The 104,930-nt window shown below is 52.8% G+C and overlaps 7 protein-coding genes across 15 annotated transcripts in view; 6 read left to right on the top strand and 1 right to left on the bottom strand.

Moving 5' to 3' along the window:
• Positions 1 to 10,637, top strand: part of BLVRB (biliverdin reductase B) — a 14,529-nt gene extending 3,892 nt beyond the window's left edge. The window contains exons 2-5 of the mRNA XM_081108526.1: positions 4,259 to 4,423; positions 4,560 to 4,649; positions 5,949 to 6,077; positions 10,354 to 10,637. Coding sequence (XP_080964652.1) covers positions 4,259 to 4,423; positions 4,560 to 4,649; positions 5,949 to 6,077; positions 10,354 to 10,511 — 542 coding nt within the window. The 3' untranslated portion in view covers positions 10,512 to 10,637. The remainder of the gene's footprint in view (positions 1 to 4,258; positions 4,424 to 4,559; positions 4,650 to 5,948; positions 6,078 to 10,353) is intronic.
• Positions 10,638 to 13,261: 2,624 nt separating this feature from the next.
• On the top strand, positions 13,262 to 17,227 carry SERTAD3 (SERTA domain containing 3). 2 transcript variants are annotated; one of them, XM_081108294.1, is made up of 3 exons: positions 13,282 to 13,330; positions 14,747 to 14,802; positions 15,393 to 16,632. In XM_081108294.1, exon 3 carries the CDS (start codon positions 15,399 to 15,401, stop codon positions 15,987 to 15,989), a length of 591 nt encoding a protein of 196 aa, XP_080964420.1. In that variant the 5' UTR covers positions 13,282 to 13,330; positions 14,747 to 14,802; positions 15,393 to 15,398; the 3' UTR covers positions 15,990 to 16,632. The 2 variants fall into 2 exon arrangements, with proteins under 2 accessions (XP_080964421.1, XP_080964420.1); XM_081108295.1 differs by lacking the exon at positions 14,747 to 14,802 and having other exon boundaries at positions 13,262 to 13,330; positions 15,393 to 17,227.
• A 10,062-nt stretch (positions 17,228 to 27,289) lies between these two features.
• On the top strand, positions 27,290 to 30,396 carry SERTAD1 (SERTA domain containing 1). The gene is made up of 2 exons (XM_081108040.1): positions 27,290 to 27,468; positions 29,304 to 30,396. Exon 2 carries the CDS (start codon positions 29,307 to 29,309, stop codon positions 30,051 to 30,053), a length of 747 nt encoding a protein of 248 aa, XP_080964166.1. The 5' UTR covers positions 27,290 to 27,468; positions 29,304 to 29,306; the 3' UTR covers positions 30,054 to 30,396.
• An 11,507-nt stretch (positions 30,397 to 41,903) lies between these two features.
• On the top strand, positions 41,904 to 53,500 carry PRX (periaxin). Its single transcript, XM_081107829.1, has 4 exons — positions 41,904 to 41,945; positions 44,179 to 44,335; positions 48,795 to 48,991; positions 49,633 to 53,500. Exons 1-4 carry the CDS (start codon positions 41,919 to 41,921, stop codon positions 53,332 to 53,334), a joined length of 4,083 nt encoding a protein of 1,360 aa, XP_080963955.1. The 5' UTR covers positions 41,904 to 41,918; the 3' UTR covers positions 53,335 to 53,500.
• A 2,610-nt stretch (positions 53,501 to 56,110) lies between these two features.
• On the top strand, positions 56,111 to 62,294 carry HIPK4 (homeodomain interacting protein kinase 4). The gene is made up of 4 exons (XM_081107828.1): positions 56,111 to 56,590; positions 58,425 to 58,781; positions 60,398 to 61,231; positions 61,748 to 62,294. The coding sequence occupies exons 1-4, from the start codon at positions 56,126 to 56,128 to the stop codon at positions 61,925 to 61,927; spliced, it is 1,836 nt and encodes a 611-aa protein (XP_080963954.1). The 5' UTR covers positions 56,111 to 56,125; the 3' UTR covers positions 61,928 to 62,294.
• A 669-nt stretch (positions 62,295 to 62,963) lies between these two features.
• PLD3 (phospholipase D family member 3) lies at positions 62,964 to 82,067 on the bottom strand. 7 transcript variants are annotated; one of them, XM_081108121.1, is made up of 13 exons: positions 81,988 to 82,067; positions 76,919 to 77,044; positions 71,200 to 71,290; positions 71,037 to 71,111; positions 70,810 to 70,952; positions 70,174 to 70,357; positions 68,692 to 68,812; positions 68,471 to 68,598; positions 66,889 to 67,089; positions 64,881 to 65,020; positions 64,127 to 64,292; positions 63,537 to 63,636; positions 62,964 to 63,457 (listed from the first exon to the last, which is right to left on the bottom strand). In XM_081108121.1, exons 3-13 carry the CDS (start codon positions 71,224 to 71,226, stop codon positions 63,270 to 63,272), a joined length of 1,473 nt encoding a protein of 490 aa, XP_080964247.1. In that variant the 5' UTR covers positions 71,227 to 71,290; positions 76,919 to 77,044; positions 81,988 to 82,067; the 3' UTR covers positions 62,964 to 63,269. The 7 variants fall into 7 exon arrangements, with proteins under 7 accessions (XP_080964247.1, XP_080964246.1, XP_080964248.1 ...); XM_081108120.1 differs by having other exon boundaries at positions 76,919 to 77,127; positions 81,988 to 82,065; XM_081108122.1 differs by having other exon boundaries at positions 76,919 to 77,058; positions 81,988 to 82,062.
• A 247-nt stretch (positions 82,068 to 82,314) lies between these two features.
• On the top strand, positions 82,315 to 104,186 carry LOC308531663 (uncharacterized protein C19orf47; the record flags this gene model as incomplete). 2 transcript variants are annotated; one of them, XM_081108713.1, is made up of 10 exons in its annotated part: positions 82,316 to 82,382; positions 89,761 to 89,812; positions 91,984 to 92,071; positions 92,186 to 92,300; positions 94,382 to 94,463; positions 97,615 to 97,752; positions 99,176 to 99,328; positions 101,066 to 101,136; positions 102,897 to 103,227; positions 103,884 to 104,186. In XM_081108713.1, the coding sequence occupies exons 2-10, from the start codon at positions 89,794 to 89,796 to the stop codon at positions 103,970 to 103,972; spliced, it is 1,086 nt and encodes a 361-aa protein (XP_080964839.1). In that variant the 5' UTR covers positions 82,316 to 82,382; positions 89,761 to 89,793. The 2 variants fall into 2 exon arrangements, with proteins under 2 accessions (XP_080964838.1, XP_080964839.1); XM_081108712.1 differs by lacking the exon at positions 103,884 to 104,186 and having other exon boundaries at positions 82,315 to 82,382; positions 102,897 to 103,370.
• Positions 104,187 to 104,930: the final 744 nt, after the last annotated feature.

Here is a 104,930-nt window from a genome sequence, read left to right as displayed (position 1 = left end):
CCCCTTCCCCCCACAATTTACCCCTTCTAGCTCGCCCCCCGCCCCCAGGCCTTGTTTGTGTCCATGGGTTAAGCATATATGCATATAAGTTCTTTGGTTAATCTCTTCTCATCCGCCTACCTCCACCTTCCCTCTGAGACTCGATAGTCTGTTCCATGTTTCTATGTCTCTGGATCTATTTTGTTCATCAGTTTATTTTGTTCTTTATGAATGAGATTATGTGATTTTTAAAAAATATGTTTTTATTGATTTTAGAGAGGAAGGGAGAGGGATAGAGAGATAGAAGCATTGATTGGCTGCTTCCTGCATGTTGCCTACTGGAGATCGGGCCCAAAACCCAACCATATGCCCTGACCCAGAATTGAACTGGTAACCTCTTGGTTCATGGGTCCATGCTCAACCACTGAGCCACACCAGCTGGCATAGTTTTAGTTTTGTATTTTTATTAAGATACAATTCACACACCATACAATTCACCCCTTTAAAATATACAGTTCAGTCCAGCTGGCATGGCCCAGTGGTTGAGCGTCGACTAGGAGGTCATGGTTCGATTCCCGGTCAGGACACATGCCCAGGTTGCAGGCTCAATCCCCAGTGTGGGGCATGCAGGAGGCAGCCAATCATTGATTCTCTTTCATCACTGATGTTTGTTTCTGTCTCTCTCTCCCTCTCCTTTTATCTCTGAAATCAGTAAAAATATATTTTAAAAATGTTTTTGTTTAGAGCCAGAGGAAGGGAGAGGGAGAGAGAGAAACACTGATCTGCTGTATCCTGCACATCCCCCACTGGGGATGCAGCCTGAAACCCAGACACATACCCTGACTAGGAATCAGCCTGCGACTTCTCTCAGTGCATGGGATGAAGCCCAGCCACTAGGTCACAACGGCCAGGACCTAGGAATTCTTTCATACGTATATTCTAATACAAGTCCCTTACCTGAGATACAATTTGCAAACTTTTCTCCCATGTTGTGTGTTGTCTTTTTACTTTCTGGCTGGTGTCCTTAGAAGCACATAAATATTTAATTTTGATGATGTATCTATTTTTTCTTTTGTTGCTTGTGCTTTTGGTGTTGTAGCTAGGGGTCTAATCCAAAGTCACAAAGATTAATGCCTATGTTTCTTCTAAGTGTTTTACAGTTTTAGCTCTTACATTTAGGTCTTCAATCGTTTTAAGTTAATTTTCATATATGGTATGAGGTAGGAATCCCAACTTCGTTCTTTTATATGTGGGCATCCAGTTGTCCTAGCACCATTTGTTGAAAAGACTGTTCTTTCCCCATTGAATGGTCTTGCACCTTTGTCAAAAATCAACTGTCTACATTGAGCTTTTAGTTCTATTTTTTTAACCTCTAAGCAATAGTGCTTTATTGATGAAATGTTCGTTTCAATGGGTACACAATGGCTGTGTAAATATTATTTAACCCTACAACAAATCTATAATGTAGACTATCATTTGTGTCACTTTACAAATGAAGGACCTAAGGCTCAAGGAGGCCGAGTGAATTGCCCAATGTCATTCAGCTAGCTAGTGGTAAGGCTGGAATTCAGGCCGAGGGTTACTTTGAGAACTAAATATGTAAGAGAGTTAATATTTGTAAGACACTTGGCACCTGGCACATAGTGAGTGCTCTATACATATTATTTATCATTATCATTATCATTGTCCAGAGTGTAAATCTCCCACTGTTTGTTTTTGAAATGATGATGACAGATATCAAAAGAAATGGAACAAATTCATAGTTTTTCCTCTTCCTTTATTATTTTTAGAGTAAGAGATTAATCCTCTGATAGGTGATGACCAATGAGGTTTCTTTGTTAGTATCATTATGAACTCACAGATTTCTATATATTTGATGTGTTTCTATTGAGTTCATGGCCCCATCATTTAAGCACTGCCTTCCCAGCGGGCAGGGCATACTCCAGGCTCATCTTGCCCATCCCCAGCCCACCAGCCATTTCTCAAGGAACTTCAGTTCAGTTTTCAGGAGAATGATATATAGAGGCTGACTCAGGCTGCTATAAGAAAATTGGGTGACTTAAACAACATACATGCATTTCTCATAGTTCTGGAGCCTGGGAAGTCCAAGATCAAGGTACCAACAGATGTGGTTTCTGGTGAGAACCTTCTTCCAGGCTTGCAGATGTCTTTCTTATGTGATGGAGAGAGAGCTCTGGTTTATCTTCCTCTCCCTCTAAAGACACTAATCCCATCATGGGGCCCACACTCATGACCTCATCTAAACCTAACTTATCTCTAAACACCATCACTTTGGGGGTTAGGGCTTCAACATGTGAATTTTGGGGGGACATATCAGTCCATAACAGAGCCCACCATTAATCATTTTATTTTTTTACTAGAGGCCTGGTGCATGAAATTCGTGCACAGCTAGGGTCCCTAGGCCTGGCCGGCAATCAGGGCTGATTGGGACCTTCCTTCATTCCACACTTCCCCCTGGTAGTCAGCACGTGTCATAGCAAGCAATCAAACTCCTGGTCTCCCCGTTAAACTCCCCAGGTGACAATTTGCATATTAGCCTTTTATAGTGATACTAGAGGCCCGGTGCACAAAAATTTGTGCACTCGGGGGGGGGGGGGGGACATCCCTCAGCCTGGCCTGTGCCCTCTTGCAGTCTGGGATTCCTCGGAGGATGTCCACCTGCAGGCTTAGTCCCGCTCCCCAGGGGAGCGGGCCTAAGATGGCAGTCAGACATCCCTCTGGCAGCCCGGGAGCCCTCGGGTGATGTCCACTTGCCAGTGGGGAGCAGGCCTAAGCTGCAGTCAGACATCCTTAGTGCTGCTGAGGAGGCGGGAGAGGCTCCCACCACCACCACTGTGCTGGCAGCCGTCAGCCTGGCTTGTGGCTGAGCAGAGCTCCCCCTGTGGGAGCTCACTGACCACCAGGGGGCAGCTCCTGCATTGAGAGTCTGCCCCCTGGTGGTCAGTGTGTGTCATAGTGACCAGTCATTCCCAGTCCTTCTGCTGTTAGGGTTAATTTGCATATTATCCTTTTATTATATAGGATAGAGGCCTGGTGCACGGGTGGGGGCCAGCTGGTTTGCCCTGAAGGGTGTCCTGGATAAGGGTGGGGTCCCGCTGGGGTGCCTGGCCAGCCCGGGTGAGGGGCTGAGGGCCGTTTTCAGGTTGGCCATACCTCTTCAGCATGGAGATTCCCACTGGGGTGCCTGGCCAGCATTGGTGAGGGGCTGATGGCTTTTTGCAGGCTGGCCAAGCCCCCCAGTGTGGACCTTCACCCCATGGGGGTGTAGCCAGCCTGGGTGAGGGGCTGAGGGTTGTTTTCAGGCTGCCCACAGTCCCTTCAGGGTGGGGATCCCCGCTGGGGTGCCTGGCCAGCCTGGGTGAGGGGCTGAGGGCTGTTTTTAGGCTGGCCACGGCTGGGAGCTGGAAGCAGGTATCTGGGATTTATTTATCTTCTATAATTGAAATTTTGTAGCCTTGAGCAGAGCTCAGGCCCGGCAGGGCAGGCGGGAAGCTTGGCTTCCTCCATTGCCGGGGGCAACCCAAGCCTCCTGCTCGCTCCAGCTCTGTGACTGCCGCCATCTTATTTGGGTTAATTTGCATATTTGCTCCTGATTGGCTGGTGGGCGTGGCTTGTGGATGTAGCCGAGGTACACAATTTGCATGTTTCTCTTTTATTAGATTAGATAGATATCACCATTTGCAATACACTCAAACACAAAACATCCTTTGTCATTGTTTTAAAAAAGGATAATTATGTTGTGAACTTTAAAATGGGTTTGTATGTGGGGAAGGGAGACACAAGTTATCAAAAATTCTTTTGGGAAGCATACCAAGGCAATGTTCAAAATCTTTAATGACCACTAAGGCAGGGCCTGGCCCTGCAGAAATAAGGCCTGGGGGATCAATCCCAGCACTGGGCACCCTTTGGGCAACTCATGTCTTCCTCTGTGCCTCAGTTTCTTCCAGGACTATGGATGCCAGTGTGATGCCAGTCATTAACTCTTCAGTTGCCAGAGGGTGGAGAAGGCTGGGGGGGCTCAGGGAGGCCGTTGGAGGCATCAGTGCAGGTTATTTATGAACCGGCATGAAGGAATGGCCCAATTTTAACAACTACCTCAATATCAACTGCCGGTATGCCAGCAAAAATGTTTGGCGGCCCCTGCCTCAGAACAGGGGACCAGAAGGATGCATTGGAGGGTTCATGGTATCCTCCAGGAGCCCAGGAGTGCCAGCCCGAGAGCCTACTGACCTGCTTCTCTGCCCTTCTTTGCCCACAGGTTATGAGGTGACAGTGCTGGTGCGGGACTCCTCCAGGTTGCCCTCGGAGGGGCCCCAGCCAGCCCACGTGGTAGTGGGCGATGTTCGGCAGGCAGCTGACGTGGACAAGACTGTGGCTGGGCAGGACGCTGTCATCGTGCTGTTGGGCACCGGCAATGACCTCAGTACTCGGCCCCCCCTCTGCCCACGGCCCCCGCCTGCACCTCGGCCCCCAGCACCACCCCCACCCCCTGCCCCACCTCTGCCACCCCCACCACCGCCGCCACCCACCAGTGACAGCCACTCTCTGTCCCCTCTAAGGTCCTACCACAGTGATGTCCGAGGGTGCCCAGAACATTGTGGCGGCCATGAAGGCCCATGGTGTGGACAAGGTCGTGGCCTGCACCTCGGGTGGGTGGTGGGGTCACAGGGATGGGGCTGAAGGGGGGGGGGAGTAAATGGCAGCCCGAAGGCCTTTGCAAGGTGGCATTGGAGCCATCCCAAGTTACTGTGCATTTATTGAGCACCAGTTGTGTGCCTGAACCTTGCTGCGAGATGCCAGGGACATAGTGGTGACCAAAACAGCCCTGGGCCTTACACTCACGTATCTCACAGATGACAGGGAAGTGGTAAACAGAGCAGTCATCAAACAGTGACAGGCCCCAACTGTCAAGGTCGCGACTGGGGGTGGGGGGGCAGCCAAAGCAGAGAAGTCAGACCCAGGATGGGGGCCCAGGCAGAAAGGTCAAGTCCAGGATAGCGGGGAGCCCAGAGGAGGCACCTAACACAGTCTGAGGTGAGGTTAAGGAGGATTCTAGGGGAAGTGACAGAGCTGTGGATACACAGACCACATCTCTACCTTCATAGAGCTCTCCATTTATGGGGAGATGGGCATTAAAAAAGCAGTTGCCCCAAAGAATCCAAACTGAAGGCTGCAGGGTACGTAACAGGAGCAGTTAATGCTAACAGGTAATTTTTATTGAGCACTTGTGTGCCAGGCACCATGTGCATGCCTTAGAGATGAATGCCACTTCATCCTCACCAAACTCTTCTGAGTGCCCTCGTGGTGGCACATAGCAGGTGCTCAGTAAGCAGAGGCTGTTGTCTCCCTTGTAGCTAAGGGAGTGGAGGCCCATGGCTTACCCAAGTTCACACAGCCTGTGGCTGCAGAGCTGGCGTGTGAGACCTGGCTGCCTTGTCTCCACCAGCCACTTTCCTCACCCCAGTGCCTCCCAGAAAGGGAAGTGACGTGAGGGAGGGCTGCATGGTAAGACAGCGGGACTCTGGGCGGAGGGATCACCCGGTTGTGAAGGCTATGAGGCCGGAGTGTGGCTTCAGCAGAGCTAGTGAAGGGGAGAGTGGTGAGGTCAGAGGGCTGACGGGGCCTGTGAGCCCTGTTGGGCATTTGCATTTACCCTGAGTGAGATGGAGCCAGGGATGAGCTCCAACCCCTCCGGGCGTTCACAGGCCCCTTCTGGCTGCATTCGGGGAACAGATTGTGAGGGCAGAGGCAGGGAGGACAGCAGACAGAAGCAGGTGGGGTGGGAAGCGGTCAGCTCTTATGTGGCCTATGAGAGAGACATTTTGAGCCTGCAGCAACTGGAAGGCAGCGGTGAGCCCCTGTGGGATTTTGTCCTGACACAAAACTGGCAGGCTGCGGGCCTGGCCAGGCTGTCCTGCCTTAGCTGACCCTACCCTGTGTCCTCCCAGCCTTCCTGCTATGGGACCCAGCCAAGGTGCCCCCACGACTACAGGATGTGACCGATGACCACATCCGGATGCACAAGGTGCTGCAGGATTCGGGTCTGAAGTACGTGGCCGTGATGCCGCCCCACATAGGTGAGTGGGGCCAGGACCCAGCAGCAACGCCGCCACCAGCCTGCCCCCTCCTGCCCTCTGGGGACATCTACCAGGCCTTGCCTGGCTCGCCTAAAATTGCCAACCTTCCCCTCCACACTTCCTGTCCTCTTTCCTGCTTGTTTTATCCTCCTTTCTAACACATTTTTCGGTTATCTCTGTTGAACAAACCATTCTCGTTTATTATGACTCAGTACCCAGAGCTGACTAGGCTCAGGGAGGCTCGCACCTGAGGTTGCTCAGTTGCAGGAAAGCTTCCTCCCAGACACGCTGGTGGTTGATGCAACCCGTATGCAGCCTCCCCTAAAGTCAGCTCTCAGTGCTGCTCCCGCCACATCGTTTATTGGAAGCAAGTTCCTAGGACAGGCCCAGATTCAAAGGAAGGGGGCTTGTATTCACTACAGGCCATCATTTCTTATTTATTGTGTGTCTCCCTCACTAGGGTGTCCACTGTTTGGAGGAACGGATCTTGTCTTGGTTAGATCACAGCTGTGTTCCTAGTGCCTAGATCAGGACCTGGCATATAGTAGACGCTCAGTCAACATTTGTTGGGGGAACTAATACAGGGGAACCTCCTCTCATGATGGTGTTGTGGAGGGAACCAGTAAGCTGCACCTGTGCCCTCTTTCCCCTACCGGGTCTGGAGTTCACACTGAGAGACAGAGCCAGACACGGGGAGAGAGCCGTTACGGACACCTCTGGCACTTGAACTGTGGCCCTGGCCACCGTGACGAGCACTGGCAATAGAGCCTCTCCTCTCACGAGGCTTACATTTCTAGTGGGGGAGATAAAACCCCGCAGGGGGTCACAGCTGCCTTCCAGTTGCTTTAGGCTCAAAATGTCTCTCTCAGGCCACATAAGAGCTGGCTATTCCTGGCGGGCAGTGCTACAGTGGGGGAAGAAACAAACACAGTGAAGGGAGTAGTAATGGTGGCCGTTTAGGAAGCGGAGGCTCTCTAAGGAGGTGGCTTCATGCACTGAGAGAGAGAGGACTGGGATAAGGGAACAGCAATGAGAAGACCCAAAGGCCTGACCTGGAGGAATAGTTCTGCTTCACGCTCTGCTTTCTGGGGCCCCTGACAGGAGTGAGGGATGACAAACCCTAGAGCAGTGGTTCTCAACCTTCCTCATGCCGCGGCCCTTTCATACAGTTCCTCATGGTGTGGTCACCCCCAACCATAAAATTATTTTCGTTGCTACTTCATCACTGTAATGTTGCTACTGTTATGAATCGTCATGTAAATATCTGATATGCAGGATGTGTCTTCATTGTTACAAATTGAACATAATTAAAGCATAGCGATTAATCACAAAAACAATATGTAATTATAGATGTGTTTTCCGATGGTCTTAGGCGACCCCTGTGAAAGGGTTGTTCGACCCCCAAAGGGGTCGCGACCCACAGGTTGAGAACCGCTGCCCTAGAGGGTCAAGTAAGGTTCGGTGTTTAGATTCAATTAAGGGATTGTATCAGGACCCTATAGAGACCAAGGTCCTGAGCTTTGAATCAGCGGAGAAGCTGCCTAGTGGAGAATCTGGGTGAAAACTCCAGCCCTTGACCTCTGAGTCTCAGATTCCTCATCTGTAGACAGGGCTCATATTACTTCTTGACCTGCTAGGTTTAAAGTAAGTACTCAGAGAGATCATGCCTAAAAGTTATTTTAACACAGAGTACTTTTCAAAGTTGACCAATGTCTGCAACTCAAGAAAATTAACATGAACTCTATCATACCATTTAGTATCTATGTCATATTCAAATTTCCCCAATTGTCAAAAAATATCTTCTAAACTCCCCCCACCCCCAAACCAGGGTCCAATTGAGGCTCACTCGTTGTGATTAGTTGCTATGTTCTCTTAAATGTGAAACAGTCCTTCGTATCTTTTTTTTTTTTTTTAATATATTTTTTTTTTATTGATTTTTTACAGAGAAGAAGGGAGAGGGATAGAGAGTCAGAAACATCGATGAGAGAGAAACATCGATCAGCTGCCTCCTGCACGCCCCACACTGGGGATGTGCCCGCAACCAAGGTACATGACCCTGACCGGAATCGAACCTGGGACCCTTGAGTCCGCAGGCTGATGCTCTATCCACTGAGCCAAACCGGTTCGGCGTATCTTTTTTTTTTTTTTTTAATGTTTCTTGTAACATGAACCAGGCCTGGTGTCTTTTTAAATGCCCCATGTTCTGGATTTCTGGTTATGTTCTCACAGATGCAAATTAAACATTTTTGGTAGGAATGCCATGAGGGTAAGGGTGCGTGTTTCTTAGTGCACATGATTCCAGGTTGTCCCTGTACTGGTATGCTGCCTTTGATCCCTAAATTAAGTTGGTCACTGGCAGGTGTTTTGTTGTGTGTTTTTTTAAAAATTATTGACCTGGGCAAACAACCTTTCTCAGAGAGGTGGTCCTGTTTAAAACACATAGCGTTAAAAGTGAGAGCAAACATATACATACCATATACGCCAGGTCCCTTGAAACATCCCTGCAGCGACTGCGTCAAGCAGCAACGGTGGATCGGCTTCCAGCACCCAGACGTTAGTCTCTGACAATCATTTTCTGTAACCCATCCTGGTCTCTAATCTCATCTATAAAATGTGGGTGTTCAAAGTTCCTTCCAACTCATAGTTTTTGATAATATACAATTAGTCAAAATATATATAAGAAGGTAAGAAGTTGAGTTGGTTTATTTTTTATCAATTTTGCATTTATAGTTCCAAATGTTTTATATAGTTGAGAAATACATGAATTAAAATGGCACTGTTTTTTGTTTTTGTTTTTCTCTCTGTCAAATGCACCCGGATTTGTACCTGAACCATCCACAGGCATAGAATGGCAGTTTTATTTTCAATTATTTTAGGATGAGCAGTAAAATGTGAGCTCAGCTTATAACCACTGCATTACAGACTTAGGCAGAATGCTAGTCCTTTACAGTCTCACTATTATCAACACACAAATGCAACAGAAATAAAACCAAAACATCTCTCAGGCAGCGAAAGGAAACATTCACTATAAAGTTTTCAAAAAGGAGCAAGTAGAGAGGCAAAGGAGAGGCACTTAACATGAGGGTGCTGACAGCTGCCGTGAGTCCACATGCATTATCCTGACCTGCTGCAACTCACTGGTGAAGTACAAGTAAGCCATGGCCACGCAGACACACTGCAGGAACACCGTGAAGGTCAGGATCAGCCAGCACCTCAGCCAGGACTGGACTTCTCTGGGGCCATTACTGCAGTCATGGTCTGTCCGCAACAAATCACAAGGGAGCAGTAACCTACTCAGGGTTGCACTAGAAATATACACAGGGTGAGGAAGCCAAGACAGGGTGTAGCTCTTCAGTGAAAACGAACTGAAGCATGCTGGGGCGGCCTGGCTGGCTTGGCTCAGTGGCTGAGCATTTACACATGACCCAGGAGATCACGATTTGATTCCAGATCAGGGCACATGCCGGGTTGTGGGCTCCATCCCCAGTGTGGGGTGTCCAGGAGGCAGACAATTGACAATTCTTTCTCATCATTGATGTTTCTCTCTCTTTCTCTCCCTTTCCCTTCCTCTCTGAAATCAATAAATATATATTTTTAAAAAATTATTATAAAGCAGCCACTAGATGCCCTGTAATTGCCAGGTCATGCCTGTCTGCTGTCTCCATGTCTAAGAAAGACGGAGTTGTACCCCTGGTATCAGGACACTGACTCCATATTCACAAAGTCAGAGAAATGTGTTTTTCCACTGCCTATGAAATACAGTCCCATGCCTGGGACATGTCACTCAGCCCTTCCAGAGGGGTCCAGAGATAGGAAAGCATCCAGATGGAGACACCCAGGGAAAATCTAGCCTTTGCCACTTGAAAGTGACTTTCTCTCTCCAAGATTCAATGTCCCCATTTATAAAGTAGAATTAACAAATAGTTCCTAGCCCATTCTCTGCTGTATTTCTCCCCATCTAACATACTGTGTATTGTACTTTCTTATTAGTTGTCTTTAGCTAGCAAGTGTTTACATGCTGACAGCAGGAATTTCTGTTTTGTCCCTTGCTGGGGACCCAGCACCTGACACATAATAGGTCATCAGAATTTGTCAGATTAATTAAATAAAGGGTATAGATTAGTGCTCTGTGCGTGGGAAGGGTTTCACATAACATGGCTCTTAATACCATTCTGGCTGGGCGCACTGTAGGCCCCCTGGGGCCACCATTGTAGTGATCACATGTTGGGGAACCAAGAAAGAACATCTTTACTTGCCCCTCATCTTTATTTTGCAGGGGACCAGCCACTGACCGGGGCCTACACAGTGACCCTGGATGGAAGAGGACCCTCAAGGGTCATCTCCAAACATGACCTAGGCCACTTCATGTTGCGCTGCCTCACCACCAACGAGTATGATGGGCACAGAACCTACCCTTCCCACCAGTATGACTAGGGCTCTGTCCCTGTCCAGAGGACAGCATCCTGGAGAATGTGGAACCAAGGAAGGCAGCAATAAAGCTTGAGCCAAGAGCTTCAGATTATGCTAGAAGTTCCAACTCTGGCTTTGGGTATCTCAGGGTCTCTGTCTGCCGTGTGTGTAAGATTCTCTGGGTATTCCTTCATTTCCTCAGTTGCAGTTTACTGTTCTGCACCCGGCCCTCTGTGGGGACCTAGTGGGGACTGTGAGGACCCGGTGGTGACCAAGATAGCTGTGAGCTTTGCCTTCACATATCTCAGTCTGAAGTGGCAGCCCACAGTGGCCAGGGCTCTGAGGGAGGAAGCACAGTGGGCTGTGGGAACCCAGAGGGGATGCGTGACCTAACTTGGGGGCTCTGTTGAAGAGGGGAGGTCCTGCCTGAAACCCGGTTTGGTAAGAATGAGCCAGGAGAAGGTCCTAAGGCGTGACGGCTTCTGGGCAGAAGGAACCACATGAGCAAAGGGAAGGAGGCTGGTGAGCAGACGAGGAGCTACAGTTAATAATACTTTCCTCAGTGGGGAGGAGCAGGCAGCCCAACAGGCTGTTCCGTGGATGCTAAATTGTGCAGAGTCATTGTAAAAAGTCTAAGCTATATCCTGAGGTTTTATGCAAGGACTGGAACAGGGGAGAAGTAGGGAGAGGGAACAGTCAGGTTTGGGCTTTATAAAGCTTCCCTTGGCTACTGTGTGAAGGTGGGTGGGAGGGGGACAAGAGTGGAAGCTGGGAGCCCAGGGGGACCAGGCAGAAACCTTGAGGGGAAGAGAGTGGGCAGAGCCTGAGTGGACCGGCCATGAGGGAGGGAAAGGTGGCAACCTGGATGACACAGGGCTGTACCCTGGGGACCAGGTTACCATGGGGCCTCCCTGAGATGAGGATCCTGGAGGAGGGGCAGGTTTGGGAGGCAGGAGGGGAAAGAGTTGTCCCTTCGTAATCATGTCCCCACAGAGTCTGCTGTCCCTGCCTTTATCCCCCAGCGACACCTTTCCCAGGCCCGAGTGAGAGCTGCTCCTCTCTTCCTGCCTCCAGCCTCTCCCCAGCTCCCACACAACACCTCACCCCCACCTCCATCACTCACAAAATCCATGCGTCTTACTGCGTCTGCAAACAGCAGGATGACTTGGTTGTCAAATTCCAACCAGAGAGGACTGGTCTGGGGTAGCCTGGAGGAAACTGCCTCCCCGCCTCTTGTGAAAACGTGTGTGTGGGGTGAGGGGGAGTGCGCTACTTGTTCAAACTTTCTGGGCACTGGCACTCTGCATTCCTGCCCTCTATTTCATCCTGCCACATTGTCTGGGCATTTAACAAACTTTCACTGGATGCCTGCTTGTGTCCGGCCCTCTGCTAGGGGTTGTGCTGACCATACGGTTGGTGAGCAAGATAACCTTGGTACCTATCCTCAGAGTCCACAGTCCAGGGAAAGGATGAGGGTTTCAAGGGGAAAACAGGATACCGTGAGAATCAATCCACCCTGGAGCGTCAGGGAGGGCTTCCAGGAAGAGGAAACCTTTGACATGGTTTCTGATGAGAGGCATCCTGGGAGTTGAGGGTCTATTTTCAGAATGGGAAACAAGTTGAAAGGTCCAGAAACCTTTTTCTTTTCAATTCGTTTTTAAAATGTATCTTTATTGTTGAAAGAATTACAAATGTTCTTACATTCTTTTTTATTGATTTATCCAGAAATATTTTTAAAGTTAATTTTTATTGAGGTAGCTGGTTATTCCATTATGTAAATTTCAGGTGTACATTACAATTCAACATCTGTATCCTGTCTGGTGTGCTCATCATCAAAAGTCTAGCTTCCATCCTTACCATATATTTGACCCCCTTTAACTCTCCCCTTTGAGTACTTGCTATGTAGCTGTCATTGCTGTAGGCACTGGGGATAAAGAAACGAGCAAAATCTCTGGGTCCATGGTGGTGGAGGGACCGGAAAACGATTCAAAACCAAACTGGTGTGGCAGGAAGGTAGGGAGCAAGGAGTGTGCCCCGGGCCAGACCGTGAAGGGCTTTGTGGCGAAAGTGAGCAGTTTGGACTCTGTACCCCGGGTAGCGGGGAGCCGCGAACCCGTCTCCCCAGCGCAGGTGCCATCCGGGGAGAGGCAGGACGGGCGTCAGGGGGACAGGGACGGACGGCCGCCAGGAGCCCCGCTGAAGGGTCCCGAAGAGTGAGGGGTGGAGAGGCGACGTGCGGAGAGGGGCAGGAGGACAGGGGCAGCGAAAGGGGGCTGCGATCGCCCAGGCAACGTACGCCGCGCGAAACCATTGGCTGGCCTTCGGCGGCGGATCCTCCCCGCAGCGCCCGGCCTCGGACTCCGGTTCGCGGCCTCGGCTGGTGGCTCAGCCCCGCCCTCCCGGGAAGCGGAGCGAGGCGGCGCGGCAGCCGGTCCCGCTCTGCGCGGCCCGGGCCTGGTGTGAAGGGCTTGGGCGAGCAGCGCTAAGGACGTGCGAGCGAGGACCGCCGCTGATGGGAAGGAAGCTGCTTCGATGTCCCCGCCCCCCGCCCCCCCGCAGCGCGGCCCCGCCCCCTGGGCAGTCGGAATTCTTTAAAAGGTCTCGGGCGCCAGGGCAGGGAGGGCGGGGCGTCCGTCTCCGGGTGACAGGGTTGGCTCCGCCCAGCCAGTCCGCGCCCGCGGCGGGCAGTATTCCAGCCAATCGCGGCTCGCGGCCCGGCTCGGGGCGGAGCTGGGTGAGCCCGAGGCCAGAGCTAGAGGCCCCCGGGCGGCGAGCGAGGCCCCTGCCCACCGCTGGAGGGTCGCAAAGCTGCGGGTGTGCCAGGAGTGAGCCTGGCAGCCGAGGTGAGGGGCGGCTGCCTGGCCGGAGACCTGCCTTGGGTTGGGGGAGGGGGAGGCGCACACGGAGAGTCGTGGAGGCGGACTCTGGGTGGGAGTGGGGAGCGCAGGTTCAGAGTGACTGATCGGAGACTGAATTTGAAATCTTGGACTGGAGGCGAAGTTGGTGGGGCAGGATCTTCAAGTGGAGGGAGTTTGAAGCTGGGACCTGCAGTATTTGGAGAAGCGAGAGAACCAGGGAAGGAACTTTTGGGGCAGGGAATCTGGAGATTGGGACAGTTCCGGGCTCCCTGACGGGTTGAATTCGAGGGTCTGGTGTTCTGGAGAAGATGGGAGGGGTTGGGGCTGGGATCCCCGGCACTTGGAGAAGCGAGAGAACCAGGGGCAAGCCGTCTTGGTTGCCCAGACGCAGTGGCGGAGAGAGGGTTCTGGGGAGAGTCCTGTGTTCAGATCTTGGAGCCGGGGGGGTGAGGGGGGTCTGGAGGTGAAGTGGAGAGTTTGCTTGAAAGACAGGAGAATAGGCGAAAGGTCTCAAAATTGAGAGACCTAGTGTCCCAAACGGAGTGGATGGGAGAGCATTTGTAGTCTTTGAACGATGTGTTGGCGCCTGGGTCCCTGGACGCAAGAGCAGTTTGGGGGAAGACTCCAGGGCCTTCTGGGGCCCGAAAGATCGGAAGAAAGCGATGTTAGAGCTGCAGCCTGGGTGGGGGAGGGGTGTTCCGGGCGCGGAGCTCTGACCCGCAGCCCTGGAGGCAGCGAAGGGCGGGGCCCTGCAGGCGCCGGGCAGCTGAACGTCCGGGTTCCCTTCCCCCACCCGCTCCGGGCGTCAGTGCGCATGCCCTGGGGAGGGTGGGGGAGGTTCTTCCTGTGGCGTGCGGAGCTCCCTGGGGATGGCAGTGCACGCTCGAGTCTACGAGTGTACCTGGCGGCTATTGGCCCACATTTCCCAGAAGCCCTAGGACCACGTTGGGGCGTGGCTGGCTGCTGAAGGGCGCTCCGGGAAGGGGGCGGGGCCTGCACAGGACCGAGGTCTGGTTGGGTAGGTCGGGAGGGGTGGGGCTTGGCGTGAATCGAGTTCTAGCAAGTTTTTCTACGGCTACGGGGCCTCACGGAGGGGGAAGCCGAAGGCGGGGGCGGAGGGAAGGAGGAAGGCGCCTTCTCTCCCGTTGGGAGCGCTCAGTCAGTTAGGAGAACATCGTGGACAGAAATAGACTCTGAAAGAAGAGTCTTGACAAATAAGTGGGGTGCCCAAACAGGGCTCCCGGTGGCTTGAATATAGTAGCACTCAGTAAGTAAAATTATTGAATTAATAAATGACAACTCTTGTTCAGTGAGCATTTCCTGTGTGGTGAGCCCCGTGCATGTCACACGTGGGGTCTCCTTGACGATGTGGTGAGAATTTTTACAATCCCCATTTCATAGGTGAGGAAACTGATGCCCAGAGAGGTCATGTCACATCACGTCCCAAAATCGCACAGGTGAGCGGTGTGAAACGCAGAATTCAAAGGGAGGGTTCCCTGCCTCCAGCCTAGGTCTCCGTGTGCCACACCTGTCTGGTATGTGTCACATTTGGAGAAATGAGCGTTGTAGAAGCCCTGACCGGGTAGCTCAGTGGGTTAGAGTGTCACCCCCCATACACCAAGGTTGAACTGAAGGTTTGAACGCTTAAATAAGTGGAACAACAAACCAGTGTTTCTCTCTCCCTCTGCCCCTTCCTCTCTAAAATCAATCAGTAATTTTTTTTTTAATGAGTACTGTGGAAAGAATAGCTTTAAGGCTCAAAGGAACCTGAGTTGGGATACTGATCTTGCAAATGAGGAAACGGTGTTTCAAGAAGGAAAACTCACTATTCTGGGCGACCCAGGCAAGTAAGTGGGATTCAAACCCAGCTATGCCCAGGTCTTATTTTTCTTAGTCACGTAAGAAATGGGATTCCTACCATCTCCATTTATTTTGTAGATGCAAAAACTGAAGTTCAGATCATTAAAAATCAACAACAACCATGCAGGAGATTCAGGATTTGAACTACTAGCCCTACTGTATCTGACTGGCCCCTCCCTTTCCACAGGGCACCATGGTAGGAGGCTTGAAGAGGAAACACTCCGACGTGGAGGAAGAGGAGGAGAAGTGGGACTGGGGTCCAGCAGGCCTTCGAAGCTACCAGCAAGCCCTGCTCCGAATTTCCCTGGACAAAGTTCAGCGAAGCCTCGGCCCCCGAGCACCGAGCCTCCGAAGGCACGTCCTCATCCATAACACCCTCCAGCAGCTTCAGGCCGCGCTTTGTCTGGCTCCAGCACCTGCCTTGCCCCCTGAGCCCCTTTTCCTGGGTGAGGAGGACTTCTCCTTGTCAACCACCATTGGCTCTATTCTCAGGGAGCTAGAGACTTCCATGGACGAGACCGAGACCCCTCAGAATCCAGTGGCTCCCCCCGGTCCCCAGAATGAAGAGCTGCCCCAGCCTGATCCAGTCTTCTTAGAAGCTCTGAGCTCTCGGTACCTGGGGGACTCGGGTCTGGATGACTTTTTTCTGGACATTGACACATCCACTGTGGAGAAGGAGCCTGCACTGGCCCCACCGGAGCCTCCTCACAATTTCTTCTGTACCCCAGGGTCCTGGGAGTGGAATGAACTAGATCACATCATGGAAATCATTCTGGGATCCTAAAACTTGGATGATTGAAGGGTGCTCCCTCCACATCTCAGCCTCAGTGGGCTGGATCCCTGAGTGTGTGTGTGTGTGTGTGTGTGTGTGTGTGTGTGTGTGTTGGTGGAGGCTTTAAGCTGTGGCTGGCCTCCTTTCCTCCCATATCAGGGTTCCATAAACTGTATTGCGCGCGTGCGTGCGTGTGTGTCTGGTTACCGAAGCCTTCTGTGAAGGTGGGTCTTCCTGAATTAATTTATCTGTTCCAAATGCCTTAATGAGACTCTGTTTCTAGGAGTCTGATTTCCCGCTGCCACATTTCTTCTGCCTTCTCCTCCAGTTCTTACTCCTTTTGTGACCACTGGGCCTCAGGGAAGATAAGCTGGGCCTGTCAAAGAATGACTGAGACGCTGCCTCTTGTACCTGGAAGGAGTAGGAGGGGCCGGCCTCCTCCCCCAAGGCTGAACCCCACCTCCTTGGCAGGACCCAGTCCCAGCAGCCTCCTGATGTTAACCAGGCCGGACCACGTGCAATAGGTGGAAACCAAACTGCTCCGTGCCGCGTTATTTAAAAGAAAGGCGGGTTTTGTGGTGGTTTGGGGGTGGGGTAGGGGGGAGGTTTTAATTGTAATTATTATTTTTTTTTTAATAAAAGTATTTTGGAAGGGATGGAATTGCCTAAAGTTTGTAAACAGTGGGTCAATGGGAGGTACCTGGTAAGTTCCTAGACACCTGTACCCCTTCCCTGTCAAAGCTGGGGCAGGTATACCATTAAATGTAACATTTATTGAGTGCTTGTTAGAGCACTGTTCTACCCACTTTATTTGAATTGAGTCATTAAATCTTCACAGTTATATAGAAGTAGATACTATAATCACGTTGACTATAGGAGGAACCTGAGGTTCAGAGGTCAAGTCACTTGTTCAGGGTCACACAGCTAGTAAGAGCAGGGAGCTAGGACTCAAACTCCAAACACCTCCAGAGCCTGGTTCTTCACTAGCTCCTTGGTAGATTTAGACTCCCCAGCCACATGGGTAGACACAGAGGGAGAAACTGAGTCACATGAATTATATGTCAAAAGATAAGGCTTATCCTGGCCAGCTTGTTCTGTGGTTAGAGCGTCAGCCTGCACACTGGAGGGTTGTGGGTTTGATCCCAGTCAAGGGCATGTACCTGGTTTGCAGGTCCGAATCCTGCCCCCCATGTCACACACATGTTTTCCCCACTCCCCCTTTCCCCTCCCTTCCACTCTAAAATCAATGGAAAAAATATCCTCACTCCTTGAGTGAGGATTAAAAAAAAAAAAAAAAAAAAAGCCTGGCCGGTGTGGCTCAGTGGTTGAGCATCAACCTAAGAACCAGCAGATCCTGGTTCAATTCCTGGTCAGGGCATATACCTGGTTGCAGGCTTGATCCCCAGTGTGGGGCATGCAGGAGGCAGCTGATCAATGGTTCTCTCAGTGATGTTTCTCTCCCTCTCCCTTCCTCTATGAAATCAATAATAAAAATGATATACATACATATATAATATATATAAAAGATAAGGCTTTCTGGCACTTAAATGTCAACCCTTTCATTGTCTGAGATGTGCTGCTGAGGCCCAGAGGAGAAAAAATACTATTTAGCCCGGGCTAACGTTATGGTTCTAAGGACTTACTTGGGAGGTACAAGCCCGGGCTGGTGAGCGTGAGGGGAGAAAAGGCCAGGGAAGATACATGTGATAACATTGCTACTGCACTGGCTATGCCTGCACGAAGTCTTGCCGTGCAGCAAGTGAGTTTACACCGCGTTAGGGACTTTTCTGGAAGGGTTGCAAGGAGGAACCACACTGGTGTCGTCCACAGGCAAGGAAAAGGGGAATTTTGCCTGTGCTTTCTGACTTAAAAGCCAGGTTCTCACCCTGAGAGGGGCATTGCACCTAACCTGAAAGCAGGGGGTAACTAACAGGTGGGTGCCGGGTCTTACCTTAACCTTTCAGTGACCTCTCACACAGAACAAAACCCCAACTTCACGAACGCCTGTGAGACCTGACTTGCCCACTGTCCCTTTCCTCCCTCCCTCACCTCCAGCCATTTTGGTCTCTTTTCATCCCAAACTCATTTTGACCCTGGGGCCTCTGCATTGCTGTTAACTCCCCAGAGGATGCTTCTCAGAGAGGCCTTCCCTGAGTTCATGTCCAGAGGCACCAACACCCATCATATTCTGTTTGCCTTTCTTAGTAGCACCCTCCCAATCTCCAGTTACTCATTACCTGTTTGTGGTTAGCCTCCTGGCCCACTGGAAACTCAGAGAAAGGGGTTTTGTAGGTCTTAGTCCAGCTGTCTCCCTGGTGCATAGAACTATGCTTGGCATAGGTGGGCACTCTAAAAAATTATTTTTGCTATTGTTGGAAAAAATAAACTCCTGACTCTGCTAGGGCCAACGCTCCCTCCCACTTCTCAGAACCCATCTCCTCAACGCTCCTCCCTCCTACGCTCCAGCCGCCTCCTTCTCTGCCATCCTGCACACAATCCCGCGTGTCCAAACCTCGGGACCTGAAGTAATACTTGCCCCATTGAGCCATCCTGCAAAGTGTGTAAAAGGGGGTCTATGCACACTACGGATCCAGCTTCAAAATGGCTCAGATTTACTGAGTGGCCACTGTGGGCCTGGCCCTGTTCCTGGCACGCGAGTGAAAGGGGCAGTTCCCGCTTTCATAAGGCATTGTAGTGGGGGGAGGCTGAAACGAACGCACAGTACGTAACCGCACGGTCTGTCAGGTGGTGATAAATGTTAGGGAAGCCGCATGAATGTGATGGCGGCGTCACTATGGGGATGGATGACTAGAGAAGGCATCAGTGAAAAGGTGTGATTTGAGTAAAGACCTGAAGGAGGTGAGAAGTGAGCCAAGTGAATGGGGGGGGGGGGGTGCCTAATCCTGGCAGGGGAACCAGCCAGTGCAGAGGCCCCCAGGTCAGAGCGTGATGGAGGGTTTTGGGACCCTGAGGAGGTCAGTGTGGCTGGAGCAGAGCGAGCAAGGGGGAGAGTACTAGGAGTTGAGGGGGACTAATCGTGGGTAGGGTCTGTGGGAGGCTCACAGGATGGACGTGAGCTTTATCCTGAGATGGAAGCCATGGATGGGACAGTGTTGAACAGAGGGACAACCAGATCTGACTCACTTTTAAACAGTCTCTTTAAATGTCACAACCATAACCACAGTAAGATCAATAGCACCCCACTTTACAGATAAATAAACTGAGGCTCGGGGAGGACCAGCTCCTGCCCTGTTCAAAGAACTGGAGAGAGAAGGGGAAGGCTGGCCCAGCGGAGAGAGCACCGGGTCCCTGAGGGCAGAGTCCACGTTCTTTAACCCTCCCCCGCCCCGCCATCTCTCGGCGGGGGATGGGCCGCGGCCGCCCCCGGGCGTGGCCAGGGAGGCCAGGTCCTACCCGCTGTTCACCCCCCTCCCTGGGCTGGCCACGGCGGGGTACCCCGGGCAGCGGCAGCCAGGAGCCGGCCCGGCGCCTCCTCCTCCCCAGAGGCCGGCGGAGCGGGGAGGGGGAGGGGGGCGGGGGAGGGGGGCGGGCGCTCCTCCTATTCCCCTCCCTCCCCAGCTGGCGGAGGCTCCTCCCAGGCCTGCAGGGCCCGGTGACTTCGCTTCTGGTTTCATTTCTCAAGGCCCCACCGCTCTCCTTCTCCCTTCCCCCAGCCCTTTGAATTCCAGCTCCTTCTCCACTTTCTGTCTCAGCTCCAAGGTCACCGCCTCAGGGAGGCTCTCCCTCTCCCGGGCCACCTGGCTACAGACTCGTCTCCCCAGCCTCTCCATGAATGCCATCCTGTTTGTCTGCCTGAGCTCACTGAATGGACGCAGAGATCATCTTAATCATTTATTTGTTTTCCAGGGTCTTCTCATCCTGCTCAGAGTGAAAACCAAAGGTCCAGAGAGTGCTCTGAAGGGCCTGAACACTTACCTGCTCCTCCAGGCAGCGTACAGCCCGGCTACCCTGGTCCACTGCCTGGCCAACAGCAAGCACACTCCCACTTCCAGGCTTTTGCGCAGACTCTTCCCGCAGAGCCTTACTACCTCTCCTCCATGTCACCTCTTTTCATATTTCTCTCTCCACCCTCTCTCCTAATCCATAGGAAGTGAGACCTTGAGAGCCTTACCCAGTGCTGTATCCCCATCATCACCAACAGTGCTCACCACACAGTAGGTATTCAGAAAACACATGTTAATCAAATGGCTGCTGTGAGCTCTTCCTCAGTATACGACCTGGAGCAAGCCTCTGAGCTTCCTCCCCCGCCCCCCAAAAAAAACATAGGTTATGGGCAAAATTATAAAAATTTGCCTTGTGAGGGGGCCTGGTTCTAAGTAGCACTGTACCCTCTTTTTTTTTTTTAATCCTCACCCGCGGATATTTTTCCATTCATTCTTAGAGAGAGTGGAACAGAGAGGAAGAGATAGAGAGAAACATCAATGTGAGAGAGACACATCGATTGGTTGCCTCCTGCACTTATCCTTGACCAAGGCCCAGGCAGGGGAGGAGCCTGCAACCGTGGTACATGCCCTTGACCACAATCAAACCCAGGACCCTTCGGTCCGCAGGCCGACGCTCTACCCACTGAGCCAAACTGGCTAGGGCTGTACCCTCCTTTTATTATGAAAATCTTCAAGCACATAGAAAATATTTTTTTTAGAAAGTATGTATTCAGAGCACTTGAATACCCTTCCATCTAGATTTCATTGTTAAACTTTAAGTTTTCCTTATCTGCATATATACATTTCTTTTGCTGAACCACTGGAGAGTAAATTGCATGACACTCTAACCCCTAATAGCTCAGCAGGCATCTTTTAAGATTAAGGACACATTTGCCCTGGCCCCATAGTTCAGTTGATTGGAGCTTATCCCCTTACATCAAGGTTGTGGGTTCGATCCCAGGTCAGGGCACATATAAGAATCAAGTACTGATAGTGTAAGGAGCCTCTGGGACAACTTCAAGTGTACCAACATTCGCATTATGGGGGTACCAGAAGGAGAAGAGAGACAGCAAGGTTTGGAAAACCTATTTGAAGAAATAATGACAGAAAATTTTCCCTACCTAGCAACATATAGAAAACACCTGGCAAAAGACATAATAGACTTGTAAGTGTAGGAGGCGCAGAGTCCTAAACAAGAGAAACCCAAAGAGGCCCACACCAAGACACATCATAATTAAAATGCCAAAGGTTAAAGACAACGAGAGAATCTTAAAAGCAGCCAGAGAAAAGCAGTTAGTAAGAAGAAGCAGAAGCAGAAGCAGAAGAAGAAAATGAACAATAAGATGGCAATAAATACATATCTGTCAACAATTTAATCTAAAAATCAAGATAAATAAACAAGAAATCTAATGAGCAAAATAAACTGATGAATAAAATAGAACCAGAGGCATGGAAACATGGAACAAACTGACGAATCTCAGAGGGAAGTGGGAAGGAGGCCAGTTAGAGGTTAACTGTATATGCATTACCTATGGATACACAAGAAGGTGGTGAAAGCTTGGAATAGGGTAATGGGGGGAAAAAGAAAGACATCTGTAATACCCTCAACAACAGAGATCTTTTTATTAAAAAAAAGAATCAAGCAATGAATGCATGGATGGGCAGAACAACAAATCAGTCTCTCTCTCTCTCTCTCGCTCTCTCTCAAAATCAATAATTTTTTTTTTAAAGTTAAAAAAAGAGCCAAGACCAGTTTGGCTCAGTGGATAGAGTGTCAGCCTGCGGACTGAAAGGTCCCGCGGGTTCGATTCCGGCCAAGGGCATGTACCTTGGTTGCGGGCACATCCCCAGTGGGAGGTGTGCAGGAGGCAGCTGATTGATGTTTTTCTCTCATCGATGTTTCTGACTATCTCTCTCCCTTCCTCTCTGTAAAAAATCAATAAAAATATATTTAAAAAAAAAAAAGTTAAAAAAAAGAGTCCTAGCCGAAACCGGTTTGGCTCAGTGGATAGAGCGTCGGCCTGCAGACTGAAAGGTCCCAGGTTCGATTCCGGTCAAGGGCATATACCTGGGTTGCCGGCACATCCCCAGTGGGAGATGTGCAGGAGGCGGCTGATCGATGTTTCTCTCCCATCGATGTTTCTAACTCTCTATCTCTCTCCCTTCCTCTCTGTATAAAATCAATAAAATATATTAAAAAAAAAAAATGAGTCCTAGTTGGTTTGGCTCAGTAAATAGAGTGTCAGCCTGCTGATGGAAGGGTCCCGGGTTCAATTCTGGTCAAGGGCACATGCCCAGGTTACAGACTTGACCCCCAGTTGGGGGTGTGCAGCCGATCAATGATTCTCTCTCATCATTGATGTTTCTATCTCTCTCCTCCTCTCTCTTCCTCTCTCAAATCAATAAAAATGTATTTAAAAAAAAAGAATCAACCAATGAATGCATGGATAGATGGAACAACAAATTGGCATTTCTCTCCCTTCCTCTCTCTTAAATCAATCAATAAAAAAAAATTAAAATGAGATTAAGGACACTCACCTACCTACCATAATACTATTCCACATCTAAGGAAATTTTGTAATATGATGTACTATAAGTCAATATTCCAATTTCCCCCAAAATATCTTTTATAGTTGTTTCCCCCTCCCTTCTGCCTCAAGTCAGGATTCAGTGAAGGTTCACATGCTCATTTGGTTGTATGGAACAAATTATATAGTGCCTTTTATTCTGGAACATCCTCCCCAATCTCATTAATCCCTTTTTGTATTTTCTTAAAATTGAATTTTTGGTGGGCTGGCCCAATTGAATCCTGCATTCTTATTTGTCTGACTATGTTCCTGTTTCCTATAAGCTGAAGTTTGGGTCTGGAGGCTGGGTGAGATTCAGTTTATGCACTCTAACAGGAGACTCCACAGAGAACGCTGTGTACTTCCTATGCATCACATCAGGTGGCACCAGTGTCGGGGTGTCCCACTGTGATGCATGCAGAGTCTCGTTACCTGATTAAAGTGGTGAGCACCACATCTCCACATCATAAAAAGGCATTTCCTTCTTTGCAGTGAGCAAGGAACCTGGGCAGTGATGCTTCGGAGCCGCCTGCCTAGATCCCGCTCCCCACTAACCTTTCACCCGAAGCTCTGAGCATCCATTGATAATCGTGGTTTGAATCAACTAGTATAGTTAGCATTTTTATTTTTTTATTTTTTATTTTAATATATTTTTATTTATGTCAGAGAGGAAGGGAGAGGGAAAGAGAGATAGAAACATCAATGATGAGAGAGAATCATTGATTGGCTGCCTCCTGCATGCCCCCCACTGGGGATCAAGCCCACAACCTGGGCATATGCCCTGACCAGGAATCGAACCGGTGACCTCTTGGTTCCTGGGTCGACGCTCAACCACTGAGCTACACCCGGCTGGGCTATAGTTAGCATTTTAAAAAATTTATTTTCAATTACCATTGACATACAATATTATATTATTTAAAATGTACAACATAGTGATTAGATATTTATATATCTTACAAAATGATCACCACAATAGGTCTAGTACTTATCTCACCCCATACATAGTGATTACAGGATTATTGACTGTGTTCCTTATGCTATACTTTACCTCCTGTGACTAATTTTATAACTGGCAGTTTGTATTTCTTAGTCCCCTTTACCTTTTTTGCCCATCCCACCCTCCCTCCCATCTGGTAACCATCAATTTGTTCTCTGTATCCATGGGTTTCTGTTTTGTTTTATTTGTTTTGTTTTGAGATTCAATATATAAGTGAAATCATATGGTACTTATTTTTCTCTGACTTATTTTACTTAGTATAATACCCTCTAGGTCTATCCATGCTATTGCAAATCTCAAGATTTCATTATTTTTTATGGTTGAGTAATATTCCATTGTGTATATTGAGACAGACAGCAAAACTCAGATCATGATAGTTCACTAGATAGAAATGATCCAATAACTTGTGCTGGTATTTTGGGTCTCAGGATGCTGAGCATGTTTTGTGCTGGTACTAATGTCTAATATAATTCTATATTCACAAACATGCCTGTTACCCAGAGGCAAGTATTTTTTAAATGGCATTTTTTATTTCAAAAGGCGGTCAGACATGCTACAGAAATAACTGAAGTTTTATTTACCAGTCCATGTGAACTATTGATTCCTCTTGAAATTGTAACATATGTACTCCTATGTCAGTGTGTTTAGACTTTCAAGTATTTTAACTCATTTCTGGAAATGTAACATGTTTATAAACCTCTTGATTTCTAGCAACATATAGAAAACACCTGCTACTAAAAACACCTCACAAATTCTACTTGCTGTCAGCCATGGCTGGTATTCTGTCATTAGAGAATACACAGCAATATCTGATATGTTGCAAGCCTTCATAATAGCTTGAACTTTAAAAAGTTGTATCTGATGGATGTAAATTTGACTTAGTGTCAAGAGCTAAAACTGTAAACCTAACTTTTTGTTGGGGTCCAGCCCCAGCAGGTCCAGGGGTTCCCAAAGGTGTGGACGGAGTCGGCGAAGAATGAAGGACACGGAGGCAGAGTTCAGGTGATCATCATAGCGAGGTTCTCTAGCCAGGTTCTGTCCAGGATCTCCAGGCAGGTTCTGTCTTTATTGTCTTGTTACATCTGTATTTATACCAGTTGATTTTAATCCTGTCAATTTCTATTCCAAAGGTTAGGGCGTTTCTTATCTCCATTCCAGGGGGTAAAGATTATGTAGCTTAAGCATGAAGTGATTAACTACCCCCCCTGGCACTTAGCTAAGGGGTTTTATTCCCTCCCTAACTTCAGGGGAAAATCCCTACCTGGGGAAACAACCTTTCCTGGAGAGGTGACCTTGGTTAAAACACATATCTCTAAGAAGGAGAGCAAACATATTGAGAACAGTATGCCATATACACCGGGTCCCTTGAAACATATGCTGTGCAGATGTTTCTTCCCTGCAGTGACTGTGTCAAGCAGCAAGGATGGACCGGCTTCCAGCAACTTTCTTTTATTGGTGGGTAATAACTGAAAAAAATTATTTTATTTTTATGCTTAAAAAAAAAGAAATGATTGAGAGGTGTGTTTTTTTTTAGGATTTAAAAATTGATGCTCAGCCGGCGTGGCTCAGTGGTTGAATGTCGACCTAAGAACCAGGAGATCATGGTTCGATTCCCGGTCAGGGCACATACCCTGGTTGCAGCTCGATAAATCCCCAGTGTGGGGTGTGCAGGAGGCAGCCGATCAATGGTTCTCTCTCATCATTGATGTTTTTATCTCTCTCCCTCTCTCTCCTCTCTGAAATCAAACTATATTAAAAAAGAAAAATAGCCGAAACCGGTTTGGCTCAGTGTATAGGGCGTCGGCCTGCGGACTGAAAGGTCCCGGGTTCGATTCCGGTCAAGGGCATGTACCTGGGTTGCGGGCACATCCCCAGTAGGAGATGTGCAGGAGGCAGCCGATCAATGTTTCTCTCTCATCGATGTTTCTAGCTCTCTATCTCTCTCCCTTCCTCTCTGTAAAAAATCAATAAAATATATTTAAAAAAAAAAAAAGAAAAGAAAAGAAAAATATTCCTTAAAAAAGAATAAAAAATAAAAATTGATTTTAGAAAGAGAAACATCAATCAGCTGTCTTGAGGGAATCAAACTGGCAACCTTTTGTTGCACTGGACGGTGCCCAACCAACTGAGTCATACTGGCCAGGGCCAAAATTATTTTTGTAATAAAGGCCCATAAGACCTGAGTGCCTTCTGTTTACCTGCCCTTCCCTTTTGGGAAAATTCAGCCTCAATTCACACCTCATAGTTGGGGCATTGCTCTACTGCCAAAGGTTCACCATTTCAACAATTCAACTTGGATATTGAAACTTCCTGGAATGAGCCTTCCTAGAGCTGTTAGACTGCGCTACCCAACAAAATGGTTGCTCATCAATGCGTCCTTCGGATTGATTTATGACCAAAAGGGGGAACTGGGAATGAAAAGGGAGCTATATAATAAATCTGGCAAAGTTCAGTGACAAAAAGTGAACAGGTCATGGGGGGTAGTCACACCACAGGTCTATAAAAGGTTTATCTTTGCCTTAAGCAGCCCTGTCCGTTGTTCTTGTGTGTTTAGGTTAACACACCTTTGAAATGCCTCTTTTTCAGACACCTCTGAAGTGTAACTACCCTCACGAGAGCACATTGTTAACTAACTAACCTGTAATCCAATCTCCGCCTTGCTTTTTTCCCCACCTTCATGTAATCTTCCTTATGCTCGCTCCTTAAATCCAAATGTACGAGTATAAAAGGAAACGCAAACTGTCATTCCCTGGAGGATTTGAGATCTTGCTTCCTGGCATATGTCCTCAGTTTGGTTCAAATAAACTCATAAAATTTCTCTACAGGTTGGATATGTACCACATCCTGTTTTTCCACTTGTCTACTGATGGATACCTAGATTGCTTCCATATCTTGTAGAAAATGCTGCATAGTATATAGTTAGCATATTTGAAAGCTTACTTTGCCAGGAGCGTTATTCACAACTAACAGTTCTTCCCAACAGCCCCAAAAGAGTTAGCAAATGAGCTACTTGAAGAAGTTAAGTCCCATTGTCAGTTTATCTGACAAGTATTAAACTCCTGTCACCTACATGCCACCCTGAGTGTCCCCCACTTGAATTAAGTGCCCATGCTATGACCACAACAACTATTACCACTAATAAAAAAACATGCACACCACTCAGCATTTTGCACAAATTATTCTGCTTAAACCACAACAATCCTCTGCCCCAACGCTATTTCCCTCATTTTAACAAAGATGAGGAAATCGAGACTCTAAGGAATTAAAACCTTTGCCCAAGGTTACACTTAGGGAATGGAGCCTAATATGTGACTCCAGTGGCAGCCCCCGCCCCCTTCCACTCCTGCCTTTTGACTCCCTCTACCAGCAGTTGCTGAGTCTGGCACAGTGCTCTTATAGACACGATCTTATTTTAATTTTGTAAGAGGTAAGCAAGAAGATCCCCATTTAACAGACTTCACGTCGCTCAGATAGGTCAAGACTTCCTAAGGTCACACATCATGTGGTGAGTTCGAATTTGAACCGAGGCCGATCTGGCCTAGAGCGCAGATCCCCTGTTGGGCCGGGTGCGCGAGTAGCTCAATTGCGGGGTTTGGGAGGTGCCAGGGTAGGTGTGAGGGGTCCGCACCTTGGAAGGCTAAACACCCCGCCCTGTCACTGCCAGGGCAAGTAGCCTCCCCCTCTACCCTCCCCTCTTGCAGCCGCCAGGGCATGCGCCCTGAAGCCAACCTCCCCTCCCTGGAACCCGCCCACAGGCTCCGCCCGTCGCCGAAGGGCCAATCCCGGGGGGAGGGCGGTCCGCACGGGAGGGGCGGTCCCTGTTAGTAAGTCAGGCGCCGGGAGTCCTGCGCCGGAGTCAGAACTGCGTCTCCCGACCCAGGTGCCGGTCGCTGAAGGAGAGCCAGCGAGCGATGGTGCCGCCGCCGCTTCCTGATTGGCTGCGGGTGGCTCCCTTTTCCTTCTGATTGGCAGCTGGTGACTGGGTATGTAAATGAAGGGAAGGGGTCTGGGTAGGGAAAGAAGGGGTACCAGGAGCGGGGCCTGTGGCAGGTTCGATCCCCGGGTCCGGCAGGTGTGCGCCGGGGCTGCCAGGACGGAAACATGCTGGACTCTAAGCGCCGTCCGCCTCGGCCGGGCGGGTGAATCACGCCGCAGCCCCAGAAGGGGGCGGAGGAGCCGGCTCTCTGGCTCCGGCTGCGTGACTCACCCGCCTCCGCCGCCGCTTCTGGAGGAGCCGCCCCCACTGCCTTCCGGTAGCGAGAGAGGCAGAGAGCGCCCAACAGCCCGCCCGGGACCCCGGCCTGCGCGGCCTCCGGCGGCCGGCAGAGCAGCAGCCGGGACACGGCGATACGGAGGGTCCCCCGGTCTGAGGGGCCGGAACCCCCGGGGAAGGCCCGCCTGGTGCCGCTAGGGGGCGCGGGGACCGGGGGGCGGAGTCGGGGTAGGGGGCTAAATTCCTGCGGTTTGGGACTCCCAGGTCTGCGGGAAAGGCGGCGAGGACCGAGCTCTGAGTAGTGTGAGGGGTTAAGGTCCTGCTGGACAAGGGCCCGGGGACTGGACCCTGCCGCCTGCCAGGAGACCGGGGGGGGGGGGCGGGGGCAGGGACCCCCCCACCCGGGGGGGAGTGTAGGGCCTCTTACTGCTCAAAGTGATCCATCCCCGTGCCCATCAGGATTTCCTGGCAAGCTCCGTACACTCTGCCTCCCAAATAAATCCTGAATCGACCAACTTTTTTCCATATCCATTACCATCTTCTACTGCAAACCACCGTCATCTCTCATCCCGAAGAGCGCAGTAGCCTCCGAATGGATCTCTTCCCCCTTCTCTCCACACCCCCATCTTCCTTGAAGTAGCCAAGGGGGAGCTTCTGGAAACCCCATCAATGCACACCACCACTCTCCCCCTGCTCAAACCCCTCAGTGACTTCCCACCACACTCACAATAAAATCCCAACTTCTTGTCTCGGCCACCCACCTACCCCCCCCCCCCCCCCTCCTACTCTCGTCATTTCTGTGTACTGACCACGCTGGTCCTTTTTTTTCAGTTGAAGCTCATCCTGCCTCAGGCAGGGTCTTTCTTTGCCTTTGCTGTGGTTCTCTCTTCCCAGATTGTTTCCCCCTGGTTATTTCTCGGGACTCATCATGCTTGAGGGCTCACCGCAGAGGAGCCTTCCTTGATCACTCCCCAGAACTTCCTAGCACCAGCTATACATTTCCTGTGTTTGTTAGTTTATTGTCTAATGCATGGTACTCAATAAATATTAGATTAAACTATGAAACAGCCCCTTTTGTAAGTAAAAAATAAATAAGGTTGGCTATTGAACACTTCACATGGTTCATTGGAGAAATAAATTATAATAGTTATTAATAATAGTACTTATTCATATGAGAAACTGCTATATACCAGGCACTGTTGTAGTGCTGTTGTTGTTTTAATCCTCACCCAAGGGTTTGTTTCCATTGATTCCAGAGAGAGAGGAAGGGGGAGAGGGGGAAGAGAGAGAGAGAGAGATATCAATTGTCTCCAGTACATGCCCCAACCTGGGATCAAGCCCGAAACCTTTTGGTGTACGAGACATCTCTCCAGCCAACTGAGACACACCAGCCAGGCCATAGTGTTTTTGTATATTATCTCATATATTCCTCAAAACAATTCTAGGATGTAGATATTAATATCATTCATATCGTAAAGATTTCCTAAGAAAACGTAGGCCCAGAGAGGTTAAGTGACTTGCCCAAGGTCTCACAGCATTCGTCAGAGCCAGGATTTGAACTTAACATTGGCTTTCCGTAACTCAGTGACTCTTCCCTCCCCACAGAGGATGCTGAGCAAGGGCTTGAAGCGCAAGAGGGAGGAGGAGGAGGAGGAGGAGGAGAAGGAGGAGGAGAAGGAGGCCCTGGCAGTGGATACCTGGTGGCTGGATTCTGACCACCCCGCAGTGGCACAGGCACCCCCGGCCGTGGCCTCCAGTTCTCTCTTTGACCTTTCAGTGCTCAAGCTCCACCACAGCCTGCGGCAGAGTGAGCCAGACCTGCGGCACCTTGTGCTGGTCGTGAACACTCTGCGGCGCATCCAGGCGTCCATGGTGCCCACGGCTGCCCTGCCGCCTGTGCCCAGCCTGCCTGCAGCCCCTGGCATGGCTGACAGCCTGCTGGCCAGCTCCGACGCCGCCCTCTCAGCATCCATGGCCAGCCTCCTGGAGGACCTCAGCCATATTGAGGGCTTGAGCCAGGCACCCCAGCCCCTGGCAGAAGAGGGGCCACAGGGCCGCCCCATTGGGGGAGCCCCACCCAGCCTGGGTTCCTTGGACTTGCTGGACCCAGCCACTGGCTGTCTGCTAGACGATGGGCTCGAGGGCCTGTTTGAGGACATCGACACCTCCATGTACGACAGTGAACTTTGGGCGCCAGCCTCTGAGGGCCTCAAACCTGGCCCTGAAGATGGGTCAGGCAAGGAGGACACTCCGGAGCTAAAGGAGACTGAGCTGAAGGACACTGAGCTGGACTACCTCATGGACGTGCTGGTGGGCACACAGGCACTGGAGCGGCCACCGGGGCCAGGACGCTGACCGCAGGGCTGGGAGGGTGTCTGGTGACTAAACTGAGAGTTGATGGCTGAGCCAACTCTCCTTGGAAAGACACGGCTGGCTCCCCTAGGACAGAGATGGGGGCTTCAGAGAGACAGAATCAGTCATGGGCAGCTTCACCTTGGTCCCTTCTCTTAGACTGATGGGAGGAGTCTGGGATCAGCCCTCATGATGGAATGACAGGGCTTGGTGGCTGGATTGTGATTGGACCAGGCCTCGTGCTGGACTGACTCCCCTGAGGTCGTAGCCTGGAATATGGTTCTCCCTGATGTGGAAAGAGACCCCAACCAGTTTTTTGAAATTAAAAACCAGTCCTTGGAAATAAGTCTGTATGTTTCTTTGTCTCTGGGCTAAGGCAAGGGTGAGAGAATAACCTTTAACATTTATTGGCTCTGGACTGTGTACTGCACAGCTCCAGGCACTTGACATGTGTTAACTCATTTACTCATAATAAGATGGGCATTTTCATTATCCCCGTTTCACAGCTGAGAGCAGGCTCCAGGAAGTCATCACTTGAGGTGGGTTTCAAACCATGAGCTTTACCGTTTCATTGGCCCGAGAACCCCCCGGAAGGCGCTTAGCCAGGTTTCTCTGGTGCCTGTACATCCTGGTTGTGGATGCAGAGGCGCCCAGGCCGCCCTTCAATAATGAAGTCTAGTCCTTACCTGTGTGTTTTGGGGGCTGGGGTGGCGGCAAGAGAGTAAGCCAGAAAGTAAAGCACAAAGCTGGAGGCCGGATGGAGCCTCTCCAAGGAGCACCAGAGGCAGCTCTCCCGGAAAACGGTGACAGAAAGGGAGACTCCAGCAACTTTTTAAAAATAAAATTCCTGCCCAGCTGGCCGGGCGTGGCTCAGTGGCTGAGCATTGACCTATGAACCAGGAGGTCACAGGTTGATTCCCTTCAGGGCACCTGCAGGGATTGTGGGCTCTATCCCCAGTGGGGGGCGGACGGGAGGCAGCCGATCAATGATTCTCTCTCATCATTGATGTTTCTCTCTCTCCCTCTCCCTTCCTCTCTGAAGTAAATAAATATAAATGTATATTAAAAAGAAAAAGAAATAAAATTCCAGGTCTCAAACCTGAATTTGGGCACTAACAGGTACCTCGGAAATAAAGCCACTGGGTTGGAGGCTTGGCCGAACTGGCAAGAAGAAACCCAGGCCCCAGCGCGCAGAGGCCACCTGCCTGCCTGCCTGCCTGCGCCGGTGTCCGCGCCACCCCCGCGGTCCAGCCGCATTCCTGGCGGGGCGGGGCGGGCGCGCGGAGGCCTGGCTGGGGACCCGGGCGGCGTCCTTCCTGGCGGCCGTGGGGGCAGGGCAGCGCCCGGGGTGCGCGCCGCGGGGAGGAGCAGAGGCCAGGCGGTGAGCGGAGGGGCTGGGCCTCGACGGGGCGGCGCCGGCGAAGGGACACGGGGACCGTGGAGCACTCACGCCTCTCCTCCGCCCGTGGCTGCAGGGAGGCTGGCGCTGGGCGGGAGCCGGGGGAGGCGCGCAGCCCCGGGCGGGAAGGGGCGGGCGGAGAGGCGCTTCCTGGAGGGGCAGAGGAAGTCGTGCCCATTTCTGGAAGTGGATGCGGCGGCCTGGGCGGGGAGTGGAAATGGCTCGAAAGGAGCGGGTGCCCAGGCTGAAGGTCTTCCGGGTGCCCGACTCCAACCTCGGGGGAATGGGACTCCGACTCCGTGTTGACCCTGACCCAGTCCTTGGGACTTTAGTCGCGCTCAGCGATGCCCCCTGGTGCCCAGTCTGGGGTCTGTGACGTCGCTGCCTTAGATTTTCCCGAGATTTGCCCAGTGGCTCAGGAATCCCTCAGTGTGGGGTCAGCAATGCCCCCTGTTTACAAAATTGTGGGGCCTGTTGCTGATGTCTCCCAGTGCCAAATTGCAGGATGCTCCGTATGCCTACAGACAGCCAACCGGTCTGTGCGTGATCCTCCCCATCTGCCCCCTGTGCCTCCTTGGCCCGCCATGCTCCCCTCTCCCCAGAGCCTCTGGGTACAGTTGCAGACGTTGTGCACTGCACAAGACTCCATATTTAAGTGACTACCGCAAACGTCTTGGGCACCTGCATGTACATGTTTATGATGACGGTTTCCCAGCAGATGGAGGTCAAGTGCCTTGGGGAAGGGGAACTTCTTTTGTCCAAAAGCACCAGATGGGCTAGATCGCTGTGGTCCCCATTCCTCTGGTGCCCTCAGGTTTATGAACAGCTCCTGCCCGAGGACCTGCCCCCCTGTCCCCATGTCTGACCTCTGGATGATTGTACGGGCTCCCTGACTTTCTGGTGTGCACTTCTGTCCTCGGGCTCAACCCCAGGAAGCCACACCACCTCAGCCAGCAGATTCCAGGGCCCACACCATTCCTCGCTGAGCTGCCAGCCCTGGTGCTGCTGCTGCCTTTCACAGAGCCTCTGTGTGTTCCCACCACAACACTCCCCAGGCCAGCTCCCCTCCATGGACATTCACAGGGATCCCCACCACACACCCACTTCTTTCCTGTCCTTGGTCTTCTTCACCCTCCCGCCCTCCCTTCTTTCCTTCTCTCATTCAGCAAAGATTCATGAGTACCTACTATGTGCCTGGCCCTACCTAAAAGGAAAATCTGACCACATCTCTCCCCTGCTCCGGGCCCTCAGAATGTATCCCAGTCCTCTAGGACCTGAACCCTGAACCTTCCAAGGCTCACCTTCCACCCCTGTGCCAAGTACCTAGGATGTGCAGTCCCAGCATGGAAATCTAATGATGCTTAGTCCATGATTATTGGCGCAATAAGCCGTAGAGCAGCGGTTTAGTTGAGAGCCAGACCACCTGTGTTGGAACCTCGCTCTGCCATTCTGTGGCTTGTGACCCTAAGCAAAGTACTTAACTTCTCTGTGCTTCAGAGTCCTCATCTCTAAGCTGGAACCGTAACAGTACCCACCTCACACAGCTGTTCTGAGGAAAGAATATTCTAGGACAGGGGTGGGCAAACTTTTTGACTGGAGGGCCGGAACAAAAGCATGGATGGAGTGTTTGTGTGAACTAATATAAATTCAAAGTAAATATCATTACATAAAAGGGTACGGTCTTTTTTTTTTTTTTTTAGTTTTATTCATTTCAAACGGGCAGGATCCGGCCCGCGGGCCGTAGTTTGCCCACGGCTGTTCTAGGAAGAGGGAACAGCATGTGCAAGAATTAGGAGGTGAGGGACCCTACAACCTCTTCAGGGACCTGTAAGCTGCTGGGTTTGACTGGAAGGAGGGGGAAGTGATAAGGTCAGTGATGGGGTTGGAGGGGTGAGGGACTTCGCTCTGAAGGCAGTAGGGTAAAGGGATCTAGGAGTAAAGGGATCTCTCTGGCTGCCATGTGCACGTGGTAGTGATGAGATGAGACGAGGCCAGGCGACCAGAGGGGAGGCCAGGAGCAGCTGTGGGGAGAGGTGGAGGACTGATAAGCAGTGAATGAGGAGGAGCCTAGGACAAGACCTCAGCTCTGGCTAGGAGACTGGGGGATGGGGGGCCAGGCCTGCGGTTGACACCAAGGCCAGAGAGGGACATGGTGTGTCAAAGCATCCACATGGCTTGGCCCTGGGAATGGAGCTCAGTTGAGAGGGCCAGGGGCAGGAGCAGGCATGAAGGACGGAGGTGAGGATAGTTTCCCTGGGCTGCACCGGGAAACCTGGCTCCTGCCCAACTCAGATTGGGTGGGGAGAGGGTGGTCCCTGAGCAGAAGCGTCCACCTCCTTCCCCTGCCCTACAGGATGTCCTGTGTTTACTGAGGTGGCCTTGGCCAGTACCGGGACACTGGTGCCAACTTCTAAACTCAACTTCCCATGGCCACACCCTCTCGGGCGAGGGAAAGCCAGAGACACAGAGAAAGATATAGAGACAGAGATGATGAGACAAAGAGACACAGAGCTCAGGAACAAAAACAGGGACAAAGGGAGAAACAGACACAGAGGAGCACACAGAGAGCCATACCAGTTATGACAAAAACGCACTAAACTAGGGAAAGGAGCTTCCTTCGCCTGCTCAAGGGCAGCTCACAGCTGACAGCTCACAGCTCACTTAACGGCAAAAGACTGGATGCTTGGTACCTGCGATGGGAACAAGCAAGGGTATCTGCCCTCTGAGGCACAGAGGGAAACAGGAGAACAGGCAGCAGACTCCCTGGTCTGTCTGACCCTGAGCAGACAGGGTGGATTTTCTTCCTGACTCCAGTCTGGCCAGTAGTCAGACTCCACCCTCAACTACTTAAAACTTAAAACTCAGCTCTGACTTTGTCCCTCCTGTTGGTACCCAGGGCTCTCAGAACAGTTTCAGCCCCTCCTCATGGCCCTGATGACCTCTCCTCACTTTCCCTCACGCTCGCCAATTTCTCAAAGGAGCTCCGTACACAGGCTGTTCCCTCTACCTGAAACCCACTCTCATTTGTCTACCACTCACAGCTTTGCATGAATCCCTGTGTGTCCTTGTTGGGGCTGACGAGCAGCTGCTGGACCACGGATGAACAGATTAGTTTTGACTGTGCAAGAGAGGGTTGGGGGTCCCTGGCTTTAGTAGCCAGAGCTCCCTCTTTTGCCTGCCTCGTTAGGCCTTTATTGGAATTTTTATCTTTAGATACAATCAGTAGGATGAGTAATCTTGGGAGGACACATGTTTACCCTGTCCTTAGGCAGGGGCATCCAGGGATTAAGCATAAGGATTCCAGTAAACACCTGGGGGTCTGCATATGCACAGGCTTGTTTGGAAAGGCCAAAGAATAATTAGGGGCGCCGCCTTCGACACTTCCCTAAGTCGGAATTCTGATGAAACTGGGCAGGTGGCCTTCCACACAACTCCCTTTTATCAGAATGTCCTCCTTACAACTTTCCAACCAAGTCTCATGTGCTCCCCAACATATCCTTCAGGTGCCAGTTTGAATGTCACTTCCTCCAGGAAGCCCTCCCTGATCATTCTGATAGTACCAAAATGCGAGGCCCCTCATATAGACCTAGATCCGTCTTTCATATCACTTGGGTCTGTGTGTAATAATAGACTCATCCTGTTGATCACTTTTTTAACGTCTGTCCCCTTTCAACTGTGAGCTCTGTGAGGGCGGTCACTGTCACTACTGTGTCCCCAGCACGGCCGGCCCAGGGATAGATACAGAGAAGGCATCTGCTAGGAGCTGGTAAAGCTATAAACGAGACGGAGATGCTAAAGAGGGGCATGCTTGGTCCTGGGGGCACAGCTACTGGTATGAACAAGGACACAGTTCTCAGCTCTTGGACATTTCCTATGTGTTGAGCGCTCTTCAGATTCGGCTCCTTCTGCCCATAAAACTGTTCCCTTCCCTCTTCTCTAGTCTAGTTCCTATCAGTCATTCAGTCTCAGCTCACACGTCCCTTCCTCAGGACGCCTTCCCCGACCTCCCTTCCTCGGCTGGCGCAGGCCCCTTTCCTGGGCTCCCCCGTCAAGGCCCTGATTGGCCTCTCTGCCTGCGAGTCTCCATCACAACCCTGGCCATTTTGGGTCTGTCCCCTGTTGGGCTGTGAACTCTGTGAAATCGGGCCCCGGGCTACCTCGTCATACGGTGTCCACAGCACTGCTCAGCGTGGGGCTGGGCACAGGACCAGGTGCTCACTGACCGCTGATATCGGATAAAGGATTGCTCCCTTCTCCCCTCTGGTGCTTTGCCCGTATTTGTACCTCCACCTGAAGCCCCTTCCCCACCTTTGTACCTGGCTCCCTTGTCTCAGCCCTTCAGCCTGACTTTAGATGTCTCCTCCTCCAGGAATCCTTTCCTGCGTCTGCCCCCACCCCTGGAGTAAATGTAGGTGTGTCAGTGTCTCTAGTGCCCAGCAAATGCTTTTTGAATGAATACATGAACAGATGAATATTTGAATAGATCAATGAAAGCGAGGGGTGTTGGGGGCGGGGGGCGGGGGCAGATTGCAATGGTTGAGGGTCTCCTCAGGCCCATCAGCAGCCCTGACCACACTGTCCCTTCCACCCCTCCTGGGCGGAGGGTTCTGGCTGGGTTTCGGCCACACCCCAACCCTCGCTGGCTGCCAGGCCTGGAAAGTTTTTCCCAGAGCTCAGCACATTCCTGCCTTCTCCAGTGGCTGAGAGTGGGCAGGGGACATTTTGGAGAGAAGAGAGGAGGCCCCGAGCATTCTGGGATCTTGCCAACCTGTTCTATGGGGTCCTGCCAACCTGGTCCCTATGCCCTGATATACAGTGTACTCAAGGGGACAGTTCCTCAGAGGGCCCACTGTGCTGGGGTGAGAGTTGAGGCTGCACAAAGGGCCTGGTGGCCTTGCCTGGCAGCACAATGGGGCAGAAGCTGCTGATGTGCACTTTGGGGATAATCCCCAGGCTCATAGCAGCTCCAGCCTCAGGCCTGGGCTCAGAGAGCTGTGAGCATCCGAGGCAGCAGCCAGGAGGGTTCGAAGGGCATGTGGGGGTACTTGTGCTTCCTATGCCGCCCCCCAGGTCCTGGTGAGTCAGGGAAGGCTGGGGGCCGGAGGCCAAGGTATCAGGGTGAGGCCTTGGTTGGGAGTTGGGCAGGTCTGGGTTCAAATTCTAGTGCTACCGACTACCTGCTGTGGGTGGTCATGGGTATCACCCTCTCAGAGCCCGTTTGTCTGTTATATGGGGGGACAGAACAGTGTTGCAGCATCTTTGGGGTCCAGCAAAAATGGAATTGGACCCCAGACCAGCCACTCCTGGCTGTATAGCTAAAAAGTGGGTATAATTTACCCACCTTGCACGCTTGATTCCAGGAGCAGGGCACAGTATTTAGCACAAGATAGGTGTCCCCTCAAATGGCAACTCCATTAAGCAGAGTAGTGGGGCTCCCCTGTGCCTGGTCTCACTCAGGCCAAAAGCCCCCTGACAAGGCTAGCTGTCCCCCTGATTTGTATGGATAAAAATGCAAAATGTTTATAAGTAGCATTCATTCTATGCCAGATTCTTTAAAAGGTTTTTGGCCTCTTTTAACTCATCTAATCTTCACAACAAACCCATGAGGGTGAGCACTTTTACTATCTGTTTTAGAAATGAAGAAATGGCGGCCCAGAGAGATGCTGTTACTTGCTGAAAGTCACATAGCCAGGCGGTGGCTGAGCTGGGAGAGGGAGTGGAAGTTTATTTTAGGGGCCCCAGGAACCAGGGGGGCCAGGCTTGTTTCTGAAAGCCAGGAACTCATGCTGGTGGGGTGCTCAGTCTCCAAGGGGCTGTAGCTGTGCAAATCCCAAGAGCAGGGGCTCGTGGTGGCAGTCTCACCCCAGGCAAGGGAACAGCTGCCTTGTGGCTCCCCACCCCCCTGGCAAGTGCATGTAGCTGGGAGGGGGGATGTTTGTTTCCCCACCCTCACCCCTGGTGATGTCATGCCTGGGCAGCCAATGGCTGGGGTCTCCCCCTTCTTCCCTCCCCATTCCTTTTCCCCCCCAGCCTGGTGCTGGGGCTGAGCAGACGAGGCACAGGAGCTGCTCTGGAGGTGTCTGGAGGCCCAGTGGTAAGAGATCAGCCAGCCAGTTCCCTTCCTGGCCAGGCTACTAAGCCTTGGGACTGGGACCCAGGGTCCTGGGAGGTGCTGGGAGGGTGCCTGGGGCTCAGGAAGCAGCGTGTTGTAGGAGTTGAAGGTACAGACTTTGAAGCCAGACCCTGGCTTCCAATCCCAGCGTTCCTCTCTTTCTGGCTGTGCAGCCTCGGACAAGACACTTCACCCTTTGTGCCTCCACTTTACTTCCCTAAAAGGGGCTGCTGAAGGCCACCTCACAGGGCTGACGGGGAGATAAGTTGCTGCTTGTAGGGCAAGAATGTCTGGGATAGGGCAGCGGTTTGGTCCCTGGAAGAGTGTGCTGGAGGCAGCGCTCACCTGGTGTGAGATCATGCCCGAACTGGACTTTGTTCCTCATCCAAAGTTCCCCTTTGGTAGGAAAGAGTGCGGAGCCACCGGTGGGCAAAGGCTGGATATGAGATACTTTGAGAAGCACAGCCCGGACTCTCACTTGCTGTCAGAGAGTAGTCTACATGACTGAGCACCTACTATATTCTAAGCACCTGCAATTATCTTACCAATTTTATATATATATATATATTTTATTGATTTTTAAAAATATATATTTTATTGATTTTTTACAGAGAGGAAGGGAGAGAGATAGAGAGTTAGAAACATCAATGAGAGAGAAACATCGATCAGCTGCCTCCTGCACATCTCCCACTGGGGATGTGCCCACAACCCAGGTACATGCCCTTGACCGGAATCGAACCTGGGACCTTTCAGTCTGCAGGCCGACGCTCTATCCACTGAGCCAAACCGGTTTCGGCTACTTTATTGATTTTTTACAGAGAGGAAGGGAGAGGGATAGAGAGTTAGAAACATCCATGAGAGGGAAACATCGATCAGCTGCCTCCTGCACACCTCCTACTGGGGATGTGCCCACAACCAAGGTACATGCCCTTGACCGGAATCGAACCTGGGACTCTTCAGTCCACAGGCCGATGCTCTATCCACTGAGCCAAACTGGTCAGGGCTATCTTACCAATTTTCAAAACCATTCTTATTGGCTGCATTTGACAGCTGAGAAAATCGAGGCCCTGAGAGGTGAAATACATACCCCAGTGTTCCAACCTGAGAAGTGCGGGAGAAGGGATTGACCGAGGCAGCCACAGGCCATGCCTCCCCTCACCTCACTAGATGGCCTCAGGTTTTTTTTTTTTGTTTTTTTTTAAATATATATTTTATTGATTTTTTACAGAGAGGAAGGGAGAGAGATAGAGAGTTAGAAACATCGATGAGAGAGAAACATCGATCAGCTGCCTCCTGCACATCTCCTACTGGGGAGGTGCCCGCAACCAAGGTACATGCCCCCGACCGGAATCGAACCTGGGACCTTTCAGTCCGTAAGCCGACGCTCTATCCACTGAGCCAAACCGGTTTCGGCAGATGGCCTCAGGTTTTGTCTAGGGTCCTGGATGGGCCAGGTCAATATCCCCATCCCATTACCAAGGGCACCAGATGGCTGGTAGCTAGGGAAGCTGAGGCTCCGAGTGGGGAGAATGAGGTTGTCGCCAGCCATAGGGATAAGAGGGTGCACAGGGCAAAGCTGGAGGAGTCCTCAGCAGGCCCAGCTCAGCTAAAGGGCCCAGTGGCTCTCACCCCAGCCACTCTGAAGGGCATGAGTGGCATTTTAAATGACCATCTAGGCTGTACCTTTTCCGGGGAGGTGTTGTGAGAATTTAATTATCCAGGGACGGATCTTTGCACATGGTACGTGCTCTAGAAATGGGGACTCGGAGTTCTGGAAGCTTAGGAATGTACCAGGATCGCACCAGAGGACCTGCTCAAGAAGTGGCTGCTGGCATCAGGAGGGTCCTGCCTTGCCTTGATTCACCGTGGGAGCCCCATTAGATCTTCCTCTAACACAAGCCAGGGATGCCCCAAGGAACCTCCCCACCCCTTCTTCCCTTGCCTAGTAGGATGGGCAGAGCTGGGAACAGAGTGCCCTGGGTGGGGTGGGCTTCCTTCCGGGGGCTGGGTACGTGGCTCAGGAAGGGCACAGTTGGGGCTAAATATAACCTGGGCTGGCCGCTGTCCTGGGCAGGGATGAGGGAGTAGGGTACTCTCGTGTCCCCACCCCTGCTGAGCTTCCTGTGCCAGCCTCTGGGTGTGACCTCGATGCCCTGCCTGAAGCAGGGAGCTTGTGGTCCAGGAGATCCTTTCCTCCGTCTCCACTACTTCCTACAAGGACCAGGCTTCTCCCACCCCCGACTCAGGATGCTATACTGCATCAGGGACTCAGAGTTAGCTTCTGAGACCTGGGTTCAAGTCCTGACTCTGTCACGGTGATGTCCTCTCAGCCCTCATTTACTCATCAGTAAAACGGGGTACCATGAGGCCTTGTCTATAAAGTGCCTGCCCAGCTCACTTGGCACCACAGAGGTCCCTCTAAAAGTGCCTGTTTCTGGCACCTTCACAACCCCCACTTCCTGCCCCTGCCCTGCCCAGCCCTGCTCCTGCCCCAGCTGTTTTGCTCCTTGGGCCTCCTCCAGTGCTCAGGGCCACCAATGCTAGTTAAGGTGCAGGGTTGGGATCAAGGGCACACATGCTAGCTGTGTGACCCCAGACTGGTCACTTACCCTCTCTGAGCCTGTTTCCAATCCTAAAACAGCCACCACATCCAGGGTGATTACAAGGTCTATGGGTGTCAACACAGGGCCCAGTTCAGAGGAAATGCCCAGAGGAAGCCAGCCCTACTTGGAGCAGCTTGGGGCTCAGAGGAGAGTCCAGGAAAGGACACGGAGACCCAGACCCCTAACAGAGCCAGAGAGGAGCCCTCGGACTTGGTGGGGTGAGGGGGCAGCCAATGGAGTGGGCATAGCTGGAACATTGAGGGGGTCCCTGTGTCCTCCCTCCTGGCCCCTGGTGGGCTATGAAGGGCCATTGTGCAGCTGGGGGTGGTGGGCAGGGGCGGAATGTGACTGGGCACAGAAGATGGGCCATTGTTTGAGGGAATGTGCCGCGTGAGGCCTGACCTTTCCCTCGGGAGTGGGGGTTGGCGTGTTGGCATGCCAGGTGGGGGCTGGGGAGACAAGACCAGAGCTGGGGGAGACAAGGGGAACATAATATCCACTCCCCTTCCCCCAGAAGGGCTTCAGGGGAGGCTACAGACTAATCCAGCTCTGCCTCCTTCTCCCCGTGCTGTGTGACCAGAGCAAGGTTCTTGGGCTGAGGGGCTAGGGCTTTCCGTGAGGTGGACAGTAGTCTTAGCACAGGACTGGCCAAGGGTGAGCACTCGATACCCATTAGTTATTATCAGAATAAGGGGCTGGAGCTTTCAGACAAGTTCAAGTCTGTGATGAGGGCAAGTGGCCCCCTTCTCCCAGGCTCAGGTACCCTCTTCGTAATGGGCTCAGTAGGGTACTGAGCTCCTAAGGGGGTTCTGAGGTCCACAGGCAGTAACCCCTGTGGAACATCTGACACAAGATCAGCGCCACAGGAAGGTCTCAGTCATAACAGCAAGTGCGCATGCAGTGGCTTCCATGTGCCTGACACTTTATATTTAGTAGCTCGTTTGACGCTCCCAACAGCCTGCCGGGGAGGTGCTGTCAGTCATGCCATTTTATAGATGAGAAAACTGAGCCACAGAGCGGTGAGGTGACTTACCCACGGCGAGCACATGGGATGGTTATGATTTATAGTGCATTGGGCCCCCTTGGCCCGTTGAGGTTTTGGCCTCAGGGGCTCAGCTGTCAGGGAGGCCTAGGAGTTAGTTCTGGCTTCACTGTTTGCCGGCCAACTGTGCCCTCCTGGGTAAAGGGCTTCTGAGGCGCAGGCTCTCCACCTGTGCTATGGAGATAAAGTACTGACAGTGAAGGAAGGGCCAGGCACTCAGGAAGCCGTCCGAGGGGTTAGCTGACAGGAGTGCTCATGTTTTTCTTCTTAGAGCCCCGGACCCGGGAGGCCCAAGGAGGTGACGCTGAGGTGAGCACTGGCTGATGCACATGCCCCTCCCTGCCCCTCCATGGCCTGCCTGGAGTTTCATGCCTTTGTCTCTCCTTGGCAGGCAGCAAGACCTCAGAGGAAGGGTGCGCGTCCCACAGACGACTGTGCAGCACGCCAGGCTAGGCTCCTGTTAGGAGGGGGTGCCTGTGCCCAGGCGGCGGTGAGAGGACAGCTGGGGGGGGGGGGCCCTCCTCCCCTTGATACCACCTGGACCTCACCCTCTAAGCCCAGCCTCTTCTCCTCATCCTCCCCGGCCTCAAACCTCCATCTCTGTCCCCCGCAGGCTCAGAGGCAGCTGCTCCATGCAGAACTGAAGCTGGTCCTGCAGGAGAAGGGAGAGAGGAAGCAGGAGCCTGGGGCCCAGGTGACTCCTAGCAGCGCCATGGAGGTCAGGAGCCGGAGTGCTGAGGTGAGTGCCCATAGATCCTCCAAGGGGCATTTGTGGGGCCTGGGTGGAGGGCACAGACTAGGGCAGCAAGGAAACACTTCCAGACGTCCCTGTGCCTCAGTCTCCCTATCTATGAAATGGAAATAGTAACGGGGCCTATTTTATGGGTCACTGTGAGGAAAAAATATTAACATATGTAAAGTGTTTAGCACAGAGCCCGGCGCAGACTAAGATTCAAAGCAGCTAATTCATTGGAGCAGAATGGAACTATACTAACCATGAGCTAAAGAAAATGTAGCAGAAACCCTTCATCGAAAGTGGCAGGATGGTGCAAGGGTTGAGGACACAGGGTTTGGACATGTGAGTTTATTTTTTTTAATGAATATATATATTTTTATTGATTTCAGAGGAAGGGAGAGGGAGAGACAGAAACATCAATGATGAATCATTGATCGGCTGCCTCTTGCACACCCCCTACTGGGGATCAAGCCTGCAACCCGGGCATGTGCCCCTGACCGGAATTGAACCCGGGACCCTTCAGTCCACAGGCCTACACTCTATCCACTGAGCCAAACCAGACAGGGCTGGACCATGAGTTAAAATTCCAACCCTACCACTTCAGCTGTGCAACCCTGAACAGGTGACCTGATCTCTCTAACCCTCAGTTTTAACATTCGTGAAATGGGGCATGGTCCCCCCACTCTGAGGCTGCTGAGGACTCTCACACCCGCCCTTTGCACAAGGCCTGGCACCTAGGAAGCCTCCTTTACTCTCAGCTGCTGTCACTGTTAAGTAGATAATGCACTGGCATTGACTGCATTCTACCAGGTGCCAGGCACAGAGAGGGTCCACTTTTACCGGAGCCAAGCGGGTCGAGGGGTGGCAGGCTGGGGGTGAAGTGCAAGGAGGTTACTGACTGCCTACAGAATAGTCTATGGGCTCTGAGCTCACAGTCCTGAGGTTGAGGCCCGTGGCTCAACTTGCAAGTCACTTCACTTCTCTGAACCGTTGTGTCCCCCTCTGTGACTGCCCAAGCTGTGGGGAGGATGAAACGAGATCCCACACAGAAAATGCTTAGACCAGGGCCTACGGGTGGTGGTGATGGTTATCCTGCTCCCTGCCACCTTCACCACGACTCTTCTTACCCCTTCTCTGCCCAACCCTCTGGTCTCAGGGCCACGCTGTGGGGCATCTGTCCAGGCTTGCTTTCCCCTCTCTAGCCCTGGGCTCAACTCCAGTCTGCGCCAATCTGGACGCCTTGCCCAACAGAGCATCCGTTTGGATGCCTGTTGCTTCAGGTCTCAGCTCACAATCAGACTCCTTCTAGTACACCCATCTCACCCAACTTTACAGTAGGGACACGGGCCCAAGAGGGCGAAGTTCTCTCCCAGAGACACAGCAGATTGGGTTTCCAGACAGTTGTGGAACTGAGGTCTCTCACTGCCTATTCTGGGCAAGTCCAGATGTGAATCCCAGTGTGCAGCTGGGCCAGGGCCAGGTCAGCACCATTGACAGTAAATACCAGGAATGCCATGTCGCCTGTCCACCACTCATTACCCACGCACCCCCCTTTCACTGGATTCCCTCTCCCATGGGCGTTCTGCGGGTCTTGGGGTCAGAGCGTCCACAATAGGGCACAGTCTCACGCACATGCATGTTTCCAAGGAGGTCAGCCCCACGCCCGCCCCTTCATTCCATCCCACTTAAGGGTCCAGCCCATTATTTGGGAGCCCATCCTCACCCGCAACCCTGTTGGGCTGTGATTAAAGCCCCGCCCCATAGCTCCTGAGACTGTGGGTGCCCACCCACCACCACAGACACCTAGCCACACCCCTCTCCTGTACTGGCCCCTCCACCCCGCCTCTAACGGAGCCCCACCCCCAGAGCCCCACCCTCCCCAACCCGCCCCGCCCCACTGAGAGCATAGCCCCTGCCACTCCATCAGGCCCTCCTCGGTCGGGACTCTGGCCTCCCCCACACCGCCCCTCGCCCCGCCCCGCCCCGCCCGGGGGGATCTGGGAGAGCAGCGAGCCAGCGGAGCCCTTGAACCTTTCCGAGAGCCCCACTGAACGAGCGACCCCCTTAAGGGTTTCCTTAAAGGGGAGATGCCAGCGTGGGTGGGCCCGCACGACCAGCCTGAGCCTCGCAGAGGGACATGTGCCCTAAGGAATGGTTTAAGAGACGCGGTTAAGCGCGATGGCGGGCTCTGGGCGCGGTCTGGCGTCCCGTGGCGACCCCGCACCGCCCTCCGCAGGAGCTGAGGCGGGCGGAGTTGGTGGAAATCATCGTGGAGACGGAGGCGCAGACGGGAGTCAGCGGCATCAACGTAGCGGGCGGCGGGAAGGAAGGAATCTACATTCGCGAGCTGCGCGAGGACTCGCCGGCAGCCAGGAGCCTGAGCCTGCAGGAAGGTGGGCGGGGCGAGGCGTGGGGCGGGGCCTTTGCGCGGGGGGCGGGGCCTTTTCGGGGCGGGGCCTTTGCGCGGGGGCGGGGTTAGGAATTGCCCTGGGGCCCGAGCGCGACGGGCTACCAAGAGGCGGGGTTAAGGTCGTGGGGCGGGGCTTTGTGTTTTGGCTTTTCAGCTGCTCTTAGTGGGCTGTGGAGATTCATTGTCTCAGAGCTGCTGTTTATTGGTTTTTGATCTTTTTGTGCCTCGGTTTTCTCATCTCTATATGGGAATAATTCCAGTTCTTGCCTCATAGGGTTATTACGGAGATTAAATGAGTCAGCATTTGAAAACACTTAGCACATAGCTAAGTGGCACATAGTAAGCACTATGTAAGTGCTAGCTATTGTTTTTGTTGTTTGGGCTGGAGGCGGAGTTAACGTGGAGGGGTGGAGCGGGTAGCTTAGTAAGGGATGTCTTAGGTAACATGGATGAGACGGATGTGGTTTATTCATGCAACAACTATTATTTAAGGGCCTTTTATTTCCATATAGTATTCTAGGTGCTTGGGTTACTGAAGTGAACAAAACAGATAAGGTGCTTACATTCTAGTGGAGAGAGACATATTTAAGCAAAAAAAAAAAAAGTAAAGTATATAGTAAGTTAGGAGGCAATATGTGCCACAGATGCCAGGGAAGAAGCTGAATTTTTAAATAGGGTGATCCAGGAAGGGAGGAAAGACCCGAAGGAGGTAAGGAGGTAAGCTGTGGGGCCATCTGGAAGAGCATTCCAGTGCAGACACCCCAAGCTGGGAAAGTGCCTGGCTTGTTGGAGGGAGAAAAAGGAAGCCAGTGTGGACAAAATAGTTAGTGAAGAAGGAATGAAGAGATGAGGCCAGAGAGGTGAGAGGGAGGGACGTTTTTAGAGGACTTTATGGGCCATGGTGAGACTTTTGATTTTAATCTGGGCTGGTTGTGAGTGGAGAATTGACTGTGTTGAACTAGCATATTAGCAGGAGACTGTAGGGGAGCAGGGCGAGGAGTAGGGAGGCCAACAAAAAGGCTACTGTGATTATCCAGGAAAGAGATGGTGATGCTTGGGGCCACAATGATGTTATTGGAGGTGAAGAGAAGGGTTTGGATTCCGGATTTATTTTGGAGGAGGAGCCTTCACGCTGGATAGGGGGTGTGGTGGAAAGGGAGGGGTCAAGGAAGATGGTAGTCTTACACATGGGGAATATTGGGGCTGGGGCTTATTTGGAGGAAGACCAGAACAGTTTGGATTTGTTAAATGAGAAATGTCTCTTGAACACCAAGGGGGAGATGTGCAAGGGCAGTTGGATATATAAGTCTAGGAGGGAAGGGGGAGTGCTGGGCTGGAGAGATACACTTGGGAGTTGTCAGCATATTTATGATCTTTAAACTCCTAAATCTGGATGAGCTTCCCAAAGGGGTGAGTAGAGCGTGTGGATAAAGGGGTCTAAGGTCTGAACTCTGTGTTAGTGTGTCTTTAAGAGGTCAGGAGGATGGGGAGGAACCATCCTAGGAAGCTGGAACTTGACCATCGGACTTGGCGACTCAGAGGTCACTGCCTGGGACCTTCAGGGGAACAGTCCAGGACTCTGGGATGCGGTATCACAAGTGTGATTGCAGAAGTGGAAATAACGCAGAGAGACAACCCAGAGCAGTTTGCCATTAAGATGAAGAGATAAGTGGGCAGGAGCTCCAGGTGGAGTGATGTCAAGACAGCTTTTCATATGTAAGAAACACTGGCATGTTATATGCTGATAGGAATAGTGTAGAAGAGGGGGACAAAACAATGATGGGGAGGGGGGAGTTGCTGGAGGAATTGGCTGGAGCCAGGAGTGGGACAGTTCATTCCTCGGAACAGGTGGAGAGTGGAGTAAGTCACCACAGGAGGGGGGCGGAGGGTGCCGAGTCGGGTGAAAGCTTCTGGAAGTTGTCTCCTGATTCTGTTTTTTCAGTAAAGGAAGCAACGTCAGAGTCTGAACAGCTTCTCCCCTCAGTTGCCCATTCTCTTTCTTTGACCTGCCCCCTCTGCCAGTTCTGAGGGAAAGCAGGGGTGGCAGGTGGAGGGGAGGAGAGCAGGGAGAAGGCTTCATGGCACAGGCTGGGGAGAGCGTGATGTCAGCTGTGCTGAGGGCAGATGGAGAGGACAGTGGGGGGTAGGACTTGGGCAGACACTAGCAGGCAGAATTTGAAAGGCCACGTGTAAGGTGACTGACTAGAGGGAACCTGAGCCTGCGGGGAGAAGAACCATGTCAGGAGTTTTACTTGAGCAGGGGGTGAGGTGCTGACTTCCACTGACATCCAGATCCAAAATTCCTGGGCTTGGCTCCCCAGAACTTTGCCTCTTGACTGTCCCCTTTCCCACTTCCACCCATGGAAACTTCATTCTTTTAAAAAATAGGTATTTTTTTTTTTATTGACTTCAGAGAGGAAGGTAGAGGGAGAGAAAGATAGAAACATCAATGATGAGAGAGAATCATGAATCGGCTGCCTCCTGCACACCCCCTACCTGGGGATTGAGCCCGAAACCCAGGCATGTGCCCTGACCGGGATTCAAACCTCCTGGTTCATAGGTCAACGTTTAACCACTGAGCCCACTGGCCAGGCATGGAAACTTCATTCTTTTCCCTCCCCTTCTCCTGCCTGATGTAGTTCCTCTCCAGACAGTCATGCCCTGTAAATGCCCTGGGCCCTGAACTCTGTAGACAGATGTCCCCCAAATTGGGGCATGGAAGAGAGGCATCTGTGGACTCCAATGCCCAGCCCTTTCCCCAGAACAGTTCCCTGACAATCCCATCTCCCCACTCTTCACAGCTCTACACATTTTTTTTCTAAATATATTTTTACTAGAGGCCCGGTGCACGAAAATCATGCACTGGAGGGGTCCGTCAGCCTGGCCTGCGCCCTCTCACAGTCTGGACCCCTGGGGGATGTCCGCCTGCCAGTTTAGGCCCTCTCACAGTCCAGGGCTCTTGCAGTTCTGGACCCCTCGCTCCTTACCACCTTCCTGCTGGGCTCCTTAGTGCTGCCATGAGCCCGACTTCTGGCTGAGCGGCGCTCCCCCTGTGGGAGCACACTGACCACCAGGGGGCAGCTCCTGCACTGAGCGTCTGCCCCCTGGTGGTCAGTGCGTGTCATAGAGACCAGTCGTTGTGCCGTTTGGTTGATTTGCATATTAGGGTGTTATTATATAGGACTAGGGGCCCAGTGTATGAATTCACGCACCTTGAAAAGAACTGTGGGCTGTGAGGCTGTGGTGTGCACAGGGGCAGGTCTCAGCCCATTCTCTGCGCCCTGCCTGGCCCCTCCCACCATGGCCCCCAGTCCCCTGTCTGCCGGCAGCCCCGCTCCCGCCCCTGCTGCTCCCACACCGACCCCGCTCGCACCCGCTGATGGCACGGAGCAATTTGGGCCGGTGCCAGCAGTGGGTGCAAGAGGCGGCTGCTGGTCCTGATTGCCCCTCAGGAGCAGGGGGAGATGGAGAAGCCTTGAGGGGTGATTGGGGCTGGCAGCTGCTGCTCACACCAGCTGACAGCGCCGAGCTATCGGGGCTGGCGCCAGGCAATGGCAGTGGGTGTGAGCGGGGCCGGCGCCAGCAGTAAGTGCGAGTGCCCGGCGGGACCACGGCACGGGGAAGCAAAGAATTTTCAGTAACCAACAGAGGCTCGCCCTGATGATAATGACCGGCACCCTGACTTGGTTTGGTGACCCCGCTCACCTGCTCCACCATCCCACCACGGCTGATGCCTGCCATGTTCTGCACTGCCGCCTGCTGCTGACGCCCGCCATGTTCCGTGTTCACCCCCTGGTGGTCAGCGCATGACATAGTGACTGCTTGTTCAGTTGTTCCGCCCTTCAGTCTATTTGCATATTAGGGTTTTATATATATAGATTGATTTCAGAGAGGAAGGGAGAGGGAGAAAGAAGTAGAAACATCAATGATGAGAGAGAATCATTGATCGGCTGCTTCCTGCACACCCCACACTGGGGATCAGCCTGCAACCCAGGCATATGCCCTGACTAGGAATCAAACTGTGACCTCCTGGTTCATAGGTCGACCCTCAAACACTGAGCCATGCCTGCCTGGCTCTCTACACATTTTTAAACCTGGCAAAAGATGAAGGGAATATTGTAACTATAAAGTAACTGTTTAAAACAGGGTCTGAAATGTGAGGATGGGGGGGGGGGTGGGGAATGGGAAGGCGACAGGTGTGGTCCGAATGGGTGAGGATTTGTCCAGTGGGGAGGCGGAGCTAAGGCCATGGGGTGGGGCTTCCTTCTTAAGTGTTCCCCAACTTCAAACAGGGAGGAGCTGCTTTGCTGCTCAATCTTGCGCTTGGGATAGGTGGGAGCCAAATTTTTGGGCGGGGCCTCGCCGCACCGGTTCCAGGGAAGGGGAGGAGCCAGGCGTGGGTGGAGCTGAGAGATGCCCACCCCTGCTCACCTCACCTGCAGGAGACCAGCTGCTGAGCGCCCGCGTGTTCTTTGAGAACTTCAAGTACGAGGACGCACTACGCCTGCTGCAATGTGCCGAGCCGTACAAGGTCTCCTTCTGCTTGAAGCGCACTGTGCCCACCGGGGACCTGGCGCTGCGGCCTGGGACCGTGTCTGGCTACGAGATCAAGGGCCCACGGGCCAAGGTGGCCAAGCTGGTACGCGTGCTTAGCCCGGCCCCAGCGCTGGACTGTCCCGGTGATCTCGTCTCTGCGCCATGAACCCTACTCCCTTACACCGCGGGCCAGCCTGGCCCTCTGTCTTGTCACTAACCCAACGCTAATCCCACCCTTTGCCTCCTGTTCTGTGACCCTAAACTCCTCCCTGGGTGGGGGACCCACCCAGACCAGGGCCCTCACCCACTTTGGAGAGGTGTCCTCACTCTCAGCTCCAGGCTTGCGAGGGGTCCTGGACCAGGGGATTCCAAATCAGGATTCCAGGTTTCAGCCTGACTGCTCCTCGCTTACTGCTCAGTGACCCTGGACAAGTTTCTTTTCTTCCGTAGGCCTCAGTTCCCCATCTCTAGAGTGAGGGTATTGAGGAAAATCCTGATTGAGGACCTAGAAGTCTTGGGTCCCAGTTTCCACATTCCTGTTGACTCACTGTAAGATTCTAAATGAATATCTTCACCTTCCAGGGCAGTATGGTGAAATGACAGGCAGGAAGTGGGGATGGTGTTTGGGGGACAAAATGTTGAATCCATCACATCCCCAGCCTGGTACACCACCAGGTGGGGCTCCCCCTGTCCACCTTAGGCCTCACTGTCCCACTGCCTCCCGCCTCTCTCCTCTCTCCCCAGAACATCCAGAGTCTGTCCCCTGTGAAGAAGAAGAAGATGGTGGTGCCTGGGGCCCTGGGGGCCCCTGCAGATCTGGCCCCCGTTGACGTCGAATTCTCCTTCCCCAAGTTCTCCCGTCTGCGTCGGGGCCTCAAAGCCGAGGCTGTCAAGGGTCCTGTCCCAGCTGCTCCCACCCGCCGGCGCCTCCAGCTGCCGCAGCTGCGTGTCCGGGAAGTGGCCGAAGAGGCCCAGGTAGCTCGGCTGGCTGCCGCTGCTCCTCCCCCCAGAAAAGCCAAAGCGGAGGCCGAGGTGGCAGCAGGGGCCCGTTTCACAGCACCCCAGCTGGAGCTGGTTGGGCCTGGGTTGCCAAGCACAGAGGTGGGCGTCCCCCAAGTCCCAGCCCCAAAGGGACTGGGGAAGGAGGCCCCCGCAGTAGAAGCAGCCACTGGCTTTGCCCTACACCTGCCAACCTTGGGGCTTGGAGCCCCCGCTGCACCTGCTGTGGAGCCTGTGGCTGTAGGGATTCAGGTTCCCCAAGTGGAGCTGCCCACCTTGCCCTCGCTACCCAGTCTGCCCACACTCCCTTGTCTGGAGACGCGGGAAGGGGCTCCGGCAGCACTGACGGTGCCCACCCTGGACGTAGCAGTTCCTACTGTGGGGGTGGACTTGGCTTTGCCGGGTGCGGAGATGGAGTCCCAAGAAGAGGTGCCGGAGGTGGCCCTGAAGATGCCCGGCTTCAGTTTCCCCCGCTTTGGGGCCCGAGCAAAGGAAGTAGCTGAGGTCAAGGTGGCCAAGGGCAGCCCTGAGGTCAGGGTGAAGGGGCCCAGACTTCGAATGCCCACCTTCGGGCTTTCTCTCTTGGAGGCCCGGCCCACTGCCCCCGAAGCCGTTGTTGAGAGCAAGCTGAAGCTGCCCACCATCAAGATGCCCTCCTTTGGCATTGGGGTCTCGGCACCTGAGGTCAAGGGGCCTGCCGTGAAGCTCCCCAAGGCCCCTGAGGTCAAGCTCCCAAAAGTGCCAGAGGCATCCCTTCCAGAAGTGCAACTCCCAGAGGTGGCCCTTCCGAAAGTGTCTGAGATGGAGCTCCCAAAGGTGCCCGAGATGGCGGTGCCCGAGGTGCGACTCCCAGAGGTGGCCCTTCCGAAAGTGTCTGAGATGGAGCTCCCAAAGGTGCCCGAGATGGCGGTGCCCGAGGTGCGACTCCCAGAGGTGGCCCTTCCGAAAGTGTCTGACATGAAGCTTCCAAAGGTGCCCGAGATGGCGGTGCCCGAGGTGCGACTGCCAGAGGTGGCACTTCCCAAAGTGTCTGAGATGAAACTCCCAAAGGTGCCCGAGATGGCGGTGCCCGAGGTGCGACTCCCAGAGGTGGCACTTCCCAAAGTGTCTGAGATGAAACTCCCAAAGGTGCCCGAGATGGCGGTGCCCGAGGTGCGACTGCCAGAGGTGGCACTTCCGAAAGTGTCTGAGATGAAACTCCCAAAGGTGCCCGAGATGGCAGTGCCCGAGGTGCGACTGCCAGAAGTGCAGCTGCCAAAGGTGTCAGAGATCCGGCTGCTGGAAATGCAAGCGCCAAAGGTGCCAGATGTGCAGCTTCTGAAGGCACCTGAGATGAAGCTGCCCAAGGCTCCAGAAGTGCAGCTAAAAGCTGCCAGGGCAGAGAAGGCAGAGGGGGTGGAATTTGGCTTCAAGATGCCCAAGATGACCATGCCCAAATTCGGGAGGGCAGGGTCCCCGTCACGAAGCAAGTCAGGAGAGGCAGGGGCTGAGGTCTCAGGGAAGCTGGTGACGCTTCCCTGTCTACAGCCAGAGGTGGACAGCGAGGCTCATGTGGGCGTCCCCTCTCTCACACTGCCCTCCGTGGAGCTAGACCTGCCAAGAGCACTCAGCTTGGAGGGGCAGGTTCCAGTGGCTGACGTGGGCAAGGTGGAGCGAGCAGAAGGCAAGGCAGCACAGGCAGAGGGCAAGGTGGAATGGGCAGAGGGCAAGGTGGCAGCGGGGGTTGGGGAAGTGGCCTTCCGGATGCCCTCTGTTGAGATCGTCACTCCACAGCTGCCCACAGTGGAAGTCGAGGAAGGGAGGGTAGAGGTGATGGAGATGAAAGTCAAACCCACCTCCAAGTTCTCCCTGTCCAAGTTCGGACTCTCGGGGCCAAAGGTGGCCAAGGCAGAGGCTGAGGGCGCTGGGCGAGCCACCAAGCTGAAGGCATCCAAGTTCGCCATCTCACTCCCCAAGGCTCGGGTGGGGACCGAGGTTGAAGCAAAAGGGGTCGGGGAGGCAGGCCTGCTACCCGCTCTCGATCTGTCCATTCCGCAGCTCAGCCTGGATGCCCATCTGCCCACAGGCAAGGTGGAGGCGACAGGGGCCGATTTCAAGCTCAAGGGTCCGAGGTTCACCCTGCCCAAGTTTGGGGTCAGAGTCCGGGACACTGAGGCTGGAGAACTAGTGCCAGGGGTGTCCGAGTTGGAGGGCAAGGGCTGGGGTTGGGATGGGAGGGTGAAGATGCCCAAACTGAAGATGCCCTCCTTTGGGCTGGCTCGGGGGAAGGAGGTAGAAATCCAGGGTGGACGTGTTAGCCCGGGAGAAAAGGCAGAATTGATGGTCGGGCAGCTTAAGATCCCTGAGGTGGAACTGGTCACTCTGGGAGCCCAGGAGGAAGTGGGGGCAGAGGGGGCGGTGGCCGTCAGTGGGGCACGGCTATCAGGCCTGCAGGTGTCCACAACCAGGCAGGCAGGCACTGAGGGCCAGGAGGGGGTGCGAAGGATGCCCCTGGGCATCTCTCTGCCTCAGGTGGAGCTGACCAGATTTGGTGAGGCTGGCCTGGGTGCCACCTCGGGGCAGCAGGCTGAGAGTGCAGCCCCTTCAGCAGAGGGCACAGCAGGCTACAGGGTCCAGGTGCCTCAGGTGACCTTGTCTCTGCCTGAAGCCAAGGGAGAGGGTGCTGAGCTGTTGGTGGGAGAGGGCGTCTTCAAGATGCCCACTGTGACCGTACCCCAGCTTGAGCTGGATGTGGGGCTGAGCCGAGAAGTGCAGGTGGGTGAGGCAGCCACAGATGAGGGTGGGCTGAGGCTGAAGATGCCCACATTGGGGGCCAGAGCTGGGGCTGGGGTCGGGGGACCTGGAGACCAGCCCCCAGGGGCCGAACGATCCTTCCACCTTTCACTGCCCAACCTGGAGCTCTCGCCTCCTGCCATGGGCAGCCACGCTGAGTACCAGGTGGTAGAGGGTGAGGGAGACGCTGGACACAAGCTCAAGGTTCGGCTGCCCCGGTTTGGCCTGGTGCGGGCCAAGGAGGGGGTTGAGGAGGGCGAGAAGGCCAAGAGCCCGAAACTCAGGCTGCCCCGTGTGGGCTTCAGCCAGAGCGAGGCTGTTGCTGGGGAAAGCTCCCCCAGCCCTGAGGAGGATGAGGAGGAGGAGGAGGAGGGCAGCAGGGAAGGGGCTTCTGGTCGCCGTGGCCGCCTACGAGTTCGCTTGCCTCGAGTGGGCCTGGCTACTTCTTCCAAGGCCTCTCGGGGGCAGGAGGGCGAGGCAGCCTCCAAGTCCCCTGGTGGGGAGAAGTCCCCCAAGTTCCGGTTCCCCAGGGTGTCCCTAAGCCCCAAGGCCCGGAGTGGGAGCAGGGACCGCGAAGAGGGTGGATTCCGGGTCCGACTGCCCAGCGTGGGGTTTTCGGAGACAGGGGCTCCAGGCCCCACCAGGATGGAGGGGACTCAGACTGCTGTCATCTGAAGCCCCAGGACAGAGGGAGGCTTCCCTCCTGTCTTCCCCTCCCCACCCCTTTTGTGTGTGAGTTAACCAGCACTAACCCTCAGAGGGCCAGGAGCCGCCGAGGCCTCCTGCCTGGCTCATTGGCAAGAGTGTCTGTATCTTGCCAAGCCATGTGAATAAATAATCCAGAGGTAGCCTTGTGTCTGGTCTTCTCTGTGTATTGGGAGGGTGTATGTGTGTGTGTGTGGGGGGGGGGGGGAGGGGGGCCGGGCGCGGGGGGGGGGGGTAAGGGAGGGTGCAGAGAAAAGAATCCCAGAGAAGGAAGGAGGGGGGACATGATCCTGGCCTGAAGGAGCCTGTGTAGGCAGACACAGGCCACCTCTGGTCTGAGGAGAGTCAGGGAGGCCTTGGGATGGGCGTAGTGGGAGGGGGGCCTGTCCTAGCCCTTCAGAAATCCCAGGGGCCCCTGAGCAGGACTCTGGGAAGTTCCCCAGCAGAGCATAACAGCAGGACTCCTCTGCTGGGGACTCCGCCTGCCCTGGGGAACCCCCTCACTGGCCAGGACGGCCCCAGGGGCCCTAAGAGAGCAGACTGATTGCTACCCACCTGCCCTCTGCTGGCCACTTCTCCACCAACAAGCGCCTCTGCATCCTGCTGTGCCTTTTCTGTCTGGCTGGTTTGACAGCCTGGTCCACCCGGCCCCACCCAGGAAGGCCTCTCCTGGCCTCTCCAAGCTCCTGGGTTCAGAGCCTCCACTCAAGACATTTGGTTGCCTCGTAGGACTAAGTCCTAGGGGCTCAATCTCGGCTCCCAGGGACCCAACCTCACTCTGGATTTATGCCCCTAAGCTCCTGCCAGGGCCTACAGACACCCTCCTCCCCCCATCTCTCTGCCATGCCCCAGACTAGTAGGAAGACCTGTTTTCCCATTCCAAATCTCCCCCTGATGCCCCCATACCCACTCCTCCACTCTATTCCCATCCCAGAGGATGAAGGGCCATGCCCTTGAGTTGTCACAGACCCTCCACTAACTCCAGTACCTTCTCCCTTCAAGCCTGCCCCCCTCAGGTCACTACCCTGTCTCATTCTTTCTCTTTGTCTCCACCAAACATGCAGGGGTTATCTGCCCTCATGGCACCCACACCCCTTGACCAGCTCAGCTCTGTAGCACGTGGGGTTTTCCTCCAACAATGGCTACCCCGTCCAGTGTCTGAAGTGACTTCTCTGTGATCACACTAAGGGCTTCCTCTGTCTCCCTTGTCCTGACTTCTCAGGCCCCTTCCTCCTTCCTGAACACTCTCCTCTCTTCTCCACTCCTCTCTCTCCTTGTGCCCTTTGGGCTCATCCACTCCCACACCCATCCTAGGCCCGTCACCCTCCCGGAGGCTTCTGCTCCTCACCTCTGGGTGACAGTTCCCAAATTCTTTCCTGGGTGCATGAGGGGATCCACTGGCCTCCACATGCCTCCCCTAGACATCTCCTGAGCACTTGGAGGATGTGTGGGGTAGTGGTTCAGAGCCTGGCTCTAGAGCCAGACTTCTCAAGGTCAAAGCCTGTCTCTGGCACCCAACTTTTTTTTTCAATTAAATGGAGCTATTAAAATGTATGGTGTGCCCAGCCAGCATGGCTCAGTGGTTGAGCACTGATCCATGAACCAGGAGGTCATGGTTCAATTTCTGCCGAGGGTACATGCCTGGGTTTTGGGCTCGATCCCCAGTGGGGGACGTGCAGGCGGCAGCCAATGGATGATTCTCATCATTGATATTTCTGTCTCTCTCTCCCCTTCCCTTCCTCTCTGAAATCAATCAAAACAAACAAACAAACAAAAAATAAAACATGTGTTGTAAGGATAAGGCTTCTAAAGCACTCAGTATTAAATTCCCTAACCTGATCTTAGCATCCTCTCCTCCAAAGTGCTTCTGTCCATGTCCCCATTTCTGGGACACCTCCCTCCCCCCCCCCAAACTTTTCAGTCCCTTAGCCTGGCCTCCTGGCCTCCTGGCCTCCTGGCCTCCTGAATGTCTCATCCACAAGCCTCTTGCCTGTCTCCCCAATCTCTCCCACCTGGGCCTGCTCCAGGCTCTGGGCCTCCACTCTGGCCCCTTCTGATTCAGCTTTCTTCACACAAGTAGCTTTCTGACACTCAAAAGCCCTTCTGTGTCTCCCCAGTGCCCTCAGAACAATGTCCCAAAACTCCTTAGCTTGGCACTCAACCTGAATCCACCTTGGCCACACCTGCCCCCATGTCAGCCACAGGCTGGGGCAGGTATTTTCTGAAAACACACACACACACACACACACACACACACACACACACCCCTTTCGCCAGGAAAACCTGCCTTTTCTCACCTGTTTGGGAATGTTCCTTGCTTCTGCCTGAGGTCCACCATCAGACTCCCCTCTCAATGGATCCTTTACTTGTCCAACCTCTTCAAGATTCCGCCACTGGGTGGGGGAGGGGGTTTGACCTGCCACCCCACCCCCATTCCAGCGAGGGGCTCAGGTCTCCAACAACAGAACCGGAGCCACTTAGCAACGCTGGAACCCATTTGGGGGGGCCTGGGGCCCCTCGTCCCAAGCCAGGAGGGCTTTGGGGGAGGGGTGCAACTCTTGGCATATTCCCCGTGTGGCCCAGGGGGTTGTGAGGTGCCCGGGAAGTGAGGGCAGACCTCACAGGGGTAGTAGGCACGAGTGACGTTCTCTTTCCCCCACTGGGGGTACCTCGGGGACAGCGGCAGAGGAGGGCCAGGAGGCCTTCGAGACAGAGGTGGGGCAGAGGCGGTGGCAGGGTGGTGTCTGGCGGCCGGGGCGCCATGGCCACCATCCAGTCAGAGACTGACTGTTACGACATCATCGAGGTGCTGGGCAAGGGCACCTTCGGGGAGGTGGCCAAGGGCTGGCGGCGAAGCACGGGCGAGATGGTGGCCATCAAGATCCTCAAGAACGACGCCTACCGCAACCGCATCATCAAGAACGAGCTGAAGCTGCTGCGCTGCATGCGGGGCCTGGACCCCGAGGAGGCCCACGTCATCCGCTTCCTCGAGTTCTTCCACGACGCCCTCAAGTTCTACCTGGTGTTCGAGCTGCTGGAACAAAACCTTTTTGAATTTCAGAAGGAGAACAACTTTGCGCCTCTCCCTGCCCGGCACATCCGCACGGTCACCCTGCAGGTGCTCAGAGCCCTGGCCCGGCTCAAGGAGCTGGCCATCATCCACGCCGACCTCAAGCCCGAGAACATCATGCTGGTCGACCAGACCCGCTGCCCCTTCAGGGTCAAGGTGAGGGGCCGCCCGGGGTGGCAGCATCTCCTGTCCTGTCTCCTCCCAGCCTTCCCCAGCCCTGGGCGCTCTGGTTGTGAGGAGCAGGAAGACAGTGAGGGGTGACCGCCCAGTCCAGGTGGGAGACATGGTGGGCGGGACTAGACTTGTGGGGGGTAGTGGGAGGAGGGGCACGGTGGGTCTGAATAGGTTTTGGAAATGGAGACAACAGGGTTTGCTGATGGATCTGATATGAAGTGTATGAGAGGACTTGAGGGGGCACAAAAGCCTGTTGGCCTGAGCAACTGGAGGATGGCAGTGCCATACCTCGTCACAGTGAGTTTGCTTGTCAACAAACACTTTCTGAATGTCTGCTCTGGGCTTGAACCTGGGCTCTCCCACCCCACCCCGACCCTGTCAGAGCTCCTGGGCTCCCCCATCCCACCCCCGACCCTGTCAGGGCTCCTGGGCTCCCCCATCCCACCCCTGCCCTTGTGTCTGTTTCTGGGTTTGTTATTGTCCCCTGAGGATAGGAGCTAGGAGCGCCGTGAGAGCAGGGCCAAGGCAATTTTGGCCACCACTGTGCCCTCGGCACCCCCCAGCACAGCGCTGCTGTGGAGTCAGTGCTACATGAATGTCAGGCCTGTGTGGGTGCTAACAGTGCTTGATAATGAGGAGGACCCGGGCTGCTGGGAGGTGGCTTTCTAGTGGGTGACTTAGAGACGCATGGAGAGAGACACTGAGAGGGGAGAGACACAGACAAGCCGTGAAGCGGCAAAGAAGGAACAAGAGATACAAATGAGACAGAAAGACAATGATAGATTAAAAAAAAATTCATTCACTCACTCATTCATTCATTCATTCTAAGCTCCTGCTCTGTGCCAGTCGCTGTTCAAGGCATCTGGGGACTCAGCAGTGAACAGACAAAATCCTGCCCTCATGGGACTCAAATCCTAGTTGGTTAGAAAAACAATGAACTCAATAAAAATATAAAACATATAGTTTGTGAAATGGTGTTAAGAGCTATGGAGAAAAGCAGAGGGGAGGAAGGGGACGAGGAGGGGGAGGGGACTGGTGTTTGATAGGATGGTGCGGGGAGGCCTCCCTGAGAAGGTGACTGGAGTAAAGACCTGAGGAAGCGAGGGTGAACGATGCGGACATCCAAGGAAAGAGCATTCCAGGCAGAAGAAACAGCCCTGCAAAGGCCTTAGCTGGGAATATATCCGGCTTATTGAAGGAACAGTGAGAGGCCCCTGTGGCTGGAGTAGGTTAGTGAGGGGGAAAGTGGGAGGAGCTGAGGGCAGAGTGGGATGGGCGGATTGTAGGAGCCTTCGGGCCTGTGGGGAGAACTTTGGCTTTTATCACAGGATGTAGTAAAGCCACAAGAGGATGCTGAGCCGGGAGGTATGTGACCGACTCAGGTGTTCACAGGATCTCTCAGAGCACACGTGAGGAGCAGGCTGGGGGCAGAGGCGGGAGCAGGGAGAGCGGCCTAGGCAGGAAATGATGGAGGCAGGACCAGGCGGGCTGTGGCTTCGATGCACATGAGCAGATTCTTGATCTGTTCAGAAGGTGGAACCAACAAGATTTGCTGATGGACAAGGTGTGGGGTGAGAGAGGGGTTTAATGCTCCCAGGCATCCATTCCAGTGGAGAGAAACAGAAACAGAGGTACCAACACACAAAGCAGCGACAAAGGCTGCAGGAGGCAGGTAGCGACCAACATAAGCGGTAAGACTAACAGACAGCGACAGACAAAAGGCAGAAGCAGACAGACACTGGGAGAGATGCCAGCTGAGGCCCAGATCTGTTGTCCCCACCCCATGCCTTGCTCACTGGGCTCCCTTTCCACACAGGTGATCGACTTTGGCTCCGCCAGCATTTTCAGCGAGGTGCGCTACGTGAAGGAGCCGTACATCCAGTCGCGCTTCTATCGGGCCCCCGAGATTCTGCTGGGGCTGCCCTTTTGTGAGAAAGTGGACGTGTGGTCATTGGGTTGTGTCATGGCCGAGCTGCACCTGGGCTGGCCGCTCTACCCTGGCAACAACGAGTATGACCAGGTGCGCTACATCTGTGAGACCCAGGGCCTGCCCAAGCCCCACCTGCTGCACGCCGCCCGCAAGGCCCACCACTTCTTCAAGCGCAACCTCCACCCTGATGCCACCAACCCCTGGCAGCTCAAGTCTTCGGCTGACTATCTGGCTGAGACCAAGGTAGGGGGGCAGGTGCAATGAGGGCAAGCAGTGGGGGGGCTGCTGCATAAAGAAAAAAAATCTAGCCCAGCCAGCATGGCTCAATGGTTGAGCACCGACCTATGAACCAGGAAGTCACGGTTCGATTCCCGGTTAGGGCTGTCAGAGCACATAGCCAGGTTTTGAGCTCGGTCCCCAATAGGGGCCATGCAGGAGGCAGCCGATCAATGATTCTCTCTCATCATTGATGCTCCAATCTCTCTCTCCTTCTCCCTCCTCTCTGAAATCAATAAAAATATACTTTAAAAAAAGAGTTAACGCATATAAAGCACTTTAGAAATTGCCTGTATTTAGTTAGTAAGGGTCTGAATCTGAGCTCTGCGCTGCGTCTTCCAAGGTGTGTGACAGTGGACAAGTGTCTTTGACCTCTCTGTGCCTCAGTTTCCTCATCTAGAAAATGAGAGGAGAAGAGCATGTACCTCCTAGGTTAGCCTCAGGGAGGTCTGGAAGCTTGGCTCAGCTGTGAGGATTGTCACAAGAGAGATCTGGATGAGACCACCGGTGGGACTGGGAGTTTGAGGGTCACTCTGGGGGCTGCTGCAGCAAGAGGGGTCTGGGTTATACCACAGTGTGACAGAAGGATAGGGTAGCCCCTCTGCCAGCTGCCGATCTGGGGTCAGGCAAATGCGTGCAGTGTGAGGGATCTAAATGAGGCCCAGGGGACTGGACGTTGAAGGCAGCCTGTCTGCCACCTCTGTGGCTACAGTCACACACCTGTGCAGAGTCTGGGAGAGACAGCAGAGGACTGGAAGTTTGGGTCAGCTGCAGGACCTGTCACAAGAGCGGTCTGGGTGAGACCAAAGATGAGACTGAAAGATGTGGCAGCTCCTCTAAGGGCTTCTGCCTGGGGGTTGCCAAACTAGTGTGGCAAGGAGGTTCAACCACTGGGAGGCCCGGAGGCCTGGGATGGAGTGTGGGAGCTGTAGCAGCAAAAGGGACCTGGGTTTGATTCCAAGGAGGACTAGAGGCTTAGGGCGGTTCCTCTGCTAGCTGCTCGCTGGGAGTGGCTGGGCCCACAGCTCCGGGGAGGACTGGAGGTCTGGGGTGAGGTGTGAAACTGAGTGAGTGATAACTCTGGGTTAGATGACAGGAGGACCAAAACACACAGGCAGGTGCACTTCCAGCAGGAACAGGGCTCTAGATTTGACTAGACGCAGCGGTTCTCAACCTGTGGGTCGCGACCCCTTTGGCGGTCGAACCACCCTTTCACAGGGGTCGCCTAAGACCATCCTGCATATCAGATATTTACATTAAAATTCATAACAGTAGCAACATGACAGTTATGAAGTAGCAACGAAAATAATTTCATGGTTGGGTCACAACATGGGGAACTGTATGTAAAGGGCCAGAAGGTTGAGAACCACTGGACTAGAGGGACCATGTTTGGCCCTCCCAGCGGCAAGAAGGCTTCAAGTCAGATCACAGGCAGAACTGGAATCAGGATTCAGATGTGTGGACTTCATAGCAACAGGAGAGCTCTGGGCCAGACTGCAGGGCCTGCTGGAAGTTACAGGAGTGACTGGGGCCCAAGGCCTCGGTGTGGTGTCAACCCCTGCCCACTGTGTGTGTCCCACCAGGTACGCCCGCTGGAGCGCCGCAAGTACATGCTCAAGTCACTGGACCAGATTGAGACGGTGAATGGCAGCGGGGCAGCTGGGCGGCTAACCTTCCAGGATCGGGAGGCGCTGGCCGAGCACGCTGACCTCAAGAGCATGGTGGAGCTGATTAAGCGCATGCTGACCTGGGAGTCGCACGAACGCATCAGCCCCAGTGCCGCCCTGCGCCACCCCTTCGTGTCCATGCAGCAGCTGCGCAGTGCCCACGAGACCACCCGCTACTACCAGCTGTCGCTGCGCAGCTGCCGCCTCTCGCTGCAGGTGGAGGGCAAGCCCCCCACGCCTGTGGTGGCTACTTCGGAGGAGGGGCCCCCCTACTACCGCCTGGCCGAGGAGGAGGAGGCCGTGGGTCTCGGCAGCGTGGCGGGCAGTGGGCCCTTCTTCCGCGAGGAGAAGGCGCCGGGCATGCAAAGGGCCATTGACCAGCTGGATGACCTGAGCCTGCAGGAGGCGGGCCATGGGCTGTGGGGCGAGACCCCCAGTGCGCTGGCCCCACTCAAGGCAGCTGTGGCTGGCCTCCGGGTGCCCGACCCGGGCCCCGAGCCCATCCTGGCCTTCTACGGCAGCCGGCTAGTGGGCCGCCACAAGGCCCGCAAGCCGCCCACCGGCTCCAAGTCCGACTCCAACTTCAGCAACCTCATCCGGCTGAGCCAGGCCTCGCCCGAGGAGGAGGGGCCCTGCCGGGGCAGCGGCTGGGCAGAGGGGGAGCACCGCGGGGCCTCTGCAAAGCCGCCCACCATCCCGAAGCGGGACGGCGACGGGCCGGACATCAAGGACATGACGATGGATGCTGAGGTGAGTCATGTGGGCAGGAAGGGTGCAGGTGGTTCTGGGATCAGGGGTGCCCACAGAGCTTTGGGGGGGGGGTGAACCTGGCCTTGGCTCCCCACACATGTGCTGCCAACAGCTGGTTCAGAGTCCAACACACACTAGCCCAGCCTCGGAACATTACCAGGCTCCACACGCTAACCCACACTCAGGACACAACTAGGATGTGGTGAGGCTCTGCACATACTAACATGCCGTCAGGCTGCGTGAAAACTCAGGGCACCGTCATCCACCTGGAGGAAGTGACGAAGGCCCCGCACATGCTCACCCACCCTCGGAAGATGTGACAGAGCCCCAGCAGACACTAACACACCCTCGGGACACACTGGTCTCAGCACACACTATCGAAGCCCCAGGATGTGACGAGGATTGCAACGGTATAGAATCGTCTTCAGGAAGTGACAGGGGTCAGGTGGGAAGGAGGGCGTCCATGAGGGGCAGGATGGTGGCTTCCTGGCTGATGCCCTCTCTTCTACCCCACAGAGGCTGAGCCCTGAGCTCTTCGACCCCAGCACCTGTCCTGGAGAATGGCTTAGTGAGCCAGACTGGGCCCTGGAGGGCATCAGGGGCCCACGGGCTCAGGGGCTCCCACCCCGCCATACCCACCCACATGGTCCACCCCGGACCACCAGCTTTCTGCAGCATGTCGGCGGGCAGCATTGATGGTGACCCCACCTCTACCCATCACTGGTGGCTGAGCTAGCTGGGCTGGCATCCCTTCCTCAGAGCCATCCCCTGAACCCACACATTCTTACAGAAAGTTATCCAGAAATTCCCATTCCCCCACCCACAGTGCATGCCTGCACATACCCCCAAACACAGGAGGGCCTTGGTGTCTGGCCTGTGACCACCTCGATCAGAGGGGCACAGAGAGGTGGCTGCATCCTGTTGGCCTGAGCACGTTCTTGGCCCTGCTGTCTCTGCCTATTTCAATAAAGAACTGTTCACAGCCCTGCCTCATGCCTGTCCTCCCTGCCTGTCCTCCTGCTGGGGAGGGGGGGGGGTTCAGGCTGGTGCCCAGGCCTGCTCTCTGATGCTGCACCCAGTTGGCCATTGGCTCAGGCTGGAGGCTGGGCTCCCAGGACACTGGGACAGGCTGTGCTTGGCACACTGACCCAATCCCTAAATATGCACAGTGCCTGGCACACAAGCACACGAGAACCACCCACAGAACACGGTGTCCGGCAGGTGCCCATCCAAGCTTGCCAGATGCCAAGGTCTCACTGTGCGTTTACCTGTCCTTGTCACTACAGGCTGGCCATGCACTTGGCTGGTGCAAATTCACACTTGGTGCATGTGCCAGTGTTCAGACATTCGAGTCCACCCTTGGGCTATGGCGATGGTTCATCTGCTGGGAGCATGCCGAGTGTGTGGCACACACTAACCCGTGCTGGCTACAGGACACTCAGCATACAGCAAGTATGCCGTCATACACTGCATGCTCAGCACATGCCAGCCCATGCCAGTTACACATGCCAGCTTGTGTGGTTACACGCTGAGAGCTCAGCACATGCTAAACTAGTGGGCCTCATGCTGTATGCTCAGCAATGGCAGGCCACCCCTGAAGACTCAGCACATGCCAATCACATGCTATGTGCTAGGTACATTCCAGCACATGTTAAAAGCTCAGTGTACATGCTCATGTCCCCCCCGATCCCGACGACACCCTGCCTCACACCACTCAGTCAGGCAGAGACTGTACAGACAAGTTGTTTACTTCTTATTAGAACCTGGGCCCTCTTTGCTCTGGGAACGGGAGGAGGCCGGGGGACTGGCCCAGCATGCATCCCCACTTCTTCTGGGGCTGACCCCTCCCCCAGCTCAGCTGGGATCTGGGGCCACAGCGTCAGGCCGCCGGGGGCGAAGGTAGAGGTGGGAGAGCAAGGGGGTCTGTGGAGCCACAACGGGACAGACAGAAGCAGGGCTACGGGGACAGGGACCACGGCCCAGGGCATCTGGGTGTGTGGGGGCCTTGAAGGCCTCAGCCTGTCTGCTGGGACAGGTCTCAGAGCAGGCGACAGGCATTGCCCACGCTGTCGGCTGAGGCGTCGAGGTCGTGGCTGTAAGGGGAGTCCCAGTCCCTCAGGAAAACAGCCTCCAGCTGGCTCCGCAGGCCGCCCTCCCCGTTCTGTGTCACCAGCAGCGAGGTGCCCGCCGTCTCTGTGAAGTAACTGCCAGACCAGTTGGAGGTTCCTACAGGGAGGGGGCAGAGTCAGGGCCTGTGGCAGTGCCTGGACCCCCTCCCAGCCCCCGGCGGTGCTCGGACACTCACCGATGTAGGCGGCACGCTCGGTCACCATGTACTTGTTGTGGTTCACTCGGGCATATGGGATCCGGGCCTGGGCCTTGTCCGCAGGGACCACAAAGAGTTTCTGGGGGGGAGGGGAGAATGGGAAGCTGTGGGAGGTGCAGTGGGTTAGAGACGCCCCCGGGTATGGGGTAGGGAACGGGGACAGGTCCGTAGGATTGGGGAATCCGTGAAAACCACAGGGCCAGAGCAGGGTCTGGAGGGGTGGCTTTCAGGCAACGCTGGCTGGGAGGCCCAATGACTTCATTTGCCACCGTTCCCTCTATAGTGACTCCCAGAGGGGCTCCTCTAGAATGGCCCCGTAGGCCGCACCTCAGATGTCCCATTTTCCAGACAGCCTTCCGTGACCCCTCAGGCTGGGGCAGGTGTGTCCTCTGGGCACTCCCATCCCACCCTCACCCTCCACCCTGCCCCCCCAAACCCGGGTCTCACGCATGGTCTCCCCGTCGCCGCGCGGCTCACTCTGGGCTGTCCGTTAGGAGAGCTCCACAAGCACTATGTGCCCGGGACTGCCCAGCACAGGGGCTGAGGAGTGGGTTGTGGCAGGTGCTTACCACCTGGATGTCGGAGTGGGTGTGGTTGTCACGCAGGGCGGCCAGGGAGAGCAGGAAGGCTCGCATGGACGGCTCAGAGTGACCCCAGCAGCTGACCAGCAGGCGCACCTTGATGCCCCGCTCGTAGGCAGCCCGTCGCAGCCCATCATCGATGGCAGGCCAGAACCTTGGGGCGGGGGTGCAGGGTACAGGGTGGCTTTATCCACAAGCCTCACTCTTAGCTTTATGGAGCTCGGCCTGGGCCCTGCCTCAGCTCTGAGAGCCCCCAAACCCTAAGACCACTCATCTCTGACTCCTGGTCCTGTTCCTGCCTCCTTAAATACCACATCCTTTACTCCCTGATTCTGGCTCCCCTTCCTGCCCCCCCACCCCGGCCTTTCCATCATCTTGTCTGCTGCTCTTACTACTTTCTCTGAGCCCCCCAACCCTGAAAACTCTTAGCCCCCCTTCTTTAGGCCCTCATCTGTCTCCAGCCCATGCTCCCTGCTTCCCACTCCAGAAATCCTGCACCCCCTGCCTCTGGCCTCCAGTCCCCATCTCACCCCCCTAACCCCAATATTCTCATCCTTTTCTCTGACCCCTCTGCCCTTGTCTGGAGCACCCAGGCCCCTCTCCTTGTTACCTCTGTCTTCTCTGCCTCTCCCCATCGTTTCCCCTCCATCTGTCCCCTTGCCTCGGCTCCACTGCCTGCTTTCTGGGCCCCTTCACTCCCTCTCCCACGCCAGCGGCTCCCTGTCCGCCCGCCCAGCAGTACCTGCGCGGGTGGGAGAACTCCATGGTGGGCAGGTAGTTCATGACTGCGATATAGATGAAACTCCGCGCGTTGTCCACCACATTGAGCAGAGCCTTCAAGTCTGGGGTGCGGCCACTCGGACACAGGGGTGGGGGTGCACTCTGGGGGCAAGGGGACAGCTAAGACGTGTGCCATGCCAGGGGTGCCATCACAATGGACCCGTGTACAGGCAGCTTGTCACTAGCCGGGTCCTGTGGTCTTGCTGAATCTGCAGCCTCCATGAAGGGGAAGGATGCTTATGACGTCCATTTCACAGGTGAGGAGACTGAGCCGCAGAGAGGGTAAGTGACTTGCCTGAGTCACACAGCTGATAAACAGAGCCATGATTTGAACCAGGCTGTCTGGTTCCAGAATTTATGCTCCAACCCAGTGGTTTAAGACAAAAGGTCCCCGATCCAGCACTAACAGCATCAACTGGGAACTTGTCAGAATTGCAAGTTTGTGGACCTCACTACACATGGCCTCCTGAATGAGGGTGCTGAGATGGAGCCCAGGAATCCGGTGATATAGCATTCCCGGTGGTGCTCTCTCTCTCTTTTTTAATTGATTTCAGAGAGGAAGGGAGAGGGAGAGAGAGATAGAAATATCAATGATGAGCTGCCTCCTGCACGCCCCCTTCTGGGGATTGAGCCCGCAACCCAGGCATATGCCTTGACCGGAATTGAACCTGGGACCCTTCAGTCCACAGGCCGATGCTCTACCCACTGAGCCAAACTGCTAGGGCACTCCCGCTGGTTCTGCTGCACGCTCAGGTGTGAGGCCTCTGCTCCAATCGCTTTCATCCCTGACTCACTCCCGGGCCCCCTGAGGGCACCCCTCGTGTGCCCACGCCACACCAGGCCCTTTACCCAGCTCTCTCCAGCCTCAGGACAGGTGAGCAAACTCAGGTTCTGAGAGGGGGAACCCTCAATTCCCTGTGGGAGACCACTGGAGTACAGGACCGCAGCATCCATACACCGTGTATGGCCCCCCCACAATGACTGGGCTTGGCCAGGTGACTTTTTTGGGGGGACTGAAGGGGATGAGGTTGGCCACCCCAACTGGTGAAAATATCAATAGCTAAAAAGAGCAGTGCCTTGCCCTAGACCAGTGATGGCGAACCTATGAACTCATTTTTTTGGTTGATTTTTCTTTGTTAAATGGCATTTAAATATATAAAATAAATATCAAAAATATAAGTCTTTGTTTTACTATGGTTGCGAATATCAAAACATTTCTATATGTGACACGGCACCAGAGTTAAGTTAGGGTTTTTCAAAATGCTGACACGCCGAGCTCAAAAGGTTCGCCATCACTGCCCTGGACAGTGTGGCTCAGTTGGTTGGAGAGCATCTCACGCACTGAAGGGTCCCAGGTTTGATTCTGCTCAAGGGCACGTACCTCGGTTGCAGGCTCAATCCCTGGTGTGCGGGAGGCAACCAATCGGTGTGTCTCTCTCACATCGATGTTTCTCTCTCTCTGTCTCTCCGTCTCCCTTCCACTCTCTCTAAAAAAAAATCAATGGAAAAATATCCTTGTATGAGAATTAACAAAACAAACTCCACAACAGCCCTGCCTTGTCTAGAGTGCTCAGCATCTGCCACAGAGACAGCCGGCGCTGCCCACAGAACTCCTGCAGCGACGGAAATGTGTCTGTGCCTGCACTGCCCTGAGGTGGCCGCTTGCTGCATGTGGCCACTGAGCACTTGGAATGTGGCTAGTGTGACTGAGGAACTGAACTTTCAGCTGGATTTAGGGCTAACGGGGAGGTATAGCTGGGTCCATGCAAGCCCTAAGCGGTTGTAAACATTTTCTAGATGAAATTGAGGCCTAGTGAGGTTGGGATACAGCCCAGGCCCCCGACTAAGCAGACTGAGCAGGAGTGAGGGCTAGTGGTCCGACCCCCTCCCACCAATCCCTGGGCAGGGCTGGATGAAGGCCGTGAGGGCATGTGGCCAGGGGTGAGAGGCCACGCTTCCTTCAGACTCACCGCCAGGTAGGCCAGAGCAGGGGTCCCGTTGAGGCAGATCTCCATTGGTGTCTTTTGATTGTAGAGGGTGTCATAGGACTGGGGCCAGGTTGACGGGATGGAGCTGCCCTCCTGGCCCAGGTACCAGTAGGCCTCAAAGATCTTGGTCAGGTCTTGGGCGAGACAACTGCAGTTGTACATGACCACGCCCAGCTCCTTGACCTGCGGGAGGGAAGTGCTGGGCCTGGGGTAGTGGCCTCATGTCCACAGCAGCCCCATTCCTTCCCACGCCCCTCAAAATCCCCTCTCCCTTCTTTTTTTTTTTTTTTTTAACATATATATATATATATTTTTTATTGATTTCAGAGGGGAAGGGAGAGGGAGAGAGAGACAGAAACACCAACGATGAGAGAGAATCATTGATTGGCTGCCTCCTGCACACCCACACTAGGGATTAAGCCCACAACCCAGACGCATGCCCTGACCAGGAATTGAACCATGACATCCTGGTTCATAGGTCGATGCTCAACCACTGAGCCACACCGGCTGGGCTCTCTCCCTTCTTTTTGCCCCTCAGCTCCCCCCAACCCCCAGATCTCCATTTAAAGCCCTGGGATGGGCATGAACTTGATTCAAGACTAATATCTTGACCGGAGTTAGCTGCCTCGAACAACCACTTCAAAAATACAACTAAAAGACTAATATCTTTAGTCAAATTTTTATGAAAATCAGTGTCACTCCAAAGCTCCAGGTTTCGTGAACCTTTGCATGTGCTATCACTTCTACCCTCCAATGAGGGAGCTCCTGCTTATTCTTAGGTTTCAGCTGATAGTTTCCTCCTCCAGGAAGCCTCCCCTGACTGCCCAGACTGCTTCAGGCATTCCTCTGAGCTCTCACGGTCCCTTGGGTTTCCCTCATCACTCTCTCTGGTGGCAAACCCATCTCCCCATTGGACTGGGAGGAAAGACAGCAGGGATGTCGCAGCCACAGCTGTATGTTCAGCATCTCCCCAAGGAAATGGTGAGATTAGGGACTGAGCAAATGATCACTGCCTGAGCTATGCCCTCTATCCTGTCTTGTGCTGGTTCCTACAGATCCTTCAGTTATCAGGTTAGTTAATGCCTCCTCTGAGAGCCCTTCTGATACCCCAGCTTGGGGCCCCCTTCCTGGCTCAGACCTCTCTGCTTGTGCTTCCCCCATCCCAGCCTTGACTCCTCTGGGCTGACACTACCTGGTGACTGGCCTGTCTCTGCACTGGGTAGTCCATCTGCTACCTCCGTGTTCCCAGCGTTACCCAGAGCAGAGCTGGGCTTAGAGGAGGCATCAGAGAATGAATAATGAAGCCCAAATGGGTGGACTGGGCCTTGAATGCCCTGGAGAGGGTCTGGCCGCTGTCACTGGGGACCAGAGGAAGCCCCAAGCTTCCATGACAGGTGGAGGGCAGTAGAGGGCTGGATTTGGGGACTTTCCTGGTAGAAAGTGGGAAGGAAGCCATTGAGGACTGGAGAGAGAACTCTGGGATTGAAGAGGGTGTAATTGGAGGCTGGGCACCTGTGGAGCGGGGAGTGGTCTGGAAAGGCGGGTGGGCAGGGTGCAGGCAGACCTGGGTGAGGGAGCGCCAGTCCATGTTGGCACTGCCGATGTAGAAGTGGGTCTGGTCCACCACCCAGAACTTGGTGTGCAGGACGCCATGGGTCAGCTTCTGCATGTCCACCATGCGAACCTGGGCACCTGCAACCGACAGGAGTGGGGGTCAGGGGCTGGCTTGGACAGCCCAGCCCAGCCCAGCCCAGCCCAGCCTGCACCCAGCTGCCCCCAACTCACCGCTCTGCAGCAGGGCTTGCAGGTCCGCCTGGGGCTGGGGCCCGCTGGGCTTGCTCACAGCGATGCGAACCTTCACACCTCGAGGTGCCAGGGTCTGGAGCTGCCGGAGGACTTCCTCACCCTTGGGAGGGGGAGGGGGAGGAGCAGAGCCTCTGAGGGGCTGGTCCAGCCAGCTCTCCCGCCCCACACAGCACCCCATGGGGTTGTTTTGATGCTGGGCTTCCAGATGAGATCAGGAGTGATCAGGCTTTACATTAGCCAGTATGCCCAGGGATGGCTTTATAGGTTAGGATATTAAAACCTTTACTTGTTTTAATAACTGGCCGCTCTGAGCTTCGTCAGGGCCTCCCTGCCACTCCCGTGCCATTCCAGGGACCTTCCCAAGATCCTACCTTGGAAGTGTCACTGCCTGGTACCACAGGGGCCTCCAGGCACTTTACAGGATACTGGGGGTTTGGCTTAGGCTGGGGGTCTGGGAAGGTACAGGTGAGGCTCGGTGATGCCAATAATAGTAATAGTAACAGCCCACGATTCCCTAGTTCCTACTTGAGAGGGGCCTGTTCCAAGCCCCTTCACGTCTGAACTCACTGAATTCTCACCACTCTCACTGAGGGGGCAAGTCTGAGTAACATCCCGAGGTGCAGATGAGGAAGCAGCGCTGGAGGATTCAGTGGTGAATCAGGACTCGAACCCAGGCTGTCTGCCTCCCAGGCCTGCGCTTGCGCTTTGAACCACTCCAGTGGGAGCAGCAAGGAGTGCGAGTACCTCTCATTTCTAACTTTTGTAATTTTTTTCAGGTAGTGCTTAAGGAGCCCCACAGTGTGAATAAATTTTAAGCCCATTTCTCACAGAAAGAGGCAGCAGAAAGAGAAAAAAAAGGGGAAACTTCTGTGATTTTCAACCAAGGGGTGATCCACCTAGACTGCTCCTTCCCAGACCTTGAAGCTTTATGGTTTTTAAGTTTGTCTGCAGACCAAAGAATATACTAATAACAAATGCTTATAAAGGGCTGACTGTGTCAGGCACCGCGCTATAATTTGCATGATTAGCCCGTTCCATCCTCCTAAGGGCTGGGTGCTATACACTGGCCCCATTCCACAGATGAGGAAACCGAAGCCTGAGAGTGGAAGTGACCTGCCCAAGGGAAGCGGCAGCCTGGCTAGAGGCTGGGCTGTTTCTCACTCGGCTCTTCCATTTCTTGGGGTGACAGGGTCGGGGCAGCTTGTGAGTAAGTGGCATCTGCCAGCCTACTCCCTCGTAACCAAACCCACACCCGACATTCAGAGGCCTACAGAGGACGGTGATAAACACCCCCGGTCCAGAGGGCCATGTGAAGACAGTTGCTTCCAAACACCTGTGTCCAACCCGTTGAATGAGACATGCCTACCTGTCTCCTGGGCTGCAGGAAAACCCCTTGCACCCTGACTCCTAATGCCTCCCACTGTCCCCTTGCTTCCCACCAGGGCCCGGGTTGCCAGGTACCTGCTGTGCAGAGGGCTCCTGAGTGTGGGTATCATTGTTGGTGAGGGTCCAGTAGAAGGAGGCGATGTCCAGGCTGCTGTGAGCCCGGGCGAGCAGGCCCAGCCAAGCCTGGCTGGTGGAGGGGTGGCTAGTGGAAGCCTCAGGGAAGTCCAGGCCCTCGGGGATACTCTCCACCAGCACTGCTCTGCGGGATGGGGGAGGGGCGGCTGGCATCAGGCATAGCAGACCCTGAGCCCACCTGTCTGCCCACCCAGGATGGAAGACTGTGTATTGTGCGTGCCTGTAGTCATGATTCTCTGAATTCATGCATCTGTCTACCTGGAGGTGTGAAAGGAAGGTGTGTATGTGGATGTCCGTGTGGATGCCTGTCCGCAGATGTGGACAGATGGTGCAGTGAGTGTCTGTGTGTGCCTGTCTCTTCACAGACCTGGACAGACGATGATGCTGTGGCTGCCATGGGAACAGTGTCGGGGATGGGGGTGGGCACGGAGGGAAGAACCGTGGTGCACTGCAATCACCTCACAGTCATGGGCACTGGCTGATGCTGAGGGCAGGCCCTTCCTGGTGTGTCTACGTGTCCCTCGCTTGTCAGGGCCTCTTCCCCCACCATCCCAGGCTCTCCACTTCCCCACTTACTCGCAGGGGTCATAGCAGGGTGCTGGGGGCTGGTTGGCTCCAAAGAGATGCAAGTCGCTGTATTCCCATAAGAACAGCTGAGTCATCAGGGCACCAAAACCCACAACAGCCAGGATGAGAACCAGCAGGACCCAGCGGGCTTTCTGTGGGAAGAGGCGGTCAGCCAGCCCAGGGGGCACAGCCCGGCCCATGCCTGAGACAGACCAAGGGTGGCCGTGGGCTCCTACCTTCTCGGCAGCCTTCCACGCCTCGATCTCATTCATGGGCAGCTCACTGACGGACTCCTCAGTAGGCAACTTCAGCTGGGGAACAAGGTGGTTTGGGGGTGACATGGGGGCCCCTACTCTCCCCTGTGCCCAGTCCCTCCCCGCTGGGGCCCCATCCACCTACCTCCTGATACATCAGTTTAGGCTTCATCTTGCCAGGCAGCCGGGGGCACGCAGAGTGCAGGTAGGAAAGTGGGTGTATCAGGGTCTCCAAACTGTGGGAGCAAAAGCTGGCACTGTGTGGGGGTGTTCTGGGCTTTTGGATGACACCACACAAGGCGGATGAGTCTTGGGGCTCACGGGATCCACTGGGTTCTGTCCATGATCACGGGGGTCAATGGCACGGAGCCCGCCAGCCCAAAAGGAGGAAGCTGACCGCTGGTCAGCAGGGATTTCGAAATCCCTCAAGCTCTAACGCCTCTGCTCTCTTCCCAACGACATGCGGTAGCCGCCCTTTCTGTGCCCGCTCTGCCACCCACCAGCACCCTGCCTTCTCTGAGCGCTAATCTCGACATTCCCAGAGACAGCTTCGGATGGGGTCAGCTCGGCGGAGCCCCAAACCTCTGCGCCTGGCTCTCCTAGCCAGGGGGCACTTTCCAGGTGCCTCCCCCGTTCTGCCGCCAGGTACCCACCAGCCAGCGCAGGCCGGGAGCCCAGGACCATCCTGGGCCCCCCGCCAGCCCCCAGCCCATCCCCCCAGCCCGCCTCCCCTCCCCTACCCCGGAGGGGCCTCGGCTTCGGTCGGCAAGCTGCAGCTGCTACTCCGCGGGGCCCCAGCTTCTGCCCCAACAGGCTGAACTGGGGCGAGTGGAAGGCGGGGGCAGGACCGAGGAGGCTCCGCCTGTGCAGCAGGGAGTCTGCGCAGGGACCGGGGGCCGGGCCCCCAGGTATGGTCCCGCCTACCTGGCCGGGCGGGGAGAGTGCATGGGGGGCGGATGGACTCTGCTGCACCGACCCCAGGGCCACCCGTGCACGCCAGGGAAGCCACAGGTAAAGAAAAAGGACCCCGCGTCCCCGCCGGGGCTGGGCTGGTTAGAACCTCCTGCCGCCCAGCGAAGAGGCTGCGGTCTGATCCCGCAGGGGGCGCTGTGGAGGCGGCCGAGGGATGTTTCTCCGCCTCTAGAATCGGTGAGAAACGCACTCCCGGGTGAGAATTTAAAAAAGACACCGCCCCCCCCCCCCCATCTTTTCTCTCTACAAACCTTGTGAAGTTTGGTGCCACGGGCATGCATTGCCTAATCAAACATAAATACATAAGATAATGTTTTAAAAACTTATAAAATACAATGGAGATATCAAAGTTGAGTGACAGCCCACGCTCTGGGTGGGAAGAGCAGGGCGGGGAAAGGAGACGGTGGGTTTTCTGTTGGAGTCTATTTCACTTGATTTATCATTTTTTTAAAAGCCAACTGATAGGGATTTTTAAAAATTTTGTTTCTGAATCCAGGCTCCGGCTCGCGGATAGGCTGGGTTCCCACCTCTCAGGCTCCTGTCTCCCAGGGAGATATAAATTGGAGAACCCTTCCCCGCCCACTTCTGTCAGTGAATGGGGGGCAGGACCCCCTCCCCCCAGCCAGGCAGGAAGTTAACAGATAAATGCAGAAAAGCATATTTTTGAGAGAAGAGCGTCAGAAGTGGTTGCTTTGAGAGTGGGACTTGGGGGTGGGTTAGAATTGCATTTTAATATATTTGTATTTTCAGGATCCCAGGCTGGGGAAGGTAGAGCTCAGCTAGACCCATCCTCTCATTGCAGGGAGACAAATGGAGACGGGGCAAATGGATCCAGCAAGAACTGGCAACAGACCACGGTATCCTGAGATCACCAGAGCAGAAGATAGCAAGGAGACAACAGTCTTAGAGGTGGTTGGTAGCAGGGTTTCAGGGTGGGGGAAGGAGGTATGGGGCAGGAAACAACTTTTGCCGCTTTTGTTTTTTTGTTAACCCTCGCCTGAGGATATTTTTTCCATTGCTTTTCAGAGAGAGTGGAGGGGAGGGAGGGAGTGGGAAAAGAGAGAAACATTGATGTGAGAGACACATGGACTGGTTGCCTCCTGCATGAGCCCCCATCAGGGGCTGGGAGCGAACCCACAAACCAGGTAGGTGGTTTGACCCTGAATCTGAACCCATGACCCTTTGGTCCTTGGGCTGACACTCTAACCATTGAGCACACCAGCCAGGACTTGCCGTTTATTTATTTGCAAAGGCCTTGGTGAGAAATGTATTAAGATTAAGGGGTTGGAACAGCAGATGTGAAATTAGGAAAGCTGAGATGAACAAGAGCAAAACTGAGGGAGCAGTGAGGCTTGGAGAGGTGAGGGACAGGACTGAACACACTGAGCCGGGGAACCGGGACACTGATAATAAACCGAAAATAGGAAGAAAATAGAGGGAGTTCACTGAAAGGTTAGTGACCTTTTGGCTTTCAAATTCTACTAGTATAGTGATTACAGGGACTGTAATGAGGGGGTTAGTTGTAACTTCTGTTGTACTTTCATCAAAGCAAAACACTAGTACTGGAGAAGTGGGTTCCATATATGAGGATTCATGTATGCGCCTCCACACTTATGTGACCGTATGACCTTGAAAAATGACAATGCAATTGTGCCTTAGTTTCTCCATCTGCAAAATGGGCATGGTAACAATAACACTTTTCATAAGGTTGTTCATGAATTTTACACATATTTATTCAGTACCTGTGTACTTGGTATTGTTTTAGGCTCTGGGGATAATGCTGTGAACAAAACAGACATGAGGAAAGACAGACAAAAAGCAAAATAAGTAAATTATAGTAATAAGTACTATAGAAAATCAGGAAAGAGGGATAGGGGTAAGGGTGGGGTTGGGGTTGTTTGCAATTTTAATTAAGTCAGAGAAGGCCTCTCAGAGAAGGAGCTACATGGACTTCCTGAGGGAAGTGCTCCAAGCAGAGGGAAGGCCAGTGCGTCTTTAGCACAGTAGGCACGCAGGAGAGGGAGAGATGAGTCTGGGAGGTGACAGGAGCAGGTCATACAGGGTTACCTGGACCATGGTGAAGACAGGGCCTGAGCAGAGGAGGGTTCTGCCTTTGGTGTTGTAGTGGGTTGAATTGTGGCCTCAAAAAAGATATATCTGGCCAGAACCGGTTTGGCTCAGTGGATGGAGCGTCGGCCTGCGGACTGAAGGGTCCCAGGTTCGATTCCGGTCAAGGGCATGTACCTGGGTTGCGGGCATATCCCCAGTGGGAGATGTGCAGGAGGCGGCTGATCGATGTTTCTCTCTCATCGATGTTTCTGGCTCTCTGTCTCTCTCCCTTCCTCTCTGTAAAAAATCAATAAAATATATTTTTAAAAAAAAGAAAAGAAAAAAAAAGATATATCTGGCCGAAACCGGTTTGGCTCAGTGGATAGAGCGTCGGCCTGCGGACTGAAAGGTCCCGGGTTCGATTCCGGTCAAGGGCATGTACCTGGGTTGCGGGCACTTCCCCAGTGGGGGATGTGCAGGAGGCAGCTGATTGATGTTTCTTTCTCATCGATGTTTCTAACTCTCTATCTCTCTCCCTTCCTCTCTGTAAAAAATCAATAAAATATATTTAAAAAAAAAAGATATATCTGATGTGGGCATTACCCCTGGAACTTGTGAATGTGACATCTACAAAAAGGGTCCTTACAGAGAACAGACTGATGGTTGCCAGAGGGTAGGTGAAAAGGTGAAGGGATTATGAAGTACATATTGGGCCCTGGCCAGTGTGGCTGATTAGTGGCAGTCTGTGCACAGAAGTGTCTCTCTCACATTGATGTTTCTCTCTCTCCCCCTCCCTCCCTTCCACTCTCTCTAAAAATCAATGGGAAAAATATCCTCCAGTGAGGATTAACAAACAAACAAAAAGAAGTACAAATTGGTAGTAACAGAATAGTCACGGCGAGGTCAAGCACAGCATAGGGAATACGGTCAGTGACATTGTAATAACTGCATGATGCCAGGTGGGGACTGGAAATATCAGGGGAACACGTGATCAAGTATATGGTTGTCTAACCACTATGCTGTACACCTGAAACTAACACAAAATAATATTAAATGTAAACTGTAATTGAAAAATAAAATTTAAATTAAAAGAAAAAAAAGTCTTTGCAGATCTGATCGAATAAAGGATTATCTGGGTGGGCCCTAAATCGAAGGACAAGTGTCTCTGAGAGACAGAAGACATTGGAGTGATGTAGCCGTAAACCCAGATATGCCTTGAGCCACCAGATTCTGGGAGAGCCAGGGAATAGATCTCCCCTAGAGCCTCTGGGGGGTGGGGGGGCCATGGTCTTGCTAACACCTTCATTTTGGAGTTCTAGCCTCCAGAATTGTGAGAAGAAACTTCTGTTGTTTTAAACCACCCCGATTGTGGTAACCTGTTAAGGCCACATGGGCAACTGGTGTGGTTTGCAGGTTCCCCCTGGCTGTGTGGTGAGCAGACCTGGGGAAGGGGGTACAGGAGCTGGAGCAGGGAGACCAGGGTGGGGACAGCCACTAGGAGAAGATTGGATGGAGTCTGGTTACATTTTAAAGGTGGAGCTGATGGGATCTCTAATCCAATTGGATGCAGAATCCAGGTAAAGGACGGAGTTGAGGATGACTCCAGGGGTTTGAGCCTGAGCAACTCAAGGATGGAGATGCTAGTAGCTGAGCTAGGGAAGATTAAGGAGGAGCAAATTTGAGGAAAAGAGCAGGAATAAAGAATGAATGGCCCTAGCTGGTTTGGCTCAGTGGATAGAGCATCAGCCTGCGGACTTAAGGGTCCCAGGTTGGATTCCAGTCAAGGGCACATGCTATCTCTCTCTCCCTCTCCCTTCCTCTCTGAAATCAATAAAAATACATTAAAAAACAACTATCCAGGTGGATCCTTCAAACTAAAGGATTAATACATCTCAAGCGCACAGAATGGGCATGTAAGAGGCTCTGAATAAATGTGATGTGTCAAGGCTAACAGCCAAAAAAAAGAAGAAAAAGAAAGAAAAGAAAAAAGGCATCATTACTACCCCCAACCCCAGCCAAGGTGGTTGCAGTTCAGTTGCTATTTAATTTTTAAAATGCACATAGGACGTCTATGGAGATTAAAATATGAGGCTCGGGCTCCTAGCTGGAGTGCCCTCCCCGCTAATTCTAGTCTTCAGAAAAGGACTGTGAGTTCAGCTGGAGAAGTATCCGGTGCTCCCACCCCAGGTCCCAGGGGGAGCAGGCAGGATGGAACTGAAGGGCTGGAGCAGCAGGGCTCCCAGCCAGGCTGGCGGGTGCTGGCATTGTCCTCAGCTGGTCTCCTGTGTTCCCAGGTTCCTAGAAGCCCCCACGGGCTCCAGTGCAATGATCAGGCTGGTCCTTATGCTCCCCTTCCTTGCACCTCTCCAGCCCATGGAATGTCCTGTCCCCTTGACCTGTGCCCTCCCTGCTTGTGTGACACCACAGACCGCAGGAAAGGAGGAAGCAAAACCCACAAGGCTTTTGAGACACATCGGTACAGCTCCCCGAACACTCCACTCCTGGGTGAGGGGGTGGGGTTGGGAAGATTTGGCCCCTCCTCCACAGCTTTGGATTGGAGAGTCTAGGGTTCTAATCCCACACTGTCACTTCCTTTGGGAGTCACCTCAGGCTTGGGGCTTTACTTCTCTGAGCCCTGCTGGCCTCATCTATAAAATCATCTTACAGTTTTAGACACTGTCTGGGGCACAGTGGCTGGGGGATCTCCAAATGGTATATGGGGGTGGATCTCAAAGTCCCAGAGCCCCGCATCCAGGTCTCAGCTCCCTGTGTCGCTGGGAAAAGAGGCTCCCTTCTCTGAGCCTTACTTTCATTCTCAGACAGTGAGCCACTTATATACCAACCTCACATTTGCTGGGAAGTCAATGAATCCATCCACGGCAGGCAGGTAGCACAGCACACTTCCGATACAAGCTGGCTGGTGAGAACTGTATGTCCCCTATTTGATCACAGATAATCTTGTGTGTCCCCTGAAAAACGAAGTCTGTGTCTGGTTTATTCCTCTGCCCCCGCTCCCTGCCAATGCCCAGCATACTGTACACTCAAGAAATGTCTGTTAAAAACAGAAGAAATGGAGTAGAATGGAAATCTCTGAGAAAGGATTTTCTTAGCTGTCTCTCTAGACCTTGTGACACTTTTTTATAAACAGTGATAACCAGCTTGTGTTCTAAGCCCAGAACAGGTGGAGTAGGAGCAGGTCATGGCATCTCAACCTGAGAGTAAAATTCAAGGTTGATTCAAGGTTGAGTGCAAAGGAGAGTGGGGGCCGCTCAGCTGCTGAAGCGCAGGTGGAGCCCGGACAGGCCACACGCCAGGAAGCACCCACAAACCCATGGACCTCCCATGTGGCTCAAACTGAAATGTTCTCGTGTTTAAAGGAGCCAATTTCCCCCTGATCCTGCAGACCTCTTTGGACTGAACAATCAACTGTCTGTGGTTAAGTCTACAGAAAACAAAACAGAGCTTTGGTTTTGTAACTTTTTTGTTTTTGTTTTTAGCAGAATCTTTATTTCAAAAGACTCCTCCCTAGAAGGTGCCGGCCTGAAAAACAATTAAATAGGTCAAAATAAAACAAATAAAACCCATCATGAATGGGGAATACTTCTGATTTGGAATTCAAAGTCTAAGCTGTCCCCTCCCTGTTAAAAGCCCCTCTGTGGGTTCCCACTGCCTTCAGGACAAAGTGCCATGCCCTCTAGGGACCCCACCTTTACAGATTCAGGTCCCCTTTCTGACACCAAAGCCATCTCCAACTCTCACCTCCTCCCTGAACTCTAGTCTGGAAGTCTCATGGCCTTCTAGATACCTCCCTCAAGGTGTCCCCAATCCCCTTACACCCGCTATGTCCCCAAGTCCCCTTAGCATCTCTCCCAAATCTGCTCCTCCTCTGCGCCCCCATTTCAAGGACAGCCGTCCTGCCCATCCTTCAGGTCTCATCCTGTGTGCCAGCTCCTCCAGAAATCCCTCCCTGACTCCGAGGGAGCCCTGGGCTGCGTCCTAGACCCCCCATGTGTCTACTTGGCCTCCTGAGGTCTCTCACCCACCCCTATCTCTCCCACCCCCCTCCCTTATCGCTCCCATGGCTTCAACCTGGACTCTCTGGCCACCTCCTTTCCAGCCTTCACTCAACCCTTCCAATCCCCCTCCGAGTTTGACTTGCCTTCCACCCCCACTCAAAAACTCCCCGTGGGCCCCAGTGTCCTCACTGTGGATCTGATCCTGAACGATCTTCCCTAATATCTTACTCTCACCATCCTTGATGACCCAGCCATTTTTAATATCTTTCGGTTCCTTGAACTGAAACCACTTTTACCGCCAACCCTCCCACAGCTTCTCCTTTCATCTTGCTCACGCGTATCAACTAGAGTCCCATCTATTCCAGGAAGCTCTCCCTCACCCCCTAGTTGGTTCAGGTATCCCTTTTGGGCTCTGACAGTCCCCCGAGGTTCTCCATCCTAGCCCTGACCACTCTGGGCCGTCACTGCCTGGTGATGGAACTGTCTCCCACTGGACTGTGAAACCTACGAGGGCAGACCGAGGCTGTCTCAGTCACGTTTATGTCCCCATTACCACCCAACACAGGGAGAGTACATGGCAGGTGCTCAGTGGCCAGCTCACTCATCTAGTTATTCAACTTGTATTTATTCAGTGACTACCTGCTGACAAGCCCTGTCTAGAAATTGAAAATACAGCATAGAACAGAAACAAAATCCCTGGTAAAGATGGCATTTGGGGGCGGAGGGGGCGGGAGTGAAACAACAGATAAATGAGTGAAACATAAAATGTGTCTTGGAGAAAAAGAAAGCAGGGGAGGAGGATGGTGGTATTACAACAGAAAATGGTGGATATCTGAATTCAAAAATAACACAGCTTATCTGGGGGGAAAAGCATTACTAGCCCTGGTTTTTAGATGCACGGCAGGGCTCAGGGAAATGACTACCTAGGTTGCGTAGTGTCGGTTTGTTGGCCCGGAATTTGAACAGAGCTCAGTTCTGCTCCAGGATACTACACTGACAAACCAACTCATGGGCAGCGAAGAAGCAGACTGTCTTTTCCTTGCAGCTCCAAGGGAGGCCTGCGCCTGTGAAAGTGCTGGATGTGGGGCTAGAACAGGGGTGGGCAAACTTTTTGACTCGAGGGCCACAATGGGTTCTTAAACTGGACCGAAGGGCTGGAACAAAAGCATGGATGGAGTGTGTGTGTGAACTAATATAAATTCAAAGTAAACATCATTACATAAAAGGGTACGGTCTTTTTTTTTTTTTAGTTTTATTCATTTCAAACGGGCCGGATCCGGCCCGCGGGCCGTAGTTTGCTCATGGCTGGGCTAGAAGGTAGGGTTCCTTATGTTTATCAAGCCAGACACTGATCTAAGCAGTTTATACATTTAATTCTTTTTTTTTTAAAAGCCCCATTTAACAGATAAGGGAACTAAAGACCCAGAGAGATTAAGTCATTGGCACACAACCAGGAAACAGTGGAGCCAGGATTTGACCTCAATCTGCCTCAGGCCCAAGGGGTGGACAGGTGCCTCTCCTGTTGTTTACTATCTGCAGTTCTGTAGGTGCCCTCCCCTCCCCCCTCCCCAACAGCAGATGAACCCAGAAATGGCTTTGGCCTTTCAAAAACTACCAATATCCCTTCCCCTCCCAATCTTTGAGGGGGACATTTGAAGCGTCCTCCAAATAGAAAGGATATATGAGTGCAGCTTTAAGAAGAGGACTCTGGCTCTCCTTCCAACCAGGCTGCTCTTGCCGATCCATCCTTGGTACTTTGCCGCTGCTTTGGGTCACATTATGTCACATCAAATGGTGTCCCTCTGCTCCACCAAATCCTCCAGTGGCTCGCGCCCACCTCACTCAGAGCCAAGCTGATGGGCCCTCAGCACTCCACCGACCTCATCCTCCAGCCCTCTCCTCCCTCACTGGCCTCCTTGCTACTCCTTAAATATTCCATGTTCTCCCCTCAGGGCCTTTGTATTTGCTGTTCTCTCTGCCTTAAGGGAGAGCCACAGCACTCTCCCTTAATCCGGGTCTTTGTTCAAACACCACCATATCAGAAAACCTTTTCTGCCCACCTTATTTAAAACTACAACCTTTATCGTGCAGTCCCCACCCCCCCCCTCCTAAAACATCCTACAATCTACTTCCCTGTTTCTAATTGTCTCTTGTCCCTGCTAGATTGTAAACTCCATGGGGCCAGAGATCTCTAGGTTCGTTCACTGATGTGTGCCCAGTGCCTAGCACAGGGTTGGGCATGTAGAACGTGCTTTCCGAATAGTTGCTGAGTGAATAACTTGTTTTCATTCCCGTGTTGCAGGAATGAACTGAGGCACAGGCACATTAAGCTATCTGCCAGGTCATGCAACTATTTAAGTACGATACGCTAGAATCGCCCGACCGGCATGGCTCCGTGGTGGAGTGTCCACCTATGAGCCAGGAGATCACAGTTTGATTCCCGGTCAGGGCACACGCCCTAGGTTTCGGGCTCAATCCTCAGTAGGGGGCATACAAGAGGCAGCCAATCAATGATTCTCCCTCACCACTGATGTTTCTATCTCTCTCCCTTCTCTAAAATAAAAAAATATATATATATTAAAAAAAATAAATGCTAGAATCAAGATTGGAACCAGGGTGTCGCAGATCCCAGGGACACACTGCTAGCCACTGTCCTACCTCACGCAGACAAGCTGACTAAATAAGATACTTACCATTCCACCTGGGGACTCAGGGTTGCTGATGTTTGACTGAGGTGTGGTGGGACCTGCCTCATCTCTCTGTATCCTCAATTCTAGAAGTCAAGGGAGGTCTGGGTCTAAGCTTCCTCTAGTCTCCCCCCCCCCCACTCCCCACCCCCTCCTCAACTCACACCACTGTACCAGCTAAATGCTCTCATTTTTTGGGTAGCGATCACTCAGTCCAACAAGGTAAAGAGATAAGGATTAACTATTTACGTGAGCAAGATTCGTGATGGCTGATGGGCCACCCCCTCAAGTGTGGTGCTGTGGCAGACGTGAGGACAATGTGGAGATCGTGATGTGGGGTGGCTGCCATGGCAGAGGGTATCACGCATGGTATACGGTGTGTGACTGACGCCATAGCAATGATGAAGAGGTGGGGGCAGGGAAAGAGCAACAGTGAGGAGGTGATGAAGGTGATTGGACGAGGGTGAGAGTGACATGGTTACTAACAATATTAGCCCAAATCACCATGTCAAGCTGGACATAACACAAGAATAAACTGGCAGAATCCCCCCAATCACCCCTGATGTAGGTGTCCTGTGTGCATTTCATAGAGGAGGAAGCTTGGATTGCAAAGGTGTGACTGGTAGCCAAGGTTACCCAGAAGTTTAGTGGGGGAGCTGGATTCTGGCTCTACCCCGCATGGTGGTGAGTATGTGACACGGGCAAATGCTGGAGATGTGGAGGGAAAGAACCCTGTAAGGCAGCGCTGCTCCTTGCGGGGAAAACCAGAAGCATGAGGCACGGACGGTGACAGCTAGAGGAGCAAACGTGACATGGGAGAGATGGTGACACAGGGGCGAGGATAACACAGGGGAACATGAACGCGATTTAAGGTGACGGTGACAGGAGACGTGCGAAGGTGACACGGGTGTATGATGACAGTTTAGCTGGCGACATAAGAAGCCGATGGCGACTACAAGGCACAACTGTGCGCTATGGTGGCAATGGGCGCTTAAAGGGGACAACAGCGAGTTAAGGGGGTTGATGGCGACAGAAGGAAGGTGATAGCGACAGAGGGGGAATGGTGACAATTTAAGCGGGATGCGACGTAAGGGAGGAATGGCGATATAAAAGGACCGAGAACAACATAAGGGTAGAGACGCATTACCGACACGAGGTGACAACACAAGGAGGGCAGCGGAGGCGCCGCGCCCCCAGATCGCACAGTACCTGCACTGCCCGCTCCCACTCCAGCACCCAGCCGGGCACGAACCCTCGGTATTGGAGCTGGGCCCCCACCCCCGCTGTGCGCAGGCGCACTCTGGCTGGAATGCGGGTCAGCGTGGGCCTCGCTTGTGGGTTTCTGATTGGCCACGCTCCTCGCTAGTGCAGGGCGGGGGGAAGTGCCCTGGAGACTGTGAGTGATCACGTGACGGCTGCCGCCTTACTCTCGTTGGTGGCGGCCCTGGCGGCTAGAGCGGCCGCGGGCGGGTCAATCTCGCTTCCGGCGGCGGGAGCGGTGCTTCGGGATGGACCTCCGGGCCAAGGGAGGGGGGAGTCTGACAGTTGGTTCCGCCCGGAGGGGCGGGCGGGCGGCGCGAGTGGGCGCGGGCCCGGAGGGCCAGGTGAGGCGTGGGCCGGGAGAGGTGGGATTGGGCAGGAAACGGTGGGGATGGATGGCATCTAGGCTCACTGGCGCTGCGTTGCGTTCCTGGATAAACGACTTTTTTCTTTGAAACTCAATTTCCTCCTCTGTAGAGTGGGGGTCAGTATCTAACTATAGCTTCCTCCTTCTGGTTTGGAATGAGAAGTCAGCTCGCGCTTGGCGGAGCCCCTCGCTCTGCGCCTGGCACTGTGCTCACTTGTTAATATACTATTATTGTTAGTTGTGGTGATGATGTTTGTGCTTGGCGGGGAAGATTGTTGGACTTGGAAGCCAACAGATTTCAGTTCAAGTCTCAGCTGCACTGTAGCAGTGGGCCTGTGCCTTCGCCTCTCTGCACCTTATTTCTGCAGTGAGGGCTAGCAGTCCGAATATCATCGGGTCCTTGTGAGGATGCTGACGAAACGTGCGTGTAAAGCTCCTAGCACGGGGCCTGGGACAGTACTGAGTAGAACTCGCTAGACTCATAGTAATGATTTTGAGAGTCATTGTTGTAGCTGGGACTTCCAAGGCAGTAAAAGGAGCGAGGAAGCTCAAAGACAGCCTCAGGAACAGCCTGGAATCTGGAGTCAAGGAAATCGACATCCTGCCACTTACAAATATTCCAAATCCCACGGTTTTTCTTTTTCTTTGAAACTACTGATGCATTTTCCTCCAGTCAGTTAACTTGAGAAGGAAAAGTGGCCTGGCTAGCCATGGGAAAGGAACTCTTCACCTGAAATACAATGGAAGCAGAACAGTCCATTAAATTGAGTGTGATTCCATATTGTCAGGTACATGGAGCTCATCAAGTTACCTCATACTCGGTTCCCAGCTCACACTTTGCATAGGACTAGTATAAGTCAGTGACTGTCCTTTTCTTTTCCTAGCTCACTGAAGATTTATTTATTTTATTGAATGCACACAGATCACCTGCCGAGCATTGTTCTAAGTCAGTGGTTCTCAACCTTGGCTGCACATTAGAATCACCTGGGAATCTTTTTAAAATCCCGATTTCTGGGCCTCATCTTCTGGAAATTCTGTTTCTTTGTTACTAATGTTGTGGCCTCGCCCCATAACAAAGAAACAGACTTTCCGGAGGATGAGGCCCAGAAATCAGGGTTTTAAAAAGATTCCCAGGTGATTCTAATGTGCAGCCAAGGTTGAGAACCACTGTTCTAAGTGCTTGGTGTTTATGAACTCATACACATATCACCTGTTGAGCATTATTCTAAGTGCTTGGTGTTTTTGAACTCATTTACTCTTTTAAGAATAGATACTCTTATCATTCTTATTTTATAACCAAGGGAAGTGAAATCCAGAAAGGTTGCCCTGCCTGCGTGGCTCTGGCACCAGCATGGCTTCGGCTCCGGCGTGGCTCAGTGGTTGAGCGTCAACCCATGAACCAGGGTGTCACAGTTCAATTCCTGGTCAGAGCATGTGCCTGGGTTGTGGGCTTGATCCCCAGTGTGGGGTGTGCGGGAGGCAGCTGTTTAATGATTCTCTCCCATCATTGGTGTTTCTTTAAAAAAAAAAAAAAATATATATATATATATATATATATATATATATATATATATATACTTTTATTGATTTCAAATGGGGAAGAGAGGGAGAGAGAGATAGCAACAACCTGGGCATATACTCTGACCAGGAATCTTGGTTTATAGATTGACGCTCAACTATTGAGTGATGCCGGCTGTGCTCATCATTGATGTTTCTATCTCTCCCTTTCCCTTCCTTTCTGAAATCAATTTAAAAAAAAAGAAAGAAAGAAAATTTAAGCCCCAGAGTCAGGGTTAGGAAGTGGTAAATTAAGATTTGGATCCACGCCTTGTAAGGGCTTAGCACAGGTTATCTAGTATATGGCAATTACTTGAGTTTTGGGAGTGGTCATTTTTCCATTATTATTAATGTTATAATTTTCACCAGAGAGCACTGGAGATGGGCTTTTAATGGTGGAGAGAGGAAACAGTCCAGCAGGGAATTCTGCAGCTGTAGGAGGATACCAGTACTTAAAGGCTTCTGGTAAGCATTAACTGAAACCTTGCAAAGACAGATCATAGCGCCTGCTCATAGTAATCCCTTGACCAGCAGTATCTTAGCCATTGAACTGACTTGGGTTCAAGTCCTGGCCCTGTAGTTACTTATTGTGTGACCTTGGAGGTGCCATTCTCATCTGTAACATGGGGATCGTTTTCACTTTCTTCCCCTGTGGTTGTGAGGAATCACTGAGACATGTATATACTGTTCCTAGCACGTGAACATTCAGTAGGAGCTACTGCATGGGCACTGGAATCAGGGAGAACTTTTTTTTTTTAATTAAATCTTTATGGTTCAGATTATTACATTTGTTCCTCTTTTTCCCCCCCATAGCTCCCCTCCACCCGGTTCCCACCCCCCCCTACCCTCCCCTCTCCCCCCCCCTGCACTGTACTCATCCATAGGTGTACGATTTTTGTCCAGTCTCTTCCCGCATCCCCCACACCCCTTTCCCCCCCAAGAATAGTCCACTCCCTTTCTATGCCCCTGATTCTATGATAATCACCAGTTTATTGTGTTCATTAGATTATTTATTCACTTGATTTTTAGATTTACTTGTTGATAGATGTGTATTTGTTGTTCATAATTTGTATCTTTACCTTTTTCTTCTTCTTCCTCTTCTTAAAGAATACCTTTCAGCATTTCATATAATACTGGTTTGGTGGTGATGAACTCCTTTAGCTTTTTCTTATCTGTGAAGCTCTTTATCTGACCTTCAATTCTGAATGATAGCTTTGCTGGATAAAGTAATCTTGGTTGTAGGTTCTTGGCATTCATCACTTTGAATATTTCTTGTTATGCCCTTCTGGCCTGCAAAGTTTCTGTTGAGAAATCAGCTGACAGTCATATGGGTACTCCCTTGTAGGTAACTGTCTTTCTCTTGCTGCTTTTAAGATTCTCTCTTTTGCCCTAACCGGTTTGGCTCAGTGGATACAGCGTCGGCCTGTGGACTGAAAGGTCCCAGGTTCGATTCCGGTCAAGGGCATGTACCTTGGTTGCGGGCACATCCCCAGTAGGGGGTGTGCAGAAGGCAGCTGATCGATGTTTCTAACTGTCTACTCTAACCTCTTCCTTCCTCTCTGTAAAAAAAAAAAAAATCAATAAAATATATTAAAAAAAACATTTTCTCTTTGTCTTTTGCTCTTGGCATTTTAATTATGATGTGTCTTGGTGTGGTCCTCTTTGGATTCCTTTTGTTTGGGGTTCTCTGCGCTTCCTGGACTTGTAAGTCTATTTCTTTCACCAGGTAGGGGAAGTTTTCTGTCATTATTTCTTCAAATAGGTTTTCAATACCTTGCTCTCTCTCTTCTTCTGGCACCCCTATAATTTGGATGTTGGTGCCCTTGAAGCTGTCCCAGAGGCTCCTTACGCTATCTTTGTATTTTGGGATTCTTTTTTCATTTTGCTTTTCCGGTTGGGTGTTTTTTGCTTCTTCGTATTTCAAATCTTTGACTTGATTCTTGCGATCCTCTAGTCTGCTGTTGGAACTCTGCATAATATCCTTTATTTCAGTCAGTGTATCCTTAATTTCTAGTTGGTCCTTTTTCATAAGCTCGAGGGTCTCACTAGATTTCTTGAGGGTCTCACTAAATTTATCGGCGGTTTCTAGAAAGTTCTTGAAAAACCTTAAAAGTATGGTTTTGAACTCTATATCCAGTTGTTTGCTTTCCTCCATTTCTGTCATTTGTGTCCTGTTTCTTTGTCTCTGCATTTTTTATGCTTCCCTGTGTTGGTAGAGTGGCTTTCTGTGCTAGGTGTCCTATAGGGCCCAGTGGCTCAGCCTCCCCAATTACCTGAGGTGGACAGTCTTGGTGCACCCCCTTGTGGGCTGTGTGCACAGTCTTGTTGTAGTTAAGCCTTGATTGTTGTAGGTATCACTGGGAGGAATTGACCTCCAGGCCAATTGGCTGTGAGAATCAGCCATGTCTACGGTGGGAGAACTTCTGTGCTGAAGACACCCTTCTGGGGCAAGACTTGCTTCAGTGGGGCTTTGGTGTTCACTGAGTCTTCCCCCTGAGTGTGTCGCTTATGGATCTGAGGAGTTGTAATCTGGATAGTCCCACTGTGACCACTGGGTACACTGGCTCTTGGATCTAAGGAGGTGCTAATTTAGCCTCTGCCTGAGGCTACCCAGCAGGAGCTATGAAGAGATCTGCAGATTCTCCTTCCTTTTTTGGGGTTTGGAGGTGCCCAAATGAGGCCCAGCTGTGAAGCAATGCAAGCTGCTGTGGGGCCTTGGGCCTTCTCTTGGAAGTTCTGGGTCTGTCTGGCCCAGCTGCAGTTTGTTAGGTTATTTTCAGGTTGCAAAGGGCCAGGGCATTCATATGCAAAAGCATCTGCTGCAGCTTGGGTGGGGAGGGGTCTCAGGGAATCAACAGGGCGGAGAAAGCAGCTATGGCAGATCCTCAGCCCTGCCCTAAGGGGCCCCGAGGTAATTGCTGCAAGCACCTCTGAGGGAAAGCCACCCTCGTTTCGAGTTCTGCCTGCAGCCAGACCGTTCAGTCTCTCCCCACACGAGTCCGGGTCCCCAGAGACTTCCCGGAACCGGAGTTCAGAGCAGTCGGGAGCTTGTGACTCCTTCCTGATTCAGAAAGACAGCCGCGTCCTCAGGTACCAGCCCCTTTCCGCGCGCGCGCCTCCGTACCTCTGCACTTTACTTCCGCAGCTCCTCTGAGTCTCTGTGTGCTTTTCTCTTTCCTTCTAGTTATAGAATTTCCACTCAGCCAGCCTTCCTGTAGTTCTGGATGATGTCCTTTTTGTCTTTTAGTTGTATTTTTGAAGTTGTTGTGGGAGGCAGCAATTTCCGGTGTTTACCTATGCCGCCATCTTGGTTTTTTCAGGAGAACTTGTTTTTGAATCCCAGTAAAGCCTTTTGCTAGATGTGGCATTTGGCAAATGACTGCACTTCAATGAGTTGGTTTCTTTCATTGATTAAAATGAGTCTGATGCTATCCTCACTCATGAGGAGGTTGTGAGGCCTCAGTATGACGCCTGGCTCTGGTCCTGGTATATGAAATGTTTTTTTCTCTGACTTATTAAAGCCTCTTCTTGCCCTGCCCTTTGAGAGATGCAGGTATGTTATCTTTGTCCACTAGTAAAATCCAGGAGGGAAAGTGGGTGTTAGAGCGTCAAGTACAGGGTGGAATGATGTCTGTGATCATGTTCATCAAAGGATGCAGCAGGAGCCAGGGAAAGGCAGATGAATCCTAGCTGGGGGCAGAGGAGAGAATCTCACGTGTGGGGACTTAGGGGAAGCTTCACAAAGCAGGCAGCAGCAAAGCAGAGTGAAGAAAGGCTTCCCAGGAGAACAGGAGAAGATAAACATTCCGGGCACAAGTGACATTTGTGTGAAAACTGGGAGGTAGGCAAAGCCCCCAGTGTTAGAGGAAAGGCTGGGTGGGGAGCCTGGGAGTTAAGAATAGCCCACACTTGGTGAGCATCAGACAGTGTCTCAGGTGCTTCGTACATAGAAACTCACAGCATTTGTCTAAGGCAGTGGTCGGCAAACTCATTAGTCAACAGAGCCAAATATCAACAGTACAACGATGGAAATTTCTTTTGAGAGCCAAATTTTTTAAACTTAAACTATATAGGTAGGTACATTGTTATTAACTTAATTAGGGTACTCCTAAGGCTTAGGAAGAGCCACACTCAAGGGGCCAAAGAGCCGCATGTGGCTCGTGCGCCGCAGTTTGCCGACCACGGGTAAGTAAGGTAAGTAATGTTTGTATCGTCCCAGTTTACGGATGGGCACACTGAGGCGCGACGTGTCATTTGCCAAGGCCACACAGCCAGTAAATGGAAGAGCCAGATTTGAGCCCTGCATCTGGTTACAGAGTCCTTACTCTTTTACTGCTTCTGTTCAGCCATCAGAATGGGGGGCAGGGGCGCGGGAGGGCAGATTGAGTGTGCTGGACAGAGGGCCTTCTGCACCCCATAGAGGAGGTGGACGGGGATGAGGGCGAAGGGTCACAGTTGGGGGCTGGGGTGGATGGCAGGGAGCAGAGGGAAGGGTGAGGGCAGAGGAAATGAAGGATACGGCAGGGTCAGAGAAGAGGATGGGGGCTAAGTGGGAAGTTTGGGCCAGGGCAACGTGGGACGGATGTTCCTGGAGTCAGATAGCATCGAATCATCAGGAGAGAAAGTTACTTCCTTTAGTTTCTTTTCAGTGCTGCTGTTAATGTCCAGGAGAAAGGTTTCATTGGTGCTAATATGTCTCTAACACCTTTCTAGCACCTGCTAATCTCTTAGGTGAAAATTGGCTTTTCATTTCTTCTCTGAGGCCCCTCATGATTTGGTGCCCCACCTGTCTGCCCTTGTCTCCTCTCACTCTGCTCGCTCACTCCCCTGCAGCCAGGCCAGCTGCTGCTGCCCCTCCAACATGTCAGATGGGCTCCTGGCTCAGGGCACTGGACTTACCTTCTGCTGGAGCACTCTTCTGTAAAACCACATGGCTCACTCCACCACCACCCTTGGGTCTCTGAACGTCACTTCAGAGTGTTCTCCCCGGTCACCCTCTTTAGGATTGCAACCTCTTTCTTCCCAGGCCCTCCATGTTTTCTCCGGGACACTAAAGGCTTTCTGACACCACACCTTTTTTTTCCTTTTAAAAAAAATATTTTTATTGATTTTTAGAGAGAGAGGAAGGGAGTGGGGGAGACAGAGAGAGAAAGATCAATGTGAGAGTGAAACGGCAAAACATTGAATGGCGGCCTCCTGCAGGCCCCCTTCTGGGCATCAGGCCCATAGCCCAGGCATGTGCCCTGACTGGGAATCGAACCGTGACCTCCTGGTCATAAGTTGATGCTCAACCACTGAGCCACACCGGCCAGGCTGACACACCACATCTTAACTGTTCTGCTTCTTTCCTCTCTGTGTCCCCCTTTCCCCTTTCCTTACCTAAATGCCAGGCTCTGTTTTTGTTCACCTCAGTATCCCTAGCTCCTAGAACAGTGCTTCACACAGGTTTTGAATGAATGAATGAATGAATGAATGGAGTATTTATGGTTAAAGTCTTGGGTAAGGGGTGTCTTTTTTCCCCTTTCCACCCCCCACCCCCCTTTCTGTCTTTTTCTAGCTAGAAACTTTTGAGGTGTGTGGAATAGAGCTGTGGACATTTGCTGTCCCAGGCAAAAGTGATAGCTGTGGTGGCAGCTCTGTCCCAGGCTGACTTCCTGCCAGCTGCTCCAGTCTATTCCTGGGCTCTGAGCCCCCAGTCCAGGAACTCTCCTCTGGCAGATAGACAGGCAGCGAGAGAGGGGCAAGCTCTCACAGCCGGTGGCAGCTCATGAGCCCTCTCCCCTTGTTCTCTCTTCCAGGCTCCAGGGAGCTGCGTGAGGGCCGGGGCGACAATGGTCTCAGTGACCATGGGTGAGTCTGTGGACTTCTCTCGGGGCCCCCTCTCCCCGCTGCCCTTTTTGGGGTATGACCTTGTTGGGGAAGACGTGGTGGGGGGGGAGGGCCGGTCACAGGCAGGGACAGCTGTACTGGAGGTCCATGGAGGTGGGGCCAGGCCTGCTCAAGGCCTGCCCGCTTCCTCTCTGTATCTTTGCCTCCCGCAGCCTCGTTTGCCATAAAGAACTTGGGTGTGGAAGTCCCGCAGATCTCCCACGTGGCCTCTCAGAGCCTCACTTTTCTCGCCTGTAAAATGGAGACACTAATACTTCCTACAACCTGGGATGTAATAAGGATTAAGGAGGTTATTGCCTGTAAAATCCTGGGCATAGTTTTTTTGCAGTTCCTTTTGCTTTAGGCAGCTAGCTACTCCCAACCTATGTGGTACTTTTTTTTCCCCTTAAGAGCTTGATTGATATACAGTTTATATTTTGTACAATCACTTGTTTAAAGGCTACAATTCAGTGATATATATATGTGTATATATATATCTTTTTCTTTTTTAAAAAAATGTATTTTTATTGATATCAGAGAGGAAGGGAGAGGGGGAGAGAGATAGAACATCAATAATGAAAGAGAATCATGGATTGGCTGCCTCCTGCACACCCCACACTGGGGACCGAGCCCACAACCCGGGCATGTGCCCTTGACTGGAATCAAACCCAGGACCCTTGCGTCCCCAGGCCAGTGCACTATCCACTGAGCCAGACGGGCTAGGGCTACATATCTTTTTCTATTCACAGATTTGTGCAACCATCACCACAGTCGATTTCTTTCAAAACATTTTCATCTTCCTCCAAAAACCCAATGTCCATTAGCAGTCACTCCCTCCACCCCGGACCCTGGCTCCACTAACCCACTAATCCACTTTCTGCCTCTATGGATCTCTACATTTACTGTTGTGGACATTTCATATAAATGGAATCATTACGTGGTGCTTTTCGATACTTAGACAAAAGTGCCTGCTTTTGGCTGATGGAAACCAGGGCGCCCTGGCTAAGCAGGTGCCTAGAGTCCATGCAGAACAGAAGGCAGCTTTTCCTCTGGGCAGGAGCCCACCTTTCTCAATTAGAGATACAGGCCCATGGCCTGGTGGGCAGGGGCCTCCTAGGGAGAGGTGTGGCCGTGCGTTTGTGCCGAGCCCTGCACTGCCACCTATGAGACATCTGGCCTGGAGTGTGTCTCTTTTCCTGCACTAACCTCAGTTGTCTCAAGCAAAATGAGCACAGCAATACCAATTTTTTTCTAATCTCAACTAGCATTGCCCAGCCCCCAACTGGTGTGGCTCAGTTGGTTGGAGTGTCGTCCTATGCACTGAAGGGTTTCGGGTTTGATTTGATATTTCTCTCTCTCTCTCCCCCCGATCCCCGCCCTCCCTTCCTATCCCTTCCTTTCTCTAAGCATGTCCTTGGGTGAGGATTAAAATAAACAAACTAGCATGGAATGTTGGATATAATATTATGTACCATGAGAAAGAAAAAGAATGTTGCCAATTAAACTGGCAGCCTGGCTGGGGTGGCTCAGTGGTTGAGCATTGACCTATGAATTAGGAGTTCACGTTTGATTACCTGTCAGGTCTGTCAAGGCACATGCCGGGGTTGGGGGCTTGATCCCCAGGAGGGGGCATGCAGGAGGCAGCCAATCAATGATCCTCTCATCATTGATGCTTCTGTCTCTCTCTCCCTTTCCTTTTCTCTCTGAAATCAATAAAAATATATTGAAAAACAAAACAAAACAAAAGACAACTGTGGCACACCCTCGATTGTGAGGTAGATCCTGGTTTCAGAGATATTTAAAATGAAAAAAAAAGATTTTACTTGAAATCAATGATCTTACCTAACACCTGGCCTAACAGAGCAGGGTCAATGTGAAGGTCACACCCAAGAAAACAAGAAAGATGGTTAGAAACAGTAAGCCAGGGGCGAGGCGCCCACCCTCCCCCTGCCTGCTTCCTCATTGGCAAAGTGGGGGAATCAGTGCTGCTTAACCATGGTTGTCAGGCAGGCGTAATTCCATCGTCTGTGTAAAGCACTCAGCCTGGCATTTGATAAGCATTTAATTTGTGGGAGCCGTTGCTGTTGTGGTTTTGCTGCGGCTGTTCTCTAAAGAGAATAATGTGAGTAATGAGTCCTGTCCACCCCCACCAGCCACCTCTGAGTGGATCCAGTTCTTTAAAGAAGCCGGCATTCCTCCGGGACCTGCTGTCAATTACGCTGTGATGTTTGTGGATAATAGGTAAGGGGCACCGAGGGGATGAGCTGAACTCCGGGAGAGGTGGGAGGAGACAGGGAACTGGCTGGCCCACCCTCCCTGGTCCACCGTGGCCTCACTGCTGACCCTCCCCTGCAGGATCCAGAAGAGCATGCTGCTGGATCTTAACAAGGAAATCATGAATGAGCTGGGCGTGACTGTGGTGGGCGACATCATTGCCATCCTCAAGCATGCCAAGGTGGTACACCGCCAGGTGGGTGCTCTGTGCCATCTTTGTTCCTGGGTTTGGGGAGGGGCGGGGCAGTGGTATAGCTGACAGGAGGCTTAGAAGCAAAGGCAGGCAGACCTGGGATCCAGGGCTGGTTCTACATTTGCTGTGTGACATTGGGCACATTGCCTAACCTCTCTGAGCCTTTGTCTATATGTAGTATGCACATAGGCAAACCTATTTTGCAGGGTGGTTGTAAATATTACATTGTATAAAGCCTAGTACAGTGTAAAACAGTAGGGCTTCAGTAAAAGCTGTCTGTATTATTATTATTATTATTACTAGAGGCCTGGTGCATGAAAAGTCATGCACTGGAGTGGGGGGTCCCTCAGCCCGGCCTGCCCCCTCTCACAGTCCAGGAGTCCTCAGGGGTGGGAGGCGATGCCCCTGTCACCCCTCTGCTGCTGCCACTGCTGGCAGCTCAAGCCTCAGCCAGCCCTGGTTACCTGAGCCTTGGGTGGCCCTGGGCAGCTGGGAGGCTGAGGGGACTGGGGGACTCTGGAAGCAGGCATGTGCCTGGCCTTGCCGCATGCCTGCTGCACCGGTGGGGCAGAGGGAACTGGGCACTGCCATCTTGTGGTTGTGGGGGCTGCCATCTTTGAGGTTGGGGCAGTCAATTAGCATATTTCCTCCTTATTGGCTGTGGGTGCCACCATCTTTGAGGGTGGGGCAGTCAATTAGCATATTCCCTCCTTATTGGCTGTGGGCACTGCCATCTTTGTGGGTGTGAGAGTCAAGTAGCATATTCCCTCTGTATTCGATGGGATTGCTAGTTGTCATCCTACTAATATAATGATCAGGACCAGGTTTCTTCTCTGTCCCCAGGACAGAAGCTTCCTATGTGGGATCCAGTTGGTGACTTGGCCAACAATATGGTGGTTCCTTTCATTATTGGCCACTCCGGTTGGCCCCTCTGGTTACAGTGTCCTTAGACTAATGATTTCACCTCCCTGAGTCTCTCTGAAACAGGTTTTTCACACACCCTGCTGCATAGGGTGGCTTTGGCCATCTACCAACTAGTGTATGTGGCAAGGAGTGCCAGGTTTGGAGTGAAGTGCTTGTGAAGTTACGATGGCTCACACTTAACCATGTGCTTGCCATCTCTGCCCTTTATACCTATTAATTCATTTGCTCCTCCCTCCACTTGCCCAAGAAGGAAACTTGCTTCAGAGCTGTACTCCAGCTTCCACAACGTGGCTGCTGGGTTATTTTCATGTCCAGTAGCTCCCTCCATCCCAGAGATGGTCTTCATAGTTCCACCATGAGAACAAGCCCCTACAGTGAGGCTTTCTCCAGCCAGGGGCATTATCTGAGTTAGCACGGAGATGGTCACAGAGCAGCACTTTTTTTCTTTAAACTTTTAAATTTGGGAATAATTTTTGATCTCTAGAAATGTTCCAACAATAGTACAGAAAGTTTCTATGTGTCCTTCACTCGCCTTCTCCTAATGTTAACATCTTACATAGTGATGGTACGTTTGTCAAAACTAAGAAATGAACAGTAGTATGCTAGCATTAACTAAACTACAGACTTTTTGGATTTCATTCATTTCCATTGATACCCTTTTCCTATTCCAATGCCTCACTGCATTGACTGATGTCTTCTTTGTCTCTCTCTTCAAAAATTTATTTGAAAGAGAGAGAGGAGAAACATTGATTTGTTGTTCCACTTATTCATGCATTCATTGGTTGTTTCGTGGATGTGCCCTAACTGGGGATCAAACCCACAGCCTTAGCTTAATGGAACAAGGCTCTAACCAGCTAAGCTCCTGGGCCAGGGCTAAATTTATTTTTCAATTACAGTTGACACACACTATTATATTAGTTTCAGGTGTCAACACAGTGATTTGACATGACCTTGACAGTTTTGAAGAGCTCTGGTCAGGTGTTTTGTAGACTGTCCCTCAGTTAGAGTTTGTCTGATGTTTTCTCCTGGTTAGGAGTGAAATGTCTTGAAATCTTTTCTCTAACAGCTCTGATATCCTAGTGTGGTTTAGATTTCTGAGTCCCCTGTTCCCTCACCTCCTGCCCCTGTCCCCATGGTAACCCAGGCACTTTTTTTTACAGGACATGTGCAAAGCTGCCACTGAGTCGGTGCCCTGCAGCCCTAGCCCCCTCCCAGGCGAGATTCGCCGAGGCACCCCTAGTGGTGAGTCCCATCTGCTCATTCTTACACTCCTGCAGTGAAGGGAACACACCTGGAGTCTGCAGAGGTGGCAGCAAAGGCATCTGAGGCCCTCTTCCCTTAGGGAAAAATACACTGGGTGATGAGGGGCTGGTGGTAGTTCTGTCCTGTAAAGTCACTGCAAACACTGCATTAGTGAACACTGAATCATGCGCCTAGGGGCAATACAAGGTTAGGTTCCTGCAAACCTCTGATCACATTTTTCCTTAGCTGATCTTCTGAACTTCTTTTATGCGTGTTTCCATTTAAAGACACTTTATTTCCTAGCTATTGTTGATTCATTAACATTGAACTGTGGTTAATAACACGATAACTCATTTCTCAATGGAGCTAATTTCACACATGTATTTTTTCCATTAGGCACATACATCGGTGCCTCCTTGCATTTAGGAACACAGACAGCATATCAGTGCTGTGTTTAGGGGGCCGTTTTAATCAGCAAAATCATAGACCATGGAAAGAACACTTTTTACAGTATGAGAGCTGAAACAAGAACACAGCGTGTGGCTTGTTTGACCTCAGTTGGGAGTGTGGGTGTTGGTCGATTCAAATTTTCCGCCATTCTATGCATGTCTGTGAATGACCACAGACGCACTATGAGTGTTAGTTTTGGAGGTTACAAGTAAATTTTAATGAAGAGGTGAATTTGAAAATATGGACTCTGTGAATGGTGAGAATCTGCTGTATTTATACTTTTTTTTTTAATATATTTTATTGATTTTTTACAGAAAGGAAGGGAGAGAGATAGAGAGTTAGAAACATCGATGAGAGAGAAAAATCGATCAGCTGCCTCGTGCACACTCTCCACTGGGGATGTGGCCACAATCAAGGTACATGCCCTTGACCGGAATCGAACCTGGGACTTTTCAGTCCGCAGGCCGACGCTCTATCCACTGAGCCAAACTGGTTTCGGCTATTTATACTTTTGTTTCTTCATTCGTATAATAAATTAAAAAAAAAAAAAACCTAAAAAATTTAACATGCATATTTGTTAGCCTTTGCTACTTAGCAAGCCACCCAAAAACTGGTTTAAAACACCGACATTTATTTCCCACGGTTTTATGACTTGGTGGGTCATTTCTGCTCTGGGCCAGCTCAGCTGGTCTCGACGGGTGATCAAGGAGACCTCAACACACATCTGATGGCTGGCTTGATGTCAACAGGGGCAATTTGGGCACACGCCTCTCATTTCCTAGCAGCTAGCTCAGACTCATCCGTACAGTGGTGGTTGCAGGACTCCCAAAAGCAGCATGGGAAGGCAGCCCCCATTTTTCAAATCACCTCTAAGCCTCTGCTTATGTAACATCTGCTCTTGTCCCATTGGCCAGAGCCAATCACATGGCTCAACCCAGAGTCATTGTGGGCAGAGCCTACCCAAAGGCATGGTCAAGGGAGGCTGAACAAATTGGGGGTTCGTTTCTGTACACATCTCTTACAACTTACCTGCAGAAAAGGGTTCAGATGACAACAGTACAGCTGAATGACTTCACAGACAGGACACCATGTGAGCAGCAGCGTCCAAATCCAGAAACAAGCGTGAAGTGACTCTAACCATCTCGGGTGCCCACCACCCTGATTTCTAGCAGCATAGGCTAGTTTTGCTAGTCTTTCAAGGCTATGTAAATGAAACTAGGTACATGTACTCTTTGTAGCATTCTGAATATCTTAATTAGTTTAAAATAAATTTTACAAATTAATTAAAACAAAAACACTAGTGGAAAAAATAGGCAATCAAACAGTAAGAGGAAACAGGCAAAGAAGGAAAGAGGGGAAGAGTTCTCCAAAACAGCATTCCTGATGTGGCCACTTGTGTACACTTTATAACATCACATGTATGTGTCTGCGAGCAGCAGTCATGATGTCAGAGCACAAAGCGCCTGATGTTAACATCCGGTAGAGACAGACAGTTGTTTTCCCTCTGCCTAAATGGTGCTAACTTGCCGTGATAAACGCATCCCTGACTGTCCCCTCCCATGCTGGGATTGGCCTCTGCTACTTAGCCTTACATGCTACAGTTCTCACCTTACTTATACCCTAGGGTAGTGAGGGCGAACCTTTTGAGCTCAGCGTGCCAGCATTTTGAAAAACCCTAACTTAACTCTGGTGCCGTGTCACATATAGAAGTTTTTTTGATATTTGCAACCATAGTAAAACAAAGACATATATTTTTGATATGTATTTTATATATTTAAATGCCATTTAACAAAGAAAAATCAACCAAAAAAAATGAGTTCGCGTGTCACCTCTGACACGCGTGTCATAGGTTCGCCATCACTGCCCTAGGACATCCCTCTCTTGTTCTACAGAAAACAGGGTCCATCAGAGACTGTCCCCCATGCCCAAAGGGAGGTCACCTCTTTTCTTGCCCCAGACCAGCTGGAGCCAGACCCACATTCCCAGGCCTGGCTGAGTGATTCCCGCTCTGAATCCCAGCTCCCTTGTCTGTAAAGTGGGTTATCAGAAGGGTCTGTCTAGCACAGATGTTGGAGGGTTGGCGGTAGTGTTCATCTTTTCAGTAGATGCTTATCGAGGGCTGTGAAGTGCCAGAAATGTTGTGGGCACTGGGGAGACAGCAATGAACAGGCAGTGTCTCCGCAGGGAGCTTGCATGCTCTGGGAGAATTCACCGGTAAACAAATAATGTAAGTAATAAAGGCTATGAAGAAAGAGAAAGTGTGGTGTAGGGTAAGGGAGTACAGGTTGATGGGTGGTCTGGAAAGCTTTCGCTAAGGAGACCATCTGAGAGGAGACCTGCGTGAAGAGGCAGAGCAAACCTGTTGGCACTCCGGGAACTGCGTGCCAGGCCAAGGGAATAGCTTGGCTGAAGTGGAGCGTGGAGGGGAGGGTCGAGGTCCGTGCGGGGCTGCATAACTAACTGATGGGTGAATGGTAGGGACCAGTCTGGTCTTGGGTCTCAGGAAAGATCCTCAGGGCAGGGAGGGGTAGGCTAGTTCCTGGAAAGACTGGCCCACCCAGTCCCCAGACATCCCCACAGGAGGACAGCACAGCCACAGAGGAACTCTGGCTGCTCCTTCCCCATTCAGTCCCAAGGCTGGCCTTCAGCCGGCCTCCCTCCCAGGCCCACTGAACTGGACTCTCCCCTTTCCTCCCTGCAGCCGCCTCCCGCATGATTGCCAACAGCTTGAACCGAGACTCCCCACCTGGAACTCCCCCCAGACGGCCAGATACCAGCACCTCTAAGATCTCCGTCACCGTGTCCAATAAGATGGCAGCCAAGAGTGCCAAGGCCGCTGGTGAGGGGACTGGGGCAGGTGGTGGGAGGAGCAGGAGGTGAATGTGCCTGTGAGTGCCTGAAGGCCACCAGGTTCAAAGGGTTTGTAATTGATCAAGTCACTGCACCTCTGGGGGCCTTGTTCTCCACGTCTATAGAATGGGGCTGGGGGTACCCTACCCAGAGACAGTCAGAAGCACTTGAGATGATGTATGTAAGCACAGGTGCACTGTGGTTCAGTCTTTTAAATTTTATTTTATTGTGGTAAGAACACTTAACGTGAGGTCTACCCTCTTAGCAAAGTTTTAAGTGTACACAGCAGTACTGTTGACTCTAGGTGGTTCAGTCTTTTTTAACAGATGTTCACTGAGCCCTGCCCTGTGCCCGGCCCTGTGCTTGATGCCTGGGGTCAAAGGTAAAGAAGCTACTGTTTCCTCGCAGCAGCCAGAGGATCTTTCAGAACCCTCAGCCAGACCTTTTCACACCTTTGTCTAGAACTGTCCAGGGCTTCCCATTATTCCAGCAATAAAATCCTGTCCTCATGTGGATTCCTCTCTTGTGTCTCTTCCCCTTGCTCGCTGCCTCCGGCCCCCTCCAGGCTCCTTCCCCCTGTGGGGCCTCTGTCCCGTGTTCCCTCCTTCTGGAGCATGCTTCCTCTGCAGACTTCCGTGGCTGGCCTCTGCTCTTCTAGGTCTCAGCTTGAAAGCTGGGATTGGGACTCTGGCCTTAGGGCTTTCCCCCTTTGTTGGACCCATCCCACAACAGTGATGTTGGCACAAGTGGAACCTGAGGCCCAGGGAGGGGGCTTCGTAATCTGACCCCCAGCCCATCATGCCCTGTCCACCTCTTTTGCACCCAGCATGCTCCCTTTTGCTGGGGGCGTTTGGAAGTGCCCCAACCCCCTTCTGGCCTTGTGATTTGCATGCCATGAGAAGAAAGTTAAAATTACTTTCTAAAGTATTGAAAGATAGCCTGGGAGGACTGGCGCTCTTCCCCCTCTACACATTTGAGGGGATTCTTTTTTGTAAAAATGGAGTTAAAATTTAGTTATACAGATTGTAAGTTTACGACTTGATTAATTTTTGGAAGGTGAGCACACTGTGAAACCACTACCTGGTGGGGCTCTGTAACCTCCCGTCCCAACCCAGGTCTGAGGGGAGTCTTGGCTGGGAGGTGAGCCTGTTTGGGGTGGACAGAGCCACAGAGAATGGGAGGCCCATTGCAACCTGGGTGTCCGAGTACCTTCTGCCCTGTCTGGCTCAGACCTCTGAGTTTCTCGGTGGTTCAGAGTCAGTGGTGATAGGGGTAGTTGGGTAAATAAGGGGTTCCAGTCATGCGGATGCATGGAGATAAAGGGCACATATGTGCCCTTTGCAGGGCATCTAGTCCCTATCCTGGGAGAACATTCTATCCCAGAAGGTGCTCAGCCACACCCTCTTCCCCAGCTGCCCTGGCCCGCCGGGAAGAGGAGAGCCTGACCGTTCCCACCAAGCGACGCAGGGTCACTGCTGAGATGGAGGGGAAGTACATCATCAACATGCCCAAAGGCACCACCCCCCGGACCCGCAAGATCCTTGAGCAGCAGCAGGCGGCGAAAGGTACTGGCCTGGCCTGGGTGTGCTGGCATAGCCTGTGCTTCCCCTTTGGCCTCATCCCACTGGCACTGGCAGAGAAGCAGGCTCTAAAGGGATCCAGGGGACCTTGGACCAAGGGAGCAGTGATGGTAGCCATAGAGGAGGGGGAGGTCACCACTCTGCCCTGTGTCCTGAGGTTAGTGTTGCAGGTCTGCTTAGTCCTTCAGCCTGGCACCCTTCACCGGGTGAGGGTGGGAGGGTTCAGGGGCATGGATTTGGTGATGGCTGCCTCTAAAGCTGTGCTGTGCCTGGCCGAGGGCAGGTGCCCCAAGAAGTGGGAACTGTCATTATGAGCCCGAGGGGTCTGGTTGAGATTCAGTCCAGCGCTGCGGCTTGTATTTGGTCGTATGGAGATGGTGCTCTGTGGACTCAGAATATAGGCTGTTCTAATGGGAAAACATGCAGATGATGCAGAAGCATATACAGTAGGAACAGACTCTCTCCCTCTCTCCCATCTCCCCGCCTGTTGCTAACTTCCAGACTAACATCCATGAATTTACTTGCATCTGTATACATGTCCACACAGATTTGGGCGTTTTTTTCCTTCTAAATGTATAGCGTCACCCTGTAGGTATTGTTCTATTTCTCTTTTATTGAGATCTTTTCACTTTAGTGTATGTACATTTACAGTCCATCCTCTGTATCCTTGAGTTTTGTATCGTGCACTCAACTAACTGCAGATTGAAAATATTCAGGGAAGCCCTGACTGGTGTCCGCAGTGATTAAAGCATCGGCCAGTGCATCGAAGGGTTGCGGGTTTAATTCCTGGTCAAGGGCATGTACCTGGGTTGCAGGTTTGATCCCCACCCCAATCAGGGTGCATGTGGGAGGCAACCGATTGATGTGTCTCTCTCACATCAATGTTTCTCTCACTCTCTCCCTCCCCATTACCCCTCCCTTCCTCCTACTCTTTCTAAATATCAATGGGAAAAAATATCCTCTGGTGAGGATTAACAAAAAAAGGAAAAAAAAAATATTCAAGGGTGAAAAAAAAGAGCCCAGACATTTCCAAAAAGCAAAACTTGAATTTGCCACGTGCTGAGTGCTACCCTTGATTCATATGAATGACGTAGTGATAAGTAGGTGTCCCCTGCTTTGACACCATGGAAATAGAGATGATATGCAGATACCGTGCCATTTTATATGAGGGACTTGAGCTTCGCGGATGTTGGTATTCATGGGGCACTGGAACCAGTCCCCCTCAGATACCGAGGGACGGCTATGCTCATTCTTGCTGATGGTGGTTTAATATTTCCACAGTATTTATACATCATATCAAGCTTTCTGTTGGTGGCTATTTAGGTTGTTATTTAGAGAGAGAACGTGCTACCAATTCATCGGATTTTCTCAGAGGCCTATGACCCCAAAAAGAGTGAGAGGGCCAAGTAGTGATCAAGAACTCTTCCGCACACACACCTGATGAACCGGCACTAGGTCCAAGGAACAGATATCAGTTTTAGTTCATCCTTCCCCCAGTTAACACCAGCCAGGAGCCGGTGGGTTCAGGTCAGTGTTAACCAACAAGTGTAGACAAAGCCGAGCTGGGCCCAGTCTGTGCCTGTTGTACCAGCGCTGCGTGGGGCCTGGGCTGCCATGTTGGGGTCTAGGCTCCCTTGTCTGCACATGCTCACCCGGGTCTGGGCCTCAGGGGCCACAGGGGCCGCTCACCAGGTGCTCAGTGATGGCCTTGCTTCCCTCCAGGTCTCCACAGGACGTCCGTGTTTGACCGCCTCGGTGCCGAGACCAAGGCAGACACCACGACAGGCAATAAAGTGAGTTGGAGATTGGGGAGCCACTCGGGGCTCTCAAATTCTTGTCCTCCCTGGGTGTTGTTCCTGACACTTCCTACATCTCACCCCTGGCATACCCTGGGCCCATCTCAGGGCAGAAAACAGGGAAAAAATGTCCAGCCCAGGGTCTGGCTGACTCCAGGATGCTGCCCTGTCCCAAACCGCCCTCAGCATCATCCCCCACAGCAACCCCTCTCCTGGGCCCTGTCTCAGGGACAGCCCACTGTCCTCATTCTAGGCAGTGACCAGACGGATGGCACCATCTGTCTTGCCTGCTCTGCCACCTCTCCCTGGCTGGATAGGGCAGTGGCCGCCTAACTGGTCACGTGCAGCTACTGAGAGCCCCACCAGCCCTTCGGCCACAGCAGCAGTGGGTGCCGCACAGGACAGGCCGCCCGCCGCCCCCTGCAAGCCTTTCACAGGCTTTTCACCGGCTCAGGGTGAAGCCCACTCTTCTCCCCTTGGCCCTGCAGCCTGCAGACCCCAGGCATGGTGCGTGGGTAGGAGCCTGGGCCCGCCGCACAGTGTGAATCTGCCACCGCCTGGCTGCATGGCCTTGGCCACGTCACGTATGCCCTTCCTACCGTGGTTTCCTGTATAGTACCCACCGCATAGGGTGAGCCTGCGGATTAAGTGAGAGGTACCTGCATGGTGCTGTGGGGTCTGGGGCGTGGTAAGCACCCTTCATGTCACCAGCTGCAACTCCTGCCTCAGCCCCTCACCCACCAGGCCTCACCCGCTCTGGCCTGAGCATGATAATGGCACTCAGGATCATGTGGCTTGAAGATGGAGCCACGTCAAGAGCTTGGCCCAATGCCCTAACTGGTTTGGCTCAGTGGATAGAGCATTGGCCTGCGGACTGAAGGGTCCCAGGTTCGATTCCGGTCAAGGGCATGTACCTTGGTTGCAGGCACATCCCCAGTAGGGGGTGTGCAGGAGGCAGCTGATCAATGTTTCTAACTCCCTATCCCTCTCCCTTTCTCTCTGTAAAAAATCAATAAAATATATCTTTAAAAAAAAAAAGAGCTTGGCCCAAGCGAGTGCTCCAGTGATTCTTACTCTGCCTTGGGGACTTAGCCCACTCCTTTTGCTGCTGATTCAGTCTTGAGCGTCTGGCGTAAATGTTGGTGCTTCCGAAAGCTTCCCTGAACTCGGAGAAGAGACAAGGCTTCCCATCTCCTGCTCTCCAGCACCCTCCTTTCCTCCACAGACGTATCACTGTCGTAATTAGAGAATTACTTGTGTCATTTCCAGTGCCAGGCCTGTCGTTCCCTCTGGACTGTGAGCCCCCTGAGGACAGGGCCAGGCCTGTCTTGGGCACCCCTGTGTCCCCAGCACCACCCAGCACAGGGCCAGGTACAGGGACAGGACTCAGAAAGTATCTGTCAAGTCATGACCAAATTTGTCTTTTCTCTCCTGTGCGTCTGTAAACCTTAGCTGAGGCCTCACCTCTTTGTGGCTTTCTCCTCTCCTCCTTACTAGACCCACTTCTGGTCAACTCTCAGACCCCATCTCAGATGTCCCTTCTCCAGGGAGCCTTTCCTGAACTCCACCCAACGTCAGGAGCCTCCTCTTGGCTCCCCCAGCTCCCTGACTTCCCTGTCATGGCTCTTGCCAACATCTATGTGTTACCAAGGGGTTTCTCTCAACTTCGCTCTCCAGGAGGCCAGTAGGCACATGAGGCAGCTGAATGCATGTTGAATGACTAAATGACTCACTTGTTCTGTCTCTGACCTCCACAGCCCACGGGAGTCTTCAGCCGACTGGGGGCTACCCCAGAGATGGACGAGGATCTGGCTTGGGACAGCGACAACGACAGCAGCAGCTCTGTTCTACAGTATGCCGGGGTCCTGAAGAAGCTAGGCCCGGGCCCAACCAAGGCCAGTCCCCAGCCGGTGCCGACCGTCAAAGCCAAGGCCACAAGCTCAGCGATGACGGCCAACACCCCTACATTGCGGCACCTGGCCCTTCCCTCCCGCCCGGGGTCCCTGTCCAAAGTCAGCATCATCCAGAGACTGGGCAAGGCTGCCCCTGTGCCCGAGGCCCAGGACAGCCAGGTCACGAGCACCAAGAGTAAGTCATCAGCCGAGGTCAAGGTCACCATTAAGAGGACTCTGGGGCCCCGGGGGAGCGGCTCCAGCGAGGGCCTGGGTGCCCAGATGGACCATGCAGGCACTGTGAGCGTGTTCAAAAGACTGGGCCGCAGGACCTTCTAGCCCACAGGTGGGGCACAGGCCCCTCTCCAGGCTCTTGACTCCATCAGTCTTCAGCCAGGGCCCACCCTGGGGTGGCACTGCGGTCTCCTTCAGGCATTCAGGCCGGCCCGAGCTCTGTGGGGCTGCATCCCGTTTACTGAGTCCGAGATGGTCGTTGTGGCCTGGCCTTGCCACTCTGGGACTTTCCCTTCTCTCGTGTCCTCTGTTCTGTCCTCTCTGACTGTGGCCTTGGCAGGGCCCTCTTTCTACCTCTCCTGAGTGCCAAGTGCCCTTTATCTCTCCCATACCCCCCTCCCTCCCTCTCAGCAGCGTCTGCTGCCTCAAACCCCAGCTTCTCGGCCTCTTGGTCCCCCAGAGCAGGTGTTGCCCGGAGGCTCTCCCTTATCCCTCCACCCTGCCGCTTCCTGACTTCCCCCCATCACTCCTCTGTCCCCTACCCCCAACTTTAACTTCGTTTTCTCTCCCTGTCTTCACCCTATTCATTTATCTTCTGTTTTCTGTCCCTGTGGTAAGGCCCGACTGTCCGCTGCATCCTGCCTGACCCTCCTGCACCTCCGGCCTCCCAGCGGCCCCCTCGTCGACAGTGGCGTCGAGCCTGTTGAGACTGTTAGCAGCCTCACTCCCAGGCTGGAGGGACCTCCCCAGACCCTGGGCTGCAGCTGGGGTACCTCCGTCTTCCTGCCCCGGGCATCTTTTCTCTGAAAGGCAGTGGTGGGTGTGGGCAAGGGGCACTGGGAAGGGAGGCCAGTGCCGAGAGAGAAGAAAATAGCTGTTTTAATATATTTGTGACTTTCAAATATTTTCCTCCCCTCCTTCAAGGTGAGTCGCAGGATGGTTTTTCACACACAGCATAATGTGGTGGAGGGATCGAATGAAGGCTTGGGCTCTGTCTCTGAATGTCAGGCTCCCTGCACACATGTGGGCCATGTCTCTGCTGCAGGTCCCAAGTCCAAGGGAGTACTGGCCACAGTCAGCGTTCAGTTGGGCCTCCTCCTCCCTCAACAGACTCTGCCCTCCCCCTCCCTAGATTTCACCTGTTTCTGTCTCTCTCTCTGATGGTGGCTTTCCAAATTGCAGGCTCCATTTGAAGGTGAGGGGTTCACATGGGTTTGATTTCCACTTGTTTGCTGCTGCACAGCCCCTCCTCTGTGCCAGGCCTGTTCTGGGAGCTGGGACCTCTCCGTGAGCAAGACAGACAAGCCCCTGCCCACGTTGCTAACTGCGCCAGCCAGGGAGTTGGGCGGTGACGTGATCACGGGGGATTGAGGGATGAGTGAAAGTGACCAGGGCCTCTTTACTAATTTATTTTTTAAAATATATTTTTATTGATTTCAGAGGGGAAGGGAGCGGGATAGAGAGAGAGAAACATCAATGATGAGAGAGAATCATTGATCGGCTGCCTCCTGCAGGCCCCCTACTGGGGATCATGCCTGCCACCTGGGCATGTGCCCTTGACCAGAATCAAACCCGGGACCCTTCAGTCCGCAGGCCGGCGCTCTAAACCAGCTAGGGCAGACCAGGGCCTCTTTAGATGTTAGGGGTAAGAAGACCTTTTGGGGG

Source organism: Myotis nattereri, assembly GCF_964212035.1.
Source record: "Myotis nattereri genome assembly, chromosome: 15".
NCBI classification, from domain to species: Eukaryota; Metazoa; Chordata; class Mammalia; order Chiroptera; family Vespertilionidae; genus Myotis; species Myotis nattereri.
The sequence above is the reverse complement of the archived record's forward strand: the minus strand, read 5'-3'. Positions and strand labels throughout refer to the sequence as shown.

Excerpts from the sequence above, each read along its gene's own strand:
- SERTAD3 (XM_081108295.1), top strand. The coding sequence starts at position 15,399 with ATGGTAGGAGGCTTGAAGAGGAAACACTCCGACGTGGAGGAAGAGGAG.
- SERTAD1 (XM_081108040.1), top strand. The coding sequence starts at position 29,307 with ATGCTGAGCAAGGGCTTGAAGCGCAAGAGGGAGGAGGAGGAGGAGGAG.
- PRX (XM_081107829.1), top strand. The coding sequence starts at position 41,919 with ATGGAGGTCAGGAGCCGGAGTGCTGAG. Across the intron at positions 44,336-48,794 it reads GAGCCTGAGCCTGCAGGAAG|GAGACCAGCTGCTGAGCGCC; the intron begins GTGGGCGGGGCG and ends CCTCACCTGCAG. Across the intron at positions 48,992-49,632 it reads GGGCCAAGGTGGCCAAGCTG|AACATCCAGAGTCTGTCCCC; the intron begins GTACGCGTGCTT and ends CTCTCTCCCCAG.
- HIPK4 (XM_081107828.1), top strand. The coding sequence starts at position 56,126 with ATGGCCACCATCCAGTCAGAGACTGACTGTTACGACATCATCGAGGTG. Across the intron at positions 58,782-60,397 it reads ACTATCTGGCTGAGACCAAG|GTACGCCCGCTGGAGCGCCG; the intron begins GTAGGGGGGCAG and ends GTGTCCCACCAG. Across the intron at positions 61,232-61,747 it reads ACATGACGATGGATGCTGAG|AGGCTGAGCCCTGAGCTCTT; the intron begins GTGAGTCATGTG and ends TCTACCCCACAG.
- PLD3 (XM_081108121.1), bottom strand. The coding sequence starts at position 71,226 with ATGAAGCCTAAACTGATGTATCAGGAG. Across the intron at positions 71,112-71,199 it reads CTAAACTGATGTATCAGGAG|CTGAAGTTGCCTACTGAGGA; the intron begins GTAGGTGGATGG and ends CTTGTTCCCCAG. Across the intron at positions 63,458-63,536 it reads CGAGCGTGCCGCCTACATCG|GAACCTCCAACTGGTCTGGC; the intron begins GTGAGTGTCCGA and ends CCCTCCCTGTAG.